At 40.3% G+C, this 144179-nt stretch overlaps 1 protein-coding gene across 1 annotated transcript; it reads left to right on the forward strand.

Annotated features, from left to right (window-relative positions):
* Window positions 1–125154: 125154 nt before the first annotated feature.
* LOC127091565 (uncharacterized) lies at window positions 125155–125622 on the forward strand. The gene has a single exon (XM_051030236.1). The coding sequence runs from the start codon at window positions 125155–125157 to the stop codon at window positions 125620–125622; it is 468 nt and encodes a 155-aa protein (XP_050886193.1).
* The last annotated feature ends 18557 nt before the right edge of the window (window positions 125623–144179 follow it).

A 144179-nucleotide genomic window follows, 5' to 3' on the forward strand; every position in this document is an offset into this window, starting at 1 on the left:
TCATAACATTCATCACACAAAATTTCAAGGAACTAAGGTATCATTTGCAAATATTTTCAGACCATGGATTATGGACGAAGGAACACTAAGAAGTACAGTTTCAGACGTCTCGACTTGAAAGAGTTAAGAAAGCTAACATCTTTTGTATTAGATCCCTTGGACTTCAAACAACGTCATGGGAAGCTTCTATCCATAATGTCTGCTGATGTAGTTGAAGGACTCTTGAGTGTATTGGTGCAGTTCTATGATCCTCTCTACCATTGTTTCACTTTCCCAGATTTTCAGCTTGTGCCTACCTTGGAGGAGTATTCTTATTTTTTGGGGATACCTGTTTCTAGTATAGTGCCTTTTAGTGGATTGGAGGAGATTCCCTGGTCTAGTATTATTGCTGAAGCTCTGCACTTGAAGAAGTCTGAGATAGAGGCTCATTGGGTGAAGAAAGGAGGATTGTTTGGGTTGCCATCTGTTTTCCTCGTCAAGGAAGCTACCACTTTTGCTCAAGCTGGTAGTGTGGACGCTTTTGAAGCTATCTTTGTGTTGCTTATCTATATATTAGCTTTGTTCCATAACATTGACAGTTTTGTTGATGTTAATGCCATTAGACTTTTCATGATTGAGAATCCTGTGCCTACTCTGTTGGGTGATATGTATTTCTCTTTGCATCTTAGGAATTCTAAGGGTGGTGGAACTATTGTCTGTTGCATTCCTATTCTGTACAAGTGGTTTATTTTGCACTTGCCTCAGACCCCTGCTTTTGTGGAGAACAAACAATGTCTAAGGTGGTCTTAGAGACTTATGTCTCTCACTAATGATGATATCGTTTGGTATGATCCGTCATTGAGCAGTTTAGATATTATTGATGATTGTGGTGAATTCTCTAATGTGCCTCTCATTGGTACACAAGGAGGAATTAGCTACAACCCTGCTTTGGCTCGTCGTCAACTTGGGTTCCCCTTGAGAGACAAACCTAATAACATGTTGTTAGAAGGTCTTTTCTATCAAGAGGGTAAAGATCCCCAACATTTGAAGCAAAAGATTATGCATGCTTGGCATAATGTGCATAGTAAAGGAAGACCCGAGCTTGTTCCGCGCAATTGTGTAGCTTTGGAAGCTTACACTCTTTGGGTGAAAAAGAGAGATATGGAGTTGAAGATGCCTTATCCTTGTGAAAGACCTATGTCTATGGTTGTGGCTGAGCCATCAGCTGTCCCTAATGAAGATGTAGAGGAGTTGGAATATGCGCTCGCCAAGATGAAGCAAGAGAAGGATATGTGGGAAGATCGTTTCCATGCTTTGAGCAAGAAGCATGAAGAGTTGCAGTTGGAGTCTAAGGACAAAGATGCACTGATTAAGCTACTTGAAGACTGAGTGATGAAGAGACAGAGAGAGCCAGAGGTTTCATCTTCTAGCATGCCTCAGCCTTCCGTTGCTTGGAAGAAGATTGTTGACCAGATTGTCCTCGAGAAGACTCAGATGAAGGCTTCTTTTGAGACTGAGATCCGTCGCATTCGAAGGAAATACGTGCCTTCAGCTAGATCTTCCGACATTGTTGTTAGGGATCCTTAGGATGACTAGTCTCCTTTTCTCTTGTATCTTTTATTTTGGTTTCTGAAATTGTAGTCAGTGTAATCCTTCCAATTTATATAAATAAAAAGATATTTTTTTGGTCATATCAAATTGTTGCAATTGCCATTTTCAAATGATATAGTAAGTTCCTTGGAAATAAAAATAATCAAGCATTGCACTTCATGCACCATTTGCATAAGCAGCTTTTTGCCAGGTGTCTAGTTGGTGTTCTTCTGTGCTTTAGCCAAGTTGACTCACCGGAACAACACCAGAGCCAATCACCAGAGAATCATGGAGCACCTTGAACAAGAGAACCGAGATTTGAAAGAGGAGATTGCCCGACTGACTGCCATGATGGAGTCAGTTCTTGCTGCCCAAAGTCAAGCTTCTCCAACGCCTGCAACTCCTCCCGCGAGGACAGTTATTTCTGAAGTGGTTACCTCTACTGTGGCTTCTGCCACCGTCCACTTCGCGCTAAACCTGCCTGCCGGATTCACGTGGGAAATGCTGCCCAATTTTGTGCCAGAAGGCTTCACTCCTACCTTAGCTTTCATGCCGGCATCTAGTCCGGTCATGTCCGTGCCACCTCCAGTTGTGCATACTTTACATTGCATAGAGGACACCATCTATCATTCTGAGCCATCTAAGGGCCCGAACGTCTATGAGAAGATGGACGAGATGAAAGACCAATTTCTTGAGCTGCAGAAGGAATTAAAGACGCTGAGAGGCAAATATCTATTTGGGAAGAGTGCTGCTGAACTGTGCTTGGTACCTAATGTGAAAATCCTAGTGAAATTCAAAGTTCCCGACATTGAGAAGTATAAAGGAAACTCTTGTCCACTCAGTCATATTGTGAGGTATGCCCGCAAGATGTCAACCCAAACAGATAATGACCAATTGCTGATTCACTACTTCCAGGATAGCCTGGCAGGTGCTGCACTTTGTTGGTATATGAGGTTAGATAGTGTAAGCATCTGCACTTTCAATGATCTAGGCGAGGATTTTGTGAAGCAGTATAAATACAATGTGGATATGGCGCCGGATAGGGACCAACTGAGGTCCATGTCTCAGAAAGATAAGGAGGCATTTAAAGAGTATGCCCAGAGATGGAGGGAGTTTGTTGCCCAGATCACTCCTCCTTTGGAGGAGAAAGAGATGACACAAATGTTTCTGAAAACCCTGAGTTCATTTTACTATGAACGCATGATTGCCAATGCCCCCAGTGATTTTACCAAAATGGTAAATATGGGGATGATACTTGAAGAGGGGGTCCATGAAGGACGTTTGTCAAAAGAGGAGGCGTCAACTAGTAAGAAGTATGGGGGTAGTTTCAGCAAGAGGAAAGACAGTGATACCAACACAATTTCTAGTGGGAGGCAGAGGAGGCCTCAAGCAAGAAGAAATCCACCACCCCGTCAACATCATCATCATCAAGTATCTTCCATTATTCCAGTATTTTCAAATTAACAAACAACACCAATTCAACAACAACATCAATATCAAAATCAACGTCAACAACAACAACCACAACAAAGAACAAACACCTACAACAATAACAATTACAACAACAATCATCACCATCATCAGAATTTCGAGAGGAAGAAGGCCTCTTTCGACCTGATTCCTATGTCGTACACAAAATTGTATCCATCATTAGTCCTCAAAAATTTGATTCAACCGAGGAATCCACCGCAAATCCCAGAACCACTTCCTTGGTGGTATAAACCTGAGCTTCGCTGTGCTTTTCACCAGGGTGCACCTGGGCATGATATTGAAAACTGTTATCCGCTGAAGTATGAGGTGCAAAAGCTTATGAAGAGTGGTATGGTGTCTTTTGAAGACCGCGCGCCTAATGTAAAAGCTAATCCTTTGCCCGCTACTGGGAACTCTTGAATGAACATGGTGGACGGTTGTCCTGGTGAATTGAAAGTCTTTGATGTCCGGTTTATCCAAAGATATTTGGTGCAAATGCATAAAGATATCTGTTTGGTGAGTGACTATGAACATGATCACGATGGTTGTGATATTTGTAGTGTGAACCCAAGGGGGTGTGTTGTCGTGAAAAAGGACATCCAGCGTCTGATGGATGAAGGCATGATCCAGATTCTTCAATCCCTTCATGTAGATGACATTGTCAATGTCATAGTGCCCGTTTTCAAGCAACAAGAGAGATTGATAATTCAGTATGATAGTAGTGTCGCATTACGCGAAAAACCGGCGGGAAAACGAAACAACAGAGGCGCCACCGTGTGTTATTTATCCCAAAGGAAGGAAAGGAAACGCTCGAAGTAAACCTGGAAAAGACATGGTCTCGCGACCAGAGAGAGATGGGATCGGGAGTCGGTTATGCGAAGGGAAGGTATTAGCACCCCTACGCATCCGTCGTACTCGACGGGATCCACGCTCGGAAAGAATAGAAGAAAGGTTGCTAGAAACTGCTCACAAACTGCACAAGGCTGGAAACAAAAACAGAAAGACAAAAGAAACGGGACTCGGCAGGATATCGCATCCTGGGCCTACGTAGTCTGTCAGACACAGACATCAGAGTCGACGTAGTTCGGGACCGGAGAAACGTGCTCTCTAGGATGTCACATCCTATGCATACGTATCTTCTCTAACCAGAAAAGAATCAGAGCACTCGTAGCTCGGCTAACGCACGCCAAACAAAACACAAAGACTAACAGGAAACCGATTGCCAATCGCTGGACTTACGTCAGACTCCACACAAACAGGCAAACATGGAAACCGAATGCCAATCGCTGGACTTACATCAGACTCCGAACGAACAAACACACACAGGAAACCAAATGCCAATTGCTGGGCTTATGTCAGACTCCAACAAGCAAACAAGACACAGGAAAGCAACTGCCAATCACTGGACTTATGTCAGACTCCTACTCAAACAAAAGGGTTGCAAAAGAAAAAAGGCGCCAGGAGAGATCAACTCAATCTCCTGCCTACGTACCTCATCTGGTATGAGGATCAGGGCGACGTAGTTCCCCTACGCAGGGAAAAAGGACTAGCCTAACCAGATACAAAGGGAGACACAAACTACTAGGGAGACTACGACTCGAGCCTAGAAATTGTCATGCATACGATCCCTAAGTTAAGGTTGCTATCTAACTTGCACAGGGAGAAAGCTATCCTAAACAGCAAGGGCAGAGCAATCATACACACAATTAGCACACACTATATACAAACAAAGTGGGCTCACACAAGGCTAGGCTGTGAAACACAAGCCAACTGGAATCGGGTGTAGTTAGCTCTTAACCCTAACATTGAGAGTTAGGGTGAAGCAGATGAAATGGGAAGTGAGGGTAATCCCTCACAGCTCTTATCCCTGGCCTGGGAGAGCTTCAGACAAATGAAAGTGTGGGAGTTCAGAAAGTAGGAACTCTTCTCCACATGACTGACTCAACAAAGATCTTGGGTTAATATCCACAATGCATCAACACCTGGTGTGAGCAAAGTGGATGACACACTGAATAGCAGGAGATGGATTGCACATCTCTTTTATCTGCCAATTGCCTCATAGAGGTCTTTTCCTGCTTGGCACAAAAGTAAACAAACACAAGCATTGCCTCTTAAGGAGGGCTTCAGATAGGTGCCTGCCCAAGGAACAGGACAGGTCTTCCAGACTACATGAAGTCAGAGAGTTATACCTCAAATGGTTAAGCAACCAAGCAAAGCAAAAGCAAGTTCAAAAGAACTCAAAGCAACTTATGTACCTGAAAAAATCTAACCCAATCAGTATACAATTCAAACAATCAAACAGACAGTCAATCACACAATCAGACAGATAAGCAAACAATGTGCAAGGCACAAGCCAATGGGCACAACACAAGTAACTTGGCATCAACCTACGAAACAACTCGAAATTAGTCAATATTTAGAGCAAACATCAATGCTCAAGTGAAGAATCATCATCAACTATGGACTTGGATGTGTAAACCTGAAATCAAAGCTCAACTGTGAGTCACAAACCACTAGGTCAAGGCCTAGGGTCAAAGATGGGGAAAAAATTCAAAACAGAACATGAAATTCAACATGGATCAACTTCATTCAATCAAGAACACAATCCAAAAAGTCCCACATCCATATCATCAACCAAATTCATTTCATGAACCAAACATGGCAAGGTATGCAAATTGTGATCACATTGTGACATCAGAATGAACAAATGCACATTAATTCAAAAATGATTCAATTAGTCTTGGAAAAAATCATGGGTAAACAGAACATACAACATGATCATCACACAAAAAATCAAGGCAATTGGGCAACATTAGGCTTGGTAATCAAATTGCATAAGTCAAGGTAAGCACAATCAAGCACATGTGTGACACCAAATGTCACACCAACTTAACACAAGCCTAAAACAGAAATGGTAATTGGTAAAAACTTCAAACCAAAGCCAAAACAACATTCAACATGTCTAGAAATAATGTGCAAAATTTCACATTCATAGGATAAAGAACAAGCATTTCATGATCAAATGAAAATCAAGGCAATTCAAAAGCTCAAACATGACCATCCAGAAAGAAAAATCTCAATCAAATCAGAAATCAATCCAAAAATTCCAACAAAAATCGTGATCGATCACAACATCCATATCAAGCATCATGCAAAAAAACACATCAATTCAAACTCATTTGGCATGGCAAATTAATCACATAAGATGAACAACCAAAGGTGTGACACAAATTGTCACACAACATAATTTTTGGATCATTATTCACTTAGATATGAATTTTGGAAGTGAGAAAAAAAATAAAAAAATGTATGTGAAGCATGTGTGGAAATGCATGGAGGGAAAAAGAGTAAACATGGAAGCATTCAAAAAAAATTGGAACCGCGGGGAATCGAAGCGAAGCACCATTCAAATAGTGCGCGCTCAGTAAAACGACAACGTATTGGTACACAAACCCTAGCGCGCGCATGAGGCATTCAAAAAATCCGCAGGAAACAGGCATGCAATCCGCAGGAAACAGGATGCATTTTGCAGGAAAACCTCATGCATTCCGCAGGTAAATTCACAAGAAATCTGGAAATGTGAAGAACACGATGAAGATCATGAAGATCTTCCTCCAAACTTTTCCAGAAAATTCCAAATGCTCCAGGAAACGCATAAAAGTCATACCAAACAACTTGCCATGCATCATACATCAAAGATCACTAATCATTTCATTGAAAAACAACATCAAATGCATAAATCGAAGAAAATCAAAATCCACACCAAAACTTAAATCTCATGGATCTTCATGGATATAGCATCATTTTTCTTGATTCAAAGTGCAGATTCATCACCATTCTAAGATCTACAAGATAGGCATAACAATTTTAAGAAAAGAAGAGATCGATCCTATGACCTCTTGATGAGCAACATTTGAAATCTTGTGTTTCCACGCTTGGCAATGCTTCAATCTACTTCCAAAGTGCTTAGGGAGATAAATGATGATGAATTGGAAGCTTGAATGCACACGAATCAAGCTAAATCCTCAACTGCGATGGAAGCTTCACACTATGAACATGAACTCGAATGCTACCATTTCTCTTGAATCTTGATCCAAATATGCTCAACAATACCTCTGGATGATGAATGAATCAAGGACGAATGCTTGTATTTGCAGAATTTTGGATAAAAAAGTGAGAGAGAGTTTTGAGAATTTTTGAAAACCTAGATCTAGAATTGTTCATTGTGATGAAATCTGTTATGATTAAGCATATATAGTCCCTGTTAATCATGTTTAGGCAATGGTTTAAGCAAATGCAAGTGTGATTAGTGTTTTTGTGGTGTGAATGCAAAAAATGAATTTCATGCTCCATGCACCTCCCATGCAAGCTAGCCACAAGAACAGTACATGGGTTTGGGTTCAAATTCACTTAAAAAACCATTTTGGAGCTATTGACAATGATAGAATGCTTAAACAATGCACCAATTTTGAATATTGAATTTTCCCTTCAAAAATCAAGTGAAATGCAAATGATTATGTGATGAGAATTGGTGTAATGCAATGCATGGTTTGGAAAGCATAGGTCAAAAGAAGAATAATGCAAAAAGAACCACTTAAATTGGACATTTGGTTTGAAAGTTATGCACATTTGAAGTTTAAACCACACTTGGCCAAGATTGATCCATATCTCTCCAACCATACATGAGAAATCCATGATCTTGGACTTTTTGGAAATGGGAGAGAAAGATCTTCAACTTTCATGTTGGACAAAATTTCATTTGAAGCTTTCTTGATGATGTAATCTTGAGTTGAAAACCTTTCCATTTTTGGCAAATTCAAATTACAGGTCACTTGCTATTTTTGGAAAGTTTTGATCTGACCTCAAATTCTTCAATGTTGATGTTTGAAATGTCAAATGAGACTTGTATGAACATGAATGAGGTATCTCTAACCATCTCCCACCTCCATATCCATGGTTGAACTGATAGTTGACTTTTTAGGGTTTTAGATGAATTGATCATGCACTGTGGACTTTGAGCCTTCAACACTTGGCCAAATTGCATCAAAATGAACCTTGGGTTGTGTAAGCTTATTGGAACAACCATGGGGCCTTTATCTCATGAAAAACCCTTGCTCTTTTGCACAGATGGATTCTCCTGATCAGTTTTGACTGATGAAATGCAACATGATATGCAATGTTAATGACCTAAAAATGAAATGTATATACAAATGGGAGGTGCAAATTTGAGGTGCTACAGCTGCCCCTATTCAATCAACTGTGAAACTGAACGGATGAGAGCAACGACTGTCAGACCTTCAAGGTAAACAGGGATTGAATACCAAAGAACCGTAGAAATTTGCACTCTGCGGGATCCAAGAAAAGACAATTCACTAATGGCAACTTCCACTAGGATCTGATATTTATCACTGAAAAGATACAGCCATACGTCAACGGACGAATGGGAAAAACTCAACGTTTACCGAAACCAACGGAGAGGCGGCCAGACATCAACGGATGAATGGGAAGAAGGGATACAACCAGACGTCAAAGGACGAATGGGAAAAACTCAACGTTTATCGATACCAACAGAGAGGTGATCAGACATCAATAGATGAATGGGAAGACTAGACCAGACGTCAACGGACGAACGGGAGAAGCTCGACGTTTATCGACACCAACGGAGAAGGTGACCAAACATTAATGAATGACTGGGAAGAAAGAGATACAACCATACGTCAACGGACGAATGGGAAAAACTCAACGTTTATCGAAACCAACGGAGAGGTAACCAGACATCAACGGATGAATGGGAAAGACTCGACCAGACGTCAACGAACGAACGGGAGAAGCTCGACGTTTATCGACACCAACGGAGAAGGTGACCAGACATCAACGGATGAATGGGAAGACTCGACCAGACGTCAACGGACGAACAGGAGAAGCTCGACGTTTATTGACACCAACGGAGAAGGTGACCAGACATCAACGGATGAATGGGAAGACTCGACCAGACGTCAACGGACGAACGGGAGAAGCTCGACGTTTATCGACACCAACGGAGAAGGTGACCAGACATCAACGGATGAATGGGAAGACTCGACCAGACGTTAACGGACGAACGGGAGAAGCTCGACGTTTATCGACACCAACAGAGAAGGTGACCAGACATCAACGGATGAATGGGAAGACTCGACCAGACGTCAACGGACGAACGGGAGAAGCTCGACGTTTATCGACACCAACAGAGAAGGTGACCAGACATCAACGGATGAATGGGAAAACTCGACCAGACGTCAACAGACGAACGGGAGAAGCTTGACGTTTATCGACACCAACGGAGAAGGTGACCAGACATCAACGGATGAATGGGAAGACTCGACCAGACGTCAACGGACGAACGGGAGAAGCTCGACATTTATCGACACCAACGGAGAAGGTGACCAGACATCAACGGATGAATGGGAAGACCTGCTAGGGGATAAGTTTACTTAATCAAAGCAATTATCCAAGAGAAACAGGACTACCAATACCGAAAGCTGGATAATGATAACCGCAAAGAGGGGATTACATCTACTAGTTGGTAGGTAGAAAACCACGGAAAAGTAACCGCCATCGACTAGGATGTGCACAAGGGTTGACTCCACAAAGGGGAGAAAAGAGGGTTCATATCTACCGGTTTGTAGGTAGAAGACCACAAAGATAGGACTTACAACTACCGGTTAATAGGTAGCAGCCAACAAATTCCGCTGAGGATAAGATGAATGAGTGTCGGTTAGTGAGCAACTATTCATTTATACCACAGGGAAGCACAAGAGACAGCCACTAGGAAGCCTGTTTAGGATCGATCCAAAAAGGCAGACTGAATCAAGACTCATCCTAATGAGGAAAGAACTCAATAGGGAAACCCATCCCTTTATGTGCGCAGGGAGGGAATGGAAACAACCGTCATCCACGAGGATATAACTCGGTGGGGAGTGCAGAAGGAAATGGTAGACACTTTCTTCCTAAGGGGTCGACTCTATATGGAGAGATCAGACACACCCACATCTGCTAGGAGAATCGATCCAAGCTTGCAAGATGCTACCAAATTTGTGGGGAGTAACATTGCTAGGGATACCCGCTCAACTAAGGAGTCACTTGTTAGGAAAACACCTTTCTACCCTGCTGGGGGAACCCAATTCTGAAACCGATCCAATGGCGCGATGCTAAACTCTTTCCAACAACCCATTCTCGGATGGTCACCACGGCCTAGGGCTAATGGATATGTTTGCAATGTTGATGCATGATTTTTTTTTTGGCGCAATGCTCCATGATCATGGAAATGCTACGCACTAATGATGCAATATGCTATGCTTATCTAAATGATGAATGCATAAAAACACATCTCCTCCAGAGACAACACCGGGGAGCTCCAGGAACTATGCTGAGGATTTCAATACCACGTCAATTTTCACCCTGCTGGGGAAAGACAACCCTTGCTGGGGATGACCTCCATCGAACCCGAACTGCTTGGGGATTACTCTGCTAGGGGAAAACACCAATGCTTATCTCTACTGGGGTTAATTTTCGCCGAACCTGATCCGCTTGGGGACCTTGCTGGGGGAAAACCATCAACACAACCTCCGCTTGGAAGACAGTAACCTTCAGACTTGCTGAGGAGACTCTGATCTCGAATCTGCTATAGAGATAACACTCTCAAACCCATTGGGGAAATACGGCCTATTGGACACGGACCGCCCGTCGACTCGTCGAACACTGGTGTTCATCATCCAATCACAGTGTCAACTTTCCACTTTTGAGAACTCCTTGACTCCTCCGAACTTTTCTGATTCATCACTATGTATTCCCGACTCCTCCGTACTCCACGGAGATCGAATTCCTGGGATTCATACAAACTTTCCAGCCCTCAGATTTTGAAGAGTCTTCTTGATTACCCTTTAGGATCGTCATCCTTCTTTCGCCGTCTTTTCACCGTTCTTCTATCCCTTGCCCCTGATTGGACTCTGAAGGGATCTTTTGTCAAAAGGTTATCCATCACAAACTTCAAGTGAATGAAGATATCTAACAGCACCTGCACAAGAGATCGTTAGATAAAAGCATGCCCCAGGCGTGCCAACATTTCAACACCTAGGTCACTCAAACTTCCGAATAAGATTTCCAGATTTCAATCTTATAAGCATGCATCGGAAGGGACCTCTATGTTTGAAAATGCAAATATTCTTATCAAAAATAAACTGATGTTTTCGCAATCAAAGCAGAAATGAAGACAAAAACAAAATTAGTTGACTGAACACGCATTTTATTGACTGAAAAAGGTGGCTCAAAACCGAGCAACACACAGGAAGAAATCCCTAAAAAGAGGTGATTGCGCATAAAAGGAAAAACATATCCAAATGGCAATGCGAAACCGTGATCTCATCGGGTTCCAACTCGGTTACACCCCATATGTCCTCAAGACTTTCCGCACTTTCTGTCTTCTGAACAAGACGCTTCCGATCGATCTCTGTCGGGGATTATCCAAGTTATATCCGAAGCACAAACGATCATGCTAGACGAAGTTGTTCGTTTCATTCCCTCTTTTGCCTGGACCGCCCTTTCGGGTTTTCAGTCCACCGGGATACCCTTTTTTGCCCAAGTCGCCCTTGTAGGGTTTTCGACTTGCCGAGTGTACAGTTTTTCTTTCTTTATCCCTAACTTTTGCCCGAACCTTTTCTCTTTTTTTTTTGGTTCGCCGGGATGCCCATTTTTGCCTGGCCTATTTTATTCTTTTCGTCCAACGGGTCTCTTTTTACGAAGTATTTTTTTACTGCGTCCGCATTCCCAAGGGACGAAAATCTTCACCCTCCATGGTCGTCAACAACAAGGCTCTGCCAGAGAACGCCTTCTTGACCACGAATGGGCATTCATAATTGTGTGTCCATTTTCCCCTACGATCATTGAGGAGGAAGGATCCTTTTCAACACCAGCTCTCCCACGTGGTATGCACGAGGTCGCACTTTTCGGTCAACAACACGCTTCATTCACTGGGTACAACTGCCCCATGACAAGTAACTGCCAGCCTCTTTTCCTCAGTCAGGCTCAACGCGTCATACCGAGTCCTTATTCACTCAGCCTTCTCTAATTTCTCATCCATCAGGACTCTCCACAATGGGATCTAGACTTCAGTAGGTAATACCACTTCTATCCCATACACGAGCGAGCGCGGCGTTGCCCCAGTAGACGTACGCACCGAAGATCGATACCCGGGATACAAGCTTCGTACTCAGCCACCATTGTTGGTGCATTCAAATGTTATCCGGGTAACAAAAGGAATGTGGGATCTTTTCGGCGTAACCAAAACGACACTAACTAATCCACATTAACCTCCCCCCATCATACATCAGAATCCGTTCGGATTCAGGGTCAGGCCCCTCCTCCGGGATCGGTTCCTCACAATCTTTCGATTTGAGCACCTCGAGATGTCCTCATCAGGGAACTCAAACTTCCTTGGTTATGGGTTACTGGGCGAGATAATCAGACAATACACTCCCCCTTACTGCTCTTTGAGAGGCATACTGAATATCGCAAATCAGTCAGAATCATTTGCCCTCTCGCAACCCGTCCGGTCCGTGCTGACTTCCCAAACATATACTTAATCAGATCCATCTTGGAAATCCACGATGTGGTATGAACCAGCATATACTGTCTCAGTCGGTGAGCAACCTATGCCAAAGTACAACAAGTTTTCTCGAGCAGTGAATGTATTGTTTCACAGTCGATAAACTTTTTGCTAAGGTAAATTGCATGCTCTTTTCGACCAGACTCGTCATGCTGACCCACTACACACCTCACAGACCCCTCGAGGGCTGTCAAGTACAGAATTACTGACCGTCTCTCCACCAGGAGGCATCAGAATCGGAGGCTCCTACAACTTATTCTTTTATCTTTCAATGCCCCTTGGCAATCATATTCCACCGGACCGTTTGATCTCTTTTTTCTTGAATGGGTTCCCACGTGGCTACCAGATGAGATATGAACCGTGAAGTGCAATTCAATCTATCTACGAAGCCACGAACCTTTTTTCTGCTCTCGGTTCAGGCATTTCTTTGTATTTCTTTTTTTTCCTTTATATCTTTTTTTTTTGTTTTTTTTTTGTTTTTAGCAAGATCGACCTTGATTCCTCTTATCCGCTCACAATAAACCTCAGCAGTTTACCGGACAGCACTCCACAAGTGCACTGATTCGGACTCAACCTCAGTCTGAGTTGTCTCAACCCGGTCAAACAACTTGCCCCGGTCTACCGGATGCCCTTTTTCTGCTTGGGACTTTGCTATCATGTCATCAACATAGCATTTGATTCCACGATGAATCATATCATGAAACAAAGTCACTCTGATACGTGGCACCGGCGTTCTGTTTCTCTAGAGGACAGTCTTCTCTCCATGGTAGCTTGCGTACAACGACATCGGTATCCGACCCTGGCATATCCTGACACGACCAGGCGAAGGTATCCACATGCTCTTTCAACAGGGCTACCATTCTGCTCTCGACTCGCCTCTGAAGCGGCCCCAATTTTCACTTCCTTTCTGACCTCGGCAGTGCCTGGAATAACAATCTTGAATCGCTCCTAGTGCGGTTAAATCACCTTCTCCTCTTATTTCAACAACCTGGCTAATTCCAGCAGATCACAATCTTCTTCGCCTTCTTCTTCGGCATGACATATTAAATTGTCGAAGTCATACAAAAGTGTAATTGAATTGTTATCAATGAGATCAGGAGGATAGTCTCTTTTGAGGTCGGAACAAGACGAATCAAAAGGAAAGAAAAATGAAATTAAACATTGCCATTTTTATTTTTTAAACTGCAAAAATAAATGAAAAACAGGGAACACCGCTTTTAATCATAAAAACATCCATTTATTACTGATGCAAAATGTTGCAAAATGAAACACATGAGACGGCCCTTACAATGGACCATTACGTTTCGGGCAAAACGTATGGCTTTCATGCAAACAAAATTGAAAAACAGAAATACTACACTTCAGGATGAGTGACAGTGGCGATCTTTGAGGCCTTCCAGTTCCCTGGTACGCACGACTTTATCCACAACTCAAGCTCGCGGTCGATGTCGATCTCTTCACCCACTGTACAGGCGTGACCTGGATCCAGCATTCCGGCACTGACGAATGTGAACGGTGGACGACGTCTTCTGTTTTGTCTAGGCGACTCTTGATCTGGCTGATAGCCAACCCCGAACATATCCGCTTTAACCACAATGTCTATGATCTTCCCCCATCCTAGGGCTCCTCCGTTCTTTACCACGTCAATGGCCTGCTTGTAAGAAGAAATGGACAGCTTCTTCTCTTTCTCAGCACAGATGGCATCCTCTACCTTGACGGTTTCAACAGCCTGGCTTGGTTTTTCTACTTCCATCAGCCCCTGGACCGTTTCCCCCATCACTACATACCCCTTTGTGGCGACGGCCGCATAACAGTTATCAATACTAGGGAAAGCTCCACTCTTCATCAGATGTTTCGGGACCACAGACACGGGAGTTTTTAACTGATCCCCCTCGGGCACATCTGTTCCTCTCTTGTCTTTTGACATCCCTTTCACTCCCACGGGACCTGGCACGGGATTAGCGTTAACATTCAGTGTTGGCGCCAAACTGATGGCCTTAGAATCCACCATGTCCTGGACGACGTGCTTGAAAGCTCTACAACCCTCAATGTTATGTCCTGGTGCCCCTGAATGGAACTCGCACCTGGCATTTTCATCATAGTTTGGAGGCCTCTGACGCTGTTCTACAGGAATCAATATCCTTGGCCGAACTAACCCCAGATCCCTCAACCTCTTGAATAGAAGAGTATAAGTCATGGGTGGCTTATCAAACTGACGATCTGTCCCCTTCTTCACTTGGCTCTTAGCTTTCTGCGCCTTTTGTTGAGGTAGTGGTTGTTGCTGTGGTACCGATGGACTACCAACAGGAGTGGTTGCAACGGCAGCATAAGGGTGGTAACGATCCTTACTTTGTTCCTTTCGGGCAGGCACACCACCTGATTCGACCTTCTTGAGCTGACTATTGCCAGAGGGTTTCTGTACCACGGATGACAGAGCTTTTCCCTGAACTTTCTCCTTTATCATCCAGCTTTCAATCCTTCCCAACCTCTCAGCAATCGCCTTCTGCCTCGAAGCGAGCCCTTGCACGACTTTGAACAACTCTCTCATCATCTCTTTCAATTCGAGAATGTCGGCGTTGGGAGGATCCATCAGCTTGGATTTGTTGAGTCTGGCCAAATATCTGAACGGAAGAGCTATGCACACCAGTTAGACACCTACAAAACAGCAAATAGGTTAGTATGACTCACACATGCAATGTCTATCCGTATGAGGAACGTCCTTTGATTCTAGCTTCATTGAGACGGATAATATTTCAACAACAACATTCAGACATCCGGATGTCTCTCGACCAGAATCTCAATCAAAAATGGACCCTGAGTATGGATAGACATGGGTTAAATGCAGATGAATGCAAAATGAGCATGATGCAGATGCATGCAGGCAAATCACTGTGCCGTCTTCCAAGTCATCTGAGGATCAACTGTACTGGACCAGTCTTTAAACTGATTACAATCATCTGAGGGCCCAAGTAACCGCAAATCCAACTTGAAATTCCGAAATAAACGGAGCAGGGGATATATCACCCTCATCACAGGACAATCTCTGGACAGGTAGTCACAAGATCCTCTGAACAAGTGCCCTCAAATTCAGCCTAGGGATCCGAAATAAACGGAACCCTCTGATAAATACCAAGGTCAAACCTCCGGCGTCCAGAAATAGAGACCCTTGAATCCAACTGGACCATAGTCGTTATTACAGAATCACCGACGGAACCTGCACTTGCAAGAATCAAACCCTCCCCTCACAGGTGAATTCTAACAAGGTCATCCTAAGGCGGACGATGGTCTCGACAATCGGGCAAAGATACTCAACGGGTTTGCCCTTTCGGGTGTGTCGTTGTAGCTCTCTTAAGATCGTCTAACCCAAAGATCCGGGAAAGATCGGTCACCGAAGTCAATAGCTCAGATGGGATAACCCAACCTAAGTGGAATAACTCCACCCGGAAGGACTCTCTCAAATGAACCTCGTCCAGCTGTGGTGACACATCTCCTCATCATGTCGTACAACATGTGAAGAAACATGAGACCACGCTAATCCTAAGTGTATGCTCAGGCCTGGGTATTGGGCCTCACTCAGAACACCCACCCCAAATCAGAGGAACAACCTGTACAGGAAGACAGCACAATGATAGTATGATGCATGCAAACAGATATGCACATATATACAGCATAATAATCATAAATGCAATAAATAGGGCAACAAAAGCAACCAACCCTATCCTAAAGAGCGCTAGGACTGACTCGCTTACGGAAGATGGACCAGCAAGAGGTCAACTTCTCTAAATCCCCAGCAGAGTCGTCAGCTGTCGCATTACGCGAAAAACCGGCGGGAAAACGAAACAACAAAGCCGCCACCGTGCGCTATTTATCCCAAAGGAAGGAAAGGAAACACTAGAAGTAAACCTGGAAAAGACATGGTCTCGCGACCAGAGAAAGATGGGATCGGGAGTCGGTTATGCGAAGGGAAGGTATTAGCACCCCTACGCATCCGTCGTACTCGACGGGATCCACGCTTGGAAAGAATAGAAGAAAGGTTGCTAGAAACTGCTCACAAACTGCACAAGGCTGGAAACAAACACAGAAAGACAAAAGAAACGGGACTCGGCAGGATATCGCATCCTGGGCCTACGTAGTCTGTCAGACACAGACATCAGAGTCGACGTAGTTCGGGACCGGGGAAACATGCTCTCTAGGATGTCACATCCTATGCATACGTATCTTCTCTAACCAGAAAAGAATCAGAGCACTCGTAGCTCGGCTAACGCACGCCAAACAAAACACAAAGACTAACAGGAAACCGATTGCCAATCGCTGGACTTACGTCAGACTCCACACAAACAGGCAAACATGGAAACCGAATGCCAATCGCTGGACTTACATCAGACTCCGAACCAACAAACACACACTGGAAACCAAATGCCAATTGTTGGGCTTATGTCAGACTCCAACAAGCAAACAAGACACAGGAAACCAACTGCCAATCACTGGACTTATGTCAGACTCCTACTCACACAAAGGGGTTGCAAAAGAAAAAGGGCACCCGGAGAGATCAGCTCAATCTCCTGCCTACGTACCTCATCTGGTATGAGGATCAGGGCGACGTAGTTCTCCTACGGAGGGAAAAAGGACTAGCCTAACCAGATACAAAGGGAGACACAAACTATTAGGAAGACTACGACTCGAGCCTAGAAATTGTCATGCATACGATCCCTAAGTTAAGGTTGCTATCTAACTTGCACAGGGAGCAAGCTATCCTAAACAGCACAGGCAGAGCAATCATACACACAATTAGCACACACTATATATAAACAAAGTGGGCTCACACAAGGCTAGGCTGTGAAACACAAGCCAACTGGAATCGGGTGTAGTTAGCTCTTAACCCTAACATTGAGAGTTAGGGTTAAGCAGATGAAATGGAAAGTGAGGGTAAGACCTCACAGCTCTTATCCCTGGTCTGGGAGAGCTTCAGACAAATGAAAGTGTGGGAGTTCAGAAAGTAGGAACTCTTCTCCACATGACTGACTCAACAAAGATCTTGGGTTAATATCCACAATGCATCAACACCTGGTGTGAGCAAAGTGGATCACACACTGAATAGCAGGAGATGGATTGCACATCTCTTTTATCTGCCAATTGCCTCATAGAGGTCTTTTCCTGCTTGGCACAAAAGTAAACAAACACAAGCATTGCCTCTTAAGGAGGGCTTCAGACAGGTGTCTGCCCAAGGAACATGACAGGTCTTCCAGACTACATGAAGTCAGAGAGTTATACCTCAAATGGTTAAGCAACCAAGCAAAGCAAAAGCAAGTTCAAAAGAACTCAAAGCAACTTATGTACCTGAAAAAATCTAACCCAATCAGTATACAACTCAAACAATCAAACAGACAATCAATCACACAATCAGACAGATAAGCAAGCAATGTGCAAGGCACAAGCCAATGGGCACAACACAAGTAACTTGGCATCAACCTACAAAACAACTCAAAATTAGTCAATATTTAGAGCAAACATCAATTCTCAAGTGAAGAAGCATCATCAACTATGGACTTGGATGTGTAAACCTGAAATCAAAGCTCAACTGTGAGTCACAAACCACTAGGTCAAGGCCTAGGGTCAAAGATGGGGAAAAAATTCAACACAGAACATGAAATTCAACATGGATCAACCTCATTCAATCAAGAACACAATCCAAAAAGTCCCACATCAATATCGTCAACCAAATTCATTTCATGAACCAAACATGGCAAGGTATGCAAATTGTGATCACATTGTGACATCAGAATGAAAAAATTCACATTAATTCAAAAATGATTCAATTAATCTTGGAAAAAATCATGGGTAAACATAACATACAGCATGATCATCACACAAAAAATCAAGGCAATTGGGCAACATTAGGCATGGTAATCAAATTGGATAAGTCAAGGTAAGCACAATCCAGCACATGTGTGACACCAAATGTCACACCAACTTAACACAACACTAAAACAGAAATGGTAATTGGTAAAAACCTCAAACCAAAGCCAAAACAACATTCAACATGTCTAGAAATAATGTGCAAAATTTCACATTCATAGGATAAAGAACAAGCATTTCATGATCAAATGAAAATCAAGGCAATTCAAAAGCTCAAACATGACCATCCAGAAAGAAAAATCTCAATCAAATCAGAAATCAATCCAAAAGTTCCAACAAAAATCATGATCAGTCACAACATCCATATCAAGCATCATGCAAAAAATCACATCAATTGGAACTCATTTGGCATGGCAAATTAATCACATAAGATGAACAAGCAAAGGTGTGACACAAATTGCCTCACCAACATTCACATGATCATAAAACAGAAACCACAAATGGTAAAAATACCAAATCAACACCAAAATGTCAAGCCAAGAGTCTAGTTTCAACATGTAAAATTTCATGAGCATTGGATAAAATCTCAGCATTTCACAAAAGATATGGCAAGGCAATGTTAAGAATGGACACATGTACACAAACCCTAGCACCAAATATTTTCCAACCAAGCACAATTTATGAAGATATGATGGTAAAATAGTAGACAAAATGAGGAACAGCATGCAAAAAACCACATAATTTTTGGATCATTATTCACTTAGATATGAATTTTGGAAGTGAGAAAAAAAATAAAAAAATGTATGTGAAGCATGTGTGGAAATGCATGGAGGGAAAAGGAGTAAACATGGAAGCATTCAAAAAAAATTGGAACCGTGGGGAATCGAAGTGAAGCACCATTCAAATAGTGGCGCGCTCAGTAAAACGACAGCGTATTGGTACACAAACCCTAGCGCGCGCATGAGGCATTCAAAAAATCCGCAGGAAACAGGCATGCAATCCGCAGGAAACAGGATGCGTTTCGCAGGAAAACCTCATGCATTCTGCAGGTAAATTCACAAGAAATCTGGAAATGTGAAGAACACGATGAAGATCATGAAGATCTTCATCCAAACTTTTCCAGAAAATTCCAAATGCTCCAGAAACGCATAAAAGTCATACCTAACAACTTGCCATGCATCATACATCAAAGATCACTAATCATTTCATTGAAAAACAACATCAAATGCATAAATCGAAGAAAATCAAAATCCACACAAAAACTTAAATCTCATGGATCTTCATGGATATAGCATCATTTTTCTTGATTCAAAGTGCAGATTCATCACCATTCTAAGATCTACAAGATAGGCATAACAATTTTAAGAAAAGAAGAGATCGATTCTATGACCTCTTGATGAGTAGCATTTGAAATCTTGTGTTTCCACGCTTGGCAATGCTTCAATCTACTTCCAAAGTGCTTAGGGAGATAAATGATGATGAATTGGAAGCTTGAATGCACACGAATCAAGCTAAATCCTCAACTGCCATGGAAGCTTCACACTATGAACATGAACTCAAATGCTACCATTTCTCTTGAATCTTGATCCAAATATGCTCAACAATACCTCTGGATGATGAATGAATCAAGGACGAATGCTTGTATTTGCAGAATTTTGGACAAAAAAGTGAGAGAGAATTTTGAGAATTTTTGAAAACCTAGATCTAGAATTGTTCATTGTGATGAAATCTATTATGATTAAGAATATATAGTCCCTGTTAATCATGTTTAGGCAATGGTTTAAGCAAATGCAAGTGTGATTAGTGTTTTTGTGGTGTGAATGCAAAAAATGAATTTCATGCTCCATGCACCTCCCATGCAAGCTAGCCACGTGAACAGTACATGTGTTTGGGTTCAAATTCACTTAAAAAACCATTTTGGAGCTATTGACAATGATATAATGCTTAAACAATGCACCAATTTTGAATATTGAATTTTCCCTCCAAAAATCAAGTGAAATGCAAATGATTATGTGGTGAGAATTGGTGTAATTCAATGCATGGTTTGGAAAGCATAGGTCAAAAGAAGAATAATGCAAAAAGAACCACTTAAATTGGACATTTGGTTTGAAAGTTATGCACATTTGAAGTTCAAACAACACTTGGCCAAGATTGATCCGTATCTCTCCAACCACACATGAGAAATCCATGATCTTGGACTTTTTGGAAATGGGAGAGAAAGATATTCAACTTTCATGTTGGACAAAATTTCATTTGAAGGTTTATTGATGATGTAATCTTGAGTTGAAAACCTTTCCATTTTTGGCAAATTTAAATTACAGGTCACTTACCATTTTTGGAAAGTTTTGATCTGACCTCAAATTCTTCAATGTTGATGTTTGAAATGTCAAATGAGACCTGTATGAACATGAATGGGGTATCTCTAACCATCTCCCACCTCCACATCCATGGTTGAACTGATAGTTGACTTTTTAGGGTTTCAGATGAATTGATCATGCACTGTGGACTTTGAGCCTTCAACACTTGGCCAAATTGCATCAAAATGAACCTTGGGTTGTGTAAGCTTATCGGAACAACCATGGGGCCTTTATCTCATGAAAAACCCTTGCTCTTTTGCACAGATGGATTCTCCTGATCAGTTTTGACTGATGAAATGCAACATGATATGCAATGTTAATGTCCTAAAAATGAAATGTATATACAAATGGGAGGTGCAAATTTGAGGTGCTACAAGTAGCAATAGCAAGAACATCAGCAATTGAACATTTTCGTCGTTGGTAATACGGTTAGCGGGCCTAGTCCCATATGCATCTGATAAGGCTGTACCATATCAATACAATGCTACGATGATAGAGAATGGTCAAGAGGTCTCATTACCTACGACCAGTTCAGTAGTAAGCATTGCAGATGTTACGAAGGTGACCCGTAATGGTCGAGTTTTTGGACCGGTGTTCCCGGAGAATAGAGAAGAAACAATTGTTGGTAAGAAGGTGGAGTTACCTAATGTAGATCCTGTTGGTTGTTCAAAGGATAAGTCTGGTGAATCCAGAAACTTGAAAGCCAATGATGATGATGAGGTACTCTGACTGATCAAGAGGAGCGAATTTAATATGGTCGAGCAGTTGCTCCAGACTCCTTCAAAGATATCAGTGTTGTCTCTGCTTTTAAATTCTGAAGCGCACAGAGAAGCACTCCAGAGAGTTCTTGAACAGGCATATGTGGAGCAGGATGTTACTGTGGATCAATTTCATCACATTGTGGCTAACATCACTTCATGCAATAATTTGAGCTTTTGCAATGAAGAACTCCCTGAGGAGGAAAGAAATCACAACCTGGCTTTGCATATTTCAATGAATTGCAAAGAGGATGCTTTGTCAAACATGCTCGTTGACACCGGTTCGTCACTTAATGTGCTTCCGAAGTCAACTTTGTCAAAGTTATCTTACCAGGGAGTTCCCATGAGATATAGTGGGGTAATTGTCAAAGCCTTTGATGGATCGCGTAAGACGGTTATTGGAGAAGTGGACCTTCTAGTCAAGATAGGTCAAAGTGATTTTCAGTTTACTTTCCAGGTAATGGATATTCACCCAACCTACAAATATTTATTGGGAAGGCCATGGATTCATGAAGCAGGGGCTGTTACCTCCACTCTGCACCAGAAGCTCAAATTTGTCAAGAATGGCAAGTTGGTAATTGTTTGAGGAGATAAATTGTTGTTGGTTAGCCATCTATCATATTTCTCGTATGTGGAAGCTGAGGATGAGGTTGGAACTCCGTTCCAACCCTTATCTATTGCTGCTGAGAAAAGAGTTGGGGCACCTATGTCCTCTCTGAAAGATGCTCAGAAGATTGTTGAAGAAGGTCCTGTTGATCAGTGAGGGCGCGTGGTAGAGGTCTCCAACAACAAAGGAAGAGCTGGTTTGGGGTTCCAGAAGGGCTCGTCAGCTGTTATATCTGAAGAGATGCAACTCAGTTTCCGTAGCGAAGGGTTCATTCATGGGAATGAACAACACTTAGCTGTTGTGCTAGAGGATAACGAAGAGGAAGACTGGACCAACTTTGTGACGCATGGAAAGACATGCAACAATTGGACTGTCGTTGATATTCCTGTTATTTTTCATCGATCTAATTAATTGCTTTTATATATTAAAATCCTTCTCCCATGCCTAAGGGAGAAGTGAACATTGTTTAGGCATTTTAAATTTATCACCAATAAAATTAATTCTATTCATCCATATTTTTGATGTTTATTTTTACTTTTTGCTTTATTCTAAAAATTGTAATCACAAAAAACATAAATAAATAATATAATTGTCCATCTGCATAATATTTGGTCATAAATTCACTTCTCTAAAATCAAAATATCAAATCATTATGCAGGTTGGTTCCTAACCCCATTGAATACAACGATCCTTCTCTTTCTCCAAATTTTGAATTCCCTGTGTTTGAAGTCGAGGAGGAAAGTGATATAGAAGTGAGTGATGAATTATCTCGTCTTCTTGAGCAAGATGAAAAGATTATTCGGCCGTTTAAAGAGCAGATTGAGCTAGTCAACTTGGGTTCCGAGGATGGTGTGAAGGAAGTCAAGATTGGGTATCGACCGTGTCCAGATCCTAAGAAGGGGTTGATTGATCTTCTTCGAGGGTATTCAGATGTCTTTGCTCTGTCCTATCAAGACATGCCTGGTTTGGATTCTGAGATTGTGGAGCATAGATTGTCGTTGAAGCCAGAATGCCCGCCAGTCAAGTAGAAGTTAAGAAGAACGCAACCTGATATGGCTGTGAAAATCAAAGAGGAAATGCATAAGCAGATTGACTCTTGTTTCCTTGTAACCGCTGAGTATCCGCAATGGGTGGCCAATATTGTGCCTATGCCGAAGAAAGATGGAAAAGTCCGCATGTGTATTGACTATAGAGATTTGAATAAAGCCAGTCCAAAAGATGATTTCCCTTTGCCACACATTGATATGTTGGTAGACAATACTACTAAATTCAAAGTCTTTTCGTTTATGGATGGATTTTCCGGATATAATCAGATTAAGATGGCACCCGAGGATATGGAGAAGACCACATTCATTACACCCTGGGGAACATTCTGTTATAGAGTGATGCCTTTCGGTTTAAAGAATGCTGGTGCGATTTACCAGAGAGCAATGACCACTCTTTTTCATGATATGATGCATAAAGAGATTGAAGTTTATGTCGATGACATGATTGCTAATGCAATTGATGAGGACGGACATGATTAGCATTTGTTGAAGTTATTCCAACGTTTGAGGAAGTATAAACTCCGCTTGAATCACAATAAGTGTACTTTTGGTGTTCGTTCTGGTAAGTTGTTGGGCTTTATTATCAGCGAGAAGGGTATTGAAGTTGATCCTGCCAAGGTCAAAGCAATACAAAAGATGCCCGCGCCCAAAACTGAGAAGCAAGTCATAGGTTTTCTCGGCCGCTTGAATTATATTTCCAGATTCATTTCCCACATGACTGCTGTAAGACCCTAATTTTGACCCTAAGATCCCTCATGGCATCATGTTATTGCACAAGTGCATTGCCTCAAGGATCCTAGCATGTTTGTCTCCTTAACCCTAGGGTTGGGACTTGTTTGAGTGGTTTGAGACCACTAAGCATGCTTGTATTGTATATTATTGCTTTTCTTATTTTGGTTACTAACCAAAAGCACAAAAATATGTCACTAACTCTTTTTGTTTTGAAGCTCAAGTGATCATGTGCTCCAATGCTCCTAGAAGGTTCCTAAGCTTAATGCAATGGCTACATGAAGATGAGAAAAAGCATGACAATGGTCCACAAAGTTCCTACTCATCATATTTGTCTCCAAAGTGTCTCAATTTTCCAAGTTGATCAAGATAACCCAAAGGGCTTGAGGATTGTTTCCCAAGGAAACCCTAATTCTACAGTGCAACCTCAACCTATGATCAAATTAAATCAAGGGAAGTTTTTTTATTCATTATTTTATGCATATATGAGGCTATTTGAGAATCTTCAATCATTCATTCATCAAGATTGGAAGTTTGGCCTTGAGAAGTTGACTAGTAAAGTCATCTAACTAAACTAAGGATCACTGAGATACAACTTTTGATGTGTTTATTAACTGATGATGACCCCAAGAGAAACAATGATCTTAAGAACAATATGAACAACTTTAATGTTCATCAAAAATCCATTTGAAACTTGGAATGTCATCACTCATTTCAAAACATTATAGGTCATTTTTACTTAAACCCTAATTTTGGGTTAACTTCCCAAGGACCTAACTTTCTTAATTTTTATGATTTTAAGGTGATACCGAATGCATTGGAAAGATTACGATATCTACTTAAAATGTTATGTTGGACAAAATTTTATAATCCTAAAATAAATACATGTGATAATACAAAACATTATAGATCACTTTGGACCTAAGTCATTGAATTTGAAAAAGTGCCTAACTTCAAATGCCCATAACATTTTCATAAAAAACCCAAATGATGCAAAATTTGAGTCTAAATTGATTATCTTGAAAATATATACAACTTTTATGTTGGAAGTTTTTCCATTTGAGGCTTGCATTATGCAAACAGAGGGGCTTGAAGAGGCTTGCTTTTGATGAAAATTTTCAAAGGGTGACTTAGACATGTTTTGTGCCCAAACTTTCACAGCTAGTTTTCCCTAATTTCCAAATGCTAAATGAATTTTTGTCCAACATGAGTTTCGTTCCTTATTTCAAGGGCTTTCCAGCCATTACTCACATTACTTTTTTGGACTTTCCATGTGGGAGTTTCGAAGAGCTTTCTCTTTATGTTCATTTTTGCATTTCATGTTGAAACTTCATGTGCAAGCTAATTCCACTTCAATTACACGTCCAATTCAATTCCAGTTGATCTCAGCATGGTGTATCACCCATCATTAGGCCTTACATGCACCTGTACAGGCCCATGCAAGAAGAATTCAAATCCCATGCACACGAGGGAACCATGCTTGCCAACCCTCTTCAGCTATAAATAGAGTTGCATTCTCATTCATTTGACAACCAAGTGGAGACCTGAAGTGCTGCAGAATTGAAATCCCAACCCTCACTAACGGAATTTCCAGATTTTTCTTTCTTTTTCAAGATTGAAATTCAACACCATTAGCTGATTTTCAAAACTCAATTCCTTAACCTATCATCATCATCACACTTCCAAAGCAAAAGCAGATCAAGATCTTGAAGAATTCATGGCATTAGAAGCTTCATTTCAGAGGTAGAACCTCAAACTTTTTGGATCTAGATCTTGCAATACAATGTGATTTTCTTTGGTTTGTGTGGTTTTCAGAAGTCCTCACACTTTAGGAAGGCTAGTGGTGGTCTTAATTGTTCAAATCGTGTCATTCCAGTTGACATATCATGATCTTCTATCTCACATTCCTCTCTAAATAGGAAGAGTAATGATGATCTATGGTTACAGTGGTGATGTACATCACCTAAGATTTATTTTGATGTCCTTACATTTCATTTTCATTACAAACTTTTTCCCTGCGCGTGGTGGCCAAAACTTGTTGGATCACCGGAGAAGATGGTGATTTCCACCACCATCACCACGTGGTAGCCTTCCCAGCGTTTGGATTGTGCTTCCACGTTCTAATCTTGACCATTTTTTATGTTTACTCATTTTAATGCAACATGTCACGCGTTTGACTCCAGCGTACCATGCATCCGCGCCTTTGAGCCTTTGATCCCCTGCCACGTCATTTAATGAACTGATCCTGTGGCACTGGATTTTTCTATTATTCCTATTTTCTTTTAATTTCAGTTAATTCCTTTTATTTTCAAAAATTCATAAATATTTTATTTGAAGTCACGAAAATATGAGACCAATGCCAAAAATTTCTTGAAAAATCTAGTTTCATATTTTGATTTTTAATTATTTTTGTGACTTCATTTAATTATTTTTGTGCATTATTTGGTTTTTAATAGTTTTAATTCATTTTAAAATACTTTCTGATATTTGAAAAATCCAAAAATATTTTTATAACACCTATGGATGATGATAAGTCAATGAAAAATAGTCTCATCAATTTCTTATTTGATTTGAGATTTTAATTCATATTGTGTTATTTTTTCTTCTTTGTAATTGTTTTTAAATAGTTTCTGATTTCCAAAATTGGTGAAATTTTTTGTCAAAGTTTGTTTGACCATGTTAGAACGATGATAATTTAATTGGACTTGTTGAAGTTGATTTGAATTAAATTTGAGGTTTGACCATATTTTATTTTTGCATTTATTTTTAATTCAAAAATACCAAAAAATTATGGTTGACTTGTTGACTTGTAATCTTCATTTCTTTTCTGTTTGGCATTGATTGATGATGACTTGGTTCACATTTGATCAATTGAGTTTGATACTTGAGTTCTCTTTCCATCCATTTCATATTCATCCCTTTCTTTTCATCATTTGACCAATGAGTTAATGTCTTATGGTTGGTCTTGACAAATAAGAGGTTTAACCTTCTTTGATCCAAACCAAACTCAACTTGATCCAAGATTAAGTGAGTTGTTTTGTGTCCAAGATAGGTTGCTTCTTGGTCAAGCAAAAAAACCTAAAGTCCATACAAGGCCCTTCCCCTTTTGTTTTGGCATGGCAAGTTTGTGGAGCTTGGCTTACTAGTCACGATCTCTAACTTGTGTTTATTTGCCTATAGTTTTATTGACCGGCCTCAGATAGGTGTGACTACTACAATAGTCCACTTACGATTACTTAACATAGCGCTACATTGTCTTATGACAAACTAACACAACTCCACTAATTACTAACTTTAATTTGAGCATTTAATTTCTTGCCCTTTACTTTAATGCAATTTATTTCTTGCTCATTTATTCATAATGCTTTTCATTTTGCTCACTTGAGCACATATTTTATGTTTATGTCATTTTTATTTTGCTCATTTGAGCTCATTATTGTATATAAATATATTGTTGTCTTGTGATTGTTTTGTCTTTGTTTTGAGTGAACCTAATGCAAGAAGGAGAAAGGATTTAGAATTAGGACATACCCATGCTTAAAGGAGTTCAAGAGCAACTAGGCCTCATGCCTTTAGAATGCTAAATTTCAAAGTTGACTTTAAAGGATTTCTCATCTAAACTTATTCTTTGTCCATTCCCTTTATTGTGTTGTGAACTTTTTGATGTTTGCTCTTGTGTGACAGGGATTCCATCTTGAGATAGTAAAGATGACCATTGTCATGAATAACCAAGTTAAGAGAGACAAACCAAACGGAGATCCTAGGAGCTTGAATCTAAATTATTTGATTTGCTTGATTGTTTGCTAAGTCCAAAGGAAAAGAGCATCTTGAATCATCTCTATGATTTCAAGAAAAGAAACTCCAAGGGTTTTATCTTCTCCCTCTTATCTTTATATTGCTTTAGGATTAACCCTTCTCTTCTTCTCCTCACTCTAACCCTTGCCAAAAATCTTTTCTTCAAACTTTGACTTTGTTTCAAATTAGAAAACTAGGCCTTATGCCTTTGACTTTTCAAAATCTTTTCCTTAATACTCATTGTGAATAAATCTTAACCCAACTTTGGCTTCATTTTGTAAATAAATTAACTTGTAAATACAACTCACTACAAGTTGTTTTTGTGGTTCCAATGGCCACCTTTGTTTAAACCTTTTTTCATAAACATTAGTCATAGGTTTGAGTTATCGTAGTGGTTGATGTGAATCTCACCTTATCCTTAGTGATTGGATTATAGGTCTTCCATACTTATTATAGGGTTAACCCCTCATTAGTATGCTGAAGCCTTCCTCACATGGTGGATTGTTAGTTTAGGTTGAGTTTTCTCCCTTTGATAACAAAAGACCTTAAGGCTTTTGATCAAATCAATTCACCATTCAAACAACAAAATTCGTAAATATAATCTATTTTTTTCTCATCCCCCCAATCTTTTGCACAAATCTTTTCACAAATAGCAACCTACAACACATATTTGCAAAAAGGGTTACCTTAGGATACTAAGGATGTTTTGGGTGCGTAAAACCTTTCCATTTCATAACCAACCCCCTTACCCAGATCTCTGACATTTTTATTAGATTTTTATTTGATAAAACTTCTTACTTGGTTTTTGTTCGCTTTCTAACCTTTCCTTTGGATAAATAGAAGTGTGGTGGCGACTCGAATTGTATGTTTACTTTTGGTTTAGTCAATAAACCTAAAGGTAAGGAAAACCCCGCTACAGAAAAGTGGCGACTCTATTGGGGACGAAAGTCATCTCCCTAGTGGGTTTAGCCTACTTTTTGTTTATGTGTGTTGTATGTTTATATATTATTTGTGACATATTTTTATGCAAATTTGGGATGACTGTATTGCTTGAAATGTATGAATTGATTGATATATTAATTGCTTGTATGCTTGGTGGTTTCTTGTGAGATGAGTTCTATACCCGAACTCGAGTGCACTTATGATAGGAGAATGGCATAGTCTTGTTGACTTATGTGGAGTTATTCCTTAGCAAGTTAACTTGCAAGCCCATTCACTTGGTTTTGTTGGGATCAATAATATCACACGAGTAGTCGTGGTTAGGCATTACTCTTTCCAATATAAACCTTAGAAGCCAAGTACCTTAGACACCTAGCCCATCTTGGCCTATTTTAGGACGTAGTGCGAAGGTCGTTCAAGTGTAAATTTGATACGATTGTTACGCGATACTACACTCATAAGAGTCCCTCTTGAGAATATTTTTGGAGGACGAGTAGTCATTTTATCCGATAATATTCGAAAGATGAGATGATGACTATAGAAACCTTTTTAGAATATGATTGTCAGGTTTAACTATAATACACTCCCATTGGGTGGTTCTTAACCGAGACTCCATGCTCGTGACTTACAATAAACCCTTGGTTCGCGGTTGATTCGTTCTCGTATATCCTCAATATCAATGGAACTTGGGTGTTGATAAGGTGTAAACCATAATCCACCAAAATGGATGATTGATTTTGACGATGACGTGAGCCATCCCATGACCTTTGTGTGGTGTGACTTGCTTGATCCTTGAGTGTGATTGTTCAATCCATGCATTCATGCATTCATATGCATCCATATCATCAATAACAAAAATTTTAAGGAACTTAAGAGGTATATTTGCAAATTTTCAGACATGGATAAGCAAAGAAGGAATACGAAGAAGTACAGTTTCATACAACCCGACTTGAAAGAGTTAAGGAATTTGACATCTTATGTATTAGAGCCCTTGGAGTTCAAAGCTCGCCATGGGAAGCTTCTATCTATTCTTTCTTCCAAAGTGGATGAAGGTTTGATGAGTGTGTTGGTACAGTTCTACGATCCTCTGTATCAATGTTTCCCTTTTCCGAATTTCCAGCTTTTGCCTACACTAGAGGAGTATGCCTATCATGTGGGTATACCTATTCTTAACCAGTTGCCGTTCAGTGGCTTGGAGAAGATCCTGTCTTCTCAAGAGATTGCTGATATGCTTCATGTGGATGTATCTGACATTGTTGCTAATATAACTACCAAAGGTGGAATTCAAGGTCTCCCATCTGATTTTCTTTATTGCCCAAGCTACTTTGTTTGGGAAGGCCATGAGTGAGGTCGCTTTTGAAGCCATATTTGTACTACTCATCTATGGGCTAGTGTTATTTTCCAACATCGACAACTATGTGGATGTGAACGCTATTAGGATTTTCTATTCTCTTAATCGCGTTCCTGCTCTGTTGGGTGACACTTATTTCTCTTTGCATATGAGGAATGCAAAGGGTGGTGGTTCCATTGTATGTTGCCTACCTCTGTTGTACAAGTGGTTTATTTTGCACTTGCCTCAGACGCTTGCCTTCATGGAGAACAAGGGATGTCTACGGTGGTCAGCGAGACTTATGTCTCTCACTAATGATGATATCTCTTGGTATAACCATGTTCATGATGGAGGTCAGATTATTGACTCTTGTGGTGAATTCTCCAATGTGCCTCTTCTTGGTACACATGATGGAATTAACTACAACCCTGCTTTGGCTCGCTGTCAGCTTGGGTTCCCCTTAAAGGATAAACCTAACAACATTTTGTTGGAAGGCTTATTATTTCAAGAGGGTAAAGATCCCTAAAACCTGAAGGATAGGATGGTCCGCGCATGGCGCAAAGTTCATAGGAAAGGGAGGAATGAGCTTGGTCTAAAGAATTGTATTGCTTTGGAACCCTACACCGCTTGGGTGAGGAAGAGAGCTCTTGAGTACCGCATGCCATACGAATATCCAAGACCTACCCCTATGGTTATGGTTGGGCCTTCAACCCTCCCTAACCAAGGAGTATAGGAGTTGAGAGATGAAGACCGGTCGCGTACATGGGTTCGTGAGCGTGAGGAACTTCTTCAGCAGCTCAAAGATAAGGATGCAGTGATAGAGTTTCTAGAGTATCAAGTTATAGATGAGCCCGATGATGTGGTTACTTCTCTTCTTCCTCACTCATCTAGGTTGGAAGAGGAAGTATGATCAGCTCGCCAAGGAGAAGGCCGACGTGGAAGCAGCTTATGAGAGAGAGGTGAAGAGGCTTCGTGCAACTTATCTTCTGATCTCGAAGGCTTTGGACGATTGCTTCTAGGGCTCCATAGGATGTTTATTCTCCTTTTCTCTTGTATTGTATTTAGTTACCAAAACTGTATTACTTCATTGGTGTAAATGTTTTCCAAATATTATTGCTATGAGTATTCCATATATGTCTTAAAAGTTGAATATTTTCAAAAACATTGCAAATAGATCTCTATAAAGTTCCTCTAATAAAAACAAACCATATGCACAAACATTGCATGCATCATATGCATAAGCAGGTTTTGTCCCAAGCTCTTGATCAGTGGTCTAACTCTTTGCTCTTCATTTATTTTGAAGACAAGTTGACGCAACGGTATAATACCAGAGCCAATCATCCGAGGATAATGGAACAAATCAAGCAAGAGAACAAGGACTTGAAGGAAGAGATTGCTAGGTTGACTTCCATGATGGAGTCAGTTCTGGCCACACAAAGCCAAGCTTCACCAACTCCTGCAACTCCTCCCACGAGGAAAGTCATATCCGAGATAGCCACGTCAACTGTGCCTGCTGCAACAACCCATTTTGCTCCGACTATGTCGGTCGGGTTCCCTTGGGGAATGCCTTCTAATGTCGTACCAGAGGGTTTTGCTCCTACTCTCGCTTCTATGCCGGCATCTAGCCCAGTCCTGTCTGTGCCACCTCCTGTTGTGCAGACCCTTCCCCGTGTTGAAGACACCATTTATCATTCCGAGCCATCTGAGGGCCCGAATGTATATGAAAAGATGGACGAAATGAAAGATCAATTCCTTGAGCTGCGCAACGAACTGAAGACTTTGAGGGGTAAGGACCTCTTTGGGAAAAGTGCTGCTGAGTTGTGCCTAGTGCCCAATGTTAAAATCCCTGTTAAATTCAAAGTGTCTGACTTTGAGAAGTATAAGGGAAATACATGCCCGTTCAGCCATCTAGTGATGTATGCTCGCAAGATGTCAACACATACTGATAATGACCAACTGCTGATTCACTACTTTCAGGATAGCCAGACAGGTGTTGCGCTCCGGTGGTATATGGGGCTGGAGAGTGCAAGCATCCGCTCTTTCAACGATCTAGGCAAGGCCTTTGTGAAGCAGTATAAATATAATATGGATATGGCTCCAGACAGGGACCAATTGAAGGTGATGTCGTAGAAGGATAAGGAGACCTTCAAGGAGTACGCCCAGAGATGGCGAGAACTGGCAGCTCAGATAGTGCCACCCCTGGAAGAGAAGGAGATGACAAAGATCTTCTTGAAGACTTTGAGCTCTTTCTATTATGAGAGAATGATCGCTAGTGCTCCCTCAGACTTCACCGAAATGGTGAATATGGGGATGAGATTAGAAGAAGGGGTTCGTGAAGGACATTTATCTAAAGATGATGGTTCCTCAACAAAGAAGTATAGAGGCTTTGCTAGGAAGAAGGAGGGAGAGACTCATGTTGTGTCCTCTCATGTCAAAAGAAGGCCCTCTGTAAGGAGGAAGGATGTGTGTTCAGCCGTCAACCAACACCAGGTGGCTCATATAGGACCTACTTTCAGAGAAGTTCATCAACACCAATAACAACATCGTCAACAACAACAGGCCTACCAGCCTCGCAACAATAATAACACCAGCACTAGCAACTACGAGAGGAAGAGGGTAACTTTTGACCCGATTCCAATGACATATGCTGAGCTTTATCCTTTCTTGATTGATAGGAAGCTGATAACTCCACGAGATCCTCCTGCTGTACCAACCAACCCTTAGTGGTGGTATAAGCCCGAGCTTCATTGTGTGTATCGTTCCAATGCTCCCGGGCATGATGTGGAGAACTGTTATCCATTGAACACCAAGGTGCAAGACCTTGTGAGAAGTGGGATATTATTGTTTGAGGACGTAGGTCTGAATGTAAAGAAGAACCCATTGTCCGAGCATGGGAAAGCAGTTGTTAATATGGTTCAGGGATGCCCTGGCAAATACAAAGTCCTTTATGTGAATGACATAAGGAAGTCCTTGGTCGAGATGCATAAGTTGTTGTATGAACACAACCACTACAAGCATGACCATGATAAGTTCCAAGTGTGCACTATCAATGAGAGATGATGTCGTCAAGTGAGAAGGGACATCCAAGAGATGAATGATCAAGGGATGATTGAAATACTTCAGAATCGTAATGAGGACGAAGTCGATGTTATCACCCCCGTGTTTAAAATTCTTGAGCCTGTTGTCATCAAGTATGATGGCAGCAAGAAGAAGGTATCACCACCTCTTGTGATAAAGCTAGCGAGTCTTGTCCCATATGTATCAGACAAAGTTGTTCCCTACCGATATAACACAGTCATGCTAGAGGATGGAAAGGAGGTGTCGTTGCCCTCAACTTCTGTGGTGAGCATTTCAGATGTCAGTGGAGTGACCCGTAGTGGTCGTGTTTTCTCGGCTCAGCCGAAATCCCAGGAAGATGTCATGAAAAGAACTGATGTTAATCCTGCCAGTCCCGTGGGGACTTCTTCTTCAAATCAGTCTATTCCTGTTGTGAAGGGTGTTGACCCTGTTGTTGTTAAGAAGAATAATACTCATATCCTGGTTGGCCAGTCTGGAATTTTGAAAGAGGATGGTGATGAGATGCTGAGGCTCATCAAAAGGAGTGAATATAATGTTATTAATCAACTTCTACAAACTCCATCAAAGATATCTGTCTTATCTTTGTTGATGAATTTCGAGCCACACCGCGAAGCTTTGTAGAGGGTGTTGGACGTGGCATGCGTGGACCACGATGTCACCATAGAGCAGTTTGATAGCATTATTGCAAATATAACCGCTTGTAACAACTTGAGCTTCTGTGATTGTGATCTTCCCGAGGAGGGAAAATACCACAATTTGGCTTTACACATATCTATGAACTGTAAAGATGATGCCTTGTCCAATGTGTTGGTGGAGACAAAGTTATCCCTTAATGTTTTTCCAAAATCCACTCTTGCTAACCTTTCGTATCAAGGGCCTCCCATGAGGAAGAGTGGAGTGGTTGTGAAGGCGTTTGATGGATTGCGTAAAACTTTGATCGGCGAATTAGAACTCCCGATCAAGATTGGACCTAGTGATTTCCATATTACTTTTCAGGTCATGGATATTCATCCGTCTTACAGTTGTTTGCTTGGTAGACCATGGATTTACGAGGCAGGCGCCGTGACATCCACCCTACACCAAAAGTTAAAGTTCGTGAAGAACAAGAAGTTGGTGGTGATAGGGGGAGAGAAGGCTCTCTTGGTTAGCCATTTATCTTCCTTCTCCTATATTAATGTTGAGGATGAGGTTGGGACTCCGTTCCAAGCTTTATCTATTGTTGAGCCTTCAAGGAAAGGACTTTCTTCATTTGTCTCCTATAATGATGCGAAGTTGGCCATTGAGCATGGTGCAACTACTGGTTTGGGGAAAATGATCAAGTTGGAAGATAACAAGTCTCGAGCTGGCATAGGGTATTCTTCTGGTGTTTCCAATGATCTTGGGCTGTTCCAGAGTGGAGGTTTTATCTACACCGTTGAAGGTCAGGAAGCTGCTTTCGTTGTTGAAGATGATTAAGAGGAATACCTTGGCAACTTTGTCATACCCGAAGGAATCTGCAATAACTGGGTCAATGTGAATGTTCCAACAGTTATCCATAAGTTAACGTAATGTGTTCATTTTGTTTGAAAACCCTTCTCCCATGCCAAAAGGAGAAGTAAAGACATTGTTGGCATAATTTGATTAATACAATAATATTCATTCAATAATCACATGTTAAATGATTGTTTTTCCAAAATCATTTTTCCTTTTTGCTTTTTTGCATGAAATTGGTGATCACCATAAAACCCTAAAAAAAAGAGAATAAAATCAATCTTTTTTTCATCTGCATAATGATTTACCTTGTTTGAATTCTGAAATCTCTTTTATACTCAAAATAATTATGCAGGTTGATCAAACCCATTGAACATAATGATCCAACACCATCTCCCAACTTTGAGTTCCCTGTATTTGAGGCAGAAGAAGATGATGTTGAAGAGATTCCTGATGAGATTACCCGTCTGCTTGAGCACGAGGAGAAGATCATTCAGCCGCATCTTGAGAATCTAGAGACAGTCAACTTGGGGTCTGAAGGCTGCGTTCGTGAAGTAAAGATTGAGGCACTCCTTGAAGAGCCTGTTAAGAAGGGGTTGATCGAGTTGCTACGAGAATATGTCGATGTCTTTGCCTGGTCGTATGAAGACATGCCTGGTCTAGATACTGATATCGTGCAACATTTCTTGCCGTTGAAGCCTAAGTGTGTGCCTGTGAAGAAGAAACTCAGAAGAACTCATCCTGATATGGCAGTGAAGATTAAAGAAGAAGTTCAGAAGAAAATTGATGCGGGGTTTCTGGTGACTTCTACATATCCTCAATGGGTCGCCAATATTGTGCTTGTGCCTAAGAAAGATGGAAAAGACTGAATGTGTGTGGATTACCGTGACTTGAACAAAGCTAGTCCGAAAGATGTTTTTCCTCTACCACACATTGATATGTTGGTAGACAATACAGCTAAATACAATGTCTTTTCATTTATGGACGGATTTTCCGGTTATCATCAAATTAAAATGGCACCAGAGGATATGGAGAAGACAACATTCATCACACCTTGGGGAACATTCTGTTATCGAGTGATGCCCTTCAGTTTGAAGAACGCCGAAGCCACATATCAAAGCGCTATGACTACCTTGTTTCATGATATGATGCACAAGGAGATTGAAATGTATGTTGACGATATGATTGCAAAGTCGAAAACGGAAGTTGAACATGTAGAACACTTGTTGAAGCTTTTCCAGCGTTTGAGGAAGTACAAACTCCGCCTGAATCCAAACAAGTGTACATTTGGAGTCCGTTCCGGCAAGCTATTAGGCTTTATTGTCAGCGAAAGAGGTATTGAAGTTGATCCTGCCAAGATCAAAGCAATACAAGAGATGCTTGCACCCAAAACTGAGAAGCAAGTCCGAGGTTTTCTTGGCCGCTTGAATTACATTTCGAGATTCATATCCTACATGACCGTCACATGTGCGCCTCTATTCAAGCTCCTCCGGAAAGATCAGCGTCCTGATTGGATCGAGGATTGCCAAAAGGCCTTTGACAGTATCAAAGAGTAGTTGTCTGTTCCTCCGATTATGTCTCCGCCTGTTGAAGGGAGACCATTGATTATGTACTTGATCATACTTGATGATTCCATTCGGTGCATCTTGGGTCAGCAAGATGAATCAGGAAAGAAAGAGTATGTGATATACTACTTGAGTAAGAAGTTCACTGACTGTGAGTCTCGGTACTTAATGCTTGAGAAAACATGCTATGGCGAAGAAGATGTTGAGAGCAGGCTATTATTGGCTGACAATGGAGTCTGACTGCTGCAAATATGTGAAGAAATGCCACAAGTGTCAGATTTATGCGGATAGGATTCATGTTCCTCTGACACTTCTGAATGTTATTTGCTCACCATGGCCTTTCTCCATGTGGGGAATTGACATGATTGGCATGATTGAACCAAAGGCGTCAAACGGACACCATTTTATTCTCATAGCTATTGATTATTTCACCAAGTGGGTTGAAGCGGCATCGTATGCCAATGTGACCAGGCAGGTGGTCGTGAAGTTGATCAAAAATCAACTTATATGCCGATATGGTGTGCCCGACAATATCATTACTAATAATGGATCTAACTTGAATAACAAGCTGATGAAAGAGTTGTGTAGTGAGTTCAAGATTGCACATCATAATTCTTCTCCTTATAGACCCAAGATGAATGGGGTTGTTGAAGCTGCTAACAAGAACATCAAGAAGATTATTCAGAAGATGGTTGTTACGTACAAAGATTGGCATGAGATGTTGCCATTTGCTTTACATGGTTATCGTACATCTATTCACACTTCAATAGGGGAAACCACTTTCTCTCTTGAGTATGGCATGAAGGTTGTGCTCCTCGTAGAGGTTGAGATCCCATCAATGAGAGTCTTGATGGAAGCCAAGTTGACTAAGGCTGAATGGGTTCAGAGTCATTATGACCAGTTGAACTTAATTAAAGAGAAAAGATTAACTGCCATGTGCCACGGTCAGTTATATCAGCAAAGGATGAAGAAAGCCTTTGATAAGAAGGTCAAGCCTCGTGTGTTTCGAGAAGGTGACCTCGTGCTGAAGAAAGTCTTGTCATTCGCGCCCGATTCCAGGGGCAAGTGGACTCCAAACAATGAAGGTCCATACGTTGTTAAGAGAGCCTTTTCAGGCGGTGCTTTGTTGCTTACAACTATGGATGGGGAGGATTTCAATCGTCTTGTGAATTCAGATGCAGTCAAGAAATACTTCGCCTAAAAATAAAAATAGAATAGCTCAATAAGGTGTAAACCCGAAAGGGCGGCTTAGGCAAAAATGAGAGTCTCGGTGGATTGAGAACCCGAAAGGGCGGTCCAGGCAAAAGTTAGAGACATGAAAAAATAATATATATATCCCGCTGGATTGAGTACCTCACCCTGGGGCAATCTAGGCAAGAATTAGGAATTTGGCAAGTAACTGTATCCTGACAAGACCTTGCTCTACAGCTATCATTTGTTATGGATTCTCGCTCAATCATCGTCAACCGAAGTGTCAAATACAGTGAATCCAGAGTTGGTAGAGAACCGATCATTATGTTCAATGTAGCCCTTTTTCCATGAATATCACCAGTTTCAAAATTGTAAAGATCCATGGAGTCTCTCCATTTGCGGACTACCATTCTATTAAATAAATTTGAGCCTTTATCCAATTCTTGGCACTCTTATTTGTTTTTGTTTAACAAATGTTTGTATGTTTTAACTGATGAATACCATTGTTTTAAACGAATAAAGTTTTATAAATTGTTTTAAACAAAATGAACATTCACAATGACTGAAAGGATAGTTGAAACGTCTTTAGTGCTCTCCCAAGGATAGTACGATTTCCAAAAGGTAAAACATTTGTTCATATTCTGGCATGTTTATATCCTCTTCATCAGCTTTCAGTTGTTTCCTCAGCGAGAATTTGTCTAGAGAAATTGGTGAAGGGCTTGTTCCCCTTTTTATTCCCAGCATGTCACGTGTTGACGAAGGATTCGTTTCCGATCCCCATAGCCAAGGTAGTTTCCTTTGAGGGTTGCCTGCAGTTTATCCCCTGCAGGGTTGCCTGACCCGAGTTTGATAATTTGTTTCCCCTCTGTGTTTGAAGATTTTCTTCTAAGTATTGAGAGATGATGAGGAACATGTGTTATTTCCTTTCCCAACAGAGTAAATTATTCTTTCTCCCCTTTGCTTTGATTGATGAGTATCTGTTTGACGTTTGATCCCCACGGAATTTCACATAATTCCTTGATGAGCTCCCCAATAGAGTTTCTGCTATGACAAATCTCATTGATATTCAGCCACCTGTTCCCCAGAATTGATGAGAAGTCCCCGGCGGTTGGCAATTGTGACTTTGCCCGTCCCCGGCGGTGATCGATGTCTTCCGATATTCGATCATCCTCACCAGAACTGAATTCTCCTGGAGGCCTCGCCCTTATTTTTGAGATGTTGCGCCGGATTTCCGTTCGTGACTCTTAAGCCTGTTAATGTTAGATATGTCTGTCTGTCAGCATTAATCATACACAAATCATGCATATACATGCATAATCATAGCATTCAGATATTCATGATTGCATTCTTTGCCATATATCTTTGTTTGTTATTTTCTGTTGTTGGTGGAATGTTCTTCCCCAAACAGATGCTCATGTCTGATCTCTCCATATAGAGTCGACCCAGTAAGCAGAAAGTGTCTATCTTTCCTTCTTCCTTCCCCACTGAATTATGTCCTCGTGGATGATTATTGTTTCAGTTTCCTCCCTAGTTGTGTATTGGGATGGAATTACTCCCCTGTGTTATATCCTCATCGGGTTGAGTCTTGTTTGATTGTGTCTTTCTAGTTTGTTCCTATACTGACTCCCTTTCTTGTTACCCCTGCAGTTCCCTGTGGTTTAGTTGTTCAATTGCTCAGTAACCAGTAATTGTTCATTTTTTCCCCAGCGGATCTTGTGGCCTTCTACCCAGTAACTGGTAGTTGTAAGTCCTATTTCTGTAGTTTTCTACCCAGTAACTGGTAGATGTAATCCCCTCTTTGTTGGTTATCTTCACCCAGTAACCGGTATTGATATTCCTTCATTTTTGAGTATACCACCCAATAACCGGTGATATATCTCTTGGATGATTTTTTTGTCAGGCAATTTATCCCTAGCGAGTCATCTTTCATTTACCTTTGTTTGGTAATGGTTGTTTCTCCTTCTGATTGGTCATCATTTTATACCCAGTAACCGGTATCCCGATGTCCTTTCTTTACGGTTGATTTATCCTTTATTAACGCAGTAACCGGTTGTGGATAATCTTCCATGCGAGTATGTTATCTACATTATGACGGTAATAGATAATGTATCTCATGCGCTCTTCAGTCGAAGTCTTTGTTCTTCCCCAGTGGAGTAAGATTCGTATTTCCTTGTGGAATCGAATGTCCATCCTGTAAGTCGAGTTTGCTTCTTCATCCCTCCTTTCGGATGATGGGTGTCTTGGATATGTTCCGAATTCACGCCTGGTTGGTCACCTATTATATGCCTAGTAACTGATATCCATGATGTTCCTTCCCTCTGCTCCCTATTATGACTTTTTGTCCCCTGTGGAGTTAGATTTTTCCTGAGTTGAGATGTGCCTTTTGGGTTCTCCTAAGATGTTTCGGATGCTTGATATCTTTCACCCTTATACCAGTCTTAGATATTATTTCTCCCTGAGCATGTTGTTTTCTCACCCAGTAACCGGTGTTTTGATGACATGTCTCTCTTTGAGTTTATTACCTAGTAACCGGTAATATCTCGTTGTTTCTTCCTCAGCTGAGTCCTTTCTGGACATCCTCGTATGAGTCTGGATTTTTTATCCGATGTGTCCTTTGTGGATAGTTTTGTTGTATTGGCATATTCCCCAATACATGCATCTTTGCTTCATCTCGAGTCTTTCCATCGATTTATTTTCATGGAATCCCTTCGTGTCTCCCAGTAAGTTTTCAAGTCGTGACCTGATCACGCATTTTTACCTTATTTCCCCCCAGAGTCTATGTCTCCCTAGTGAGTGTGTTACTCCTATGGATTTTCAGTTTCTCCCAATTTCTTTTCCTTTATGGAAATTATTCACCATGAATATTTTATTTCGCATACATACATTTGCATCAAAAGGTGTCTTAGGGACCAAAATTCGTCTCTTTGTTATTATTTAAGCTCATTCAATCTTGTCGAGATGAAGATTTTAACCTTCATATCTCCGGATAGAACGACCTTAAATAGGGGCATCTGTAAGACCCTAATTTTGACCCTAAGATCCCTTATGGCATCATGTTATTGCACAAGCGCATTGCCTCAAGGATCCTAGCATGTTTGGCTCCTTAACCATAGGGTTGGGACTTCTTTGAGTGGTTTGAGACAAAAAAGCATGCTTGTATTGTATATTATTTCTTTTCTTATTTTGGTTACTAACCAAAATCACAAAAATATGTCACTAACTCTTTTTGTTTTGAAGCTCAAGTGATCATGTGCTCCAATGCTCCTAGGAAGCTCCTTAGCTCAATGCAATGGTCCACAAAGTTCCTAATCATCATATATGTCTCCCAAGTGCCTCAATTTTCCAATTTGATCAAGATAACCCAAAGGGCTTGAGGATTGTTTCCCAAGGAAACCCTAATTCAACTGTGTTTTGACTGTGCCTTGCCCATGAAGCAACCTCAACCTATGATCAAATTAAATCAAGGAAAGTTCTTTAATTCATTATTTTATGCATATATGAGCCTATTTGAGGATCCTCAATCATTCATTCATCAAGATTGGAAGTTTGGCCTTGAGAATTTGGCCAGTCAAGTCATCTAACTAAACTAAGGATCACTGAGATACAACTTTTGATGTGTTTGTATAATGAAGATGACCCCAAGATAAAAAAAATGTTCTTAATAATCGTATAAACAACTTTCATGTTCATCAAAAATCCATTTGAAACTTGGAAGGTCATCATTCATTTCAAAACATTATAGGTCATTTTGACTGAAACCCTAATTTTGGGTCAACTTCCTAAGGACCTAACTTCCTTAATTTTTATGATTTTGAGGTGATACCAAATGCATTTGGAATATTAAGATGTATAATTCAAATGTTATGTTGGACAAAATTTCATAATCCTAAAAAAAAATATATGTGATAATACAAAACATTATAGATCACTTTAGACCTAAGTCATTGAATTTGAAAAAGTGTCTAACTTCAAATGCCCAGAACTATTTCATGAAAAACCCAAATGATGCAAAATTTGAGTCTAAATTGATCATCTAGAAAATATATACAATTTTTAGGTTGGAGGTTTTTCCATTTGAGGCTTCCATCATGAAAATAGAGGGGCTTGAAGAGGCTTGCTTTTGATGAAAAATTCAAAGGGTGACTTAGACATGTTTTGTGCCCAAACTTTCACAGCCAGTTTTCCTTAATTTCCAAATGCCAACTGAATTATTTCCCAACATGACTTTTGTTCCTTATTTCAAGGGCTTTCCAACTATTACTTACATTACTTTTTTGGACTTTCCATCTGGGAGTTACGAAGAGCTTTTTCTTTATGTTCATTTTTGCATTTCATGTTGAAACTTCATGTGTAAGCTAATTCCACTTCAATTACATGTCCAAATCAATTCCAGTTGATCTCAGCATGGTGTATCACCCATCATTGGGCCTTACATGTGCCTGTACAGGCCCATGCAAGGAGAACCATGCTTGCCAACCCTCTTCAGCTATAAATAGAGTTGCATTCTCATTCATTTGACAACCAAGTGGAGACCTGAAGTGTTGCAGAATTGAAATCCCAACCCTCACTGAAGGAATTTCTAGATTTTTCTTTCTTTCTCAAGCTTGAAATTCAACATCATTAGTTGATTTTCAAAACTCAATTCCTGAACCTATCATCACCATCACACTTCCAGAGCAAAAGCAAATCAAGATCTTGAAGAATTCGTGGCATTAAAAGCTTTATTTCAAAGGTAGAACCTCAAACTTTTTGGATCTAGATCTTGCAATACAATGTGATTTTCTTTGGTTTGTGTGGTTTTATGACGTCCTGAAACTTGACGCAGGCCAGTGGTGGTCTTAATTGTTCAAATCGTGCCATTCCAGTTGACATACCATGATCTTCCATCTCACATTCCTCTCTAAATAGGAAGAGTGAGGATGATCCATGGTTACAATGGTGATGTACATCACCTGAGCTTCATTTTGATGTCCTTACATTTCATTTTCATTACAAACTTTTTCCCTGTGCGTGGTGGCCGAAACTTGTTGGATCACCGGAAAAGATGGTGGTTTCCACCACCATCACCACGTGGTATCCTTCCCAGCCCTTGGATTGTGCTTCCACGTTCTAATCTTGACCATTCTTTATGTTTACTCATTTTAATGCAACATGTCACGCGTTTGACTCTAGCGTACCATGCATCCGCGCCTCTGAGCTTTTGATCCCCTGCCACGTCATTTAATGAACTGATCCTGTGGCGCTGGACTTTTCTATTATTCCTATTTTCTTTTAATTTCAGTTAATTCCTTTTATTTTCAAAAATTCATAAATATTTTATTTGAAGTCACAAAAATATGAGACCAATGCCAAAAATTTCTTGAAAAATCTAGTTTCATATTTTGATTTTTAATTATTTTTGTGACTTCATTTAATATTTTTTGTGAATTATTTGGTTTTTACTAGTTTTAATTCATTTTAAAATACTTTCTGATATTTGAAAAATCCAAAAATATTTTCATAACACCTATGGATGATGATAAGTCAATGAAAAATAGTCTCATCAATTTCTTATTTGATTTGAGATTTATTTGAGATTTTAATTCATATTGTGTTATTTTTTATTCTTTTTAATTGTTTTTAAATAGTTTATGATTTCCAAAATTGCCTAAAATTTTTTTTAAAGTTTGTTTGACAATGTTAGACCTATGAAAATTTAATTGGACTTGTTGAAGTTGATTTGAATTAAATTTGAGGTTTGACCATATTTTATTTTTGCATTCATTTTTAATTCAAAAATACCAAAAAATTATGGTTGACTTGTAATCTTCATTTCTTTTCTGTTTGGCATTGATTGATGATGACTTGGTTCACATTTGATCAATTGAGTTTTATACTTGAATTCTCTTTCCATCCATTTCATCTTCATCCCTTTTTGACAAATGAGTTAATGTCTTATGGTTGGTCTTGACAAATGAGAGGTTTAACCTTTTTTTGATCTAAACCAAACTTAACTTGATCGAAGATCAAGTGAGTTGTTTTGTGTCCAAGATAGATTGCTTATTGGTCAAGCAAAAAAACCTAATGTCCATACAAGTCCCTTCCCCTTTTGTTTTGGCATGGCAAGTTTGTGGAGCTTGGCTTACTAGTCATGATCTCTAACTTGTGTTTATTTGCCTATAGTTTTATTGACCGACCTCAGATAGGTGTGACTACTACATTACTCCACTTACAATTTCTTAACATAGCGCTACATTGTCTTATGACAAACTAACATAACTCCACTAATTACTAACTTTAATTTGAGAATTTAATTTCTTGCCCTTTACTTTAATCCAATTTATTTCTTGTTCATTGATTCATGTTGCTTTTCATTTTGCTCACTTGAGCACATAATTTATGTTTATGTCATTTTTCTTTTGCTCATTTGAGCTCATTATTGTATATAAATATATTGTTGTGAACGTAATGAAAAAGGATAAAGGATTTAGAATTAGGACATACCCATGCTTAAAGGAGTTCAAGAGCAACTAGGCCTCATGCCTTTAGAATGCTAAACTTGTTGAAGAGCAACTAGGCCTCATGCCTTTAGAATGCTAAATTTCAAAGTTGACTTTAAAGGACTTCTCATCTAAACTTATTTTTTGTCCATTCCCCTTATTGTGTTGTGAAGTTTTTGATGTTTTCTCTTGTGTGATAGGGATTCCATCTTGAGATAGTAAAGAGGACCATTGTCATGAATAACCAAGTTAAGAGAGACAAGCCAAATGGAGATCCTATGAGCTTGAATCTAAATTATTTGATTTGCTTGATTGTTTGCTAAGTCCAAAGGAAAGGAGCATCTTGAATCATCTCTATGATTTCAAGAAAAGGAACTCCAAGGGTTTTATCTTCTCCCTCTTATCTTTATATTGCTTTAGGATTAGCCCTTCTCTTCTTCTCCTTACTCTAACCCTAGCCAAAAATCTTTTCTTCAAACTTTGACTTTATTTCAAATTAGAAACCTAGGCCTTATGCCTTTGACTTTTCAAAATCTTTTCCTAAATACTCACTGTGAATAAATCTTAACCCAACTGTGACTTCATTTTGTAAATAAATTAACTTGTAAATACAACTCACTGCAAGTTATTTTTGTGGTTCCAATGGCCACCTTTGTTTAAACCTTTTTTCATAAACATTAGTCATATGTTTGAGTTATCAAAGTGGTTGATGTGAATCTCACCTTATCCTTAGTGTTGGATTATAAGTCTTCCATACTTATTATAGGGTTAACCCCTCACTAGTATGCTGAAGCCTTCCTCACATGGTGGATTGTTGGTTTAGGTTGAGTTTTATCCCTTTGATAACAAAAGAACTAAAGGCTTTTGATCAAATCAATTCACCAATCTCTAATATTGTTACCCCGAACTACGAGGTTTTGATCCTACTTTTGTGATGGTACGTAGGCAATGGGTTCATCCATTCAAACAACAAAATTTATAAATATAATCTATTCTTTTCTCATCCCCCCAATCTTTTGCACAAATCTTTTCACAAATACCAACCTACAACACATATTTGAAAAAAGGGTTCCCTTAGGATACTAAGGATGTTTTGGGTGCGTAAAACCTTCCCATGTCATAACCAACCCCGTTACCTAGATCTCTGACATTTTTATTAGTTTTTTATTCAATAAAACTTCTTACTTGGATTTTGTTCGCTTTTTAGCCTTTCCTTTGGCCAAATAAAAGTGTGGTGGCGACTCAATTTGTATGTTTACTTTTGGTTTAGTCAATAAACCTAAAGGTAACGAAAACCCCGCTACAACTACCACATGTGCGCCTATATTCACGCTTCTTCGGAAATATCAGTCTTGTGATTGGACCGAAGATTTCCAGAAGCTTTTGATAGTATCAAAGAATATCTGCTTGAACCTCCGATTTTGTCTCCACCTGTTGAAGGAAGATCATTGATCATGTATTTGACTGTGCTAGAAGATAGTATGGGTTGTGTTCTTGGTCAGCAAGATGAGACTGGGAAGAAAGAATTTGCAAATTACTACCTCCGTAAGAAATTCACCGACTGTGAGACTCGGTATTCTATGCTTGAGAAGACTTGTTGCGCATTGGCTTGGGCTGCTAAGCGTCTGCGCCAGTATATGTTGAATCATACCACTTGGTTGATATCCAAAATGGATCCAATCAAGTATATATTTGAGAAGCCTGCTTTAACTAGGAGGATTGCCCGTTGGCAGATTTTGTTATTAGAGTATGATATCAAATATCGATCTCAGAAAGCTATCAAAGGTAGTATCTTGGTTGACCATTTAGCTCACCAACCAATTGAAGATTATCAGTAAGTACAATATAATTTTCCAGATGAAGAGATTTTGTACTTGAAAATGAAAGATTGTGATGACCCATTTCTAGAAGAAGGGCCAGAGCCTGGTTCCCGTTGGGGCATGGTATTTGATGGAGTTGTTAATCAATATGGAAATGGCATTGGGGCAGTGATTATTACTCCTCAAGGCATGTACCTACCATTTACAACTAGATTGACTTTCAAGTGTACAAATAAAATGGCAGAACATGAAGCTTGCATTATGGGGCTTGAAGAGGCCATGAATCTCAGAATCAAGTATTTGGATGTCTTCGGTGATTCGGCTTTGGTTATGAGTCAGATCAAAGGAGAATGGGAGACAAATCAACCCGGTTTAATACCATATAAAGATTATATGAGGAGGATTTCAACTTTCTTTACAAAGGTTGAGTTTCATCATATCCCTCGAGATGAAAACCGGAAGGCAGATGCTTTTGCAACGTTGACATCAATGATTTCAGTGAAGTATTGGAATGAAGTTCCCAATTTATATGTGATGCGTCTTGATAGGCCAGCTCATGTGTTTGCTGTTGAAGAGATCAATGATGAGAAGTCGTGGTATTACGACATCAAATGTTTCCTCCAAAGTCAGATTTACCCGCTTGGGGCATCTTTGAAAGATAAGAAGACTTTGAGAAGATTAGCCGATAATTTCTACTTGAATGGTGATATATTATACAAGAGAAACTTCGACATGGTTTTGCTCAAATGCGTGGATAGACATAAAGCAAACTTGTTGATGACTGAAGTGCACGAAGGATCTTTTGGTACTCATTCCAATGGACATGCAATGGTGAAGAAGATGTTGCGAGCAGGTTACTATTGGATGACAATGGAATCTCACTGTTGCAAATTTGTGAAGAAATGTCACAAGTGTCAAATTTATCCTGATAAGATTCATGTTCCTCCGACACTATTGAATGTTATCTCTTCGCCATGGCCTTTCTCCATGTGGGGAATTGATATGATTAGGATGATGGAGCCCAAAGCTTCGAATGGACATCGTTTTATTTTAGTGGCAATTGACTACTTCATAAAATGGGTTGAAGCGACATCGTTTGCAAATGTAACCAAGCAAGTTGTTGTGAGGTTTATCAAGAATCAGATCATATGCCGCTATGGTGTGCCAAGTAAGATCATTACTGATAATGGATCGAACTTGAATAATAATATGGTGGAAGCTCTTTGCAAAGAATTCAAGATTGCACATCATAATTCTTCTCCCTATAGACCCAAGATGAATGGGGTTGTTGAAGCTGCGAATAAGAACATCAAGAAGATTATCCAGAAGATGGCTGTAACATATAAGGATTGGCATGAAATGCTCCTGTTCACTTTGCATGGGTATCCTACATCCGTCTGCATTTCGACAAGGGCAACCCCTTTCTCTCTTGTTTATGGTATGGAAGCAATGCTCCCCGTAGAGGTTGAGATTCCTTCGTTGCGTGTGCTCATGGAAGCCAAGTTGACTGAAGTTGAATGGTGTCTGTAGCGGGATATTTGTTACCATTAGAGATATTGACTAAATCTAAGGTAAACCATACAAGTCTAGTCGCCACCGCACTTCTATTTATCCGAAGGAATGGTTAGAAAGCGAACAAAAACCTAAAAGTTTTATCAAATCAAGAACTAGTAAAAATATCAGAGATCTGGGTAAGGGGGTTGGTTATGCAATGGGAAGGTTTTAAGCACCCAAAACATCCTAGGTACTCCTAGGGAGCCCTTTTCACATTTGTTATAAGGTTGGTGTTTTAGGAAAATTTGTTTTGTGCACACATGATTGAAGAGATAAGAAGAGAATATACAAGTTTATTTACATTTTGTGTTTGGATGGATGAACCCATTGCCTACGTACCATCTTAAAAAAGATTAGGATCAAAACCGCGTAGTTCGGGGTAAATATCTCAAAAATGAGTTGGTAAATTTATTGGTCCAAAAGCCTTAAGGTCTTTTGTTATCCAAGGGAGAAAACTCAACCCAAAACCACAAATCCACCATGTGAGGATAGCTTCAACATGCTAGTGAGGGGTTAACCCTATAATAAGCATGGAAGACTCATTGTCCATCACTAAGAATACAGGTGAGTATTACATCTACCACAAGGATAACTCAAACCTAATAGCTAAAGGTTATGAAAAATACTGATTAAGAGAGTGGCCATTGAAACCACAAAAAAGGTATTTGGATGGGTTATATTTACCAATGAAAAGTATGTACAAAATATGGTCAAAGTTGACTTAGAAGTTCAATTCAAAATAAGTATTATGAAAAGAAAGTTTGAAAATCAAAAGCGTAAGACTTAGGTTTCTAATGTTTGAAATGAAGTGTTAAATGTTTGCACAAATTTTTTGGCTTGGGTTAGAGTGGAGGGAAGAAGAAGAATGGCTAAAGTCCTAATCACACAGGAGATAAGGGATAAGAAACAAGACCATAAATGGAGTTCCTCTCTTGAGATCATATTGATGATCCAAGTAGCTCCCATCCTTTGGAATATGCAAGCATAATGATAGTAAGCTCAAACAACAATCAAGCAAGCCTCTTAAGAGATCCTCAATGCATCTTGTATCTTTTACATTGGATGAACATGGCAATGGTTCTTCAATTTGAGCTTTCACAAAATTCCCTAGCACAAAGCACACACATCACAAGATCCATGAAGTAAATCAAGAATGGACAAGAGTGATTTTAGAGGTTTGGTCCTTCTAATCCATCTTCAACATTAAGATCCTTTTACTCCAATTTGCATAGGGAAAGTCCTAGAAACTAAGTCCATTTGTCCATTTCTTTGCATTTGGTCCACAACAATCAAAACAAAACACAAGCACAATAATATATACACAATTTTGTGCTCAAATGAGCAAAAGGCAAATTACATTAATATAAACATGTGCTCAAATGAGTAAAGGAAAAAGCAAATGAATAATATGTGCAAGAATAGTAAATTGCATAAATGTAAAGAGCAAGAATTAAATGTTAATAGTCAATGGTTAGTGTTAGTAGTTAGTAAGCCGTAAGGCAAATTTAGCGCTATGTTAAGCAATCGTAATTAGACTTATGTAGAAGTCACAACTATCTGAGGCCGGTCAATAATAATGTAGGCAACAACACAAGTTAGAAGTATTGATTAGTGAACCAAGTTCCAACAACTTTCCATGCCAAAAAGAAGAAGAGAAATGATCTTGTATTGGTTTAAGTCCTTTGCATGATTTAGAAGGCAACCTATCCTTAATACAAAGCCATTCACTTGATCAGTTGATCAAGATGAATTAGATTTGAATCAAGGAAGATTAAACCTCCCTAATCAATGTTAACTTATCAACCTTTAACTCATTGATCAAAAAGAAAAGAAGAAGAAGAAGAAGATGGATAATGGAAATGAAGAAAATAAAGTGCATCAAGTAAAATGGGATGTACCAATCCACCAATGTTGACCAAAGATAGGGAAGATCAAGGTCAAACTATAAAAAAAACAGAAGTGGGATGAAGATTGGAAGTCAAGAGATAAGCAAGATATTTTTGGTATTTTTTAATATTTGAAAATAAACTTGAATTAAATATTAAGGAAAGGTCAAACATCAAAAAATTTACTTCAAATCAACTTTGAAAAGTCCAAGTGAATTATCTCAAGTTCAACAAGGTCAAACAAAGTTTGCCAAAAAAAATTCAGCATTTTTAAAAGCCAGAAACTATTTTTAATCAATTAAAAATGAATAAAAATAACCTAATTGAACTAAAATCTCAAATAAATCTCAAATCAATTAATAAATTGATGAAAATATTTTTCATAGATCCATCATCATTCAAAGAGGTTAGAAAAATATTTTTGTATTTTTTGAATATCAGAAACTATTTAAAATGAATTAAAAATGACCAGAAAAGAGAAAATTATTAAAAAAAAGCAAATGATAAAATAAAAAATATTAAAAATCATTTTTAGAAACTAGAAATTAAAAGAGAAATAATGCAATTGGTCCCATATTTTTTGGACCAATAATAAAAGAGATATGGATTTTTGAAAATGAGATGGAATTAAAAAATAAAATGGAAAATTCAGAAATTAGAAAAAACCACACGCGTTGGATGGATTCTCGTTAATTGACGTGGAGGATCTGATGGTCATGAGCTGTGCGCGCACCATAGTCCAAGGTCAATGAGAAACACAATGAATTAAATAAAGTCAGAAGATCTGATGGTTATGATATAAACTGGAAAATTCATCCAACGGCTCAAGATTGATCTAGCAATAAGACGGTGGCCAGCGCCACCGTCTTCTCTAGTGAGCTCCTGCGAAGGTAAAAAAAAATGCAAAGTTTCAAATGCTAACTAAAGTGAACGATCCAAGCACCATTCGAAAGGTGAGTGATGTACATCACTCCTATACCACTCACTTCCACTCTAGATTCCTATTAAGAGAGAAATCAGAGATGGAAGTTTGGTGGTGTTCATCTGAACTTGCTCGATTTCAACAATTAAGCACTCAATAATGATGCCTCTATAGAGAGGACTTTAGACAACACAATATCAAGGCCAATGGATCAAAGTATAAGGAGATTCGAAGAATAAAACAGTTGATCAAAACCTTTGGATTGTGAAGATTTGAGTCACTCTCCTTGGTTCCTTTTGCAAACAGAAACTTCAATAGATCAAATAATGAAGGTCTAAGAACTTTAGATCTGAAAATTTAACCAAATGCAATTGGATTTCAGATCTGAATTTTTGGAGAAAAATGAACTTTGTTCCTTTGGTATGGTTAGGGATTCAGTCTTGCAGCATTTCAGGCGCCTTCAGGTTGGAGAATTGAAGAGCATAACACATGTATTTATAGCTGGAGAGGGCTGAATGCATGAGTTAACTCGTGTTCATGGCAAATGGATTTTGCATTGCATGGGCTTATGTGATCATGTGGAAGGCCCAATGAAGACTGAAATGACTTGCTAAGTTTATGTGAAATGCAAATGGACGTGTGTATTAAGTGTAATCAGCTCATGCATGGCAATTGAATTGAATTTCACAAAATGCACTTAATCTTTCATGTCTTCGAAAATGGTGCTTCCAAACTCCAAATGCAACCTTGTGAGTAATGGTTAGAAATCTTGTTGCATAAGGAACAAATGATATGTTGATCAAAATTCCAATTGGGCCTTGGAAATTAGTGAAATTTGAGCTTAAAGTGTATGGTGCAAAACATGCATAAGTGAAGTTTCCAAATTTGGCCAATGTTCAAGCCCTTCTGTCTCAATAATGCAAGCTCCAAATGATAAAACTTTCAACATGAAATTTGTATAACTTTTCAAGAAAATAAATTTGGACTTAAATTTTGCATCATTTGGATTTTTAATGAAGACGTTATGGGCACTTGAAATTGGACTTTTTTACATTTCAATGCATTTAGCCCAAACTGACCTATAATATTTTGCATTATCACATGTATTTCTTTTGAGATTTTGCAATTTTTCTAAACATAACATTTGAAGTAGACACAATAGGATTTCCAATGCATTTGGTCCCACCTCAAAATCATGAAAAATGAATTAGTTATGTGTTTGGGAAGTTGACCCAAAATTAGGGTTTCAGTCAAAATGACCTATAATGTCTTGGAATGGATGATGACCTTCCAAGCTTCAAGTCCAATTTGTATGAACATGAAAGTTGTTCATATTGTCCTTAATAACATTTTTTCTCCCGGGGTCATCTCCATTTGACCAACACATAAAAAGTTAGGTCTCAGTGCATTTCAACATAGTCGGATGAATTGACTGATCAACTTCTCAAGTCCACAACTCATATCTTGATGAATTAATGATTGAGGACAATCAAATAAGTTAAATTATGCATGGAATAATGAATTAAAGAACTTCCCTTGATGGTGTTTGACAATGCGTTGAGGTTGCTTCATGAGCAAGGCACAGTTGATGAACAGATGAATTAGGGTTTCCTTGAGAAACAAACCTCAAACCCCTTGACTTGCTTTGATCAAAATGATGAATTGAGATGTTTGGGAGGCATATTTGACGGATGAGAGTTTTGGGAACCATTACCATGCTTGCTTTCATCTCCTCTTGACCTTTTCATTGCACAATGGATCTCCTAGAAGCTTTTAGACCTGGTGATTGCTCAAGCTACAAACAAGAATTGTTAGTGACATATTTTTGTGCTTTTGGTTAGTAAATAAAATGAGAAAAACAAATGATATACAATTCAAGCATCCTTGGTGATCTCAAACCACTCACAAGAGGTTCCACCCAAAGGCAAGGGGAACCAAGATGCTTATGATCCTTGAGGCTTTGCAAATGCAATGTTATGATGGCATGAGGGATCTTAGGGCCAAAATTGGAGTCTTACAGATGCCCCTATTTAAGGTCATTCTAGCCCGAGATATGAAGGTTAAAATCTTCGTCTCGACGAGGTAGAATGGGCTTAAATAATAACAAAGAGACGAATTTTGGTCCTTACGAGACCTCATGGTGCAAATGTATGTATGCAAAAAGGGCAATACTTCACGGGGATATGTGTCCACAAAGAAGGAAAGAAATCCGGAGAAACCGACTATCCATATGAGTAACACACTCAATGGGACAGAGACTCTAGAACTCTTATGGGGATAGAAAAATGGTTAAATTGCGTGAGCAGGGCACGACTCAAAGCTTAGGGAGCAGAATTCCAAAAGAATATATCAATGGAAAGACCCGAGCTGACTCAAATGCGCACGTATTGGGCAATATGCCAATACAGCGGGATTACCCACAAAGGATACCTCGGATGAAAATCCGGACTCAGATGGGGAGAATCCACTAAAGGGCCTCACTGGGGAACGTCCAAACAGGACTCCTCCGGGGAAACACCAGGGCGAGGTATTACCGGTTACTGGGTAATAAGCTCAAAGAGACATATGATCTGAACACCAGTATAAGGGTGAAAGAACAACATGCTCGGGGAGAATGAATATCTAAGACCAGTATACGAGTGAGAGATATCAAACATCCGAAATCATCTGAGGAAAACCTAAAAAGGTATATTTTAACTCAGGAAAATCTGACTCCACAGGGGACAAAGGTCATAATAGGGAGCAGAGAGGAAGGAACACCAGGGATACCAGTTACTGGGCATATAATAGGTGACCGACCAAGGCGTGAATTGGGGAATATTCCCAAGACACTCATCATCCAAAAGAGGGCCAGGAAGCAAACTCGACTACTGGATGGGCATTCGACTCCGCAAAGGGGATACAAATCTTACTCGACTGGGGAAGAACAAAGACTTCGACCGAAGAGTGCATGAGATATATTATCTATTACCGTCAGAATGTAAATAACATACTCGCATGGAGGATTATCCACAACCGGCTACTGGGTTAATAAAGGATAAATCGACCGAAAAGAAAGGACATTGGGATACCGAAACCAGGTATAAAATAATGACCAATCAAAGGGAGAAACGATCATAGCCGATAAACGGCAAATGAAAGATGACCCGCTGGGGATACATTGACAACGACAATGATCTGGGAGATATACTCAAAATAGGTGAAGGATTATCCATACCGAATATTTGAAAAAAGATAACCGTCAAGGAGGGGATTACATCTACCAGATACTGGGTAGAAAACCACGGAAGAGTAACCGTCATCGGTTAGGATAAACAAAATAAGGTTAACTCTACGAGGGGATAAACACAGGATTTACAACTACAGGTATGAGGGTAGAAAACCACAGACTCCACCGTGGAAAAGGTGGATAATTACTGGTTACTAAGCAATCATTCGTCCGAACTACGGGGAACTGCAAGGATATAACTAGAGATGCACAAAGAAACAAGACTCATCCCTATGAGGATATAACTCAATGGGGAGTTCCATCCCAATATATGTGTTGGGAGGAAACAGAAACAACCATCATCCACGAGGCCATAACTCGGTGGGGAATATGGAAGAAAGGATAAACATTTTCTGCTTATGGGGCTGACTCTTCGTGGAGAGATCAAACACAAAACAACCTGCTTGGGGGATATATTACCAGTTAGCAGGAGATAAAAAACAAAGATATATGGAAAAGGATGCAACATAAATATCTAAATGTCAAAAATTATGCTTGTGTGCATGGTTTATGTATGATGAATGCTGACATGACAAACATATCTAACACAAACAAGTCCACTAATTGATTTGAATAAAAATCCGGTACTACATCTCAAGAGAGAAAGCCAGGCCTAGTGGAGAACATTTTATCTGCTGGGGATCAGGGGTACCAAGAAACAAAGACCTCTACAGGGGAATGAACAACAACCAATCCAACTGGGAACAGGATCATGGCACAGATAAGTTCCGTTGGGGAAGCCACTCTATCGGGGAAATTATCAACGGAAAGGATGGATCTTTGTGGGGAAAAGCCATCAATCAGAAACTTCCAAGGCCACCCAACCAAGAGTTCACACCTGCTGAAGAGGAAGGAGGCTGAATACCTTTATCACACACTCTGCTCGGGAGGGAAAGCCACAAAAAGGTTCCGGAGGAAGAGGATACAAACATGCCAAGAATATGGACAAATGTCTTACGCTGTTGAGAATCATACCTTCTTTGGGAGAGCACTCAAGACATCCCCAGTATCCTTTTATCATTGTGAATGTTCACCTTGTTTAAAAACAAGTTATGAAAGGTTTAATTTTTTTTTTAAAACAATGATATTCCTCAATTAAAACATGCAAAACATTTGTTGAATAGGAACAAATAAGAGTGTAAATAATTGGATAAAGGCTCAAAATTTATTTGATGGAATGGTAGTCTGCAAATGGCAATACTCCATGGATCTTTACAAATTTGAAATTGGTGATATATATTGGAAAAAGGGCTACATTGAACATAATGACCATTTCTCCACCAATTCTGAATCCGATGTATTTGAAGCTTTGGTTGACGATGACTGAGCGAGAATCTCTGACAGATGATAGTTCGTAGAACAAAGTCTTATCAGGATGCAGTTACTTGCCAAATCCCTAATTTTTGCATAGATTTCCCCAGGATTAGGTGCTCAATCTAGTGGGATACATATTCATTTTTTTTTATGTCTCTAACTTTTTCCTGGATCGCCCTTTCGGGTTTTCAATCCACTGAGACGCTCATTTTTGCCTAAGCCGCCCTTTCGGGTTTTTAACTTAGCGAGCTATTCCGTTTTTTTATCTTTAGGCGAAGTATTTCTTGACTGCATCTGAAATCACAGGACGAGTGAAATCCTCCCCCATACATAGTTGTAAGTATCAAAGCACCGCCTGAAAAGGCTCTCTTAACAACATATGGACCTTCATAGTTTGGAGTCCACTTGCCCCTGGAATCGGGCGCGAAAGACAAAACTTTCTTGAGCACAAGGTCACCTTTGCTGATACAATTGACCATGGCACATGGTAGTCAATCTCTTCTCTTCAATTAAATTCAGCTGGTCGTAACGACTCTGAACCCATTCAGCATCAGTCAACTTGGCTTCCATCAAGACTCTTATTGATGGGATCTCCACCTCTACTGGGAGTACAACCTCCATGCCGTAAACAAGGGAGAAAGGGGTTGCCCTGTTCAAGTGCAGACAGACGTACGATATCCATGCAAAGCAAATGGCAGCATCTCATGTCAATCTTTGTACGTGACAACCATCTTCTGGATAATCTCCTTGATATTCTTATTGGCAGCTTCAATAGCCCCATTCATCTTGGGTATGTAAGGAGAAGAATTATGATGTGCTATCTTGAACTCACTACACAACTCTTTCATCATCTTGTAGTTAAAGTTAGACCCATTATCAGTGATGATCGTATCTGGCACACCATACCGGCATGTGAGTTTATTCTTGATAAACTTCACGACCACCTTCCTGGTCACATTTTCATATGATGCCGCTTCAACCCACTTGGTGAAATAATCGATTGCTACGAGAATAAATCTGTGACCGTTGGACGCTTTCGGTTGTATCATACCAATCATGTCGATTCCCCACATAGACAAAGGCCATCGTGATGAAATCACATTTAGAAGTGTCGGAGGAATATGAATCTTGTCCGCATAAATTTGAAATTTATGGCATTTCTTCACATATTTGCAGCAGTCAGACTCCATTGTCAGCCAATAGTAGCCTGCTCTCAACATCTTTCTAGCCATGGCATGTCCATTGGAATGAGTACCAAATGAGCCCTCATGGACTTCAGTCATTAACAGGTCTGCTTCGTGTCTATCCACGCATCTGAGCAGAACCATGTCAAAATTTCTCTTATAAAGCACATCGCCATTGAGGTAGAAACTGCCTGATAATCTCCTCAAAGTCTTCCTATCTTTCCCAGATGCCCCAGGCGGGTAAATCTGGCTTTGAAGGAAGCACTTGATATCATAATACCACGGCTTATCATCTTGCACCTCCTCTACTGCAAATACATGAGCTGGTCTGTCCAAGCACATCATAGTGATATTGGGAACTTCATTCAAAAGTCTTACCACCATCATTGAAGCAAGTGTAGCAAGAGCATCTGCCATCCGGTTCTCATCTCGAGGAATATGATGGAAGTCAACCTCAGTAAAGAATGTTGAAATCCTCCTCGCATAATCTCTATATGGGATGAGGCCAGGCTGATTCGTCTCCCATTCACCATTAATCTGATTAACAACGAGGGCTGAATCACCATAAACATCAAGATGTTTGATCCTGAGATCAATGCACTCTTCCAATCCCATAATACAGGCCTCATACTCAGCCATATTATTCGTGCATTTGAAAGTTAGCCTTGCTGTAAACGGAAAATGTATGCCCTGAGGAGTAATAATCACTGCCCCAATACCATTTCCATATTGGTTTATAGCGCCATCAAACACCATACTCCATCTGGAACCAGGTTTTGGCCCTTCATCGAGCGTAGGCTCATCGCAATCTTTCATTTTCAAATACAGAATCTCCTCATCTGGGAAGTCATACTGAACAGACTAATAATCCTCAATTGGTTGATGTGCCAAGTGGTCAGCCAAGATACTACCTTTTATCGCCTTCTGAGCTCGATACTCAATATCATACTCAGATAACAACATCTGCCAACGGGCAATCCTCCCAGTTAAAGTAGGCTTCTCAAAGATATACTTGATTGGATCCATTTTGGTTATCAACCAAGTGGTATGATTCAACATATACTGGCGTAAGCGCTTAGCAGCCCAAGCCAAAGCACTACATGTTTTCTCAAGCATTGAGTATCGAGACTCACAATCAGTGAACTTTTTACTCAGGTAGTAGATAGCATATTCTTTCTTTCCTGATTCATCTTGCTGACCAAGGACACAACCCATTGAGTCTTCAAGGACTGTCAGATACATAACCAATGGTCTCCCTTCCACAGGCGGGTACAAAATCGGAGGCTCAGACAAATACTCTTTGATGCTATCAAAAGCTTTTTGGCAATCCTCGGTCCAATCATGAGACTGATCTTTCTGGAGGAGCTTGAATATGGGCGCACATGTGGCAGTCATGTGGGATATGAATCTGGAAATATAATTCAAGCGACCAAGAAACCCTCAGACTTGCTTCTCAGTTTTGGGCGCATGCATCTCTTGTATTGCTTTGACCTTTGCAGGTTCAACCTCAATACCCCTTTCACTAACGATAAATCCCAATAATTTGCCGGAACGGACTCCAAATGTACACTTGTTAGGATTCAGACGAAGCTTATACTTCCTCAAACGCTGAAAAAGTTTCAACAAGTGCTCAACATGTTCAACTTCCGTTCTTGACTTCGCAATCATATCATCAACATATACTTCGATCTCCTTGTGCACCATATCATGAAACAAGGTAGTCATAGCTCGTTGATACGTGGCTCCGGCGTTCTTCAAACCGAAGGGCATCACTCGATAACAGAATGTTCCCCAAGGTGTGATGAATGTTGTCTTCTCCATATCCTCGGGTGGCATTTTGATCTGATTATATCCGGAAAATCCGTCCATAAATGAGAAGACATTGAATTTAGTTGTATTGTCTACCAACATATCAATATGTGGCAGAGGGAAATCATCTTTTGGGCTAGCTTTATTCAAGTCTCTATAGTCCACACACATTCGGACTTTTCCATCTTTCTTAGGAACAGGCACAATATTGGCCACCCATTGAGGATATGTAGAAGTCACCAGAAACCCCGCATCAATTTGTTTCTGAACTTCCTCTTTGATCTTTACTGCCATGTCGGGATGAGTTCTTCTGAGCTTCTGCTTCACAAGCACGCACTCAGACTTCAAAGGCAGGAAATGTTGCACAATATCTGTATCTAGACCAGGCAAAGACGTCAACATATTCTCGTAGCAACTCAATCAACCCCTTCTTAATAGACTCTTCCAAGAGTGCCCCAATCTTCACTTCTCGCACACAATCTTCAGACCCCAAGTTGACTGTTTCCAGATTCTCAAGATGCGGCTGAATGATCTTCTCTTCATGCTCAAGTAAATGGGTAATCTCGTCAGGAATTTCTTCAACATCATCTTCTTCCGCCTCAAATACAGGGAATTCAAAATTGGGAGATGGTGTTGGATCATTATGTTTAATGGGTTTGACCAACCTGCATAATGATTTTGGATATAAAAGATTTTAGAATTCAAACAAGGCAAATCATTATGCAGATGAAAAGATTGATTTCATGCAAAAGCGAAAAGGGAAAATAATTGGAAAAACAAACATTTCACATGAGTTTATTGAATGAAAATATCATTGTATTTATGCATCAACAATGTCATCACTTCTCCTTTTGGCATGGGAGAAGGGTTTTCAAACACAATGAACATTACTTTGACTTATGGATAATTGTCAGAATATCAACAGCGACCCAATTATTGCAGATCCCTCCAGGGATGATGAAATTGCCAGAATCCTCTTCTTCTTCCAGAATGGCAGCAGTCTCTTTGTCTTGACCAGTGTGGATAAATCCACCACTCTTGAACATACCATTCTTGTTGAAGACACCAGAAGAATAGCCTATGCCAGCCCCGGATTTGTTGTCTTCCAACTCAATCATCTGCCCCAAACCAGCAGTTGCACCATGCTCAATGGCCAACTTCGCATCTTTATAGGAAGCAAATGAAGGAGTTCCCTTCTTAACAAGTTCAGTAATAGATAAAGCTTGGAACGGAGTTCCAACTTCATCCTCAGCATCTATATAAGATAAGGAAGACAAATGGCTAACCAGGAGAGCCTTCTCTCCCCCTACCACCACCAGCTTCTTATTCTTGACAAACTTCAATTTCTGGTGTAGGGTGGATGTCACGGCGCGTGCCTCGTGAATCCATGGTCTGCGTAAGAGACAGCTTTACGATGGGTGAATGTCCATAACCTTGAAGGTAACCTGGAAATCACTTGGTCCGATTTTGACTGGGAGATCAACCTCACCAATCACAGTTTTGCGAGACCCATTGAAAGCCTTCATAACTACCCCACTCTGCCTCATGGGAGGCCCCTAATATGATAACTTCACAAGAGTGGTCTTTGGCAATACATTCAATGACGACCCAGTATCCACTAGCACGTTGGACATGGCGTCATCCTTGCACCTTATAGATATATGTAATGCCAAGTTGTGGTCTCTTCCCTCCTCGGGGAGATCAGCATCACAAAAACTTAAATTGCTACAAGCGGTGATGTTTGCAACAATACTGTCAAATTGTTCTATTGTGACATCATGATCTACATACGCCACATCCAACACCTTCTGCAAAGCTTCTCGGTGTGGTTCTGAATTCATTAGCAATGACAAAACAGAGATTTTGGATGGCATTTGTAGAAGTTGATCTACAACGTTGTACTCACTTCTTTTGATGAGCCTTAGCATCTCATCACAGTCTTCTTTCGCATTGCCACTCGGGCCAACAGAGACAGAAGTTTTCAACGTAGAGGTGGGTTTAACAGCAAATGTCGGATTCAGAGCGTTCACAGCAGTCCCAGTCGGGCTTTCAACATAATCAGCATTATTATTCCTTCGAGCATCAGCTTGCGGCTATGGCGGAGCCGAGAAAACACGACCGTTGCGGGTCAGGCTGCTGACGTCGACAATATTAACAACAGATGAAGAGGGCAGGGGCACCTCATTCCCATTTTCCACTGCTACAACATTGTAGCGATAGGGGACCGCCTTCTAGGAAGAGTATGGTATAGGGCCGGCTGGATTAATAGTCAGAGCAGGAGAAACCTTCTACTTGCTACCATCATACTTGATGACAACATGCTCAGGTATCCGGAATACCGGAGAAATTACATTGACTTCAACAGTGTCTTCGTCAACATTTCTGTTTTGAAGGATCTTAATGACTCCCTCATCAAGCATTTCCTGAACATCTTTGCGCACCTGGCGACATCCTCTCTGATTAACAGAACAGACTCGACATCTATCATGGTCATGCTCATAATGGCTATAATCACACAACAATCGATGCATCTCGAACAAAGATTGTCGAATATGACTAACATATTTGACTTTGTACTTGCCAGGGAAGCCCTGGACCATATTGACAGATTTCCCATGCTCGGGAAATGGGTTCTTCTTTACGTTTGGACCTACGTCCTCAAAAAACAAAATCCCGCTTCTCACAAGGACTTGCACCTTGGTCTTCAAGGGATAACAATTCTCCACGTCATGTCCGGGAGCACCAGAATGATATACGCAGTGAAGTTCAGGCTTATACCACCACTGGGGGTTGGTAGGTACAGCGGGAGGGTCTCGTGGAGTAATTAACTTTCTATCAATCAAAGATGGATAGAGTTCAGCATACGTCATCGGAATTGGATAAAAGGTGACCCTCTTCCTCTCGTAGCTGGTGCTGGCATTGTTGGTGTTGCGAGGCTGGTAGGCCTGTTGTTGTGGACGCTGATGTTACTGCTGATATTGTTGAGACTGTTGTTGTTAATAATGTTGGGCTTCTCTGAAAACAGGTGCTATATGAGCCACCTGATGCTGGTTGTTAATGGGGCGGGCAATCTTCCCTTTCACAGAGGGTCTTCTCTTGATATGGCAAGACACAGCATGTGCCTCTCCCTCCTTCTTCTTTGCAAAGCTTCCATATCTCTTTGCTGAAGAGCCTTCATCTCGAGTCAAACGTCCTTCACGGACCCCCTCTTCCAGTCTCATTCCCATATTCACCATCTCGGTTAAGTCTGAGGGAGCACTGGCTATCATTTTCTCATAGTAGAACGAACTCAAGGTCTTCAAGAAGATCTTGGTCATCTCTTTCTCCTCAAGGGGTGACACTATCTGAGTTGCCAAGTCGCGCCACCTCTGGGCGTATTCTTTGAAAGTCTCTTTCTCTTTCTGGGACATTGCCCTCAATTGGTCCCTATCAGGAGCCATATCCATATTATATTTATATTGCTTGACGAAGGCCTCGCCAAGATCATTGAAAGAGCGGATGTTCGAACTTTCTAGACCCATGTACCACCGGAGAGCGGCACCGGACAGACTGTCCTGGAAATAATGGATGAGCAATTGGTCATTATCAGTTTGCGTTGACATCTTGCGAGCATACATCACAAGATGGATGAGAGGGCATGTGTTTCCCTTATACTTCTCAAAGACAGGTACTTTGAATTTAATAGGGATCTTCACATTGAGCGCTGTAGCACCTCAAATTTGCACCTATCATTGTACTTACCATTTCATATTAGGTCATAGCATATCATGATACATTGCATAGCATTGCATTGTCCCCATTTGCCTCAAGAGCAAGCAAATCAAGAATTAGGTCAAACTGATCAGGAGATCAGTCAACCAATCAAGCAAAGGTGTTTCTCAAGGAGCAAAGGCCCTAGAGTTTGCCCATCAAGTTCACATGACTTGGAGGTCCGTTTGAAGTGTTCAAGTCAAGGGTTGAAGGCTCAGAGGTCATCAGTTCATGCACAGTCAGTCAAAAACCCTAGAAAGTCAAAGTCAGTCATTTGCAGTGGATGGTGGCCATTCTTGCAGAATTTGGGCACCATGATCATTAATCAAGAGTCCATACAACTTGGGACATCATTTGAAGTCAAGGTCTCAAGGAATTAGGGTTTGGAATTCATCAGAAGTGCTTCAGTCATCCAAAACCCTAGAAAAGTCAAAGTTGGTCAACTGTGGTTGATTCTTTGGTTTTGATGGATGGAAATGGTTTGAGAGAGCTTATTCATGTCCCAATAGGCCTCATATATCATGGCAATCAACATCATTGAAGAATTTGAAGCCAATCAGAAAATTTCCAAAAAAAGAAACTGGACCTGTAATTTTAACTGCCAAAAATGGAAACTTCTTGATCCTCAACTTGCATCATGATACAAGCTTCAAATGAATTTTTGCCCAACATGAAAGTTGAAGATCTTGTTCTCCCATTTTCAAAAAGTCCAAGAACTCTCAATTCCCATGCATGGTTGTCAAGATATGATCAAATCATTTTCACAAAATCTTAAACTTCAAAAGGCCATATCTCTCAAACCATTTGGCCAAATTTGGTGGGGTTTTTTCCTACAAACCACATTTTTCCTCCTATTTCCAAAAATATAAGTTGCATGCCCAAAACCTTGCCAATCAAAATGGCATTTTTTGACTTGTTTCATTTAAAAATCAAGTTTGACCAATAGTTGACTTTTTGATTCAAACATTTTTGACACAATTGGCCAATTGGGATGTGTTTAATATGTTATTTGCAAGATGTTCCAAGCCCAAAATTGAGCAGCATTCCATCATACCACCTCCATATACACCTTTGGTTCACAAGTGAAAAATATTGCATTTTGGTTCATTTAAGTGGAACAAGTTTAATACTTCATGAGTAGACAAAAAACAGTAAAATTAATAGTCATTTGCAGCATGACTAAGGCCCAATTCGTGCAGCCTTCACACCTCCACTTCCATATTTTCCAAAATTAGCAAATGTGCATTTGGTTCTTTTTAAGTTAAGCAAGCTTAAGCATTTGATTAGCATTGTTAAACAGACCAATATAAGTCAATTTTCTGACAGTTTCCAACCCTAGCTGCAGTCACAAACACACAGAAAACTCTGATTTCTCTCATTTGCCATTTGGTTCGATTTGCATTTTTCTGCTTGAAGCACAAGAGAACCACGAGCACCCTGGTTTCCTTCATCATTTGGCCAACATTTGGAGCTTGTTTGGAGCCCTATTCCCTTGCTGTAATACCATTTGATGCTACTGCAACATGAAGCCACATCCATGGTGAAACTCGATTTAAGCTGGATTTGAGTATTTTGAGCCGAACTTCTCCAACTATCCATCAACACCAACTACAAAGCACATTTGTTTGAGCTTGAAACACACCAAGAACCACTGATTCACAAATTTCTTCAAAATCAAGTAAAGTTTCGAATCTCTTATTTCTCTAAATGATGCTATGTTTATGAAAGATCTTTGTATGTTCATTCCACTGCAACTCGAATTTCTTGAAATGATTAGTTGTGTTAAGAGAAATCTGGATTTTCTTTTTTTATGTTCAAACTTGTTTTGGTTGATTACTCTCTTATGTGCTCGAATAATGAATATGGATGGTAGATTATGCTTGTGCTTGGTTTGCTGAAGCTATTGATACACTCGATTTTAGTTTCTGGGGATTTTGTTCATGATCGATTTTGCATGATGATGATGATACCCTGTGTTATAAATCCTAGCTCTATCCAGAAATTCATGTGATATGTGTTCAGTTTACTGTGGTTTGATGTTGCCTAATTGCTAATTGTTATGCTGTATGTGTGATGCTGTCGAATGTTGTCTTTGATTGATTGCATGAAGATGAATGTACATGCTGCTGTTGCATAAAACCCTAGGTTGTTTGAAGCTTAAACCCTGCCCAGAAAACATGATTCGATTGGCTGTTGTTGTTGGTTTTCTGTGCGTGTTACTGTTCCATTCAAAAACAACCAACCACATTATTTCATTCCATGCCCTAAAACGCAGTAGTTTAGATAAGTGATGGCCAGAATTACCAGAATGCCACGCGGTCAACCATGTTTGACCATTCATCCATGTTCTTTGTTCATGTTGTTTCCAAATTGTACCTCAACTTCCAAAAATCATTTCTAATTCATTTCAACTCCAAAAATTATGGAATTTTTTGCATAATGATCACATGAATGTCTACTTTTTTATCATTATTTTTCCAGATTTTTCTGATCAATGAATTTTAAATAGCTCTAGGGTTTGTGTTATGTGACCAAAAGTTGTACATGTTGCCAAAACCATTGTGAAATAATGATGATGCATCCATTGGTTCTGAAATTTTTTGTGGAGAAACTAGACACATTCACCTTTGTTTTGATTTAAAGTTTGTGCATTTATCATATGTGGTGTGTGAGATATGATTTTCTGAAGTAGGGTGTGACAATTTGTGTCACACCATGAATGTGCATTTTCCCAATTTTGGTTGACATGTTTCCTTACATCCAAATGACCCCAAATTTTGCATGATCCCTCTCTTATATGTCTAGTTGATGTGTGACTTTTCCTGGATTTAATTGTGCTGTTTTCCATTTATTTGAGATTTTTCTTCCCTGCCTAGTCAATTGTTGACTTTATGTGATACATGTTGCCAAATCCTTTGGGAAATCCTCATGCCTTATCATATGATCATGAAATTTCATATGTGATAACTAGATATCTTGAGCTTTGCATTGGTGTTAATCTCATTCATTTCTCATCTGTTTTCATTTTGTTATGATTTTTTGAAGTTGACTCATGTTTGTTGACCTTCATTGTGCATGCTTAAATTTGGGTTGACTTATTGATTTTCATTGACTGCCTTCCTCTCATCCAAATGCCGTGAAATTTGACATGCTTACCATGCTAGATGCTAGGATTGAATGTGATTTATTTGATGATTTTTGAGATTGTTTGGGTTGACTTTTGATGCAAGTTATTCTGTTGACTTCTTTGAGCCTTCATTTGCCTTACTTTGACTTCAAATGTTCATGAAATGATGATAGTGATTGATATGCATGTGAACCCAATTGGAATTACTTCTTGATTGATTGAATTTGATTTTGATTGAATATGGTTTGCTGTTTTGACTTTTTCATTCACTTTTGACCCTAGGCTTGCCCTAGTGGTCCAGTTACTTACTGTTGAGTTTGTGTTTTCAGGTTGGGCACTAAATGACCATTGAGATCACTTTAATTTGGTTGAGCTTGGTTATATGTCATTGAGCTAACCCTTGTTTTGTAGGTGGCTTGACTCATGTGCTTGAGTCCTGTGCTTGGCACAGTTGGTTATTGGTTTTGACTGTTGTGTACCAATTCCTTTTGCTTTAAACTGTTGAACTGTTTACTGATTGGTTTGACTATTTCAGGTACCCTTAGTTGCCTAAGTTCTCTGAACTTGTTTTGCTTTGCTATTTAGCAAATTGCTTGAGGTATAATTACTTCTTCTTCATGTAGTCTGGAGACCCGGTCTGTTACTTGGCCGGGCAAACTGTCTGAAGTCCTCCTTAAGAGGCGATGCTTGTGTATGTTTAATTTGTCCTTGTACAGAGTCAAAGACCTCCTAAGTGAAGAGGCAATTGGCAGAACCAAGGGATATGCAATCTATCCCCTGCTATTCAGTGTGTCTTCTGTCTTGCTCACACTACTGTGTTGATGCATTTCAGATAAAAACCCAAGATCTTGTGCAATTGCACAGTTGAGTCAGTATCAAATGTGTAGAAGGGTTCCCACTTTCTGAACCCACACATTCTTGTCAAATGCTCTCCCAGGCCAGGGATAGAAGCAATGAGGCACACCCCTCATCTCCTTTCATCTGCTTCACCTTAGCCTCTCAATGGCAAGGTTAATAGCACACTTACCCTATTCCAGTTGGCCCTAGTGCCTAACCCTTGTGTGAGCCTCTTGTATGCATATAGAGTGTGCTTCCTGTGATTGCCTGTTTGCTTTGCCTCTTTAGGTGTAGTTTGGACTTGCCCTTGTGCAAGGTAGGTTGTGCTTGACTTGCTTCCTGTGTAAGTCAAGTCTGTGTGGATTACTCCCTGTGTGAGCCATGCTTAGAGTTGTTTAGCCGAACTACGGCAACTCTGATTCTCACGTTCAGATGAGATACGTAGGCACGAGACGCGATGTCTTGCCGAGTTTGACTAACCACTAACACTAATTCTTTTCTCTCGCCCTCGTTGCGATTGAGACCTCCCCTTTCTCTTGCCCTAGTTGCAATCGAGACCCTTGCTTCTTGTGCAAGCCGTGTCTAGGATAGGTTGGCCCTTGTGCCATTTAGCTAGAAACCTTAACTTAGGGTTGACTTTGCATGACAACATCTAGGCTCGAGTCGTAGTCTCCCTAGTGTTGTGTCTCCCTCTGTTATCTGGTTAGGCTAGGTCCTTTTTCCCTGCGTAGGGGAACTACATCGCCCTGATCTTCATACCAGATGAAGTATGTAGGCAGGAGATTGAGCTGATCTCTCCGGGCGCCTTTCTTTTCTTTTTGTGTGTTTTGTTTGACAGTTATAGGCTCGAGTCCCCGACTCCCTATTAACTTGTTGTGTTGTTGTGTGCTTGGAAGCCGATGTAAGTCCATCGAGTGGCATTTGGGTTCCAGTGTGGGTGTGTTTAGGTTCGGATGCTGATGTAAGTCCAGTGATTGGCAGTCGGGCTCCACGTTTGCCTGTGTTTGTTTGTTTGTTTGTGTGCGTGTCAGCCGAGCTACGAATGCTCTGATTCTTCTCTCGTCCGAGAAGATACGTATGCATAGGATGCGACATCCTAGCGAGCATGTGTTGTCTCCCCGGTCCGAACTACTTCGACTCTGATGTCTATGCCTGACAGGCTAAGTAGGCCCAGGATGCGACATCCTGCCGAGTCAGTTTCAGTCAGTTTCTCTTGTCTCTTTTCAGCCAGTGTGTGTGTGTTTGAGCAGCGTTTTAGCAACCATTTTCCTTCCTTCTGTGCGTGGATCCCGTAGAGTACTACGGATGCGTAGGGTGCCTAACACCTTCCCTTCGCATAACCGACTCCCGAACCCTTCCTCTTTGGTCGCGAGACCATTTTCTTTCCTAGGTTTACTTCGAGCGTTTCCTTTCCCTCTTTTGGGATAAATAACGCACGGTGGCGGCTCTGTTGTTTCTTTCCTTTCCCGCCGGTTTTTCGCGTGATGCGACAGCTGGCGACTCTGTTGGGGATATAGAGAAGTTGACCTATGCTGGTCCATCTTCCCTGAGCGAGTCTCTCCTAGCGCTCTCTAGGATTAGGGTTTTGGTCGCTTTCTGCTTATTGTATTTTATTGCATTCATTGTATATATGTACATTTATTTGTTTGCATTGATTGTGTGCATTGATGTTTGCATTCATATTCATTATTCATTACTGGCTGGCTGTCTGTTTTTCTCTTTGTGGGGGGGGAGTCAGTTGAGGTAAAAGGTCCAATACCCAGACCATGAGTGAAAATCTAGGATGATTAGGAATAGAGTGATTCATGGGAAGCGGGTGGTATGGCGCCACTTAGCGGAACATTGATATCACGAGCAGTTCAGACCCTGGTGGGATACTGTCGTTACATACTTCGGGTGTGTATATGACAGTATTTCTGCGAAAGGTTATTTATGCTGCGTTTCTCTCAGCTTTACCCTGGCCTAGACTACACCCGTGAGTGGGAAGGGTTATTCATTACAGGTACCGTTGGTGACTCGGTTCTGTTGGTGACTCTAGTTCAGACAACAGTGTGTTCAGTTGACCTTAAGTTGGATTTGGGTTCTGATTTTTGACTGAAGCTTCGACTTAGTGATCAGAGTTTGCACAACCAGCCAGTCCAGTCTGCATCATGTGCATCATAGCATATTTATTTTTCAAAAGAAACGCATTGGAAAAAATAAAATAAAAAAGAAAAAAAAAGAAAAAAAAAAAAGAAAAAAAAAAACTAATCTCTGCATGCATATCATTTCTCAGGTACATTCCCGAGCTTGTCTACTGATAGAGATGGCGACAGTCCCCGAGCTGAAGCGGAAGACCTGTTCCTACAGTTTCCACCGTGAGCCGTTGACTCCGCTAGTTGAGTTGGGTAGCCTTGTGATAGATGACCGACTGAAGAGTTTTGTTGGGCGGTATGGTGATATATTGACAGTGCTGAAGACTGCTACAGTTTTATGATCCAGAGCTCAGATGCTTCACTTTCCAGGATTATCAGCTAGCACCTACCCTCGAGGAGTACTCTATCTTGTTAAGTATCCCTATTCAGCATCAGACTCCCTTCTTGGACGTCCCAAAGGAGGTCGACTTCAGATTGATTGCCAGAGCTCTCCAGTTGAGTGTTGAGGAGGTTGGTAAGAATTGGAAGCCCTGTGGGGAAGTAGTAGGTCTGCCTTTGAAGTTTCTGTTGAGGGTAGCCAGAGTTGAAGCAGAGAAGGGAAATTGGGAAGTTTTTCACGCTCAGCTAGCTGCCATGATCTATGGGATCATCCTATTTCCCAGTATGCCGAACTTCATAGACCATGCTGCCATCAGCATCTTTATCAGAGGGAATCCAGTCCCTACTCTCTTAGCAGATACTTACTATGCCATCCACAGTAGGCATGGTAAGGGTGGAGCCATTAGGTGCTGCCTGCCTCTCCTATTCAAATGGTTCATGTCTCTTCTGCCAGCCAGTGGACCATTTGTGGATACCCAGAGCACTCTGAAGTGGACTCAGAGGGTCATGTCGCTCACTTCCTACGACATCAGGTGGCACTCATACCGGATGGATGTGAAGGATGTCATCATAAGTTGTGGTGAATTCTGGAGCGTGCCACTCATAGGGACCAAAGGTTGCATCAACTACAACCCAGTTCTTTCTCTTCGCCAGCTAGGGTTTGTTATGAGTGAAAGACCGCTCGAAGCAGAGATAGCCGAGAGTTTTTGTTTTGAGAAGAAGGATGACCCTGCTAAGTTGGACCAGATAGGGAAAGCCTGGAGGGATGTGGGAGTGAAGGATGGATCCGTCTTAGGGAAGAAATTTGCCATTGCAATGCCCGATTACACCGATTGGGTAAAGAAGAGAATGGAAACTTTGCTGCTACCCTACGATAGGATGGAGCCGTTGCAAGAGCAACCACCTTTGGTACTTGCTGATAGTGTGCCTGCTGAACACTATAAGCAAGCCCTGATGGAGAGTCGTCGTCTGAGAGAGAAAGAGCAAGACACTCAGATGGAGCTGTACAAAGCTAAAGCTGATAAGCTGCACTTGGCCCATCAACTCAGGGAAGTGCAAGGAGAAGATGCTAGCAGAGTAAGGGGTAAGAAGAGATCCTATGAGGAAATGGAGTCCCTGATGGATGCAGAGCATAGGGAATGTCTGAGATTGCAGAGAGCAGAAGTCAATTATCAGAAGAGGATCAGAGACTTGGAGAAGCAACTCAGAGACAAAGACAGTCAGGTGAAGAAAGAGATGGAGTTGAGACAGAAATCAGAGGAGTATCTTGGAGGAGAAGTTTTGGAGCTGAGAAGACAGTTGAAGGAGAAGATCACTCCTTTACCAGATTGCTCGGAATGCTCACTGTTGATAGACCAGTGTCATTACCTGAAGACCCTCATTCCAGAAGACCGTCTGCCTTAGACTGTATTTTTGTTGGTATTTTTTTGAGAATCACCTCCAGGCTTGTTGGATGGGATTCATTTGTGTGTAATCCATCTTTTTGGATCTTTATTGTTGGGAATCACCTCCAGGCTTGTTGGATGGGATTCTTTTTCTTTGTACTTTGTTTTCGAATATTCAGTTGTATGACCTTTTTACCCTTGTTCATATATAAGGATGTCAAATTTTCCCTGTCGCTCTCTTTTTCCCTGTATCTGTTTGTTCTCTTCCTGCAGGTTGCCATCTTTCCAGAAAGGGTCAGGCTCTTTGAATGCCTGAGAAATGAGCATCTCATGTGCATCATGCATATCATTAGACATCATAATCATATCATTTGCATAACAGGTGTTCTTGTGCCGTCTTCTTACTGTGGGTTCCTGTGTTCAGGCAGGATAGCTGATCAAAGACCACACCGCTACTCAACGAGGCTCAACCATCAACGCAACATGGATCAGGTTCAGACAGAGCTGGCCGAGATGAGGGCAAACATGGCCCGATTCATGACAATGATGCAAGGGGTCGCACAAGGTCAAGAAGAGCTCCGAGCACTGGTTCAGAGACAAGAAGCTACATTTCCACCGCCCAACCAGCCTCTGCAGCCTCTGCAAGAAGGAAACCCGGTTCCTGATGTTCCTGCTGCTGCTATTCCCGTCAACAACTATGCTGTAGGAGAAGAGTTGAGGGGTATCCGAGTTGACGGTCAACCGATTGCTCCAGATGCTGCTAGTGCCAGAGTCATTCATGTTCCAACCCGTAATAGAATCCCTATTGTTGACAGACAAGAGGATTTGTTTACTATGCTCAGTGAAGACGACGAGATCTTGGGTAGAAATGATGCGAGAGATCGCAAAGTTGAGGCCCTTGCTGAGAAGATCAGGGCAATGGAATGTCAAAACTCCCTCGGTTTTGATGTTACCAACATGGGATTGGTAGAAGGACTGAGAATCCCGCACAAGTTTAAGGCACCGTCATTTGATAAATACAACGGTACCTCCTGCCCTCGCACCCACGTGCAGGCATACTATAGAAAGATATCCGCATACACTGACGATGAAAAAATGTGGATGTATTTCTTCCAAGACAGCCTATCTGGGGCGTCTTTGGATTGGTATATGGAATTGAAGCGGGATTCCATCAGATGCTGGAGAGACCTGGGTGAGGCGTTCCTCAGGCAGTATAAGCATAACATGGACATGGCTCCGACCAGGACTCAGCTGCAGAGTCTTTGTCAGAAGAACAACGAGAGCTTCAAAGAGTACGCCCAGAGATGGCGCGAACTAGCTGCAAGAGTTCAACCCCCTATGCTGGAAAGGGAGTTGACTGATATGTTCATCAGTACTCTTCAGGGTGTTTATATGGACCGGATGGGAAGCTGCCCATTCGGAAGTTTTTCTGACGTCGTTATCTGCGGCGAAAGAACAGAGAGTCTAATCAAGGCTGGGAGGATCCATGATGCTGGTTCTTCATCTTCTTCAAAGAAACCCTTCTCTGGGGCACCCCGCCATAGAGAAGGAGAAACTAATGCTGTACAGCACAGAGGGGGTGTGTACAGAGCAAATGCTAACCGGGACCAGTATCGTCCAGTGGCTGCAGTGACTATTCCTGCACCTCAACCTCGTCTGCAACAACAAAGGGTTCAGCAGCAACAACCGCAACAACAACAACAACAACAGCAACGTCCTTTCCAGCCTAGGCAGAGATTGCAGGCTGATAGAAGATTTGATCCTCTGCCCATGACTTACGCAGAGCTACTACCCGAACTACTCCGGTTAGGGTTTGTAGAGTTGCGTACGATGGCTACTCCTACAGTGCTGCCTCCTGGCTATGACGCAAATGTTAGATGTGACTTTCATTCTGGGGCACCAGGCCACCATATCGAAAGATGCCGAGCTTTGCAGCACAAGGTTCAGGACTTGATCGATGCTAAGGCGATCAACTTCTCTCCAGTTCCAAATGTGGTGAACAATCCTATGCCTCAGCATGGCGGGCATAGGGTTAACAATGTTGAAGATGGGGAGGCTGAAGACTTGATTGTGAATGTTGATGAAGTTCAGACTTCTTTGTTAACAATCAAGGGCCGATTGTTGAAGGGGGGTGTTGACCCAGGTTGTAGTGAAGAGTGTTTGGGTTGTTCGGAAGCTACCAATGGTTGTGACCAGCTGAAGGCTGGTATTCAAAAATTGATTGATGAGGGCTGCCTGCAGTTCAGCCGGGCCGTTAAAGATGATGGGGCAGTGTCTACTGTCACCATATTTTACAAGCCGTCTGAAGGACGAGGGCGTGGGACTGTCAGTGCACCCACAACAAGCAATACTCCGGTTACCATTCCAGCTCCGGTAACCATCCGTGCACCTACTACTATTGTTGCGCCTGGAAGAGGACAAGTTGTTAACAGTAATGCTGTGCCGTGGAGATATGACAATGCCTATCGCCGTGATAGAAGGGCTGGTAACCAGACAAGACCAGTTGTGCAAGCACCTGTTACAATCAGTGCTCCTGTGAGAACTCCTGCCGTTGCAAGTCCGGTAGTGGACAATGTCGGAGGACCAGGAGGTTTCACTAGGAGCGGACGACTGTTTTCTCCTCAGCCTTTGAGGGATGCCACTGCTGAGGCATCTGCAAGGGCTAAGGGCAAACAAGCAGTGGTTGACGAAGAACCGGCTCAGAAGGAGGCTGAGGGTTCTTTTCAAAGAGATGTTGAGGAGTTCATGAAAATCATCAAAAAGAGTGACTACAAGATTGTGGATCAGCTCAACCAAACTCCGTCAAAAATTTCGATACTCTCTTTGCTGATGTGTTCTGAGGCACATCGGGACGCTTTGCTGAATATGGCATACGTCCCGCAAGAGATATCAGTCAACCAGCTGGAAGGTGTACTAGCCAATGTGAGTACCAGGCACGGTGTAGGTTTCACTGACCTAGACCTAACGCCTGAGGGTCGCAATCATAACAAAGCCTTGCACATCACTATGGAGTGCAAAGGCGCTGTTTTATCTCATGTGCTAGTGGACACCGGGTCGTCCCTGAATGTCCTACCCAAGCAGATCTTGAAGAAGATCGATGTCGAGGGAGTTGTGCTCACTCCCAGTGACCTGATTGTGCGTGCATTCGACGGATCCAAACGGTTTGTGTTTGGTGAAGTCACTTTGCCAGTGAAGATAGGTCCGGAGGTATTCGACATCGTATTCTACGTGATGGACATTCAGCCTGCTTATAGCTGTTTGTTGGGGCGTCCTTGGATACACGCCGCTGGAGCAGTCTCGTCAACTCTCCACCAAAAACTCAAGTATGTCTGGAACGGTCAGATCGTGACTGTCTGTGGCGAAGAAGAAATTCTGGTGAGTCATCTCTCCTCATTCAAATATGTTAAGGTGGATGGCGAGATCCACGAAACCCTGTGCCAGGCATTTGAGACCGTGGCCTTAGAAGGGGTAGCTTGTGCAGAGCAGAGGAAGCCGGGTGCTTCGATATCGTCGTACAAGCAGGCCAAGGAAGTTGTGGACTCTGGAAAAGCAGAAGGCTGGGGCAAGATGGTTGACTTTCCAGTCAAAGAAGACAAATTCGGCATTGGGTACGAGCCTGTCCAAGCAGAGCAGAGCGTACAAGCAGGTCCGAGCACCTTCACCAGCGCTGGGCTGATGAACCATGGGGATGTCTTCGCTACTGATGGTGAAGATGTTGACTGTGATTTGGATGTCTGGGTCCGCCCTTGTGCACCAGGCGAATCTATCAACAATTGGACGGCTGAAGAAGTGGTCCAAGTTACTCTACTGACAGAGTAATTTTCTTATGTTTTTACATTTTGCATGAAAACCCTACGTTCTGCCCAAGGCGTAGTGGTTCATTGTAGGGCCACATCATGTTCACAATGTTTATAAATGAAGGACGTTTTTCAATCAAATTTTGAGATCTCTGTCTTTCTATTTTCTGTTTTTCACTTTTTTCAAAAAATAAAAATGGCAATGTTTTTGTTTTTGTGACTTTATTGAAACCTTTTTCTAAAACCAAAACATTAAACATGCAGAAATGATCTTCTGGCATCCACTGTGAACGACTCTGTTATGGCTCAGTATGATTTCAACAATCCCATCTACCAAGCTGAAGAGGAGAGTGAGGAAGACTGTGAACTCCCTGCTGAATTGGTCAGACTACTGAAGCAAGAAGAAAGGGTCATCCAACCTCATCAGGAGGAGTTGGAAATTGTTAATCTGGGTACTGAGGACGCCAGAAGAGAGATCAAGATTGGGGCTGCTTTAGAAGACTCTGTCAAGAGGAGGTTAATTGAGATGCTGAAAGAATATGTGGAAATATTCGCCTGGTCATACCAAGATATGCCGGGTCTGGATACAGACATTGTGGTGCATCGGTTACCTCTCCGAGAAGAGTGTCCGTCGGTCAAGCAGAAGCTTCGCAGAACTAGTCCTGATATGGCTGTCAAGATCAAGGAAGAGGTTCAGAAGCAGTGGGATGCAGGTTTTCTGGCTGTAACAAGTTACCCGCCGTGGGTTGCCAACATTGTCCCTGTGCCAAAGAAGGATGGCAAAGTCAGGATGTGTGTCGATTACCGGGATCTGAATAGGGCGAGTCCGAAAGATGATTTCCCATTACCTCACATTGATGTATTGGTGGATAATACGGCTCAATCCTCGGTATTCTCTTTCATGGATGGTTTCTCGGGCTATAACCAGATCAAGATGGCGCCGGATGACATGGAAAAGACGACATTCATTACACCTTGGGGCACGTTCTGCTACAAAGTGATGCCATTTGGGCTGAAGAATGCCGGTGCTACCTATCAGAGGGCAATGACGACTCTCTTTCATGACATGATGCACAACGAAATCGAAGTGTACGTGGATGATATGATTGCGAAGTCGCAGACAGAGGAGGAGAACTTGGCTAATCTGCAGAAGTTGTTTGACAGACTGGTCAAGTTCAAGCTGAGGCTGAATCCGAACAAGTGTACGTTTGGGGTGAGATCTGGGAAGCTCTTAGGCTTCATTGTCAGTGAGAAAGGGATTGAGGTAGATCCAGCAAAAGTCAAAGCTATTCAAGAGATGCCTGAACCAAAGACGGAAAAGCAAGTCCGTGGGTTTTTAGGGAGGTTGAACTACATTGCAAGGTTCATATCTCATCTAACTGCCACATGTGAACCAATTTTCAAACTGCTCAGAAAAAACCAGGCGATCAAATGGAATGATGACTGTCAGAAAGCTTTTGACAAAATCAAAGAATATCTGCAGAAACCTCCAATCCTTATCCCTCCAGTTCCAGGGAGACCACTGATAATGTACCTATCAGTCACCGAGACTTCGATGGGGTGTGTATTGGGTCAGCATGATGAGTCTGGTCGAAAAGAGCATGCCATATACTACCTAAGCAAAAAGTTTACCGACTGTGAAACAAGATATTCACTGCTCGAGAAAACTTGCTGTGCTTTGGCTTGGGCTGCTCGCCGACTAAGGCAGTATATGTTGAACCATACTACTCTGTTGATTTCTAGGATGGATCCAGTCAAATACATCTTTGAGAAGCCAGCTCTTACCGGACGTGTTGCCCGTTGGCAGATGATCTTAACGGAGTATGACATTCAGTACACGTCGCAGAAGGCCATCAAGGGTAGTATTCTGTCAGACTATCTTGCCGAACAACCAATCGACGACTATCAGCCTATGATGTTTGAATTCCCTGATGAAGACATCATGTATCTGAAGACGAAAGACTGTGAAGAGCCGCTTGTCGAGGAAGGACCGGATCCTGATGACAAGTGGACACTAATGTTTGATGGGGCTGTGAATATAAACGGTAATGGTGTTGGGGCAGTGTTGATCAATCCCAAAGGTGCCCATATACCTTTTTCTGCCAGATTGACATTCGACGTCACCAACAATGAAGCTGAGTATGAGGCTTGTATCATGGGGATAGAAGAAGCCATTGATCTGAGGATCAAAACACTTGACATTTTTGGAGATTCTGCTCTAGTGATCAATCAGGTCAATGGAGATTGGAATACAAATCAGCCGCATCTGATTCCGTATAGAGATTACACCAGAAGAATACTGACGTTCTTCAAAAAGGTGAAGTTGTGTCATGTCCCTCGGGATGAGAATCAGATGGCTGATGCTCTGGCGACTTTATCTTCCATGATAAAAGTTCATTGGTGGAATCATGTGCCACATGTTGCGGTGAATCGACTCGAGAGGCCTGCATATGTGTTCGCAGCCGAGTCTGTTAATGCTATTGATGATAAGCCGTGGTATTATGACATCAAGAACTTCCTCAAGACTCAAGAGTATCCTGAGGGTGCGTCGAAGAATGATAAGAAGACCCTGAGAAGGCTGGCTGGAAGCTTTTATCTGAATCAGGATGACGTGTTGTACAAGAGGAACTTCGACATGGTCTTGCTCAGATGCGTGGATAGACACGAAGCAGACATGTTAATGCAAGAAGTGCACGAGGGTTCGTTTGGTACCCACGCTGGTGGTCATGCAATGTCCAAGAAGTTGCTGAGAGCCGGATATTACTGGATGACTATGGAATCCGATTGCTTCAAATATGCTCGGAAATGCCATAAGTGTCAAATTTATGCTGATAAGGTGCATGTCCCACCAAGCCCGTTGAATGTCATGAACTCACCTTGGCCGTTCGCCATGTGGGGCATCGATATGATTGGGAAGATCGAGCCTACTGCTTCTAATGGACATCGCTTCATCCTGGTTGCGATTGATTACTTCACCAAATGGGTGGAAGCAGCTTCCTATGCCAACGTCACCAAACAAGTGGTTGCCCGGTTCATCAAGAAAGAAATCATCTGTCGTTATGGAGTTCCCGAGAGAATCATTACTGACAATGGTTCGAATCTCAACAACAAGATGATGAAAGACTTATGCAGAGATTTCAAGATTGAACATCACAATTCTTCTCCTTACAGACCGAAGATGAATGGTGCTGTTGAGGCGGCTAACAAGAATATCAAGAAGATTGTGCAGAAAATGGTCGTTACGTACAAGGATTGGCACGAGATGTTGCCTTTCGCTTTGCATGGGTACCGTACTTCAGTACGTACGTCGACCGGGGCAACCCCCTACTCCTTTGTGTATGGTATGGAAGCAGTCCTACCAGTTGAAGTGGAGATCCCTTCTCTGAGGGTATTATTGGATGTCAAGCTGGACGAAGCCGAGTGGGTTCGAACAAGGTTCAACGAGTTAAGCCTTATCGAAGAGAGACGGCTAGCAGCTGTGTGCCATGGGCAGTTATACCAGAGAAGGATGAAGCGAGCCTTTGATCAGAAAGTGCGTCCTCGGACATTTCAAACTGGCGACCTAGTTTTGAAGAGGATCCTTCCTCCCGGTACAGATAACAGGGGCAAGTGGACTCCTAACTATGAAGGTCCATATGTTGTGAAGAAGGTCTTCTCCGGTGGAGCCTTGATGCTTACAACAATGGATGGTGAAGATTTTCCTTCCCCTGTCAACTCAGATGTAGTCAAAAAATACTTCGCATAAATTGACCCGCTGGACAAAAAGAACAAAAGAGTCCAGGCAAAAATGGGCATCCCGGCGAACCAAAAAACAGAAAGAAAAGGTTCGGGCAAAAATTAGGGATAAAATGAAAAAATGTGTACACCCGGTAAGTCGAAAACCCGCAAGGGCGGCTTAGGCAAAAATGGGTATCCCGGTGGATTGAAAACCCGAAAGGGCGATCCAGCCAAAAGAGGGATTAAAGCGAAGACTACAGTTTGAGTTATCTGTACTTCATCATGCTTCGTCAGCTACCATCTCGACAGATGTGATCGGTCCAGTCATTCTTCTCAGAAAGCAAGGAATTGGGAGGAAACTGATGATCTATGAGTTATAACAGAGTTGGGAAACAATGGATGCCGTGTTCACATTGCCATTAGGATAGTTTATTTTTCCTTTTGTACGCAATTACCTCTTTCTAGGAATTGCTTCCCAATGTATTTGCCTCTTCAGGCACACTTTCAATCAATAAAAGTCGTTATTCAGATAAATGGCTCTTTTGTTTTTACTTTTACTGTTTTGTTTGCGAAAACGTCCGAATTTTTGATAAACATTGCATCTAAAAACATGAAGGCTAAACAATGACGTGCAGAAAGATTAAAACATTTGAAAATCATTTTGAATGTTGAGGACACTTGACCGTATCTTGTCCATGTACTCCCTGGGGCATCTGTTGTTCCGATTTGCAGGTCGTCACCTGTGAATATTTTCCCCAGTGAGGTCGTCACCTGTAGGCATTCCCCAGCAGTGTTTTCCCCAGACGGGATCATTCTCCTAACCATGGTTTGTTTAAGCCTTCCCCAGCGAAGCAGATATTTCTCCAGCAGAGTTCATCCCACCAGTGGATTGGACAGGTGTCCATGGCAGACGGATACCTACTTCCCCAGCTGAGTCGTTTCTACTTGTGAGCATTGTGGGTCGTCCCCGGCGGAGTAACGGTTATTCCCCAAAAGCAGGGCCTATTTCATCTGAGGTTTGTATGAGCCTTACCCCCAGAGAGTTGCCTGGTTTAGTTTCCCCCAGCGGAGCTTTCATTTCCCCAAGCGGAATTTTTGTGGATTGATTGGGGCATCCCCAGCAGTTTACCTTTGCTTTCCCCTAGCAGAGTTGCTTTATTACTCCCCAGCAAATTGCTTCCTCCTCTAGTGGATTCGCGTTGTTGGTTCCCTAGCAGTTGTTTTGTTGTTCCCCAGCAGTGGATTTATCTTGAAGATTCCTCAGCACAGTCGTCCTGTGTATTTCTCCCGCAGAGTTCTTATCATATTGCATTGCATATAGTAATCATTGCATCCTCAAACTGCGTAGCATTTCCATCCCATATGGAGCATTACGCCATAGAAAAATTCAAACATATGCATTCATGTGTTCGAAACCACATCAGACCGTATCCCCGACAGAGGCGGATCATCTTTATTCAGCACAGCAAGTCTGCTACAATTGCTCAGACAGCATTCAGATTGGTTATCCTCACAGAGGTTTATTTCCTCACCCGATGGTGACAGAGGTTTATTTCCTCACCCGTTGGTGACAGAGGTTTATTTCCTCACCCGATGGTGACAGAGGTTTATTTCCTCACCCGTTGGTGACAGAGGTTTATTTCCTCACCCGATGGTGACAGAAGTTTGTTTCTCCCCAGTGAGACCCCTAGCAAGTGATCAGTCTTGCCTTATCATATCCCAGTTTTGATCTTGTGATACCAGTAAGTGTCATGACAGCACCCCGTGTGTTTTATTGTTTGGTGTCGGTAAACGCCATTGCTTCGGTGTCGATAAACATCGAGTTCCACCCAGTCATCGGTAAATGTCTGGTCATTCTTTTTGATGTCGGTAAACATCATCTTTCGATGTCGGTAAACATCGAGTCTCATCCCAGTCATCGGTAAATGTCTGGTCATTCTTTTTGATGTCGGTAAACATCATCTTTCGATGTCGGTAAACATCGAGTCTCACCCAGTCATCGGTAAATGTCTGGTCTTTTTTTTGGTGTCGGTAAACGCCATTGCTTCGGTGTCGGTAAACATCGAGTCTTTCTTTCAGTCATCGGTAAATGTCTGATAATCCCCAACAAAAATCCCCAGTAGAGTCATCGGTAAATGTCCTACCTGGTTTTCAGTTGCAAATATTTGTTTGTCTCTCACCAATAAATTTCTCACCCCAGTCATCGGTAAATGTCTGGTCATTATTTTTGATGTCGGTAAACATCAAGTCTCATCCCAGTCATCGGTAAATGTCTGGTCATTCTTTTTGATGTCGGTAAACATCATCTTTTGATGTCGGTAAACATCGAGTCTCATCCCAGTCATCGGTAAATGTCTGGTCATTCTTTTTGATGTCGGTAAACATCATCTTTCGATGTCGGTAAACATCGAGTCTCATCCCAGTCATCGGTAAATGTCTGGTCATTCTTTTTGATGTCGGTAAACATCATCTTTCGATGTCGGTAAACATCGAGTCTCACCCCAGTCATCGGTAAATGTCTGTTCATTCTTTATTCTTTGTTAATAAAATCAAAGTCCCCAGAAGTCGTCGGTAAACGTCTTGTCTGGTATCACAACGAAGATTTTTGTTCCTCCCCAAGCGGAGATGCCATCGGTAAATGGCCCAGCTTTCTTCGATATCGGTAAATATCGAGTTCCCAGTTGCAACAGCCATCGGTAAATGGTCTTGCTAAGTTTGACATCGGTAAATGTCAAGTTTCTTTGAAGCCACCATCGGTAAATGGTTTTGCTTCCTTTTCAACATCAAATTATTTCCCAGCAGCCATCGGTAAATGGTTTTGGCTGAAGTTGATATCGGTAAATATCAAGTTTTTAACCATCGGTAAATGGTTCTGTTTTTTCTCAAGTTGTTTTCCCAGCAACCATCGGTAAATGGTCGTGCTGAAGTTGATATCGGTAAATATCAAGTTTTAACCATCGGTAAATGGTTTTGTTTTTCAGAAGTTTGTTTTCTCCAGCCGCCATCGGTAAATGGTCTCGCTGAAGTTGATATCGGTAAATATCAAGTCTCCAGTTTCCAACCATCGGTAAATGGTTTTGCTTTTCTGAAGCTGTCATGCAGTTGTCATCGGTAAATGACGTGGTTCTTCTTGTATTATATTCAGTTGGTGCAAATTTCTACGGTTTCTTTGATATTCAATCCCTGTTTACCCTGAAAGTCTGACAGCCATTGCTATCATCCGTTCGGGTTCCCAGCTGATTGAATAGGGGCAGCTGTAGCGCCTCAAATTTGCACCTATCATTGTACTTACCATTTCATATTAGGTCATAGCATATCATGATACATTGCATAGCATTGCATTGTCCCCATTTGCCTCAAGAGCAAGCAAATCAAGAATTAGGTCAAACTGATCAGGAGATCAGTCAACCAATCAAGCAAAGGTGTTTCTCAAGGAGCAAAGGCCCTAGAGTTTGCCCATCAAGTTCACATGACTTGGAGGTCCGTTTGAAGTGTTCAAGTCAAGGGTTGAAGGCTCAGAGGTCATCAGTTCATGCACAGTCAGTCAAAAACCCTAGAAAGTCAAAGTCAGTCATTTGCAGTGGATGGTGGCCATTCTTGCAGAATTTGGGCACCATGATCATTAATCAAGAGTCCATACAACTTGGGACATCATTTGAAGTCAAGGTCTCAAGGAATTAGGGTTTGGAATTCATCAGAAGTGCTTCAGTCATCCAAAACCCTAGAAAAGTCAAAGTTGGTCAACTGTGGTTGATTCTTTGGTTTTGATGGATGGAAATGGTTTGAGAGAGCTTATTCATGTCCCAATAGGCCTCATATATCATGGCAATCAACATCATTGAAGAATTTGAAGCCAATCAGAAAATTTCCAAAAATAGAAACTGGACCTGTAATTTTAACTGCCAAAAATGGAAACTTCTTGATCCTCAACTTGCATCATGATACAAGCTTCAAATGAATTTTTGCCCAACATGAAAGTTGAAGATCTTGTTCTCCCATTTTCAAAAAGTCCAAGAACTCTCAATTCCCATGCATGGTTGTCAAGATATGATCAAATCATTTTCACAAAATCTTAAACTTCAAAAGGCCATATCTCTCAAACCATTTGGCCAAATTTGGTGGGGTTTTTTCCTACAAACCACATTTTTCCTCCTATTTCCAAAAATATAAGTTGCATGCCCCAAAACCTTGCCAATCAAAATGGCATTTTTTGACTTGTTTCATTTAAAAATCAAGTTTGACCAATAGTTGACTTTTTGATTCAAACATTTTTGACACAATTGGCCAATTGGGATGTGTTTAATATGTTATTTGCAAGATGTTCCAAGCCCAAAATTGAGCAGCATTCCATCATACCACCTCCATATACACCTTTGGTTCACAAGTGAAAAATATTGCATTTTGGTTCATTTAAGTGGAACAAGTTTAATACTTCATGAGTAGACAAAAAACAGTAAAATTAATAGTCATTTGCAGCATGACTAAGGCCCAATTCGTGCAGCCTTCACACCTCCACTTCCATATTTTCCAAAATTAGCAAATGTGCATTTGGTTCTTTTTAAGTTAAGCAAGCTTAAGCATTTGATTAGCATTGTTAAACAGACCAATATAAGTCAATTTTCTGACAGTTTCCAACCCTAGCTGCAGTCACAAACACACAGAAAACTCTGATTTCTCTCATTTGCCATTTGGTTCGATTTGCATTTTTCTGCTTGAAGCACAAGAGAACCACGAGCACCCTGGTTTCCTTCATCATTTGGCCAACATTTGGAGCTTGTTTGGAGCCCTATTCCCTTGCTGTAATACCATTTGATGCTACTGCAACATGAAGCCACATCCATGGTGAAACTCGATTTAAGCTGGATTTGAGTATTTTGAGCCGAACTTCTCCAACTATCCATCAACACCAACTACAAAGCACATCTGTTTGAGCTTGAAACACACCAAGAACCACTGATTCACAAATTTCTTCAAAATCAAGTAAAGTTTCGAATCTCTTATTTCTCTAAATGATGCTATGTTTATGAAAGATCTTTGTATGTTCATTCCACTGCAACTCGAATTTCTTGAAATGATTAGCTGTGTTAAGAGAAATCTGGATTTTCTTTTTTTATGTTCAAACTTGTTTTGGTTGATTACTCTCTTATGTGCTGGAATAATGAATATGGATGGTAGATTATGCTTGTGCTTGGTTTGCTGAAGCTATTGATACACTCGATTTAGTTTCTGGGGATTTTGTTCATGATCGATTTTAGTTTCTGGGGATTTTGTTCATGATCCTCTTTGGTCGCGAGACCATTTTCTTTCCTAGGTTTACTTCGAGCGTTTCCTTTCCCTCTTTTGGGATAAATAACGCACGGTGGCGGCTCTGTTGTTTCTTTCCTTTCCCGCCGGTTTTTCGCGTGATGCGACAAGCACAAGGCACAACTCAGCAGCACTTTTACCAAAGAGGTCCTTCCCCCTTAGAGTCTTTAGTTCCTTGCGAAGCTTAAGGAATTGGTCTTTCATGTCATCCATCTTCTCATAAACATCTGGACCTTCAGATGGTTCAGAATGGTAGATGGTATCTTCAACTCTTGGTAATGTGTGTACAACGGGAGGGGGCACTGAAAGGACCGGGCTAGATGCCGGAAAAGAAGCAAGGGTAGGAGCGAAACCCTCTGGCACAAAATTGGCAGGCATCCCCCACGGGAACCCGGCTGGCATAGACGGCGCAAAGTGGGTTGTTGCAGTAGGCACAGTAGAAGTTTCGATCTCAGAAATGACCGTCCTCTAGGGAGGAGTTGAGGGTGTCGGAGAAGACTGGCTCTGGGCAGCCATGAATGACTCCATCAGGCCAGTCAACCTGGCTATTTCCTCCTTCAGCTCACGGTTTTCTTGTTCCAAATGATCCATCAGTTTCGATGAGTTGGCTCTGGTGTAGTACCGGTGAGTCAGCTTGTTCCAAAAGAAGTACATCATTGATAACCAAAATACAATATAAGAGAAAAGGAAAAATGATCATCCCATGGATCCCCTAGAAACAATCATCTAAAGCTCGAGAGATTGGAAGATAAGATGCACGAAGCCTCTTCACCTCCTCCTCATAGGCTGCCTCCATATATGCCTTCTCCTTGGCGAGTTGATCTTACTTCCTCTTCCAAAACCTAGAAGACTAAGGAAGTAGAGAATTCCATGCATCATTAGGATCATCAATAACCTGATGCTCGAGGAACTCTATCAAAGCATCCTTCTCCTTGATCTGCTGAAGCAACTCCTCTCGTTCACGGATCCAAGAACGTGAACGGTCTTCATCTCTCAACTCCTCTACTCCTTGGTCAGGGAGGGTTGAAGGCCCAACCACAACCAAAGGTGTAGGTCTCGGATACTCGTAAGACATGAGGTACTCGGAGGCTCTCCTCCTAACCCAAGAAGTATAAGGTTCTAAAGCAATACAATTCTTCGGTCTCAGCTCCTTTCTTCCTTTCCTATGAATCTTGCGCCAAGCGCGGACCATCCTGCCCTTCAAGCCTTGGGGATCTTTACCCTCCTGAAAGAACACAACCTCTAACAGAATGTTATTGGGTTTATCCTTTAGGGGGAACCCAAGCTGACGATGTGCCAAAACAGGGTTGTAGTTAATCCCACCATATGTACCAAGAAGAGGCACATTGGAGAATTCGCCACAAGAGTCGATAATCTGCACACCATCATACACGCGGTTGTACCAAAAGATATCATCATTGGTGAGAGACATAAGTCTCGTGGACCACCATAGACATCCTTTGTTTTCTTTGAAGGCGACCGTCTATGGCAAGTGCAAAATAAACCACTTGTACAACAGAGGCAAACAACACACAATGGTACCACCACCTTTTGCATTCCTCATATGCAAAGAAAAATAAGTGTCACCCAACAGATTTGGAACAGGATTAAGAGTAGACAAAACCCTAATAATGTTCACATCCACAAACTTGTCAATGTTTGGGAACAACACTAGCCCATAGATGAGAAGTACAAATATAGCCTCAAAGGCGTCCTCACTCATGGCCTTCCCATATATAGTAGCTTGAGCAATGAGGAACTCATAAGGGAGACCTTGATTCCACCTTTGGTAGTCATCTGAGCACCAATCAAAGATTCATCTATACACAACATGTCAGCTATCTCTTGAGAAGTAGGAATACTCTCTAAGCCACTAAACGACAACTGGTCTAGAATAGGTATACCCACAAGGTAGGCATACTCCTCAAGTGTAGGTAAAAGCTAGAAATTTGGAAAAGTGAAGCAACGGTACAAGGGATCATAGAATTGCACCAATACACTCATCAATCCTTCGTCCACTTGAGTAGTCAGAAGAGAAAGAAGCTTCCCAAAACGAGCCTTGAAACCCAAGGGATCTAGTACATAGGATGTCAAACTCCTTAACTCTTTCAAGTCGGGTTGTCTGAAACTATACTTCTTTTTATTCCTTCTTTGTCTTTCCATGTCTAAAAATTTGCAAATAGACCTCTTAAGTTCCTTGAAAATTTTCTCATTATTGATGACGTGGATGCAAATGAGTGCATGAATGCATGAATGCAACAATCACACTCAAGGATCAAGCAAAGCCCACCAAACAAAGGTCATGGGATGGATCATATCATCCTTAATATCAATCATCCATTTTGGTGGATTATGGTTCACACCTTATCAACACCCAAGTTCCATTGATATTAAGGATACATGAATGGATCAACCATGAATCAAGGGTTTGTTGCAAGTCACGAGCATGGAGTCTCGGTTAAGAACCACCCAAAGGGAATGTACTAGGGTTTAACCTGCCAAACATGTTCTACAAGAGGTTCACATAGTCATCATCCCATCTTTCGGATATTATCGGATAAATAACTACTCGTATTCCCAAAATATTCTCAAGAGAGACTCTTATGAGTGTAGTATCGCGTAACAATCGTATCAAATCTTACACTTGAACGACTTTCGCACTACATCCTAGAAATAGGCCAAGATGGGTTTGGTAAACTATGGTCCTTGGCTTCTAAGGTCTATATTGGAAAGAGTAATGTCTAACCACAACTACTTGTGTGACATTATTGATCCCAACATGACCTCCAGCAAATGAATGGACATGCAAGTCAACTTGCTAAGGAATAACTCCACACAAGTCAACAAGACTATGCCATTCTCCTATCCTAAGTGCACTCGAGTTCGGGTATAGAACTCATCTCACAAAGATCACCAAGCATACAAGGAATTAATATTCAAGCAATTCAATCATTACATACAATACAGTAATCCGAAATTGCACAAAAATATGTCACAAAACAATATACAATACAATTCAACAAATATGAAAAATAGGCAAAACCCACTACGCAAATGCTCCCCAGCAGAGTCGCCACTTTTCTGTAGCGGGGTATTCGTTACCATTAGAGATATTGACTAAATCTAAGGTAAACCATACAAGTCGAGTCGCCACTGCACTTCTATTTATCTGAAGGAATGGTTAGAAAGCGAACAAAAACCTAAAAGTTTTATCAAACCAAAAACTAGTAAAAATGTCAGAGATCTAGGTAAGGGGGTTAGTTATGCAATGAGAAGGTTTTAAGCACCCAAAACATCCTAGGTATTCCTAGGGAGCCCTTTTCACATTTGTTGTAAGGTTGGTGTTTTATGAAAATTTGTTTTGTGCAAACATGATTGAAGAGATGAGAAGAGAATACACAAGTTTATTTACATTTTGTGATTGGATGGATGAACCCATTGCCTACGTACCATCTTAAAAAAGATTAGAATGAAAACCTCAAAAATGAGATGGTGAATTGATTGGTCCAAAAGCCTTAAGGTCTTTTGTTATCCAAGGGAGAAAACTCAACCCAAAACCACAAATCCACCATGTGAGGATAGCTTCAACGTGCTAGTGAGGGGTTAACCCTATAATAAGCATGGAAGACTCATTGTCCATCACTAAGGATACAAGTGAGTATTACATCTACACCAAGGATAACTCAAACCTAATAGCTAAAGGTTATGAAAAATATTGATTAAGAGAGTGGCCATTTAAACCACAAAAAAGGTATTTGGATGAGTTATATTTACCAATGAAAAGTATGTACAAAATATGGTCAAAGTTGACTTAGAAGTTCAATTCAAAATAAGTATTATGAAAAGAAAGTTTGAAAATAAAAAGCATAAGACTTAGGTTTCTAATGTTTGAAAAGAAGTGTTAAATGTTTGCACAAAAATTTTGGCTTGGGTTAGAGTGGAGGGAAGAAGACGAATGGCTAAAGTCCTAATCACACAAGAGATAAGGGATAAGAAACAAGACCACAAATGGAGTTCCTCTCTTGAGATCATATTGATGATCCAAGTAGCTCTCATCCTTTGGAATATGCAAGCATAATGATAGTAAGCTCAAACAACAATCAAGCAAGCCTCTTAAGAGATCCTCAATGCATCTTGTATCTTTCACTTTGGATGAACATGGCAATGGTTCTTCAATTTGAGCTCTCACGGAATTCCCTAGCACAAAGCACACACATCACAAGTTTCATGAAGTAAATCAAGAATGGACAAGAGTGAGTTTAGAGGTTTGGTCCTTCTAATCCAGCTTCAACATTAAGATCCTTTTACTCCAATTTGCATAGGGAAAGTCCTAGAAACTAAGTCCATTTGTCCATTTCTTTGCATTTGGTCCACAACAATAAAAACAAAACACAAGCACAATAATATATACACAATTATGTGCTCAAATGAGCAAAAGGCAAATTACATTAACATAAACATGTGCTCAAATGAGCATAGGAAAAAGAAAATGAATAATATGTGCAAGAATAGTAAATTGCATAAATATAAAGAGCAAGAATTAAATGTTAATAGTCAATGATTAGTGTTAGTAGTTAGTAAGCCATAAGGAAAATTTAGTGCTATGTTAAGCAATCGTAATTGGACTTATGTAGAAGTCACAACTATCTGAGGCCGGTCAATAATAATGTAGGCAACAACACAAGTTAGAAGTCTTGATTAGTGAACCAAGTTCCAACAACTTGCCATGCCAAAAAGAAGAAGAGAAATGATCTTGTATTGGTTTAAGTTCTTTGCATGATTTAGAAGGCAACCTATCCTTAATGCAAAGCCATTCACTTGATTATTTAATCAAGATGAATTAGATTTGAATCAAGGAAGATTAAACCTCCCTAATCAATGCTAACTTATCAACATTTAACTCATTGATCAAAAAGAAAAGAAGAAGAAGAAGAAGATGGATAATGGAAATGAAAAAAATAAAGTGCATCAAGTAAAATGGGATGTACCAATCCACCAATGTTGACCAGAGATAGGGAAGATCAAGGTCAAACTATAAAAAAACAGAAGTGGGATGAAGATTGGAACTCAAGAGATAAGCAAGATATTTTTGGCATTTTTTAATATTTGAAAATAAACTTGAATTAAATATTAAGGAAAGGTCAAACATCAAATTCACTTCAAATCAACTTTGAAAAGTCCAAGTGAATTATCCCAAGTTCAACAAGGTTAAACAATGTTTAATAAATTAAAAGTCAGAAACTATTTTTAATCAATTAAAAATGAATAAAAATAACCTAATTGAACTAAAATCTCAAATAAATCTCAAATCAATTAATAAATTGATGAGAATATTTTTCATAGATCCATCATCATTCAAAAAGGTTAGAAAAATATTTTTGTATTTTTTGAATATCAGAAACTATTTAAAATGAATTAAAAATGACCAGAAAAGAGAAAATTATTAAAATAAAGCAAACGATAAAATAAAAAATATTAAAAATCATTTTTAGAAACTAGAAATTAAAAGAGAAATAATGCAATTGGTCCCATATTTTTTGGACCAATAATAAAAGAGATATGCATTTTTGAAAATGAGATGGAATTAAAAAATAAAATGGAAATTTCAGAAATTAGAAAAAACCACACGCGTTGGATGGATCCTCATTAATTGACGTGGAGGATCTGATGGTCATGAGCTGCACGCGCACCATAGTCCAAGGTCAATCAGAAACACAATGAATTAAATAAAGTCATAAGATCTGATGGCTATGATATAAACCGGAAAATGCATCCAACGGCTCAAGATTGATCTGGCAATGAGATGGTGGCCAGCGCCACCGTCTTCTCCGGTGAGCTCCGGCAAAGGTAAAAAAAATGCAGAGTTTCAAATGCTAACTAAAATGAACGATCCAAGCACCATTCGAAAGGTGAAGTGATGTACATCACTCCTATACCACTCACTTCCACTCTAGATTCGTATTAAGAGACAAATCGGAGATGGAAGTTTGGTGGTGTTCATCCAAACTTGCTCGATTTCAAGAATTAAGCACTCAATAATGATGCCTCTATAGAGAGGACTTCAGACAACACAATATCAAGGCCAATAAATCAAAGTATAAGGAGATTCCAAGAAAAAACAGTTGATCAAAACCTTTGGATTGTGAAGATTTGAGTCACTCTTCTTGGTTCCTTTTGCAAACAGAAACTTCAATAGATCAAATGATGAAGGTCTAGGAACTTTAGATCTGAAAATTCAACCAAATGCAATTGGATTTCAGATCTGGATTTTTGGAGAAAAATGAACTTTGTTCCTTTGGTATGGTTAGGGATTCAGTGTTGCAACATTTCAGGTGCCTTCAGGTTGGAGAATTGAAGAGCATAGCACATGTATTTATAGCTGGAGAGGGCTGAATGCATGAGTTAACTCGTGTGCATAGCAAATGGATTTTTCATTGCATGGGCTTATGTGATCATGTGAAGCACCAATGAAGACTGAAATGACTTGCTAAGTTCATGTGAAATGCAAATGGACGTGTGTATTAAGTGTAATCAGCTCATGCATGGAAATTGAATTGAATTTCACAAAATGCACTTAATCTTTCATGTCTTCGAAAATGGTGCTTTCAAAATCCAAATGCAACCTTGTGAATAATGGTTAGAAAGCTTGCTTCATAAGGAACAAATGATATGTTGATCAAAATTCCAATTGGGCCTTGAAAATTAGTGAAATTTGAGCTTAAAGTGTAGGGTGCAAAACATGCATAAGTGAAGTTAACAAATTTGGCCAATGTTCAAGCCCTTTTGTATCATTGATGCAAGCTCCAAATGATAAAACCTTAAACATGAAAGTTGTAGATCGTTTCAAGACAATCATTTGGACTTAAGTTTTGCATCATTTGGATTTTTAATGAAGAAGTTATGGGCACTTGAAGTTGGACTTTTTTACATTTCAATGCATTTGGCCCAAAGTCACCTATAATGTTTTGCATTATCAGATGTATTTCATTTGAGATTTTGCAATTTTGCTCAACATAACATTTGAATTAGACACAATAATATTTCCAATGAATTTGGTCCCACCTCAAAATCATGAAAAATGAATGAGTTATGTGTTTGGGAAGTTGACCCAAAATTAGGGTTTCAATCAAAATGACCTATAATGTCTTGGAATAGATGATGAACTTCCAAGCTTCAAGTCCAATTTTGATGAACACGAAAGTTGTTCATATTGTCCTTAAGAACATTGTTTCTCTTGGGGTTATCTCCATTTTACCAACACATAAAAAGTTAGGTCTCAGTGCATTTCAACATAGTCAGATGAATTGATTGATCAACTTCTCAAGTCCACAACTCATATCTTGATGAATTGATGATTGAGGACACTCAAATAAGTTCAAATATGCATAGAATAATGAATTAAAGAACTTCCTTTGATGGTGTTTGACCATGGGTTGAGGTTGCTTCATGAGCAAGGCACAGTTGATGAACAGATGAATTAGGGTTTCCTTGGGAAACAAACCTTAAACCCCTTGACTTGATTTGATCAAAATGATGAATTGAGATTTTTGGGAGGCATATATGATGGATGAGAGTTTGGGGAACCATTACCATGCTTTCTATCATCTCCTTTTGACCTTTTCATTGCACAATGGATCTCCTAGAAGCTTTTAGACCTGGTGATTGCTCAAGCTACAAACAAGAAATGTTAGTGACATATTTTTGTGCTTTTGGTTAGTAAATAGAATGAGAAAAACAAATGATATACATTTCAAGCATGCTTGGTGATCTCAAACCACTCACAAGAGGTTCCACCCAAAGGCAAGGGAAACCAAGATGCTTATGATCCTGGAGGCTTTGCAAATGCAATGTTATGATGCCATGAGGGATCTTAGGGCCAAAATTGGGGTCTTACAGTGTCAGACCAGGTTTGACCAGTTGGATTTGATAGAAGAGAAGAGATTAACTGCCATGTGTCATGGTCAGTTGTATCAGCAAAGAATGAAGAAAGCTTTTGATAAGAAGGTCGGACCTCGTGTATTCAAAGAAGGTGACCTTGTGCTCAAGAAGATTTTATCGTTCAAACCAGATTCTAGAGGAAATTGGAGTCCTAACTATGAAGGCCCATATGTTGTTAAGAGAGCTTTTTCATGCGGTGCCCTGATTCTTACAACTATGGATGGTGAGGAGTTCACTCGTCCTGTGAATGCAAATGCAGTCAAGAAATACTTCGCCTAAAAAATAAAAGAACAACTCGCTAAGTTGAAAACCCGAAAGGGCGGCTTAGGCAAAAATGAGCGTCTCGGTGGATTGAAAACCCGAAAGTGCGATCCAGGCAAAAATTAGAGACATAAAAATAGAAAGAATTTCCCGATAAGTTGAGTACCCCACCTTGGGGCAACTTACGCAAAAATTAAGGATTATGGCAAGTAACTACATTCTGCTGATCTTCAGTGATTTTTGAAGACCTGTTTGAGCACAAGGGTTGGCATCAGTTCATCTTCCCAGCAACGGACAAGAACATGGTGGATATCAAGAGTTGGTAGAGGGATTAAGGATCATTTGTATTCAATGTAACCTTTTCCATGTAAATTACCATTTTTCAACTTTGTAAAATATATGGAGTCTTGTCATTTACAAACTACCATCCTATTAAATAAAGTTGAGCTTTTATCCAATTGTTTCTACTCTTACTTTACTTTAGCCAATAGTTTTAAATTTTATCATGATCATTTTGAAATTAAATTTTTAAATCAAAATCAAGTTTTCTTTATTATGTAAAAGCAAGAACTTTTCCAAAGGAAGTAACAGTAATATCAATAGCATTTCAATGGATAGCAAGTCCTTAAGTGCAAAGCATCAATGGTTCCCCGAGCAGTAACTCTTCGGATATCCCTAGACGTTTGTGTTGATTCAGTTCCTCAGTGGAGCGGTTGATCCCCAATAGAGCTTCTTTTTTTATCCCTAGCTGAGTTGGTTGATTCAGATACCCTGTGGCGTATCCTTTTTCCCCATCAGAGTTTCGGCCTTCCCCAACGGAGTTCGTATTTCCTCAGCAGGTGGATCGTCATTAGAGATGTTTGATATTTCCCCAGTAGATCACTTTCGGTATCCCCAACGATTGTTGTATCTTTGCTCCCAGTCAGAGCTTCCTCCTAGTTTTTGAGCAGTTTTTGTTGATTTATTTCCTCTGTAGGGTTGTCTCCCATTTTTATGGTGTTTGTAAGACCCCAATTTTGGGCCCTAAGATCCCTCATGGCCCATATCATATCATATCATGGCCTCAAGGATCATTGCATGCCCTAGTTTCCCTCCTAGTGGGTAGATTGCCTGGTGAGTGTGTTTCTTGATCACCAAGCATGCCTTGCATTTGTATGTCTTTGCTTTTCATATGTTTACTAACCAAAAAGTACAAAAATATTGTCAGTCTAACCTTGTTGCTTGCAGTTGAAGCAATCATCAGAAATTAGGTCAAAGACAGTCAACAGTCAGTCAAAGCAATGGATGGTGGCCATTCTTGCAGAATTTGGGCACCATGATCAATAATCAAGAGCTCATATATCTTGGGACACCATTTGAAGTCAAGTTCTCAAGGAATTAGGGTTTGGAATTCATCAGAAATGCTTCAATCATGCAAAACCCTAGAAAAGTCAAACTTGGTCAACTGTGGATTTAATCAGTGATTTGATGGATAGAATTGATTTGAAGGAGCTCATTCATGCTTGTATAAGCCTCATCTATCATGTCAAACCTCATCATGGGAGAAATTGAAGTAAAATCAGAAATTTCCCAAAATAGAAAGTGGACCTGTAATTTCAACTGCCAAAAATGGAAACTTCTTGATCCTCAACTTACATCATGATACAAGCTCCAAATGAATTTTTGCCCAACATAAAAGTTGAAGATCTTGTTCTCCCATTTTCAAAAAGTCCAAGAACTCTCAAATCCCATGTGTGGTTGTCAAGATATGATCAATTCAATTTCAGAAATTTGTGAACTTCAAAGAGCCATAACTCATGAACCATAAGGCCAAATTTGGTGGGGTTTTTTCCTACAAACCACATTTTTCCTCCTCTTTCCAAAAATATAAATTTCATTCATCAAAACCTTGCCAATCAAAATGGCATTTTTGGACCTATTTCATTTAAAATTCAAGTTTGACTCATAGTTGACTTTTTGATTCTTTGACTTTTTCTCACTTTGGCCAATTGGGAAATGTTTAGAATCATTTTTGAAACTTGCTCCAAGCCCTAAATCATGTTCATACCACCATTATGCCATCATTTTGGACCAAAATGCAAATTTGCCAATTCTTGCAAATGGCTTCACATAAGCAAATCAATGTTAGCAATCAATAAGGAGACCAAAAACAGCAAACACAATTGTCATATACAGCCTGTTTTGAAGCCCAATTGTGCAGTCCTCACACCTCCATTTCCATAGGTGCAAAGTTGGCAAAATTTTGCAAATAGAATCATTTAAACAAGACCAAGTTAACAATGCATGAGCAGACCACAAAACAGCATAAGTAATGATCATTGGCAGCTGGTTTCAAGGCCCATTCGACCAGCACATACACCTCCATTTTCCACATTTTCCAAATTAGCAAGAATGCAATTACTTCATTTTGAACAACACAAGTTAGCCAATTGACAAACAACAAACAGCAGAAGAAAAAGGTCTGTTTACAGCCTGTTTTCCAAGCCCATTCGTGCCAGCTTGCACCCTCCATATCCACTTTGGTACAAATTAGCAAAATGGCAATTGGTCTTCATTAAGCTAAATCAACTTAGCACATGGATTAGCAGTGCTAAACAGAAATATAAAAGTTCATTCTCAGCATTTTCCAACCCTAGACATCACAGCCACCATACAGAAAACTTGCTTGCTCTCTCAATCAACATTTCTCATTTTTACAAAATTCTGCAAAACCCTTGAAAGAACCCGAGCATTCCTGCTTCCTTCATCATTTGGATAACATTGTGAAGCATCTTGAACCCTTAAATCCCAGTTGGAACCTCCTCTTGGAACTCTGTTTTCTCCAATCTACAGCCATGGCAGTCTTTGCTTCAAGTGGAAATTGAGTTGCTCGAGCTGAGTTACATCAAGTGTACACCAACACCAACTAAAATCTTCAACTGTTTGCACTTGTATCACCAAAAGAAGCCCTGTTTCACCAGCTTCTTCAAATCAAGTAAGGTTTTCGACCAACTCTTTTCTTAAAATAATGCCATGCCATGTGTAGTTCCTACCTTGTTGAGTATTGTGCAACTTGAATCACTTGAATTGGTGAACCATGTTGTGTTAAATCTTGTTTTTCATTTTTGTGTACAAATGCATTTTCCCTCGATTTGGTTTGGTCATGATGAATTAGAGGAAATGGATACCATATCTGTATTGTGTGTTGTTTGATGATGCTGTTGATGTGCTTGCCATTAATTTCTGGGAGTTTTTGAAATTTTCGAATGCATGGCAATAATGAATGTATGCTGTTTGTGATGAACCCTAAAACTTGCCCAGAATTTGCATGAATCGTGTGGCTTGTTGCTGTTTAGATATGCATGAACATGGTTGTATCAATTGCTATGCTGTTTACCATGATGCTTGAATATCGAGTGATAATGTTTTGATGAAGATGATGATGCCTGCTGCTGTTTTGCAACCTTACACTTGCCCAGAAAATCCACATGATTGGTGTTTGTTGTGTTTGATCGTGGCTGCTTAATTTTGCATGATTGTCATGTTACATGTTGCTGCTTATGCGATATTTGTTGGAAGTCCATTTTTGATGTTGATGAACACATGATGTTGCTGCTAAAACCCTGCTGCTGTTTTTTTTTTAAAACCCTAGTGTCTTTCCTGGACTCTTGTTGGCTGTTGTTGTTGTTTTCGTTACATGATGTACCTCATTGCCATGATTGATTTTTGTTGCTGTTTGTTGATTATTGTTCATGATCTATGTCGATTGCCATGGCTGCATAAACCCTAAGGGTTTCTAAAACTAGAAAACATGAGGCTCCATTGGCCAGCTGCACTGTTCCATTGGCAACAGCCAATGAGAACATTTCGTTCTCTCCCCCCAAAACGCACAGCTTCAATTAGTGAGGCAGGTATTTACAAAATTGCCATTCATTTGACCTTGCTTTGACCATTTGCCATGCTATTTGCTCATGTTTGCTACCAATTGATCATCAACTTCCACAATTCATATTTCACTCAAATTAAATCCAAAAATCATGAGATTTTTTCCATAATGTTCATGAATGTGTCTAGTATTTAATTGTGATTTTTAATTAATTTTTCATTGGCTGGATTTTAATTGATAATTAGTTTCCTAACATGTATGCCAAATTGATACCCTTTGCCATTTCTTTTGTGAAATAATGATGATGCATCCTTTGGCCCTGAAATTTTTTGTGGTCAAACTAGACTCATTCATCTTCATTTTGGTATAAAGATTGTGCATTTATCATTTGTGGTTTGCTAGTTGTGAATTTTTGAAGTAGGGTGTGACAATTTGTGTCACACCAATGATATGCATTTTCCCAATTTTTGTTCACATGCTTTCTTACATCCAATTGAACCCAAATTTTGCATGAATGATATCTTACATGTCTAGTTTGTGTATGAATTTTCCTGGAATTAATGATGCTGTTTTCCATTTATTTGAGAATTTTCTTCCATGCTTAGTCATTTGTTGACTTTTTGTGCTACATGTTGCCAAATCTTTTGTGAAATTCTCATATCTTATTGTATGACCATGAAATTTCATATGTGATAACTAGACACCTTGAACTTTGCATTGGTGTTAATCTCATTCATTTCTCTTCTGTTTTCAATTTGTTATGATTTTTTGAAGTTGACCCATGTTTGTTGACCTTCATTGTGCATGCTTGAATTTGGTTTGACTTCTTGATTTTACTTGACTGCCTTCCTCTCATCCAAATGCCATGAAATTTGACATGCTTGACATGCTAGATGTTAGGATTGAATGTGATTTATTTGATATTTTTTGAGAATGTTTGGGTTGACTTTTGATGCAAGTCATTCTGTTGACTTCTTTGAGCTTTCATTTGCCTTACTTTGACTTCAAATGTTCATGAAATGACAATGATGCATGATTTGGTTGTGAATCCAATTGTGATAGCTTCTTAAATGTTTGACCTTGACTTTGGTTGACTTTTCTTTGCTGTTTGACTTTTTTCTTTCATCTTTGACCCTAGGCTAGTCCTAGTGGTCTTTTGAGCTTACAATTGAGCTATTGTTTCAGGTTAAGCACCAATGCCTCAAAGATCATTCAAATTTGATTGAGTTGGATGATATATATTGTGCTAACCCTTGTTTTGTAGGTGTGACTCATATGAGTTTGGCTTTGTGCCTTGGCACCTCTGTTTATGGTTGACTGTTGTTTATCCATTTCTTTTGGTTTGAACTGTTGACTTGTTTACTAATAAGTTTGACTTTTTCAGGTACTTTAGTTGCTTAAGTTCTTTGAACTTGCTTGCTTTGCTATTTAGCATTTGCTTTGAGGTATAAACCTTTCTTCTTCATGTAGTCTGGAGACCCGATCTGTTATTTGACCGGGCAAACTGTCTGAAGTCCTCCTTAAGAGGCAATGCTTGTGTGTGTTTAAAATTGTCCCAAGCAGGAAAAGTCCTTCAAGTAAGGCAATTGGTGGAAGGTAGGGATAAGTAATCTATCCCCCACTATTCAGTGTGTCCTCTCTTTGCTCCCATTACATGGTTGAAGCATTGAGATAAAAACCCAAGATCAATCGAGTCAATAATGGGGAAAGAGTTCCATCTTTCTGAACTCCCCCACTTTCTATTATTTGATGCTCTCCCTGATCAGGGATAGAAGCAATGAGGCACACCCCTCATCTCCTTTTCATCTGCTTCACCTTAGCCTCTCAATGGCAAGGTTAAGAGCGACTTTCACCCATTACAGTGGACTTTCATAGTCAAACCCTCTTGTGTGAGCCCTTCTTGTTTGGCTATAGAGTGTGCTGTTTGATATTCATTGATTGACTGATTGCTTCATATGCACTTGTTTGCTTGTATGTTATGCATTTATCATCATCATCAATTGCCATTAGTGCGTGATCATCTCATTTGTCTTTGTGGTGCTATCATTGTTGCTTACCCATTGAGGACAATTGTAAGTCCATTGCTTTGGCATTTGCTCCTATGATATGGAAGGATAGAGTGTAAGACCTCATTGGTCACTCATATCTTCTGTTTATCTGTTTGTATGTGAGGATACAGTTATAAGTCCCTGTAAGTTGGCATCTGTTATCCTGTGATCATAATATGATCTGTTTGATGTTGTATGTGAGGTTGCAGTTATAAGTCCCTGTAAGTTGGCATCTGTTTTCCTGTGATCATAGTTTGTTTTTATCTGTTTGTATGAGAGGTTGCAATTATAAGTCCCTGTAAGTTGGCATTTGCATTCCTGTGATCATATTGTTGCTTTTGTTCTTGTATGTGAGGATCCATTGTAAGTCCCTGTGATGTGGCATTGGATTTCCTAGGACCATACTGTGGAGTTAACCTAAGTCCAGACAGATTGGCAGTTAACTTCCATTTCTCATCTTTGTTTTCTTCTTAGGAGATTAGTGTAAGACCATTGAGTGGCTTCTGATATCCTATTCTGTTTTAGGAGACTGGTGTAAATCCATCTATTGGTATCCGGTATCCGCTTTTTATTTCTTTGCCTGTGGAGATTAGTGTAAGTCCATAGAGTGGCCTCTGATATCCCGTTCTGTTTTAGGAGATTGGTATAAGACCATCGATTGGCATCCGGTATCCGCCTTTTCTTTGCTTTGTTTGTTTATTATTATCCATTGCTATTCCAAAGGACCCACTTGAATCATCTGCTATATGATTTCAAGAGGTGAACCTTCTAAGAAGTTTTACTATCCACCTTCATCCATTCATCATTCATTATGTCCTAGACTTTTTCACACTTTATCTTTCAAATTTGACATAAGTGTTGTGCAAACATCTTCATGTTTTCTAACTAAAAACCTGGACCCAAGTCCTTGACCTTTTTTTCAAACTCCATTTCATAATACTTATTTGAATTAATCTTAATTATATTTTGACTCCATTTTCATAATCATAATCAGTAACTTCACCCATTCACTTGTTTTGGCTTTGTCCATTGTTAATGTTTTTCATACATGAGCTATAGGTTTGATTTATCTTAGTGGTTGATGTTAATCTCACCTCCTGTCTTTAGTGATTGAATTGTAAGTCTTCCTTGCCTATTATAGGGTTAACCCCTCCCTGGCAAGTTGAAGCTGTTCTCACATGGTAGACGTTGTTGTTTGTATAAGGTTGAGTTTTCTCCCGTGGATAACGTAAGACCTAGGGTTTGTGTTTAAAATTGAACCTAACCCACTTTTGGAAATCTTTTAGCCGAACTACGGCGTTTTGATCCTTACCTTTGATGGAAGGTACGTAGGCAGCGGGTTCATCCGTTCAAACCCAATAATAAAAAATGTATATTCTTTTCTCATCATCCCAATCATGTTTGCACAATCTTTATGTCATAATAAATAACAATTTAGCATAACAAGTGTGAAAAGGGCTCCCTAGGAGTACCTAGGACGTAGTGGGTGCCTAACACCTTCCCATTGCGTAATTTACCCCTTACCCAGAATCTCTGATCTTTTTATTAGTTTTCTACGTGTAAAACTTCTTAGGCTTTTGTTCGCTTTTTAGCCAGTCCTTTGGACAAATAAAAGTGCGGTGGCGACTCGAAATTTCAATGTATCTCTTAGCTTATGATTTAATTGATAGATCATATAGCGACGAATACACCGCTACAGAAAAGTGGCGACTCTGCTGGGGACATCTCACCAGAATCCCTGGTTGTATTGCCTACTTTTCACCCTTGTTGTGATATATTATTATCTGTCATTTGACATATTTTTGTACAATTTGGGATCACTGTATTGATTGTAATGTGTGAATTGCTTGATATACATTGCTGTTTGCTTTGGTGATCTGTGAGATGAGTTCTATACCCGAACTCGAGTGCACTCTAGGATAGGAGAATGGCATAGTCTTGTTGGCTGGTGTGGAGTAGTCCTTAGCCAGTTGACTTGCGAGACCATTCACTTGGTGGAGGTCATGTTGAACTAATAATGTCACACAAGTTATTTGTGGTTAGGCATTATTCTTTCAATCATGTTCCGCAGAAGCCAAGGACCTTAGTTTACCAAACCCATCTTGGCCTATTTTTAGGACCGTAGTGCGGAAGTCGTTCAGATGTCAGTTCTGATACGATTGTTACGCGATACTACACTCATAAGAGTTTCTCTTGAGAATATTCTTGGAATACGAGTATTCGTTCCTCCGATAATATTCGAAAGATGGAACGATGATTATGGGAACCTCTGATAGAACATGTCTGGCAGGTTTAAACCCTAGTACACTCCCTTTGGGTGGTTCTTAACCGAGACCCCATGCTCGTGACTCTCAACAAACCCGTGATTCGTGGTTGAGTCGTTCAAGCATTGTTAATATCAATGGATCCCGGATCAGGTGTAAAACCTAAAATCCATCAAAGCGGCTGGTTGATATTAAGAATGTCTGAACCGGTTCATGTACCGTTAATATCAATGGAACTTGGGTGTCGATAAGGTGAAAACCTAAATCCACCAAAATGGATGATTGATATTAGGGATACTATGAGCTTTCCCACGACCTTTGTTTGGCGTGCTTTGCTTGATCCTTGAGTGTGTTTGTTGCATTCATGCATTCATGCATTCATCTGCATCCATATCATCAGAAAAAAAAAAAGATTTTCAAGGAACTCAAAGGAGTTTATTTGCAAAAAATTTCAAAACATGAAAAACCGGGAAAATTTTTTCACCTGATATATCTGATGAGATATTCTCATGTATGATCAAAATGCTTAAATATTTCAAAGTTTGCAAATAAAACCCTCGGGTTCCTTTGATATAAAAACAAGCATATGCACAAACACTTCATGCATCATTTGCATCAGCAGGTGTTTTGTTCCGGTCTCCCGTCCTGTGGTCTGACCCTGCGATCTTCATTCATTTTGAAGACGCACCTCACCGGTATTATACGAGAGTCAACTCCGCAAGAATCATGGAGCAATTGGAACAAGAGAACCAGAGTCTGAGAGATGAAGTCGCCAGACTTGGCGCTCTGATGGAGCAACTTCTTGCTGCCCAGAATCAGCCTGCTCCTCAGCCAGCAACTCCGGTTCAGCGGACGGTTATATCTGAAGTGGCTACTTCAACGGTGCCTGCCAGTGCCCATCAGCCTAATGCCATGCCTCCCGGTTTTCCTTGGGGGATGCCTCCTGGCTTCATGCCTGATCTGCCAGCTCCAACATTTGCTCAAATGCCGGCATCTAGCCCGGTCCCTGTACCTGTTCCTCCTGTCGTGCATACCATGCCTAGGGTAGACGACACCATCTATCACTCTGAAGCGTCTGAGGGCTCAGATGTTCACGAGAAAATGGATGCAATGAACGATCAATTCCTTGAGCTGAGAAAGGAATTGAGGACTCTTAGAGGCAAAGATCTCTTCGGCAAGTCAGCAGCCGAACTTTGCTTGGTTCCCGGTGTTAAGATACCAGTTAAATTCAAGGTCCCCGACTTTGAAAAATATAAAGGGAACACTTGTCCTTTGGCACACTTGGTCATGTATGCCAGGAAGATGTCAACACAAACTGATAATGATCAACTCTTGATTCATTATTTTCAAGACAGTTTGTCTGGTGCCGCTCTCCGTTGGTACATGAGTTTGGACAGTGCCAACATCCGCTCTTTCAACGATCTTGGCGAAGCTTTCATCAAGCAATATAAATACAACGTTGACATGGCGCCTGACAGAGATCAACTCAGGTCTATGTCACAAAAGGACAAGGAATCGTTCAAGGAGTACGCCCAGAGATGGCGTGAGCTGGCAGCTCAAATCACTCCACCATTAGAAGAGAAAGAGATGACCAAGATTTTTCTGAAGACTCTTGGGTCATTTTACTATGAGAGAATGGTGGTCAGCGCTCCCTCTGATTTCACCGAGATGGTGAACATGGGGATGCGTCTTGAAGAAGGTGTCCGCGAAGGACGGTTAGCTAAAGATGATGGTTCTTCCTCTAAACGATATGGAGCGTTTAAGAGGAAAGAAGGTGAAGCGCATGCTGTGCAGTCTCAGCCGAAGCATAGAAGACCCTCTGTTCAGAGGAAGCCTGCACATCGTGCCGGACATCAGCACCAGGTGGCTCATGTGGCGCCTGTATTCAAGGATAATGCTCAACAGTATCAGCATCAGCAGCAATATCCACAACCGCAATACCAACAGCAACAGCAGCGTCCACAGCAACAGGCTTACCAGCCTCGTGGAAGTACAACCAATCAAGCAAACATGAACTATGATAGGAAGAGGGTCAGTTTCGATCCAATCCCTATGTCATATGCAGAGCTTTATCCCTCCTTGTTGGAGAGGAAATTAGTTTCTCCCAGGGATCCTCCTGCTATTCCTGCAAACCCGCAATGGTGGTACAAACCAGACCAGCATTGTGTCTACCATTCTGGTGCTCCGGGTCATAACGTTGAGAACTGTTTCCCGCTGAAGAATAAGGTGCAAGACCTTATGAGAAGCGGAATTCTGAGTTTTGAAGACTCCAATCCGAATGTCACCAGGAACCCATTGCCTTCGCATGGGAAATCTGTGAACATGATCCAGGAGGACCTGGGGAAGTACAAGGTGAAGTATGTCAGTCATATCCGGCAGTCATTGGTTGGATTACATAAGATGCTGTGTCAGCACAGTTATTTGGAGCATAACCACGATAAGTGCCGCGTCTGCTCGGTCAATCGCTTGGGTTGTGATCAGGTTCGCAAGGAATTACAAATGCTGTTGAATGAGGGTACCATTGAGATTCTCTAGAATCGCAATATTGATACAGTTGAACCCGAGGTGAACGTCATATCACCAGTGTTCAAGCTACCAGAGCCCGTTGTTATTCGCTACAATAGCAACAAGCCCAAGGCTTCACCTGCTTTGATTATCAAACCAGCCGGCCCTGTGCCTTATTCCTCTGATCGAGCTGTGCCATTCCGGTACAATCCTGTTGCTGTCCAGGATGGGGTTGAAATACCTCTGCCGTCTACTTCCGTGACCACTATCGCTGATGTTAGTGGGTTGACCCGCAGCGGTCGTGTATTTTCTGCGCCTCCAAAGGCTATCGCTTCTGACACTGTTGTGCACCCTGTAGGGAATGCTGTGAATGTTCAGAACCCGGCACTTGATGTTGCCAAACCCTCCTCGTCTGTACAAAAGACTCCTGTTTCTTCAGGTGGCCCGAGTGGCATTATTGATGAAGAATCTGATGAGATGCTGAGACTCATCAGAAAGAGTGAGTACAATATTGTAGACCAGCTTCTACACACGCCCTCCAAGATTTCTATTCTTTCTCTATTGCTGAATTCAGAGCCTCATAGGGAGTCTCTGCAGAAAGTTTTGGACCTGGCGTACGTTGATCATGACGTCACCTTGGAATAATTTGATAGCATTGTTGCAAACATTACCGCTTGCAACACTTTGAGCTTTTGTGACGCTGATCTCCCTGAGGAGGGAAGAGACCACAACATGGCCTTACACATATCAATGAATTGCAAATCGGATGCGATGTCCAATGTGTTGGTGGACACTGGATCTTCTCTTAATGTATTGCCAAAATCCACACTCTCCAGATTGTCATATCAAGGTCCTCCTATGAGGCGGAGTGGGGTTGTTGTGAAAGCTTTTGATGGGTCGCGCAAGACCGTGATTGGGGAAGTGGATCTCCCAATCAAGATTGGACCAAGTGATTTCCAGATCACTTTTCAAGTAATGGATATTCACCCATCTTACAGCTGTCTCTTAGGCAGACCATGGATTCACGAGGCTGGCGCCGTGACATCCACCCTACACCAAAAGTTGAAGTTTGTGAAAAATAAGAAATTGGTTGTAGTAGGGGGAGAAAAGGCTCTCCTGGTCAGCAACCTGTCTTCTTTCTCGTACATTGATGCAGAGGATGAAGTTGGAACTCAGTTTCAAGCTTTATCTATTGATAAACCAATCGAGAAGAAGTCTCCTTCATTCACTTCCTACCGTGATGCGAAGCTGGCCATTGAATGTGGTGCAGTTGCTGGTTTAGGGAAAGTGCTTGAACTTGAAGATAACCGATCCCGGGCTGGCATTGGCTATGGTTCTGGGGCATGCAACGAGCAAGGTTTGTTCACCAGTGGAGGATTCATCCATGCTGATCAACCTGCAGAAGAGGAAGCTGCTGCTATCATTGAAGAAGAAGACGCAGAAGACTTGAACAATTTTGTTATTCCTGGTGGTGTCTGCCACAATTGGGTCGCTGTGGATGTTCCTACAGTTATCCATAGATCAGAGTAATTGTTCATTTTGTTTAAAACCCTTCTCCCATGCCAAAAGGAGAAGTGATGACATTGTTGGCAAAGCATATATACAATGATATTTTCATTCAATTTTCGCATCGTTAAACATTTGTTTTTCCTTTGTTTTCACTTTTTGCTCTTCTTTATGAAATCAGTGATCACAAAAAACCATAAAAACAAAAACAAAAGCAATAAAAGCAACATTTTTTTCATCTGCATAATGATTTGTTTGTTTAAATGCTGAAGTTTTTCTTAACCAAAATCATTATGCAGGTTGATCCTAAAACCCATTGAACATAATGATCCAACGCCATCTCCCAATTTTGAATTCCCTGTATTTGAGGCAGAAGAAGATGACGTTGAAGAGATTCCTGATGAGATCACCCGTCTCCTTGAGCACGAAGAGAAGATCATTCAGCCGCATCTTGAAGACTTGGAAACAGTCAACTTGGGGTCTGAAGAGTGTGTTCGCCTGGTGAAGATTGGGGCACTTCTTGAAGGGTCTGTTAAAGAAGATTTGATCAGCTTGCTACGAGAATATTCAGATATCTTTGCTTGGTCCTATGAAGACATGCCGGGTTTAGACACAGATATTGTGCAACATTTCCTGCCTTTGAAGCCTGAGTGCGTGCCTGTGAAGCAGAAGCTCAGAAGAACTCATCCAGATATGGCAGTGAAGATCAAAGAGGAAGTTCAGAAGCAAATTGATGCGGGGTTTCTGGTGACTTCGACATATCCTCTATGGGTGGCCAATATTGTGCCTGTTCCTAAGAAGGACGGAAAAGTCCGTATGTGCGTTGACTACAGAGATTTGAATAAAGCTAGCCCGAAAGACGATTTTCCTCTACCACACATCGACATGTTGGTAGACAATACAGCTAAGTTCAAAGTCTTTTCCTTTATGGACGGATTTTCCGGATATAATCAAATCAAGATGGCACCAGAGGATATGGAGAAGACAACATTCATCACACCTTGGGGAACATTCTGTTATCGAGTGATGCCCTTCGGTCTGAAGAACGCCGGAGCCACGTATCAACGAGCTATGACTACCTTGTTTCATGATATGATGCACAAGGAGATAGAAGTCTATGTTGATGATATGATTGCTAAGTCCCGAACGGAAGTTGAGCATATTGAGCATTTGTTGAAGCTTTTTCAACGTTTGAGGAAGTTCAAACTTCGTCTGAATCCGAACAAATGTACTTTTGGAGTCCGTTCCGGAAAGTTGTTGGGTTTTGTGGTAAGTGAAAGAGGTATTGAGGTTGATCCTGCAAAGGTCAAAGCAATACAAGAGATGCCCGCACCCAAAACTGAGAAGCAAGTCCGAGGTTTTCTTGGCCGCTTGAACTACATTTCCAGATTTATATCCCACATGACTGCCACATGTGCGCCGATATTCAAGCTCCTCCGGAAAGATCAGTCTCATGATTGGACCGAAGATTGCCAGAAAGCTTTCGACAGTATCAAAGATTATCTGTCTGAACCTCCGATTTTGTCTCCGCCAGTAGAAGGAAGACCTCTGATTATGTACTTAACAGTTCTTGAAGACTCGATGGGTTGTGTACTCGGTCAACAAGATGAATCAGGGAAGAAGGAGTTTGCTATATACTACCTCAGTAAGAAGTTTACTGATTGTGAGTCTCGGTACTCTATGCTTGAGAAGACGTGCTGTGCTTTAGCTTGGGCAGCTAAGCGTTTGGGCCAGTACATGATTAATCATACAACTTGGTTGATATCCAGAATGGATCCGATTAAGTACATCTTCGAGAAGCCTGCTTTAACTGGGAGGATCGCCCGTTGGCAGATCCTGTTGTCTGAGTATGATATCGAGTATCGAGCTCAGAAAGCTATCAAAGGTAGTATCTTGGCTGACCATCTAGCGCACCAGCCAATTGAAGATCATCAGTCTGTTCAGTATGACTTCCCTGACGAGGAAATTCTGTATTTGAAGATGAAAGATTGCGATGAGCCTACACTTGATGAAGGTCCAGAACCTGGTTCCAGATGGACGATGGTGTTTGATGGCGCTGTTAATCAGTATGGAAATGGAATTGGGGCAGTAATTGTTAACCCCCAAGGATCGCACATTCCATTTACAGCAAGGATAACCTTCAAATGCACGAATAATATGGCGGAGTACGAAGCCTGTATAATGGGACTTGAAGAATGCATTGACTTGAGAATCAAGTATCTTGATGTCTATGGTGATTCAGCTTTGGTTGTCAATCAGATCAAAGGTGAATGGGAGACGAATCAACCAGGTCTCATCCCATACAGAGATTATGCAAGGAGAATCTCAACTTTCTTCACAGAAGTTGAATTTTATCATATTCCTCGAGAGGATAATCGGATGGCAGATGCCCTTGCAACGCTTGCTTCCATGATTGTAGTCAGATGGTGGAATGATGTTCCCAACATTACTGTGATGCGCTTGGATAGACCAGCTCACATATTTGCAATCGAAGAGGTGAAAGATGACAAGCCTTGGTATTTTGATATCAAGAATTTCCTCCAGAACCAGGTCTACCCGCCTGGGGCATCTGTGAAAGATAGGAAAACTTTGAGAAGGTTGTCAGGCAGTTTCTACCTCAGTGGTGAAGTGCTGTATAAGAGAAATTTTGATATGGTTTTGCTCAGATGCGTGGATAGACACGAAGCAAACCTGTTGATGACTGAGGTCCATGAGGCTTCATTTGGTACTCATTCCAATGGACACGCCATGGCTAAGAAAATGTTGAGAGCAGGCTACTATTGGCTGACAATGGAGTCTGACTGTTGCAAGTATGTGAAGAAATGTCACAAGTGTCAAATTTATGCGGATAAGATTCATATTCCTCCGACACTCCTGAACGTGATTTCATCACCATGGCCTTTCTCTATGTGGGGAATCGACATGATCGGCATGATTGAGCCGAAAGCGTCCAATGGACATCGTTTTATTCTCGTAGCCATTGATTACTTCACCAAGTGGGTTGAAGCCGCTTCGTACGCGAATGTAACCAGACAGGTGGTTGTGAAGTTTATCAAGAACCAGCTGATTTGCCGTTATGGTGTGCCGGAGAGGATCATTACTGATAATGGATCCAATCTGAACAACAAGATGATGGATGAGTTGTTCGCTGAATTCAAGATTGCACACCATAGTTCCTCTCCCTACAGACCCAAGATGAACGGGGCTGTTGAAGCTGCTAATAAGAATATCAAGAGAATTATCCAGAAGATGACTGTCACTTACAAAGATTGGCATGAGATGCTGCCATTTGCTTTGCATGGATACCGTACGTCTGTACGCACTTCAACAGGGGCAACCCCTTTCTCTCTTGTTTATGGCATGGAAGCCGTTCTCCCAGTAGAGGTGGAGATCCCATCAATGCGAGTCTTGATGGAAGCCAAGTTGACTGATGCTGAATGGATTCAGAGTCGTTATGACCAATTGAATTTGATTGAAGAGAAGCGTTTAACTGCCATGTGTCATGGTCAGTTATATCAGCAGAGAATGAAGAAAGCATTCGACAAGAAGGTCAAGCCTCGTGTGTTCCGAGAAGGTGACCTCGTGCTCAAGAAAGTTTTGTCTTTCGCGCCCGATTCCAGGGGCAAGTGGACTCCAAACTACGAGGGTCCATATGTTGTTAAGAGAGCCTTTTCAGGCGGAGCTTTGATGCTTACAACAATGGATGGGGAGGATTTCACTCGTCCTGTGAATTCAGATGCAGTTAAGAGATACTTTGCCTAAAAAAAAAAGAAGTATATGCAAATGAAAAAAGAATGAAAAAACAGAATAGCTCGCTAAGTTGAAAACCCGAAAGGGCGGCTTAGGCAAAAATGAGCGTCTCGGTGGAGAACCTGCAAGGGTAATCCAGGCAAAAATTAGAGACTTGAAAAAAGAATATATTTGCATCCCGCTAGATTGAGTACCTCACTCTGGGGCAATCTAGGCAAAATTAGGGATCTGGCAAAGTAACTGCATCCTGACAAGACTTTCTGGTTCATCAGTCGTCATTTCGTCAGAAGATTCTCGATTCGTCGTCAACTGAAGCTTCGGATACATCGAGATTCAAATTGGTAGAGAAAGGATCATTATGTTCAATGTAGCCCTCTTCCAATATATATCACTGATTTCGAATTTGTACAGATCTATGGAGTCTTGCCATTTGCAGACTACCATTCTATCAAATCAATTTGAGCTTTTTATCCAATTTATTTGCACTCTTATTTGTTTCAATTCAACAAATGTTTTGCATGTTTTAAATTGATAAAATGTCATTGTTTTAAACAAATCAAATTTTTCAAAATTTTTGTTTTAAACAAAGTGAACGTTCACAAGATTGAAAGGATACTCAAGAATATCTCAGTGCTCTCCCGAGGGTGGCATGATTCCCGACAGGTAAGACATTTGTTCATATTCCTGGTTTGGTGGTATCTTCTTTCTTCAGATCTTTGTTGAGGTTGTTCCTCAAACAGAGTTGTTGGTGGGGTTGTTCCCCAGTACAATCGCAAGCAGAGTGTTGTTGAAGACTTCGTTTTCTCCAGCAGCAGTTTTCCCCTAGCATGGGTGTTTTCTTGTAGAAGTTTCGGCGGTTGATGGTTTGTCACCTTGGTGCCCCGTTACTTTCTCCAATGGGTCGTATTCCCCGGACTTTATTTGTCTCCTCAGCACAGTCATGAGTATAGCCATTGATTGATACTCCCCTCGGAGTCGCGAGTAAAGCTGTTATTAACATCGCCACCAATGTCGCAAGTAGAGATGTTATTGATATTCCCATCGGAGTCGCGAGTATAACCGTTGTTACCATCCCCACCAGAGTTGCAAGTGGAGTTGTTACCGCTTTTCCCCATGCAGTGTTGCCAGCAGGAACTGTCTGTTTCCTCAGCATGATCGCTTTCTTTTTGAAGACTCGGTAAGTCAGTGGTTTGATACCCGGTACTTTACCCTTTCCCCGGCGAAGTCGTCTGCGGAATTGTTGCTATCTCTCCATCAGAGTTTTCTGCTCTTCAGCAGAGCGGGATTTATTTTCCTACTCAGTGGTTGATTTGGGTTGACATCCCAGTTTTGTAACCATCTTTTCCTCAGCTTAGTCTGCAGGATGCTTGTTGTGGCAGTTTTTGCCTGTTGAATACTCCTTCAATCCCCAGTATGGTCGGATGATGGCTTTTGCCTCCAGTGAACGGATTGATTTCCTGACTGTTTGTGATCCCCAGTAGAGTGGCTTATATTGCAGAATCTACTTGTTGTGATCAATTTGCTGTGTATATTCTCCCCAAGTGGAGTGGTTCGTTGCAGAATATATTTGGTTGATCTGTCCTCCCTCAGTGGTTTGTTCCCAAGAGAGTAGCCGACAGCTTTTCCCCAATAGAGTTGCTTGTGCAGTTACACTCTATTTGGATGATATCATTCTCCCTCAGTGGGTTGTCCCCAGTGGAGTTATGTGGATTTGCTTCTAAAGCAGTTCGTGCTTATGCACCTTTTGTTTCTCAGTTAACACTGAGATCCCCTGCAGATACTTTGGGATTTCTCTTGTTCCTCTACAGATTTGTCTTGGTGGCTGTTTTGCCCGTTGTGACTTTCTGTACCTTGATTGGGTTGTTTCCTGATATCTCTGATTCTCTGCTTCTTCAGCAGTACTTGCAGATCTTTGCTTTACAGCATGAAGATCTCTGCAGATTGGCTTTCCAGCTGGTTTTTCCCCTGGAAGTATAATACCGGACGTTTGGTTCCTTAACCTGTTTGTGTTAGAATTGTCTGTTTTGTCAGCATTCATCAAACATAAATCACGCATATTCATGCATATTCATAAATATTCAGATATTCATGTTGCATTTCTTGCCATATATCTTTTGTTTGTCGTGTCTCCTGCTATGGTGATATAGATCTCTTTACAGATCTCCCCAAGCAGATGTCGGGTGTTAAAAATCTCTCCATATAGAGTCAGCCCGTAAGCAGAAAATGTTGTTTTTCCTTCTGCAGTTCCCCACTGAGATATATCCTCGTGGATGACGGTTTCTTCCGTATCCTCCCAACACATATATTGGGATGGATTTTCCTATTTGAGTTACATCCTCATTAGGACGTGTCTTGACTTAGTCTGTTTTTTCGGATCATTCCCGAATTGGCTATTTGTCAGATATCTTGTGCTTCCCAGTGGGTTGTTCCCCAGCGGAATGTTTTTTGGGCCTCTTCCCTCATAATTGGTAGTTATAAGTCCTACTTTTCCTGGCTTTCTTAACAGAATTTGTGGTTATACACCTTTTATTCTCCAGCCAGAGTTTTGGTTTTCTACCTACTACCCGGTAGTTGTAAATCCTATTTTCCTGCTCTTCAGCAGTTTGTGGTTGTTATAAACCCTATTTTGGTTTCCCGTGCGGATTTGTGATTTGTTCTATCCCCACGCGGAGTTGTTGGTCTTCTACCCCGTATTCGGTGGATGTAAACCCTAATTTTTGTGGTTATCTTCATATTCTTGATGTTGATTTTCCTTTGCTTGTATAAGTTGCTCAGATCAGCACTTATATCCCTAGCAAGTCTTTTGTGGATAATTGCCGTATGCTAGCAATTTTATCCCCAGTGGGTCTTTTCACCGTATGCTAGTGATTTGTTCCCCGGATCATTGGTTGTATACCAATGCATCCCCAGCTAGTCCCTGTCGATAATTGCCGGATGCTTGCAATTTATCCTCAGCAGTTCGCCTTTCATTTACCCTTTTGTTGGTAATGTCTGTTGCTCCTTTTGATTGGTTATCATTATATACCTAGTTTGGTATCCCGATGCCTTTCTGTTCGGTTGATTTATCCTTTATTAACCCAGTAACCGGTTGTGGATAATCTTCCATGCGAGTATATTATTCACGGTCTGCCAGTAATGAATAATATATCTCATGCACTCTTCAGTCGAAGCCTTTTGTGTTTCCCCAGTCGAGTAAGATTCGTTATTTCCCTTTGCGGAGTCGAATATTTCTTTGTTGTCGAATAATTGCCGGATGCTTGCAATTTATCCCTTTGAGTTGTCTTTCGTTTACCCGTATGCTTGGTATCGATTGTCTCTCTTTTTGGTTAGTCACCTATTATATACCCAGTAACCGGTATCTCTGGTGTCTTTTCCTTTCGAGTATATTATTCACGGTCTGCCGGTAATGAATAATATATCTCATGCGCTCTTTAGTTGGAATCCTTTGTTGATTTTCCCCAACTGAGCAAGATTCGTATTCTTTGCAGAATCGAATATCCATCCTTTAACCAGTTTGTGTTTTGGATGATGAGTGTTTTGGAAGTGAAAACCAATTCACGTTTTCGGTAGATCACCTATTATATGCCCAGTAACCGGTATCCCTGGTGTTTCTTACCATACGAGTTTATTATCTACGTTCTGACGGTAATAGATAATATATCTCATGCGAGTATCTTATCCACGGTCTGCCGGTAATGGATATTATATCTCATGCACTCTTTGGGTTTGTGTCCCCATGTGAGTAAGATTCGTTTTCCCGTTGTGGATTCGAATGTCCATCCTGTAAGTTGTGTTGCTTTTTCAAGCCCTCCTTTCGGATGATGAGTGTTTTGGAAGTGAAAACCAATTCACGTCTTCGGATTTTATCCTATAAACAACCCAGTAACCGGTTCAGGATAATTTTCCTTTCGAGTATATTATTCACGGTCTGCCGGTAATGAATAATATGTCTCATCTGAGTATTCTATCCACGTTCTGACGGTAATGGATATTATATCTCGTGCGCTCTTGAGTCAATCTTTTGATTGTTTTCCCCTCAGAGTAAGATTCATTTTCCTTGTGGAATTGAATGTCCATCCTATAAACAAGTTTGCTTTTCTAGCTCTCTTCAGGATGATGAGTGTTTTGGAAGTGAAATCCAATTCACGCTTTGGTCGGTCACCTGTTATATACCCAGTAACCGGTATCCTTGGTGTTCCTTCCTTTCTGCTCCCTATTATGACCTCGGTCCCCCTGTGGAGTCAGATTTTCCTGAGTTTGTTACCCTCATATCCGGTAACACCTCTGTTTCTTTGGTGCTTCCTCAGTGAAGTCTTTCCTGTTGCTTCTCCCTCAGGAGTCAGCTTGTGTCTCTCCAATGGATTTATTTTCCTTTGGAATTCTTTTCCCCAGTGTGAGTCCTTCACTCCCCAGTGAGTTCTCCTGTCTGTTTTCTGTTTTTCCTTAATCAGAGTCGTGTTTTGATCACGTTATGTCAGTTTTATCTTCCCCAGTTTGGAGTCGTGTATTGTTCACACATTCCTTTTTCTTTTATTATCCCCATGGAGTCTTGTTAGAGTCTCTGTTCCTGGTGAGTGTATTACTCCGATGGATCGTCTTTTCTTCTGTGTGAATCATATTCCCCACAGAATTTGTGTCTTTTGCATGCATACATTTGCATCATGAGGTCTCTTAGGGACCAAAATTTGTCTCATTACTGTTATTTAAGCCCATTCTACCGCGTCGAGATGAAGATTTCTAAACTTCACTTCTCCGGCTAGAATGACCTTAAATAGGGGCATCTGTAAGACCCCAATTTTGGGCCCTAAGATCCCTCATGGCCCATATCATATCATATCATGGCCTCAAGGATCATTGCATGCCCTAGTTTCCCTCCTAGTGGGTAGATTGCCTGGTGAGTGTGTTTCTTGATCACCAAGCATGCCTTGCATTTGTATGTCTTTGCTTTTCATATGTTTACTAACCAAAAAGTACAAAAATATTGTCAGTCTAACCTTGTTGCTTGTAGTTGAAGCAATCATCAGAAATTAGGTCAAAGACAGTCAACAGTCAGTCAAAGCAATGGATGGTGGCCATTCTTGCAGAATTTGGGCACCATGATCAATAATCAAGAGCTCATATATCTTGGGACACCATTTGAAGTCAAGTTCTCAAGGAATTAGGGTTTGGAATTCATCAGAAATGCTTCAATCATGCAAAACCCTAGAAAAGTCAAACTTGGTCAACTATGGATTTAATCAGTGATTTGATGGATAGAATTGATTTGAAGGAGCTCATTCATGCTTGTATAAGCCTCATCTATCATGTCAAACCTCATCATGGGAGAATTTGAAGTAAAATCAGAAATTTCCCAAAATAGAAAGTGGACCTGTAATTTCAACTGCCAAAAATGGAAACTTCTTGATCCTCAACTTACATCATGATACAAGCTCCAAATGAATTTTTGCCCAACATGAAAGTTGAAGATCTTGTTCTCCCATTTTCAAAAAGTCCAAGAACTCTCAAATCCCATGTGTGGTTGTCAAGATATGATCAATTCAATTTCAGAAATTTGTGAACTTCAAAGAGCCATAACTCATGAACCATAAGGCCAAATTTGGTGGGGTTTTTTCCTACAAACCACATTTTTCCTCCTCTTTCCAAAAATATAAATTTCATTCATCAAAACCTTGCCAATCAAAATGGCATTTTTGGACCTATTTCATTTAAAATTCAAGTTTGACTCATAGTTGACTTTTTGATTCTTTGACTTTTTCTCACTTTGGCCAATTGGGAAATGTTTAGAATCATTTTTGAAACTTGCTCCAAGCCCTAAATCATGTTCATACCACCATTATGCCATCATTTTGGACCAAAATGCAAATTTGCCAATTCTTGCAAATGGCTTCACATAAGCAAATCAATGTTAGCAATCAATAAGGAGACCAAAAACAGCAAACACAATTGTCATATACAGCCTGTTTTGAAGCCCGATTGTGCAGTCCTCACCCCTCCATTTCCATAGGTGCAAAGTTGGCAAAATTTTGCAAATAGAATCATTTAAACAAGACCAAGTTAACAATGCATGAGCAGACCACAAAACAGCATAAGTAATGATCATTGGCAGCTGGTTTCAAGGCCCATTCGACCAGCACATACACCTCCATTTTCCACATTTTCCAAATTAGCAAGAATGCAATTACTTCATTTTGAACAACACAAGTTAGCCAATTGACAAACAACAAACAGCAGAAGAAAAAGGTTTGTTTACAACCTGTTTTCCAAGCCCATTCGTGCCAGCTTGCACCCTCCATATCCACTTTGGTACAAATTAGCAAAATGGCAATTGGTCTTCATTAAGCTAAATCAACTTAGCACATGGATTAGCAGTGCTAAACAGAAATATAAAAGTTCATTCTCAGCATTTTCCAACCCTAGACATCACAGCCACCATACAGAAAACTTGCTTGCTCTCTCAATCAACATTTCTCATTTTTACAAAATTCTGCAAAACCCTTGAAAGAACCCGAGCATTCCTGCTTCCTTCATCATTTGGATAACATTGTGAAGCATCTTGAACCCTTAAATCCCAGCTGGAACCTCCTCTTGGAACTCTGTTTTCTCCAATCTACAGCCATGGCAGTCTTTGCTTCAAGTGGAAATTGAGTTGCTCGAGCTGAGTTACATCAAGTGTACACCAACACCAACTAAAATCTTCAACTGTTTGCACTTGTATCACCAAAAGAAGCCCTGTTTCACCAGCTTCTTCAAATCAAGTAAGGTTTTCGACCAACTCTTTTCTTAAAATAATGCCATGCCATGTGTAGTTCCTACCTTGTTGAGTATTGTGCAACTTGAATCACTTGAATTGGTGAACCATGCTGTGTTAAATCTTGTTTTTCATTTTTGTGTACAAATGCATTTTCCCTCGATTTGGTTTGGTCATGATGAATTAGAGGAAATGGATACCATATCTGTATTGTGTGTTGTTTGATGATGCTGTTGATGTGCTTGCCATTAATTTCTGGGAGTTTTTGAAATTTTCGAATGCATGGCAATAATGAATGTATGCTGTTTGTGATGAACCCTAAAACTTGCCCAGAATTTGCATGAATCGTGTGGCTTGTTGCTGTTTAGATATGCATGAACATGGTTGTATCAATTGCTATGTTGTTTACCATGATGCTTGAATATCGAGTGATAATGTTTTGATGAAGATGATGATGCCTGCTGCTGTTTTGCAACCTTACACTTGCCCAGAAAATCCACATGATTGGTGTTTGTTGTGTTTGATCGTGGCTGCTTAATTTTGCATGATTGTCATGTTACATGTTGCTGCTTATGCGATATTTGTTGGAAGTCCATTTTTGATGTTGATGAACACATGATGTTGCTGCTAAAACCCTGCTGCTGTTTTTTTTTTAAAACCCTAGTGTCTTTCCTGGACTCTTGTTGGCTGTTGTTGTTGTTTTCGTTACATGATGTACCTCATTGCCATGATTGATTTTTGTTGCTGTTTGTTGATTATTGTTCATGATCTATGTCGATTGCCATGGCTGCATAAACCCTAAGGGTTTCTAAAACTAGAAAACATGAGGCTCCATTGGCCAGCTGCACTGTTCCATTGGCAACAGCCAATGAGAACATTTCGTTCTCTCCCCCCAAAACGCACAGCTTCAATTAGTGAGGCGGGTATTTACACAATTGCCATTCATTTGACCTTGCTTTGACCATTTGCCATGCTATTTGCTCATGTTTGCTACCAATTGATCATCAACTTCCACAATTCATATTTCACTCAAATTAAATCCAAAAATCATGAGATTTTTTCCATAATGTTCATGAATGTGTCTAGTATTTAATTGTGATTTTTAATTAATTTTTCATTGGCTGGATTTTAATTGATAATTGGTTTCCTAACATGTATGCCAAATTGATACCCTTTGCCATTTCTTTTGTGAAATAATGATGATGCATCCTTTGGCCCTGAAATTTATTGTGGTGAAACTAGACTCATTCATCTTCATTTTGGTATAAAGATTGTGCATTTATCATTTGTGGTTTGCTAGTTGTGAATTTTTGTAGTAGGGTGTGACAATTTGTGTCACACCAATGATATGCATTTTCCCAATTTTTGTTCACATGCTTCCTTACATCCAATTGACCCCAAATTTTGCATGAATGATATCTTACATGTCTAGTTTGTGTATGAATTTTCCTGGAATTAATGATGCTGTTTTCCATTTATTTGAGAATTTTCTTCCATGCTTAGTCATTTGTTGACTTTTTGTGCTACATGTTGCCAAATCTTTTGTGAAATTCTCATATCTTATTGTATGACCATGAAATTTCATATGTGATAACTAGACACCTTGAACTTTGCATTGGTGTTAATCTCATTCATTTCTCTTCTGTTTTCAATTTGATATGATTTTTTGAAGTTGACCCATGTTTGTTGACCTTCATTGTGCATGCTTGAATTTGGTTTGACTTTTTGATTTTACTTGACTGCCTTCCTCTCATCCAAATTCCATGAAATTTGACATGCTTGCCATGCTAGATGTTAGGATTGAATGTGATTTATTTGATATTTTTTGAGAATGTTTGGGTTGACTTTTGATGCAAGTCATTCTGTTGACTTCTTTGAGCTTTCATTTGCCTTACTTTGACTTCAAATGTTCATGAAATGACAATGATGCATGATTTGGTTGTGAATCCAATTGTGATAGCTTCTTAAATGTTTGACCTTGACTTTGGTTGACTTTTCTTTGCTGTTTGACTTTTTTCTTTCATCTTTGACCCTAGGCTAGTCCTAGTGGTCTTTTGAGCTTACAATTGAGCTATTGTTTCAGGTTAAGCACCAATGCCTCAAAGATCATTCAAATTTGATTGAGTTGGATGATATATATTGTGCTAACCCTTGTTTTGTAGGTGTGACTCATATGAGTTTGGCTTTGTGCCTTGGCACCTCTGTTTATGGTTGACTGTTGTTTATCCATTTCTTTTGGTTTGAACTGTTGACTTGTTTACTAATAAGTTTGACTTTTTCAGGTACTTTAGTTGTTTAAGTTCTTTGAAATTGCTTGCTTTGCTATTTAGCATTTGCTTTGAGGTATAAACCTTTCTTCTTCATGTAGTCTGGAGACCCGGTCTGTTATTTGACCGGGCAAACTGTCTGAAGTCCTCCTTAAGAGGCAATGCTTGTGTGTGTTTAAAATTGTCCCAAGCAGGAAAAGTCCTTCAAGTAAGGCAATTGGTGGAAGGTAGGGATAAGTAATCTATCCCCCACTATTCAGTGTGTCCTCTCTTTGCTCCCATTACATGGTTGAAGCATTGAGATAAAAACCCAAGATCAATCGAGTCAATAATGGGGAGAGAGTTCCATCTTTCTGAACTCCCCCACTTTCTATTATTTGATGCTCTCCCTGATCAGGGATAGAAGCAATGAGGCACACCCCTCATCTCCTTTTCATCTGCTTCACCTTAGCCTCTCAATGGCAAGGTTAAGAGCGACTTTCACCCATTACAGTGGACTTTCATAGTCAAACCCTCTTGTGTGAGCCCTTCTTGTTTGGCTATAGAGTGTGCTGTTTGATATTCATTGATTGACTGATTGCTTCATATGCACTTGTTTGCTTGTATGTTATGCATTTATCATCATCATCAATTGCCATTAGTGCGTGATCATCTCATTTGTCTTTGTGGTGCTATCATTGTTGCTTACCCATTGAGGACAATTGTAAGTCCATTGCTTTGGCATTTGCTCCTATGATATGGAAGGATAGAGTGTAAGACCTCATTGGTCACTCATATCTTCTGTTTATCTGTTTGTATGTGAGGATACAGTTATAAGTCCCTGTAAGTTGGCATCTGTTATCCTGTGATCATAATATGATCTGTTTGATGTTGTATGTGAGGTTGCAGTTATAAGTCCCTGTAAGTTGGCATCTGTTTTCCTGTGATCATAGTTTGTTTTTATCTGTTTGTATGAGAGGTTGCAATTATAAGTCCCTGTAAGTTGGCATTTGCATTCCTGTGATCATATTGTTGCTTTTGTTCTTGTATGTGAGGATCCATTGTAAGTCCCTGTGATGTGGCATTGGATTTCCTAGGACCATACTGTGGAGTTAACCTAAGTCCAGACAGATTGGCAGTTAACTTCCATTTCTCATCTTTGTTTTCTTCTTAGGAGATTAGTGTAAGACCATTGAGTGGCTTCTGATATCCTATTCTGTTTTAGGAGACTGGTGTAAATCCATCTATTGGTATCCGGTATCCGCTTTTTATTTCTTTGCCTGTGGAGATTAGTGTAAGTCCATAGAGTGGCCTCTGATATCCCGTTCTGTTTTAGGAGATTGGTATAAGACCATCGATTGGCATCCGGTATCCGCCTTTTCTTTGCTTTGTTTGTTTATTATTATCCATTGCTATTCCAAAGGACCCACTTGAATCATCTGCTATATGATTTCAAGAGGTGAACCTTCTAAGAAGTTTTACTATCCACCTTCATCCATTCATCATTCATTATGTCCTAGACTTTTTCACACTTTATCTTTCAAATTTGACATAAGTGTTGTGCAAACATCTTCATGTTTTCTAACTAAAAACCTGGACCCAAGTCCTTGACCTTTTTTTCAAACTCCATTTCATAATACTTATTTGAATTAATCTTAATTATATTTTGACTCCATTTTCATAATCATAATCAGTAACTTCACCCATTCACTTGTTTTGGCTTTGTCCATTGTTAATGTTTTTCATACATGAGCTATAGGTTTGATTTATCTTAGTGGTTGATGTTAATCTCACCTCCTGTCTTTAGTGATTGAATTGTAAGTCTTCCTTGCCTATTATAGGGTTAACCCCTCCCTGGCAAGTTGAAGCTGTTCTCACATGGTAGACGTTGTTGTTTATATAAGGTTGAGTTTTCTCCCGTGGATAACGTAAGACCTAGGGTTTGTGTTTAAAATTGAACCTAACCCACTTTTGGAAATCTTTTAGCCGAACTACGGCGTTTTGATCCTTACCTTTGATGGAAGGTACGTAGGCAGCGGGTTCATCCGTTCAAACCCAATAATAAAAAATGTATATTCTTTTCTCATCATCCCAATCATGTTTGCACAATCTTTATGTCATAATAAATAACAATTTAGCATAACAAGTGTGAAAAGGGCTCCCTAGGAGTACCTAGGACGTAGTGGGTGCCTAACACCTTCCCATTGCGTAATTTACCCCTTACCCAGAATCTCTGATCTTTTTATTAGTTTTCTACGTGTAAAACTTCTTAGGTTTTTGTTCGCTTTTTAGCCAGTCCTTTGGACAAATAAAAGTGCGGTGGCGACTCGAAATTTCAATGTATCTCTTAGCTTATGATTTAATTGATAGATCATATAGCGACGAATACACCGCTACAGTGTTGACCTAAAATTCCCCACGGAGTTGATGTTGCTCTTTCCAACAGATCTCCTCTTTCCCCATCCAGGGTTGAGCTCGTTGGGATGTTGATCTCTCTGTTCTCAAGCAGTTTGTCTCCATGATTTGTGGATTGACCGAGGATTTTATCGGTGGGTCAATTTCTTTGCGACATCTCTGTATCCTTCGTGATCATTTTTTCAGCATGATCATCATATATACATATACATATATATTCATATAATTTCATAATTTGCATATCCTGCATCTCCATACTTGATTTGTTTGAGATTCTCATTCTCTGTTATGGTGGTACCTTATCCCCATACCAAATCTGGTGTCTGTCCTCCCTCAATTGTAGAGTTTCATCCCCTTAGGAAGAAAGACTTTAACCTTTCTCCTCTTCCCCACTGAGTTGTTTCCTCGTGGATGATTATTACTTCAGTTTCCTTCCCAGTTGTTTATCTGGATGGAACCATTCCCCTTGAGTTATGTCCTCATTGGGTTGAGTCTTGATTGATTGTTTCTTTCTAGCTCTTTCCTAGATAGATATTATGGTCCCCTAAGAATCTATTACCCAGTAACTGGTAATATTCTTCTTAGTTTGCAGTTCGTTACTTCTTGCCCAATACTCGGCAAAAGTACCCTTTGATCTCCTCAGTAGAGTCCCCCGAAAGTTAATCCTTGATATGTTTATATTAATCGATGATAGATTTTCTTCTCCTTGTTGGTCTTCTACCCAGTAACCGGTAGTTGTAAATCCTACCTTTTCACCTGTGCAGAGTCTATCCTTGATATAATCACTTTAACCAGTGACAGATTTTCTCTCCTTTGGTATTTTATCTAGTAACTGATAGATGTAATCCCTATTTCTTCTCCCCTTTTCAGAGTCTATCCTTTATATGTTCACTTTAACCGGTGACATATTTTCTCTTTGATTTGGTCTTCTAACCAGTAACTGGTAGTTATAAATCCTGCTTTGTCCCCTCGCAGAGTTGATCCTTGATATGTTCATCCTAACCGGTGACGGATTCTCTCTTCGACGGTTTTCTATCTAGTTTTCGGTAGATCTAATTCCCCTTTTTGTTCAGTTGGTATATCCTTGGCATGTTCATCTTAACCGATGACGGGTATCCTCCTTGACATCCCTAGGAAAGTCTATCCTTGATATGTTCACTTTAACCGGTGACGAATTTTCTTCCCTATCGAGTTTATCCTTTATATGTTCATCCTAACCGATGACGGATACTCTCACCTTTGGTCTTCTGCCCAGTAACCGGTAGTTGTAAATCCTATTCCTTTTCCAGTTTTCCCCAGCGAGGTTATTCTTACTCAAAAACTAGTAATGAATATTCCCTCCTGGCGGTCCCCGGCGAGTCATCCTTGATATGTCCATCCTAACCAATGACGGATGTCCTCTCTCTCAGATCTTTATTATCTCCTTACCCAGTAACAGGTAGTAGATAATAAATTTCTACTCCTCCTGTGTGGAAGTCTATTTCTTCCCCAGTTGAGTTGAGCGCGTATTTCCTTAGTGAAATCGTTTTCCCTTACGCGAGCCGAGTACTTCAGTTTTATCCTGACTTATTCGTATCTCCTGCAGATGTTTTGTTCCCCCAGTTGAGTCTTTCCATTGTTATATGGATTTCCTCGAGTCCCCCAATAGTTTTAAGTCGTAGCCTGGCCTACGCATAACCCCTTTTTATCCCCCAGAGTCTTTGTCTCCCCAGTGAGATTTCCTAATGAAATGCATTATACTCCTGCAGACTTTCGCTCTCTCTAATTCTTTTTTTCCTTTGTGGCAATATTTCCATAGAGCATTAACTTTTGCATTCATATCATTTGCATCATGAGGTCTCTTAGGGAACAAAATTTGTTTCTGTGTTATTATTTAAGCCCATTCTGCTGAGTCGACATGAAGATTTTAACCTTCACCTCCTCAGTTAGAATATCCTTAAATAGGGGAAGTTGTAAGACCCCAATTTTGACCCTAATACCCCTCATGCATTCTATCATAAGCATTAGCATTTGGATCATACCTTGGTATCCTCCTTACCCCTCCTTCATTAGGTTTGTTTTGGGAGAGGTCACCAAGCACTTTGTGATTATACCATACTTGTATTATCATTTTACTAACTAAAATACCAAAAATATGTCTTTGTATTTGCCTAACTCTTTTGTAGGTAGGGCATGATCTCATTGATTCATCAAGATCACATATAGGGTTTGAGACCCTCATGAACAAAGAGCACAACCAAGAATTTATTCAAGAATGGTTATGAACATCGTATAAGAGTCCCAATGATCTCTACATGTTATATTGATCAAGTTTGCTTCAAGAGTTTGAGGGTGATTTGCCTTGGAAACCCTAGTTTGATTGGGTATCTTGAGTAACTTCTCCAACAAGCTATCTCACCAATTGATCAAATTTCTGAAGGGAAACTTCAAATTTCATCATGTTATGCATATATGATCTACCATGTGCCAAGAAAGTGAAGAGAATTGGAAATTAGCAAGTTGGTTGATGGTGGTTGGCCAGATGAATTCATCTGATCAAAACTGGGTCTCCCTAGACCCGATCTCCTACAATTTTCATTATATAAAAATTATTCCAAGAGAAAACTTACTCTAAATGACATTTCAAACAACTTTCATGTTGGGACCTAGAGCTAGTTTTGTTTGGAAAATCATTTTCTATCTTGAAACATTATAGGTCATTTTGTCTAGACCCTAATTTGAAAGTCAACTTCCCAAGGACATAAATTGCTTATTTTTTATGATATAAAAGATTTACAAGTTGAACAATAAAATTCAATGTTTTTAGTTAAACTTTGATGTTTGAAGTGGGAGCCAATTCAACTTTTTTGAGTATGTGATATGAGGCTACATTATAGGTCACTTTGACCTATACCATTGATCAAGTGATTTTTCCAAACTTCAAAAATGCATAACTCTATCATTTGAAATCCGAATGACATGAAATTTGTGACCATGTTTAAGGTCTTTGAGATAGCTACAACTTTTATGCAGACACTTTTCTCATTTGAAACTCCTATAAAAAGTTAAGCAAGGTGGAATGTTGAGACATATGGCTTGACACTTAGAAAATTTTTGATATGTCAAATTTTTCCAAACTTCCAACTTAAATTTCTCCAAGTTCCAAGCTCCAAATGAAAAAGTCTTCAACATAAAACTTGTTCGCCTTGATCTCACCTCTCCAAAGAGCTCAAATTCATTCATTTTGGATGAGAAATGCATAGGCTGCGCATGGCTTTAACAGGATGATATCATTTAGCACGGATCCAATTTCAAACAACAATGCACATGTACCTTGCAATCCAATCCATCTTCAAAGCATCTGGTCTTCAATTTGGACTTTCAAACCATAATTTCATGGGCCTATGCGTGCCCATGCAGCATGGCATCATCATTTTACCAAATTTAGAAAGTGGAGAGAGTGTGCAAATATCATTTGATTTCCCTATAAATTGAGGCCCTTATGCTCAGAATTAACACACACATTGCGCCAGCTTTGAATCTCCATTGAAAACCCTTCACTCTCATAGGAAAACCCGAATAAATTCATTTGAATTTGAGCTTGAATCTCCACTTTTTTGGAATTCAATACTACAGGAGTCCATTGCTTCTAAACCTTTCCATTCCTCTCCTGCAAGCAATTGAAGTGAAGCCAAGCACAATTCAGATCAAGATCCATCGTGTTCAACCCTCCATTGAAGGTAATTTGCATAAATTTTAAACTCTTTAATTCTCTCAATTTATTGCTCAATTCCATTGATTCTTTGGTTGTCTGAAGTCCTACCAATATAGGCAAGAAGATTGAGTTGCTTTGAGGTCAAATTGAAGCAACTCAGATCATGTACCTTTTTTTTCAATTCCACACATCTCTTAATATATTTGGAATTGGAAGAATTGGAGGTTAGATTCGAGCTCAGTGATGTTTTTTCTTTAAGATCATGTCCCTGTTTTCTTTTTTGGTTATGGTTCATGTTGACCAGTCCGATGAAGCTCATCGGGGAAGACAACCGGAGCTCTGGCTCTGGTGATGATGTATCTTGTGTTTGAACCACTTGATCTAAGTCTCATGTTCTAATCTACATCGTTCCTTGTGATTACTCCATTTGCCCCGCGGTTGACTCAGGTGTATGTGGAGCGCGTGTTTTGGATCATCATATCTGCCACCTCAATTAATGAGGGAGATCTGATGGTCCACGTATTTTTGGATTTTCTGATTTTTGTTTTAATTGCATTTTCTTCAATAATTCATATTAAATTCAATATTGATCCAAAAAATATGGGACTTTCACCAAATATTTTCAAATATTTTCTCTTTCATATTCTGAATTAAATCTATTTTTTGGATCATTATTAATATTTTTCATGAATTATTTGGTTTTGCATTTGTTTTTAATTGTTTAAAAATATCTTTAAATGTCCAAAAGTTATGAAATTTTTTCTCCAAGGTCCTTTGACCTTGTTTGACCTATGATAAATCTCATGGCCATTTCTTTGGTGTTTTGATGAGATTTTAGGAATTGGACAAAACATATTTGGATTTAATAAATTATTTTATTATTTTTAATTGAATAGATGTCATTTAAATTGTGTTGACCATTTTTTATTGACTTCTTTGAGTTTATTGTTTGTTGTTGGGCCTTGGTCAAGGTTGATTTGACTTTGTCAAGTTAATATCATTGGGTTTAGGGGATTGATGTAATGTATATTCCATCTCCCAAAATGAATGAATGATATTAGTTTGGTAAAAGTCCTCCTTTGACCAATTTGTGATCGCATTCATCCCTTTCCTTCTTCATCTAATTCCCCTTCTCCATTCTTTCATTTCCATTTGGCCAATGACATCTCAAAGTCCTAATGCTAGTTTATTGAAAGATTAACATGAGTATGGATGAGATTAGGCCACTCCTTTTTCATATTTTTGTGTGTGGTATGTTTAATGAGCATAGTTCATAATACTATGTCTCCAACATGCATTAATACCAAAAGTTTATTGCTTGGCCTCAAATAGTTGTGACTTCTACATGAGTCCAATTACGATTGCTTAACATAGCGCTAAATTTGTGACATAAAAGGCATAAGCATTCTAGTTAGTGAGATTGTAAGTTTCCCCTCTTCCATGGTATTGTGTGGAAACTTGGCCTTCTTTCCTTCCTTTGGAAGATGTTTTGGTTCAAGGATCCATGCTTGTGGCAAGTGGGTTGAGTGTTCTTCAAAGAATGTCTTGAAATGAAAATCAAAACAAAACTAACCTCTAACTTACTAACCATTGACTTTTAATTTAAAGCTTTTACTTTAATGCAATTTAATTTTAGCACTTTATTTCATTTGTCATTATACATACCATTCTAATTGTTTATGTTAATGCAATTTTCACTTTGTCCACTTGGACCATTTTGTGCGATATATTTTGTTTGTGTATACTTTGCCTGTTTGTGTGGTCTTTGACCATTAATGTGCATAATAATAACAAAAACCCTAAAAGACTTTTGACTGGACTGTTGACTTAATCTGTGGACCAATTGGACTAAGAACTTAGGCAACATTCCTTTGCTAAATGGACTTGGCCAATGCCAATTTGTGAAGAACCAAGTGCTTGCAATTTGAAATTCCTCTGATACATCATTCAAGATCTCTCCAGTTCATCTACAACATTGATCATTGTTAAGTTGTTTGTTGAACTTGTGACTTGTGGAATTCATCTGCTACATGGGTTATTTTGAAGAAGATCATGAAGTGGATAAACTTGGATGAGACCATCTATATTTGATGCCTTTGCTCTTCAAGATTGATATAATTGTGCATTTGTGTCTTGTTTGATTCTAAAAGTCCAAGGGAATTCTAGGTTTCTATTGACATACTTGTCTATTGGATTGCTACCCATTTGGTCAGATCTTTTCAACTCTAAACTATTAATTTTTATGCATAAGATAGTGTCTTCATCTTCTCCCCATTTCTTTAATTTCAAAATCTCTCCCTCCATTTTCAAAAACTTATTTGTGTGAACTACTTTTGTTCTAAACTTTGATCATTTTTACAAAGAGATATAAACTTTGGCCTTATGCCATTGCATTTTCAAACTTATTTTCTAAAATCAAACTTGTAAATAAATTTAAATATACTTGACTTAAATTTTCAAAAAGAAAAAAGAACTAACCCATTCAAACCATTTTCAGGCCTTTGTGCCTTTCAAACTTAAATTTTGCTAAAACCAACACACTCATTTTGAAATTTATAGCACGAACTATGAGGTTTTGATCCCTCATTTTTATGTTGGTACGTAGGCACAAGACCGAAGGTCTTGTCAAACACAAAAAATATAATTAATGAATTCTTTTCTCATCCCCCGATTCTATTTGTTTGTAACATCACTTTGTACAAAATACATATGCACACAAAAAGGGCTCCCTAGGAGTTCCTAGGATACTTTGGGTGCTAACACCTTCCCTCTGTGTAACTAACCCCCTTACCTGTGATCTCTAACTTTTATTAGTTTTTATTTGAAAAATCTCTTACTTATTTGGGTTTTGTTCGTACTTTTTCGCTTTTCCCTTGGAAACAATAAAAGCGTGGTGGCGAATGATCATGAATTTCCCGCTACAATTCCCTTATACACCAAATTCATGAAAGACATCATCTCAAAGAAATACCCCACCAACACTGAGCCTGGCCTATTGACATAAACTTGTAGTGATATTTTGCAAGGGATGAAGATACCAGTAAAAAATAAGAACATAAGTTCAGTTACTATTCCTTGTACTATAGGAAATAGAACTTTCAAAAAAGGAGATTATTGATTTGGGGGTTAGTGTCAGTTTGATGTCCTTATCTATTAACAAAAAAATGGGAATTGGCACGGTTAGAGATACTAGAATGACACTACAGTTTTTGGATCACTCAGTTAAGCGACCTTATGTTGTGGTGGAAGATGTTCTGGTGAAGATAGACAAATTTTTGTTCCCGGTAAACTTTGTGATTCTTGAAATGCCTGAAGATTATGAGATTCCTCTCATTTTAGACAGACCATATCTAGAGACGGGAAGATGTACGATAAATATAGAAGAATGGACAATGACTCTAAAAGTATATGATAAAGAATTGAATATTGATGTCCGAAACACTATGAAATACAAAAATGATATTGGTACAAGTAATACTATAGAGGTCATAGATCAAGTGATTGCTCAAAACAGTCTAATGAAGACACCACAGTTACTGTTAGAATGGGTTTTGAGCCCGTCAATTTTTGAAAATGATGAAGAGAAAGATGAGATAGAATCTGAATTGCTAGCTATGATGGAAGAACAACCTCAGTAGATTAGATCCAAACCACGTCGGTGGGAGGATTTAAGGCCACCGCAATTAAGAGAAGAAAATCAAGAAATCAAGAAGGGTACGGAGTTGAAACAACTACCCGAGCATCTCAAATATGTTTTTCTGGACATTGATGAGAGATGCCCAGCTATCATAAATTCTAGTCTCAAAAGCTTCCAAGAAGAAAAACTCATCCAAGTACTTAAAAAACACATGAGTGCTATTGGGTGGGAAATCGAAGATTTAAAGGGTATTAGTCCTACAGTTTGCATGCACAAGATACTGATGGAAGATGATCTTAAGCCAGTTGTCCAACGACAAAGGAGAGTTAATCCAACCATGAAAGAAGTGGTTCGTAAAGAATTTTTGAAGTTGTTAGATGCGGGTCTTATTTACCCTATATCTGATAGCTCATGGGTGAGTCCCATACATGTGGTACTTAAGAAAGGGGGAATAACTGTCATCATAAATGAAAAAAATGAGTTAATTCCCACAAGAACTGACATTGGCTGGAGAGTGTGCATAGATTACAGAAGGTTGGACATTGAAACGAGAAAATACCACTTTCCTCACTCATTTATTGATCAAATGTTGGAAAGGTTGGTTGGTCTTGACTACTATTTTTTCCTGGATGGATATTCGGGATATAATCAGATCGCAGTAGCTCCTGATGATCAATAAAAGACAACATTCACCTGTCCATATGGTATCTTTGCCTATAGAAGAATTCCATTTGGGTTGTGTAGTGCACCCGCTACATTTCAAAGATGTATGACATCCAATTTCGTTGACATGCTTGAAAAGCATATTGAAGTGTTCATGGATGATTTTTCTGTCTTCGACTTTTCTTTTGATAATTGTTTAACTAACCTATCTCTTGATTTTCAATTGGGAAAATTCCATTTTATGGTGCATGAAGGCATAATCTTAGGGCATAAAATCTCCCATAGGGGAATAGTAGTTGACAAGGCAAAAGTGGAGGTAATATCAAATCTCCCACCTCCAGTGAATGAGAAGGGCATCAGAAGTTTCTTGGGACATGCAGGTTTTTACCACAGGTTCTTAAGAGATTTCTCTAAAATAGCTAAACCATTGACTGGTTTTCTTGTGAAAGACAAGTCGTTCGTGTTTGATAAAGAATGTGTCGATGTGTTTGAAACATTGAAGAGTAAGTTGGGGTCAACTCCTGTAGTGATTGCCCTCGATTGGTCTCTACCTTTCGAGATCATGTGTGATGCTAGTGACATTGCGATAGGGGTAGTATTAGGACAACGAAGAGATAAGTTGTTACATGTGATTTATTATGCGAGTCATGTCTTAAATCCTGCTCAGATAAATTACACAACTATGAAAAATGAGTTGCTAGCAGTAGTCTATGCTTTTGACAAGTTCACGTCATACCTATTAGGATCTAAAATAGTTGCTTATACTTACCATGTTGCTTTGAAGTATTTATTTGCTAAATAGGAATGAAAGCGAAGACTATTGAGATGGATCCTACTCCTTCAGGAGTTTGATCTAGAAATCCGGAACAAAATGGGACGTGAAAACACTATTGTGGATCACTTATCTCGGATGTCTACAATTGAAGAAAATGAAGAGAAACGTCTTATTAAAGATGAGTTTGCTAATGAACACCTCTTGGCTGTTACTGGTATCCCATGGTTCACAGACTATGCGAACTATTTGGTAGTGTAGCGGGGTATTCGTTACCATTAGAGATATTGACTAAATCCAAGGTAAATCATACAAGTCGAGTCGCCACCGCACTTCTATTTATCCAAAGGAATGGTTAGAAAGCGAACAAAAACCTAAAAGTTTTATCGAATCAAAAACTAGTAAAAATGTCAGAGATCTGGGTAAGGGGGTTGGTTATGCAATGGGAAGGTATTAGGCACCCAAAACATCCTAGGTACTCCTAGGGAGCCCTTTTCACATTTGTTGCAAAGGTTGTTGTTTTTTTTTTTGAAAATTTATTTGTGCTAACATGATTGAAGGGATGAGAAAAACGTGTATGTTTATCTAATGTACTACTTACTAAAAGAAGGGTCAAAAGAAAATGACTCGCACGGACGTCGCATCCACTACATACGTATCTCATCTGAATCTGAGAATTAGAGTCTTCGTAGCTCGGCTACCTATGGGTTAAAGAGGAGTGTGCTCGCTAAGACATCGCGTCTTATGCCTACGTATCTCATCTGGGATGAAAATTAGAGCAAAACGTAGTTCGACCACCTATGGGGTAAGGGTTGTGTTTTAGGGTGAACGACGCTACTATGCAATCTACCGGATGCTCGACCTTTGGAGACTTACTCGCCTATAGTAGAAGGAGATAACGTGTTCTTAGGAAAAGAAAATCAATGAGTTTGGGGTGTTTAGGGATGCTCATGCAAAAAGGCAGTCCTAGATGAAAGAACCGCGCTACCTTAAATGACATGCCACGAGAGGCTATATGAAACCTATGAAATCGGTAACATGCGGGAAAAGTAAAGGGATCGAGAGATGTACCGTACGGATAAAGATCCGAAGTAACAACAATTAGAGAGATAAGAAACACAGAGATCACTCAAGCTAGCACCATCAAAGAAAGTGAGTCAGTACAGGTAATCGGAATAAACCTCCAGGTGGTACCCCACAAATAAAGTGGAACACCAAGTAAGCTATCCCTGCAAGAATATGTGAGCCCTCACAGAAACTCAACAAACAGGTTAGATTAATATGACGGAATTAGGAGAAAACAATGTCATAACAAACACAAAACAGGTTAGAGCAAACAGGATAGGGTAATCAAGAGTTGCCCCCAAATCAAAATGTAACCACATGAATCATGCCATTAAAATTCACAAAAAGCTCACAAAAAGCAACCAAGGGTAGGAGGCCTAAACCTCTTGTCAAACACATGCACCAAAAGGGTATCAAATTCACCCATAATACCTCATACATTCAGAGCATTCAAATTAAAAGCATAAAGTAATGGGAATAAGGCAAACCTGACTGGAGAGATCGAATGAAACTGAATGGCCCGATTGGGTTTGCAAAGCAATCTGAGGGTTTATATGAGAGGGAATTGGTTCTTTTCCGATGAGTTCCCTTTAGTCTCTGGAGGTTGCTTTGAACTCTGTTAGCTCTTCTCTCACTATCTTTTTCCCTGCCAGGGTAATAGGAATAAAAATTAATTTTGTTTCACTGAAACTCTGAATTTATAACCTGATTTTTGTGGACCTGTGGGCTCAAATGAGAGAGGCCCAACTCCAAAAATTTTCTGTTATATTTTATTTATTTATTTATTTATTTATTTGTTTTTTTTTCGTTTTTCGTTTTTTTTTTCGTTTTTCGTTCTTTTTTTTTGTTTTTTTTTCTCGTTCTTTTTTTTTTGTTTTTTTTTGTTTTTTATTTTTTTTAAACACGTGGGCTTCGCCTAGCGAGCATGACAGGTACAAGAAATTCCTCTGAGCGTAGGTGATTTTGGTGGCTTTTCTTGGGACTCGCTAGGCGACCGATTCTGCTCGCCTAGCGAGCATGACAGCTCATGAACAAACTTTTGCTCCTTCAAGATTAACGTTTTGACTGACCAATAGACCCCATTTGAACCTGTTAGAAGTATCTCAAGCCATTCCCTTGTGTTGACTGATCATCTAAATAGAACCCATAAAGTGTCTTGGATGATACTCAAGCTTCAAACAAAAGATGTTAGTGACACATTTTTGTGCTTTTGGTTAGTACACAAAAGTAAGAGAAACAATGATGTATAATTCAAGCATGCTTGGTGATCTCAAACCAATCACAAGGAGTCCCACCCAAAGGCAAAGGGAACCAAGATGCTAAAGATCCTTGAGGCAATGCAAATGCAATGTTATGATGCCATGAGGGATATTAGGGTCAAAATTAGGGTCTTACAAATGCCCCTATTTAAGGTCATTCTAGCCGGAGAAGTGAAGGTTAAAATCTTCGTCTCGACGGGGTAGAATGGGCTTAAATAATAACAAAGAGACGAATTTTGGTCCCTAAGAGACCTCATGATGCAAATGTAGGTATGAAAAATGGTAGCACTCTGTGGAGATATGTGTCCACAAAAGCAAAGAAATCAGAAGCCACTGATAATCCATATGAGCAATTCACTCCATGGGACCAAGACCCTGGGGATAGAAAATGGATAAAAATGCGCGAGCAGGTCACGACTCAAAGCGTGGGGAACAGAATTCCAAAGGGAAAAGATCCAATGGAAAGACTCAAGCTGACTCGAAGATGCATGTATTGGGGAATATGCCAATACAACAAAAAACTATCCACAGCGGATACTTCAGATAAAATTTGGATGAAAACAATCCACTAAGGGACTTCGCTGGGGATGTCCACAAGGGCACTCCTGGGGAAGCAGCGGGACGAGGTATTACCGGTTACTGGGTAATAAGCTCAAAGAGACATGTGATCTGAATGCTAGGTTTGAGGGTGAGAGATACAACATGCTCAGGAAGAGATGAATATCCAATATCGGTATAAGGGTGAGAGATATCAAAACTTCAAAGCGTCTGAGGAAAACCTAAAAGGTATACTTCAACTCAGGGATTTTGACTCCACAGGGGACAAACAGTCATAATAGGGAGCAGAGAGGAAGGAACACCAGGGATACCGGTTACTGGGCATATAATAGGTGACCAACCAAGGCGTGAATTGGGGAATATTCCCAAAACACTCATCATCCAAAAGAGGGCTAAAAGCAAACTCGATTACAGGATGGATATTCGACTCCACAAAGGGGATACGAATCTTACTCAACTGGGGAAGAACAAAAGGCTTCAGCCAAAGAGTGCATGAGATATACTATCTATTACCGTCAGAACGTAGATAATATACTCGCATGGACGATTATCCACAACCGGTTACTGGGTTAATAAAGGATAAATCGACCGAAAAGAAAAGGCATCGGGACATCGAAACTAGGTATATAATGATGACCAATTCAGGGGAGAAACAATCGTTACCAACAACAACAAGGTGGACGAGAGATGACCCGCTGGGGATAAATTGCGTAATCAGGGCAATTATCCAAGCAGATGAGGGGATATCATCACCGAATATTGGATGAAGATAACTGTCACCAATTAAAGATGAGCAAAAATAGTTACTCTGCAAAAAGGGAAGAAATAAGGTTTACAACTACCGGTATGAGGGTAGAGAAACACAGACTCCGCCGGGGATAATAATTACTAATTATTGAGCAATTATTCATTTACCACGGGGAAATAGGAAAAGAGTCTCAAGAGACCGATCTAGGATCAAACTAGATAGGCACACCAAATCAAGACTTGACCCGGTGAGGATATAACTCAATGGGGAAAACCATCCCAGTATATGTGTTGGGAAGGAACAAAAACAATCAACATCCACGAGGATATAACCCGGTGGGGAATATGGAAGAAAGGATAGACGCTTTCTGCTTATGGAGCTGACTCTATATGGAGAGATCAGACACACACATCTGCTTGGGGAAATATATCACCAAATAGCAAGAGACAACAAACAACGATATATGGAAAAGAATGCAACATGAATATCTGAATGTTATAATTATGCATGAATATGCGTGGTTTATGTATGATGTATGCTGACAGACAGACATATCTAACACAACCAGGTCCAGGAATCAACCACCCGGTACTACATCTCAAGAGAGAAAGCTAAGTTCACCGGGGAGTATCCAATCTGCTGGGGATCAGAGATACCAGGAAGCAAAGAACTCTGCAAGGGATGAATCATCAATCATTCCAGTTGGGGACGAGAGTTATCACAGACAAGGTCCACCACACCAACAACTCTACTAGGGAATCTATCCGAGGAGATAAAGGATTTATCGGGATCAACCACCAAATACCGCTCTTGCCCAAAGAGATCCAAGCTGCTAAGGAAGAAAGATTGCTACTCTGCTGAAGGGAAGAGAGGTGACTCTCAACAAGCAATCCACTTGGTAGGATAAACCACAAAAACGTTCCGGAGGGAGGATATGTAGTCATGCCAGGAATATGGACAAAAATCTTACCCTGTTGGGGATCGTACCACCCTTGGGAGAGCACTGAGGAGCTCCTAAGTATCCTTTCGTCATTGTGAATGTTCACTTTGTTTAAAAACAAATTATGAAAAATTTGATTGTTTAAAACAATGATATTTTCTCAATCAAAACATGCAAAACATTTGTTGAATAGAAATAGATAAGAGTGCCAATAATTGGATAAAAGGCTCAAATTTATTTGATAGAATGGTAGTCTGCGAATGGCAAGACTCCATAGATCTTTACAAATTTGAAATTGGTGATATATATTGGAAAAGGGCTACATTAAACATAATGACCATTTCTCCACCAATTCTGAATCCGATGTATTTGAAGCTTTGGTTGATAATGAGCAAGAATCTCTGATGGACGACAGTTGTAGAACAAAGTCTTGTCAGGATGCAGTTACTTGCCAAATCCCTAATTTTTGCCTAGATTGCCCCAAGATGAGGTACTCAATCTAGCGGGATACCTATATTCATTTTTCATGTCTGTAACTTTTGCTTGGACCGCCCTTTCGGGTTTTCAATCCACCGAGACGCTCATTTTTGCCTAAGCCGCCCTTTCGGGTTTTCAACTTAGCGAGCTATTCAGTTTTTATTTTTTTTAGGCGAAGTATTTCTTGACTGCATCTGAATTCACAGGACGAGTGAAATCCTCCCCATCCATTGTTGTAAGTATCAAAGCACCACTTGAAAAGGCTCTCTTAACAACATACGGACCCTCATAGTTTGGAGTCCACTTGCCCCTGGAATCGGGCGCGAAAGACAAGACTTTCTTGAGCACAAGGTCACCTTCTCGGAACACACGAGGCTTGACCTTATTATCAAAAGCTTTCTTCATTCTCTGCTGATATAACTGACCATGGCACATGGCAGTCAATCTCTTCTCTTCAATCAAGTTCAGCTGGTCATAACGACTCTAAACCCATTCAGCATCAGTCAACTTGGCTTCCATCAAGACTCTCATTGATGGGATCTCCACCTCTATTGGGAGTACGGCCTCCATGCCATAAACAAGAGAGAAAGGGGTTGCCCCTGTTGAAGTGCGGACAGATGTACGATATCCATGCAAAGCAAATGGAAGCATCTCATGCCAATCTTTGTACGTAACAACCATCTTCTGGATAATTTTCTTGATATTCTTGTTAGCAGCTTCAACAGCCCCATTCATCTTGGGTCCGTACGGAGAAGAATTATGATGTGCAATCTTGAATTCACTACACAGCTCTTTCATCAACTTATTATTCAAGTTAGATCCATTATCAGTAATGATCTTATCTGGCACACCATATCGGCATATGAGTTGATTCTTGATAAACTTCACGACCACCTGCCTGGTCACATTTGCATACGACGCCGCTTCAACCCACTTGGGGAAGTAATCAATTGCTACGAGAATAAATCTGTGTCCATTGGACGCTTTCGGCTCTATCATGCCAATCATGTCGATTCCCCACATGGAGAAAGGCCATCGTGATGAGATCACATTCAAAAGTGTCGGGGGAATATGAATCTTATCAGCCAAAATCTGACACTTGTGGCATTTCTTCATAAATTTGCAGCAGTCAGACTTCATTGTCAGCCAATAGTAGCCTGCTCTCAACATCTTTCTAGCCATGGCATATCCATTGGAATGAGTACCAAATGAACCCTCATGGACCTCAGTCATCAACAGGCCTGCTTCGTGTCTATCCACGCATCTGAGCAGAACCATGTCAAAATTTCTTTTGTAAAGCACTTCGCCATTGAGGTAGAAACTGCTTGACAATCTCCTTAAAATCTTCCTATCTTTTACAGATGCCCCAGGCGGGTAAATCTGGCTCTGAAGGAAACACTTGATATCATAATACCACGGCTTATCATCTTTTACTTCTTCTACTGCAAATACATGAGCTGGTCTGTCCAAGCGCATCACGGTGATATTGGGGACTTCATTCCACAATTTAACCATAATCATTGAAGCAAGCGTAGTAAGAGCATCTGCCATCCGATTCTCATCTCGAGAAATATGATGGAAGTCAACCTCAGTAAAGAACGTTGAAATCCTCCTCGCATAATCTCTGTATGGAATGAGGCCAGGCTGATTCATCTCCCATTCACCCTTGATCTGATTGACAACGAGGGCCGAATCACCATAAACATCAAGATGCTTGATCCTTAGATCAATGCATTCTTCCAATCCCATAATACAGGCCTCGTACTCAGCCATATTATTCGTGCATTTGAAAGTTAGCCTTGCTGTAAAAGGAATATATGTGCCCTGAGGAGTAATAATTACTGCCTCAATACCATTTCCATACTGATTTACAGCGCCGTCAAATACCATACTCCACCTGGAACCAGGCTCTGGCCATTCGTCGAGTGTAGGCTTATCACAATCTTTCATTTTCAAATACAGAATCACCTCATCTGGGAAGTTATACTGAACTGACTGATAATCCTCGATTGGTTGATGTGCCAAGTGGTCAGCCAAGATACTACCTTTAATAGCCTTCTGAGCTCGATACTCAATATCATACTCAGATAACAACATCTGCCAACGGGCAATTCTCCCTGTTTAAGCAGGCTTCTCGAAGATGTACTTGATTGGATCCATTCTGGATATCAATCAAGTCGTATGATTTATCATATACTGGCGTAAGCGCTTAGCAGCCCAAGCCAAAGCACAGCATGTCTTTTCAAGCATTGAGTATCGAGACTCACAATCAGTGAACTTCTTACTCAGGTAGTAAATAACATACTCCTTCTTCCCTGATTCGTCTTGCTGACCAAGGACACAACCCATCGAGTCTTCGAGAACAGTCAGATACATGATCAAAGGTCTTCCCTCTACAGGCGGAGACAGAATCGGAGGCTCAGACAGATTTTCTTTAATACTGTCGAAAGCTTTTTGGAAATCCTCGGTCCAATCATGGGACTGATCTTTCCGGATGAGCTTGAATATAGGCGCACATGTGGCAGTCATGTGGGATATGAATCTGGAGATATAATTTAAGCGGCCAAGAAAACCTCGGACTTGCTTCTCAGTTTTGGGCGCATGCATCTCTTGTATTGCTTTGACCTTTGCAGGATCAACCTCAATACCTCTTTCACTAACAATGAAGCCCAATAACTTGCTAGAACGAACTCTAAATGTACACTTGTTGGGATTCAGACGAAGCTTATATTTCCTCAAACGCTGGAAAAGCTTCAACAAATGCTCTACATGTTCAACTTCCGTTCTTGACTTAGCAATCATATCGTCAACATATACCTCAATCTCCTTGTGCATCATATCATGAAACAAGGTGGTCATAGCTCGTTGATACGTGGCTCCGGCGTTCTTCAAACCGAAGGGCATCACTCGATAATAGAATTTTCCCCAAGGTGTGATGAATGTTGTCTTCTCCATATCCTCGGGTGCCATTTTAATCTGATTATATCCGGAAAATCCATCCATAAACGAGAAGACTTTGAATATAGTTGTATTATCTATCAACATATCAATATGTGGTAGAGGGAAATCATCTTTCGGAGTAGCTTTATTCAAGTCTCTATAGTCCACACACATCCGGACTTTTCCATCTTTCTTAGGCACGGGCACAATATTGGCCACCCATTGAGGATATGTAGAAGTCACCAGAAACCCCGCATCAATTTGCTTCTGAACTTCCTCTTTGATCTTCATTGCCATATCAGGATGAATTCTTCTGAGTTTCTGCTTCACAGGCACGCACTTAGGCTTTAAAGGTAGGAAATGTTGCACAATATCAGTATCTAGACCAGGCATGTCTTCATATGACCAGGCAAAGACGTCAACATATTCTCGTAGCAACTTAATCAACCCCTTCTTAACAGATTCTTCCAGAAGTGCCCCAATCTTTACCTCTCGCACACAATCTTCAGACCCCAAGTTGATTGTTTCCAGATTCTCAAGATGCGGCTGAATGATCTTCTCTTCATGCTCAAGTAGCCGGGTGATATCATCAGGAATCTCTTCAACATCATCTTCCTCTGCCTCAAATACAGGGAATTCAAAATTGGGAGATGGTGTTGGATCATTATGTTCAATGGGTTTAAAAATCAACCTGCATAATGATTTTTGGATATGAAAAGCTTTTAGAAATCAAACAAGGCAAATCATTATGCAGATGAGAAGATTGATTTTATTTTATTTTTTAGGGTTTTATGTGATCACCAATTTCATGCAAAAACAAAAAGGGAAAATAAATGGGAAAACAAACATTTAACATGAGTTTATTGAATGAAAATATCATTGTACTTATGCGCCAACAATGTCATCACTCCTCCTTTTGGCATGGGAGAAAAGTTTTTAAACAAAGTGATCATTACGTTGACTTATGGACAACTGTTGGAATATCCACAGCGACCCAATTGTTGCAGACCCCTCCAGGGATGATGAAATTGCAAGAATCCTTTGTATCTTCTTCTAAAACGGCAGCAACCTCCTCATCTAGACCAGTGTGGATGAAACCTCCGCTCTTGAATAACCCTTTCTTGTTGAAAGTACCAGAAGAAAAACCTATGCTAGCCCGGGACTCGTTGTCTTCTAACTCAATCATTTTTCCTAAACCAGTGGTTGCACCACGCTCAATGGCCAACTTTGCATCTTCTCAATAGGCTCAGCTATAGATAAAGCTTGGAAATGAGTTCCAATTTCAACCTTAGCATCTATATAAGAGAAGGAAGATAAATGGCTAACCAGGAGAGCCCTTTCTCCCCCTACCACCACCAGCTTCTTGTTTTTCACGAATTTCAATTTCTGGTGTAGGGTGGACGTCACGGCGCCTGCCTCGTGAATCCATGGTCTGCCTAAGAGACAGCTATACGATGGGTGAATGTCCATAACCTGGAAGGTAATCTGGAAATCACTTGGTCCGATCTTGATTGGGAGATCAACTTCCCTAATCACAATTTTGCGAGACCCATCGAAAGCCTTCACAACTACTCCACTCTGCCTCATGGGAGGCCCTTGATATGATAGCTTTGAGAGAGTGGACTTTGGAAATACGTTCAATGATGACCCGGTGTCCACCAGCACATTGGACATGGCGTCGTCTTTGCAATTCATAGATATGTGTAAAGCCAAGTTGCGGTCTCTTCCCTCCTCAGGGAGATCAGAGTCACAAAAGCTTAGGTTGTTGCAAGCAGTAATGTTTGCAACAATGCTATCGAATTGCTCCAAAGTGACATCGTGATCCACATATGCCACATCCAACACCTTCTGCAGAGCCTCTCGGTGTGGTTCTGAATTTAAGAGTAAGGATAACACAGATATTTTGGATGGCGTTTGTAGAAGTTGGTCTACAACATTGTACTCGCTTTTCTTGATGAGTCTCAGCATCTCATCACAGTCTTCTTTCACATTGCCACTAGGGCCAACAGAAGTAGGAGTTTTCAATACGGAGGAGGGCTTAACAGCAAGTGCCAGATTCAGAGAATTCACAGCGTTCCCGATCGGGTGTTCAACAAAATCAGCATTCATTTGAGGCTTCGGCGGTGCTGAAAATACACGGCCACTGCGGGTCAAACCGCTAACATCGACAATTTTCACAACAGAAGAAGAGGGCAAGGACACCTTGTAGCGGTGTATTCGTCACTTTATGATTTATTGACTAAATCAAAAGCAAAGCATACAAAGAATCGAGTCGCCACCGCACTTTTAGTTATCCAAAGGAATGGCTAAGAAGCGAACAAAAGCCTAAGAAGTTTTACACATAGAAAACTAATGAAAAGATCAGAGATCTGGGTAAGGGGTTAATTACGCAATGGGAAGGTGTTAGGCACCCAAAACGTCCTAGGTACTCCTAGGGAGCCCTTTTCACAACTTGTTGTACGAAATGTTATTTGTTTATGAACTATTTATTGTGCAAACATGATTGAAGGGATGAGAAAAGAATATACAAGTTATTATTTTTGTGTTTGAACGGATGAACCCGTTGCCTACGTACCTTTCCATGGAAGGTAAGGATCAAAACGTCGTAGTTCGGCTAAAAGATTTCCAAAATATGAGTGGGTTGATTTTAAACAAAAGCCCTAAGGTCTTTCGTTATCCACGGGAGAAAACTCAACCTTATACAAACAACAAGTCCACCATGTGAGAAAAGCTTCAAGTTGCTAGTGAGGGGTTAACCCTATAATAAGCAAGGAAGTCTTACAATTCAATCACTAAGGACAAAAGGTGAGATTAACATCAACCAACTAGGATAAATCAAACCTATGGCTAATGTATGAAAACTTATCAAGAATGGACAAAGCCACAAAACAATTGAGTGAGTGAAATTAACCAATTAGGATTATTCACAAAATGTGGTCAAGATATGATTAGAATTCAATTCAAAAGAAGTATCATGAAAATGAAGTTTGAAAAATCAGAGGCTTAAGGCCTAGGTTTCTAATTTGAAAACAAGTGAAAATGTTTGCACAATAGTTTTCAAGTTTTTGGGTTAACATGCAAATGGAGGTTTTAAAGAAACAAAAGGTGGGAGGTGAGGAAGTAAAACTTCTTAGATGTTCACCTCTTGAGATCATATGTAGATGATTCAAGTGATTCCTTTGGAATAGGCAACAATGCAAATAACAGATGGACAAAGTAAATGGATACCGGATTCCAATCAATGGACTGATTCCAATCTCACAAAACAAAATGGATACCGGATGCCAATCAATGGACTTATACCAATCTCCTCAAACAAAAAGAAACATGGATACCATATGCCAATCAATGGACTTATACCAATTTCACAAAACAAAATGGATACCGGATGCCAATCAATGGACTTACACCAATCTCCTAAAACAAAGAGAAACATGGATACCAGATGCCAATCAATGGACTTACATCAATCTCTTAGGAATGATCATAGGAAACAACTGCCAATAACTGGACTTACAATTGACTCCTCACAAGAAACAAATAACAAATGCGATAAGCAAGAGGAAACAAGTTGCCAATAAATGGTCTTACACTCGACTCCAAGGAAAGGAATGCCAATGAATGGTCTTAGTTCCAAATCCCACCAGATCATAGAAAACAACTGCCAATAACTGGACTTACAATTGACTCCTCAATGGACAAACAAAGTGTCACAAAGATATGAACAATGATTATGGAATGATATACAAGTAATGATGATAAATGCACAAAGGCACGCATAAGCAAAGATGCACAAATGAATCAAGTAAGCAAACAAACAAGTCAATTAGCACACACTATATACAATCAATTAGGCTCAAGCAACGTTAGGCTTTACAGCCAACTGGAATGGGTATTTTGAGCTCTTAACCCTAACATTGAGAGTTAGGGTGAAGCAGATGAAATGGAGATGAGGGGTGTGCCTCATAGCTCTTATCCCTGGTCAGGGAGAGCTTTAAACAATGGAAAGTGTTGGAGTTTAGAAAGTAGGAACTCTTCTCCACAAATGATTGACTCTATAAGATCTCGGGTTATTATTCACAATGCATCAACATATTGTGTGAGCAAGGTGAATGACACACTGAGTAGCAGGAGATGGGTTACACATCTCTTTTATCTTCCAATTGCCTCATAAGAGGACTTTTCCTGTTTGGCACAAAATTAAACAATCACAAGCATTGCCTCTTAAGGAGGGCTTCAGACAGGTGCCTACCAATAACAGTAGGTCTTCCAGACTACATGAAGATTAGAGATTATACCTAAGTGGTTAAGAAACCAAGCAAAAGCAAAGTTCAAATGAACATAAAGCAACTTAGGTACCTGTGGAAACACTAAACAAATCAGTACAATGCTCACACAACAAGACAACAGTCAATAAGCAACAGACAATCCCAATGTACAAAATGTGTAAGCCAAAAGGCAAACTCAAATGAGTTAGCAACAACCTACAAAACACACAAATGTTAGTAATCAAAAGCAAACATCAATACTCAAATGATGAAGCATCATCAACTATGGAACTTGGATACTCAACCTGAAATCAAAGCTCAAATGTAAGCCACAAACCACTAGGTCAAAGCCTAGGGTCAAAGATGGAGAAAAAATTCAAAACAGGGGCTGAAATTTGACACAAAGTAACTTCAAACACATATTGACATATTCCAAAAGGTCTCACATCAAAATCAATCACCAAATGCATTTCATGATCAAGTGAAGTTCAAGGCAATTTTAAAGCTCATATGTGATCATCATGAATGAAAAATTCAAATCAAAACAGAAATGATTCAAATAAATCTGGAAAAATTCATGCACATTCAACACATATAACATGATCAACATACAAAAAATCAGAAGCATTGGGCATCATTTGGCATGGCAATCACATGGTACAAGTTGGACATTCAAAGGTGTGACAAAAATTGTCACACCAAGTTAGCACAAGCATAAAACAGCAATGGAGCATAGGAAAAATACCAAACCAAAACCAAAAGGTCAAGCAATGTATCTAGTTTCATCATGCAAAATTTCACATTCATTGGATAAGAAACAAGCATTTCATGAAGAGATAAGCAAGGCAAGGTCAAAGTAAGACATATGGTCAATCATTCTAGCACCAAATAAAATCCAGCCAAGCACAACTTTGGAAATTATGATGATAAAAAGCTAGACAGAATAAGGAGCATTGTGCAAAAAATTGGAGTGAAATTGGGTGAGTTTTCAATTTTATATGATTTTTTGAAGTTAAGGAAAAAATTAAAAAATTAAAATGGACATATAATGTGAAAATAGGAGAAAAATGAAATAACATTTTGAAAAACGCCTCAGCCAAGGATCGAAGCCAGTGCGAATTCAAAAGTTGCGCGTGCTTCAAAATGACAGCGCTTTGACTGTAAAACCCTAGCGCGCATGAATTCGTAGCTAATTTTGAAAATCCGTAGCAAAACCGTGGCAATCTCGTAGCAAAACCTGGAAACGATGATCTTCATCTTCATGAAGATGAACAGTGTACATGTTCATGCATGTCCAGAAAAATTTCTCCAGAAATCAAAATTAAGCACATCAACATGTAGTGCGTTTAATGGAGATCACGAATCAATGCCCATCTAAGCTTAATCTCACGTATCAAGATCAAATCGAACAAACTAAGATTCATGCATGAAACTTTAAACTAACCTAACTCAGCCAATAGTGCATGAAAATTCACGATTCAAAGCTCAGAATTACCAGTAAACCTTGTTCTACACAAATATCACAATAAATTTGAGAATTAGAGAGATCAAATCATGACCTCTTGAAGAGCAGAAGTTGGAATCTCGCACTACAAGCTCAGCCAATGCTCCAAATCTTCTTTACAATGCTTATGGAGTTGATTGATGCTGAATTTGAAGCTCAACTGCACATGAATCCAGCAGATTTTGAAATCACCATGGATGCTTCAAGCTTCGAGTATGTTCAAATGTGGCACGATTTCTCTCAATTCCACGTCCAATCTTGCTTAACAATGCTTCATGATCAAGAATCAACCAACAGGAAAGGTTCTTGTGTGAAGAAATTGCAAAAAAAATTGAGAGAAAAGTTTGGAGAATTTTGAGATTCAGATCTGAAAATCAATGTTAATGGCAAATGCAGTTATGTTTAACCTTATATAACCCATACTAATCATGTTTAGAACCTGTTTAAGCCAAAGCCAAATGAGATTAATTAAGTTTTAGAGTGTATGCACAAATTGGGTTTTCACCTCATGCATGTGGTAGCCACGTGAACAGTGCATTTTGCTGAACCAAAATCACTTAAAAATATCCAATGCAAGCTTTGGAAATGGTTTTGTATGCATATGATCCACCAAAATGATTTTATGGAATTTCCTTCAAAAATCTTCATGAATAAGCCAAAGGCCATGCAAATGAAATTCATGTCATGTATTGGTACATTTGGAAAGTGCATGTTATGATGAACAAAATGCAAAAAGAACCACTCATTTTGGAGCTTTGGTTGTAAAGTTATGCCCATTTGAAGTTTCATGCACACTTTGCCATGATTTGATCATATCTCCTTAACCACACATGAGAAATTCATGATCTTGGACATTTTGGAAATGGGAGAGAAAATCTACAACTTTCATGTTCAACAAAATTTCATTTGAAGCTTTCTTGATGATGTAATATTGAGTTGAAATTGGTCCAAAATCTTTCCATTCTTGGAAAGTTCAAATTATAGGTCACTTGCTATTTTTGGAAATTCTTGACCTGACTTCAAATTCTTCAATGTGAGTGTTTGAAATGTCAAATGAGACTTGTTTGAACATGAATGAAGTATTTCTAATCACTTCCCACCTCCAAATCCATAGTTGACCTTGCAGTTGACTTTCTAGGTCTCTAGATGACTGGGAAATATTCTGATGAGACTCAAGCCTCTACCACTTGGGATTTTGCTTCAAAATGACATCATAACTCATATGAACTCTTGCGAATGATTGTGGGGTTCAAATCTCAAGAATGACCACCATCTATTGCTCAATGAATGCCTTTGATTGCTTTGACCTGTTATTGCTTCATCTGCAAGACAAAGGTTAGATAACATATTTTTGTACTTTTGGTTAGTGATAAAAAGAAAAGCAATGACATACAAATGCAAACATGCTTGGTGATCAAGAATCACTCTCAAAAAGGTCCCACCCACAGGGAAGGAAGCAAGGTGTCCAATGATCCTTGAGGCAATGCAATGTTATGATATGATGCCATGAGAGATCTTAGGGACAAAATTGGGGTCTTACACACCTCTTTCCCATTCTCTACTACTACGGCGTTGTAGCGATAGGGAACTGCCTTTTCAGAGGAGAAAGCACAGGACCAACAGGCTTAATGATCAGAGCGGGAGAAGCCTTCTGCTTGCTACCATTGTACTTGATGATAACAGGCTCGGGTATTCGGAACACTGGGGAGATCACATTGACCTCGGGCTCATTTTCATCAACATTCCTGTTTTGAAGGATCTCAATGACTCCTTTGTCCAGCATTTCCTGAACATCCTTGCGCACCTGGCAACAACCCAATCGGTTAACAGAGCAGACTCGGCATCTATCATGGTCATGCTCATAATGACTGTAGTCACATAACAAACGATGCATCTGGACCAGAGACTGTCGAATATGACTGACATATTTGACCTTGTACTTGCCAGGGCAACCCTGGACCATGTTGACAGATTTCCCATGTTCGAGCAATGGGTTCTTCTTCACATTAGGGCCTACGTCCTCAAAACATAAAATACCACACCTCAAAAGATCTTGAACCTTGGTCTTCAAAGGGTAAAAATTCTCCACATCGTGACCGGGAGCACCAGAATGGTAAACACAATGTAACTCAGGCTTATACCACCACTGGGGGTTAGCAGGTATAGCCGGTGGGTCTCTCGGAGTAATCAGCTTCCTTTCTATCAAAAAGGGATATAACTCTGCATACGTCATAGGAATAGGATCGAAGGTGACCCTCTTCCTCTCATAACTTGTGCTGGTTTGATTACTGTTTAGAGGCTGGTAGGCCTGCTGTTGTGGTCGGTGTTGTGGTTGCTGATATTGCGGATGTGGTTGCTGATTGTTACTATGTTGCTGATAATGTTGATTGTCTTTGAAAACAGGTGCTATATGAGCCACCTGGTGCTGGTTATTGGCGGGACGCACAGTATTCCTCCTCACAGAGGGTCTTCTTGGTTTCTCATGGGAGATCACAGCATGTGCCTCTCCATCTTTCTTCTTTGCAAATGCCCCATAACTTTTGGCAGAAGAGCCTTCCTCTCTGGTTAACCGTCCTTCACGGACCCCTTCTTCTAGACGCATCCCCATATTTACCATCTCGGTGAAGTCAGAAGGAGCGCTAGCAATCATCCGATCATAATAAAAAGAACTTAAAGTCTTCAAGAAAATCTTAGTCATCTCTTTCTCTTCTAGCGGAGGCACGATCTGTGTTGCCACCTCTCGCCACCTCTGGGTGTACTCCTTAAATGTTTCTTTATCCTTCTAGGACATGGCTCTCAATTGATCTCTATCGGGAGCCATATCCACGTTGTACTTGTATTGCTTGACGAAGGCTTCACCGAGATCATTGAAGGATCGGATGTTCGCGCTGTCTAAACCCATGTACCAACGCAAAGCGGCACCGGACAAACTGTCCTGAAAGTAGTGGATGAGCAACTGGTCATTATCGGTCTGAGTTGACATCTTCCTGGCGTACATGACCAAGTGGCTGAGAGGACAAGTATTTCCTTTGTACTTTTCAAAATCAGGGACCTTGAATTTCACAGGGATCTTCACATTTGGAACCAAGCAGAGTTCGGCAACAGACTTGCCAAAAAGATCCTTCCCTCTGAGAGTTTTCAATTCCTTATGAAGCTCAAGAAATTGATCGTTCATGGCATCCATCTTCTCATAAACATATGGACCCTCAAACGGCTCAGAATGATAGATGGTGTCGTCTACCCTGGGCAAAGTATACACGACAGGAGGAGGAACGACAAGGACCGGGCTAGATGTCGGCAGAGAAGCAAAGGCGGGAACAGGACCCTCAGGCATGAAATTGGGAGGCATCCCCCACGGGAACCCGGTTGGCATGGCTGTCGGAACAAAGTGTGCACTGGCAGCGGGCACAGTAGAGGAGACAATCTCAGAGATAACTGTCCTCTGGGGAGGAGTTGAAGGTGTCAGAGAAGACTAGCTCTAGGCAGCCATGAGTGACTCCATTAGGGCAATCAATCTGGCCACTTCCTCTTTCAGCTCGCGGTTCTCTTGCTTTAAGTGATCCATCAGTCTTGAAATGTTGGCTCTAGTGTAGTACCGGTGAGTCAGCTTGTCTTCAAAATAAATGAAGGACACAGAGTTAGACCACAGGGCAAGGGACCGGAAACAAAACTTGTTTATGCATATGATGCATGCAATGTTTGTGCAGATGATTTGTTTTATTTCAAAGGAACTTTAGAGTTTTATTTGCAAATTTTGGAAATATTAAGCATTTTATCACATATGGAAATATCTCATCAAATAATATCAGGGAAAAGAAGTGCAACATCGTCAATCATATACAAGAGAAAAGGAAAATAATCGTCTTTTGGATCCCTAGAAACAATCATCTAAAACTCGGGACACAGGAAGATAAGATGCGCGAAGCCTCTTCACCTCCCTCTCGTAGGCTGCCTCCATATCGGCCTTCTCTTTGGCGAGTCGATCATACCTCCTCTTCCAGAACTTAGAAGACTGAGGAAGTAGAGAAGTCCATACATCATC

Source organism: Lathyrus oleraceus, chromosome 1 (genome assembly GCF_024323335.1).
Source record: "Lathyrus oleraceus cultivar Zhongwan6 chromosome 1, CAAS_Psat_ZW6_1.0, whole genome shotgun sequence".
Classification (NCBI taxonomy): Eukaryota; Viridiplantae; Streptophyta; class Magnoliopsida; order Fabales; family Fabaceae; genus Lathyrus; species Lathyrus oleraceus.

Bases quoted from the DNA above. Each gene is read 5' to 3' on its own strand.
- LOC127091565 (XM_051030236.1), top strand. From the start codon at position 125,155: ATGAGTGCTATTGGGTGGGAAATCGAAGATTTAAAGGGTATTAGTCCT.